At 52.1% G+C, this 110485-nt stretch overlaps 16 protein-coding genes and 2 pseudogenes across 16 annotated transcripts; 4 read left to right on the top strand and 14 right to left on the bottom strand.

The window, feature by feature from the left end:
- Positions 1-2312: 2312 nt before the first annotated feature.
- Positions 2313-3976, bottom strand: TMEM258 (transmembrane protein 258). The gene is given in 5 exon segments (XM_075712348.1): positions 2313-2454; positions 2834-2996; positions 3089-3198; positions 3871-3942; positions 3944-3976. Coding segments are annotated over 4 exon segments (342 nt in total). The 3' UTR covers positions 2313-2454; positions 2834-2869.
- Positions 3977-5410: 1434 nt separating this feature from the next.
- On the top strand, positions 5411-7498 carry FEN1 (flap structure-specific endonuclease 1). Its single transcript, XM_009491116.2, has one exon. It carries the CDS (start codon positions 5411-5413, stop codon positions 6557-6559), a length of 1149 nt encoding a protein of 382 aa, XP_009489391.2. The 3' UTR covers positions 6560-7498.
- Positions 7499-13866: 6368 nt separating this feature from the next.
- Positions 13867-14925, top strand: LOC104037246 (olfactory receptor 5J3). Its single transcript, XM_009491124.2, has one exon. The coding sequence runs from the start codon at positions 13957-13959 to the stop codon at positions 14923-14925; it is 969 nt and encodes a 322-aa protein (XP_009489399.2). The 5' UTR covers positions 13867-13956.
- Positions 14926-19058: 4133 nt separating this feature from the next.
- LOC104037245 (olfactory receptor 8I2-like) lies at positions 19059-19996 on the bottom strand. The gene is given in 2 exon segments (XM_075712242.1): positions 19059-19810; positions 19813-19996. Coding segments are annotated over 2 exon segments (933 nt in total). The 5' UTR covers positions 19994-19996.
- Positions 19997-21156: 1160 nt separating this feature from the next.
- LOC104037244 (olfactory receptor 5T7) lies at positions 21157-24770 on the bottom strand. The gene is made up of 3 exons (XM_009491122.2): positions 23786-24770; positions 21932-22083; positions 21157-21240 (listed from the first exon to the last, which is right to left on the bottom strand). The coding sequence occupies exons 1-3, from the start codon at positions 24768-24770 to the stop codon at positions 21157-21159; spliced, it is 1221 nt and encodes a 406-aa protein (XP_009489397.2).
- Positions 24771-30227: 5457 nt separating this feature from the next.
- Positions 30228-31239, bottom strand: LOC104037243 (olfactory receptor 5J3). Its single transcript, XM_009491121.2, has one exon. It carries the CDS (start codon positions 31176-31178, stop codon positions 30228-30230), a length of 951 nt encoding a protein of 316 aa, XP_009489396.1. The 5' UTR covers positions 31179-31239.
- A 7104-nt stretch (positions 31240-38343) lies between these two features.
- On the bottom strand, positions 38344-39291 carry LOC104037242 (olfactory receptor 5AP2). The gene has a single exon (XM_009491119.2). The coding sequence runs from the start codon at positions 39289-39291 to the stop codon at positions 38344-38346; it is 948 nt and encodes a 315-aa protein (XP_009489394.2).
- A 5096-nt stretch (positions 39292-44387) lies between these two features.
- On the bottom strand, positions 44388-45309 carry LOC104037241 (olfactory receptor 5T17-like; annotated as a pseudogene).
- A 3053-nt stretch (positions 45310-48362) lies between these two features.
- LOC104037236 (olfactory receptor 5AR1) lies at positions 48363-49292 on the bottom strand. The gene has a single exon (XM_009491115.2). The coding sequence runs from the start codon at positions 49290-49292 to the stop codon at positions 48363-48365; it is 930 nt and encodes a 309-aa protein (XP_009489390.2).
- Positions 49293-55066: 5774 nt separating this feature from the next.
- LOC104037238 (olfactory receptor 9G19-like) lies at positions 55067-55974 on the top strand. The gene is given in 3 exon segments (XM_009491117.2): positions 55067-55218; positions 55220-55501; positions 55503-55974. Coding segments are annotated over 3 exon segments (906 nt in total).
- A 3337-nt stretch (positions 55975-59311) lies between these two features.
- Positions 59312-60298, bottom strand: LOC104037240 (olfactory receptor 5AR1). The gene has a single exon (XM_009491118.2). The coding sequence runs from the start codon at positions 60296-60298 to the stop codon at positions 59312-59314; it is 987 nt and encodes a 328-aa protein (XP_009489393.2).
- Positions 60299-65408: 5110 nt separating this feature from the next.
- On the bottom strand, positions 65409-66344 carry LOC104030089 (olfactory receptor 5G9-like). The gene is given in 3 exon segments (XM_075712240.1): positions 65409-65776; positions 65779-66248; positions 66250-66344. Coding segments are annotated over 3 exon segments (933 nt in total).
- Positions 66345-72813: 6469 nt separating this feature from the next.
- TBX10 (T-box transcription factor 10) lies at positions 72814-78437 on the top strand. The gene is made up of 8 exons (XM_075712239.1): positions 72814-72862; positions 76536-76658; positions 76946-77129; positions 77203-77304; positions 77382-77553; positions 77662-77817; positions 77898-77965; positions 78059-78437. Exons 1-8 carry the CDS (start codon positions 72814-72816, stop codon positions 78435-78437), a joined length of 1233 nt encoding a protein of 410 aa, XP_075568354.1.
- A 279-nt stretch (positions 78438-78716) lies between these two features.
- Positions 78717-88241, bottom strand: TCIRG1 (T cell immune regulator 1, ATPase H+ transporting V0 subunit a3). The gene is made up of 19 exons (XM_075712266.1): positions 88125-88241; positions 85639-85717; positions 85297-85526; positions 85108-85202; positions 82852-82978; positions 82688-82770; positions 82457-82550; positions 82166-82378; positions 81398-81548; positions 81180-81319; positions 80635-80792; positions 80470-80560; positions 80271-80389; positions 79883-80096; positions 79583-79699; positions 79391-79501; positions 79160-79280; positions 78892-79063; positions 78717-78798 (listed from the first exon to the last, which is right to left on the bottom strand). The coding sequence occupies exons 1-19, from the start codon at positions 88239-88241 to the stop codon at positions 78717-78719; spliced, it is 2514 nt and encodes an 837-aa protein (XP_075568381.1).
- Positions 88242-89818: 1577 nt separating this feature from the next.
- Positions 89819-91066, bottom strand: NDUFS8 (NADH:ubiquinone oxidoreductase core subunit S8). The gene is made up of 6 exons (XM_075712304.1): positions 91027-91066; positions 90882-90944; positions 90693-90782; positions 90394-90566; positions 90157-90285; positions 89819-90055 (listed from the first exon to the last, which is right to left on the bottom strand). The coding sequence occupies exons 1-6, from the start codon at positions 91064-91066 to the stop codon at positions 89924-89926; spliced, it is 627 nt and encodes a 208-aa protein (XP_075568419.1). The 3' UTR covers positions 89819-89923.
- Positions 91067-92621: 1555 nt separating this feature from the next.
- On the bottom strand, positions 92622-96559 carry LOC104035968 (aldehyde dehydrogenase family 3 member B1-like). The gene is made up of 9 exons (XM_075712238.1): positions 96398-96559; positions 95544-95654; positions 95350-95470; positions 95092-95177; positions 94858-94939; positions 94331-94717; positions 94048-94214; positions 93241-93340; positions 92622-92815 (listed from the first exon to the last, which is right to left on the bottom strand). Exons 1-9 carry the CDS (start codon positions 96557-96559, stop codon positions 92622-92624), a joined length of 1410 nt encoding a protein of 469 aa, XP_075568353.1.
- Positions 96560-98146: 1587 nt separating this feature from the next.
- On the bottom strand, positions 98147-108000 carry LOC104037743 (aldehyde dehydrogenase family 3 member B1-like). Its single transcript, XM_075712270.1, has 10 exons — positions 107879-108000; positions 107540-107702; positions 104198-104308; positions 103958-104078; positions 103738-103823; positions 103426-103507; positions 102635-103021; positions 102230-102396; positions 101940-102039; positions 98147-98367 (listed from the first exon to the last, which is right to left on the bottom strand). Exons 1-10 carry the CDS (start codon positions 107998-108000, stop codon positions 98174-98176), a joined length of 1533 nt encoding a protein of 510 aa, XP_075568385.1. The 3' UTR covers positions 98147-98173.
- A 1072-nt stretch (positions 108001-109072) lies between these two features.
- Positions 109073-110485, bottom strand: part of LOC104030677 (aldehyde dehydrogenase family 3 member B1-like) — an 8806-nt pseudogene continuing 7393 nt past the window's right edge.

Genomic DNA, 110485 nt, shown 5'->3' with positions numbered 1-110485 from the left:
ACGGAGTCTCTCAGGTGTCCCTGCCACGCTTAGCCACGGGGTTTGTGAGGGCCCCTGGCAAACCAAGTGCCTAAGGGCTACAGGAACATCTCCAGTGCCTTTTTTTGCTAACAGCGGTTTCCCACCCATGCATAAAATGCCACGTGCCTCAAAAACAGTGGCCGGTTAGCTTAAAGAACCGAGGTGAGGCAACACGTAAAGCACAAAGGCTGGCCCTACCCATGTACGGCTGTCACACAGCGGAGCAGCGCTGGGCTGCCAGCAATCCCTGCTATCAGGAGAGGGATTCAGAACGCAGTTTTTAGCGTCTTCTATCGCAATAGTATCTTTTTTTGTCTTAAAGTATATCACGAAGCATCCACCAGTCCCACCAGGCGCCGCACAGCAAGGCAGAAACGAGCTCAGAAGGGGGTTGTAATTATGAAAGGGTCACGGGATTGCTTCTAAGCCTGTGGAAACAGCTGTTTGCATGGCCTCCCCCCCAAAAGGTGTCCCTGCCCTAACTGAAGGTGTGTTCCCCGTCCCCAATCAGTACCGAGAGAGTTCACAATCAGGCCGTTCCCTGCATGAGACGGAGGGAGCTCTGAGCCGATGTCTCCAGCCATACAGCTTGGGGGGAAAAAAAAACCCAACCCTCTCTTTCCGCTGGAAACTGAGACGCTTCATCTCTCTAGACATTCTTGGCAGGAAGGAAGACAAGTGTGGAAACGAGGCCACTTGCCAAAGTTTGGCTGTTTCGGAGTTTGTTTCAAAAGCAAATTCACAAACATTCTGTCCTACTGTTAGAGCTTAAAGCCTGTAAATAGAGACTATGCCACCACTGCAAGAATTAAGGAAAAAGAAAAAAAAAAGGTAAAGCACTAATTTGTTTGGTTTAAATGTTGCTGTCACAGCTTTAATCACTGTATATTGCCAGCAAGTTTGTAGAGTTGCATTCTTAGCAGGTACTATTGATTATCGGTTTTTATTTGTGGGGAACAAGCGTGGTTTCCCTCCTTTCTTTCTGATTTATATTTATATTTTGCTGAATTTGAGTGCTGAGTGTCCGGATTCCCCACTTTTTTTTGTTCGGCTTATTTAGACTTTGTTTTATGCTGGAGGTAAATATGCCCATATAAATAAATATATAAATACCGCTTTGTATCCAAGGACGGCTCCTGGCGCGTTCCTCCCTTGCTATGAAATAAGTCATTCAGTTCAGTAGCTATAAAACTGTTTCCCACAAGACAGAGGAACCCCCGTGTCATGAATCAGGGGGAATTTCCAGGCCTGCCCATGCAGGGGCAGAACAGCCCCAGGCTGTGGCTGCTCGCTGCTTTCAAACAGGTATAAAAAAAAAAAGAACTCTCGTTGCTCGTGCCTTAGAGGTCAGGGCCAGATCCAGAGGCATCCGAGAGCATCCGCAGAGGGAAAGCTTCCTTCCCAAGCAGGAAATTTGGGCTTTAAATCTGGAAGCTACCTGTTGAATTTGAAGTCTTCTGATTTTGAAGTCTAATTGCTTTGAAAGCTGGGCTACAAATTCAAAGCTACCTACGAAAATATAGTTACGCGTGCCATAAACAAACTCCTCTTTTATAGTCAAGGCAGCTAATTCACTACTTAACCAAAGGGCACATCCAGCTACAAGATTATTTTGTTCAAGCATTCCTCTCAAAACCTCATTTCCCACAAACACAGCTTGCGTCACCCGCTGCGGCGCTCACCAGACGAGCGTTTGCCTTGCTTCGCGTCCGAGGAGCCGCACCAGCGCGTCTACCTGGTAACCCTGGCTGGAGGCTGTTCAGCAAGCGCTGTTTCGCCCAGGCCAAACGGTACGTCCACCCAGCCGCTGCTGCATGCCTCAGGAGCACAGAGCCTGGCTGAAGAGCGGGACCGGGCGTCTCCATCAGCCCCGCTTCTAGCGCAGGAGGTCCCCAGCACACGCTGCCGACAGTAAGCGAAGCGCCTCGGAGCGGTCCCTGTCCCTCTTCGCTTTGCGAGGGGCCACCAGTGCCGCTGAGCCTCAAAAGCTGCTGGCTCGGGATGAGAATGGGCACAGCCTTCCAGGAAGAGGGAGAGGGGACACAATGGTAATGAAGATTGAGGGATATAAAAGCAGGCTTAGGAAGAAGCAGGACGCGCTTATTTTCTAGAGCCTAGCTGCACTAGGGCACGAGGTGGCCCTGAAACGCTTCTGGGCATACACAGCAGTGGAAATCTGTGATAAACACGGGGCCCGTCCCAAGGCACATGGGTCTTGTGGCAATATCAAAGTGGTTTGGAAAAGGTGGGGAAAAAAAAAGTATCTAAAAGACAAACCATGAGTCCAAAGGTGGGTGCATCATGGAGCCATTTATTCAGGTTTGGTTTGTTGGGCTGGCAGAAGTCACTCGAGAGGAGCACAGTCCATGCCTGATACGGGCTTTGTTGTTGACGTATAAAAGATACAAAAAGAGCTTCTGCAGGGCTTCCCACCTAGAACCAAATGAGAGACGAAGGAGATCAGGGAGCCAGCGTTCCCCAGGGCCGGCCTCTGCTGCTACTAAAGCCACAGAGCAAAGGACAACACCCAGCACACGCGATTCCTTGCTGCCTCAAACGGGGATGAACGCCAATCCTGCCCACAGTTAACAGCCGGGCATAGAAGCGCTCTCCAGCTAAGTTCCCCAATGGCCGCTTTGCAGCTCGGAGTAGCTGCGATGCTTAAGCCCAAAAGGCTGCTGCTGGGACGAGGGCGCAGCCTTTTGGTGCGTCCTCACTTTGCCCCTGAAGAAAGGTGGCTTTTGTAAAGATCAGCTGTCACAGGGATACATTTCCAGGACCCCCCATAGAGTTAAGACCTCAAGGAGCTTACAGCTGTAGGAGATTCGCAAGGTGGTACCGGTGCTCCTCAGACGTAGATACCGACCCACAGCAGCAGGAAGAGGACGCCGAAGCCCATGAAGAGCGAGGCCACCAGCGAGATCAACAGCTCCTTGTAGATGTCCCGAGTGTACTTGGTAGAAGTCACCTCGTAGCTGCGGCCCCGGGGTTAAGGCGATAACGGAGGCAGAGCAAGGTGAGGGCCCCCCGCCCGCTCCCCTACCTCCCCGCTCCCGCCCGGGGATACACGAAGAACCAGGCAGTGAAGAACATGCCAATGGCCAGCAGCACCACGGTGAGGTGCGGGAAGACGGCCGGGTTCACCGGGCTGGTGTACCTGCTCATCGCCTCCAGCTCCTGCGGGGACACGGCAAAAGTGAGCAGCACCGCCAGACCCTGACGGGACGGGGCCAGGACCGGACCCCAGCCCCTGACAGTGGCCTCCCAGCCCCTGACCACGGCTCCCTGGCCGCTGGTCCTGCCTCTGGGCCCGTGACAACGGCTTCCCGGCCCTAGCTCCCGGCTCCTGACCGCAGCTCCCCGGACCCCAGCCCCCGGTCCTGCCTCCCGGCCTCTAGCCCTACCTCTTGGCCCCTGCCAGCAGCTTCACGGCCCCCGGTCCTGCCTCCCGGACCCTGACGGCGACTTCCCGGCCGCCGGTCCTGCCTCCCGGCCCCTGATCGCGGCTCCCCGGCCGCCGGTCCTGCCTCCGGGCCCCTGATCGCGGCTCCCCGGCCGCCGGTCCTGCCTCCCGGCCCCTGATCGCGGCTCCCCGGCCGCCGGTCCTGCCTCCGGGCCCCTGATCGCGGCTCCCCGGCCGCCGGTCCTGCCTCCCGGCCCCTGACGGCGGCCCCCCCGGTTCCCCAGCCCCGTTCCTGCCTCCGGGCCCCTGACCGCGGCTCCCCAGCTGCCGGCTCCGGCCCCCAGCTCTACCTCTCGGCCCCTGCTAGCAACTTCCCAGCCCCCGTTCCTGCCTCCCGGCCCCTGACCGCGGCTCCCCGGCCCCCAGCCCTGCCTTCCGGCCCTCACCATGTCGCCCAGGCCCCGGTTCCCGCTCCGCTCCGACACGTCTCCTCTGCTCCCGCCGCTGCCCGCCCCCCCACCGGAAGCGGAAGGGAGCGCGGGAGCGGGGCATGCCGGGACGGGTGGGCGGGGCCAGCGGGAGCCGCTCACTATTGGCTCCGCTGGCTCCCGGCGGGCATTGCGGCGGAGCGCGGGAGCGGTGGCGGGCTCGAGCTGCGGGGTAATGGTGGCTGGGGAGGCTGAGGCGGGCCTGGGGGGGATAATGGTGGCTGGGGCAGGCTGAGGCGGGCCTCGGGGGCATAATAGCGGCTGGAGGGGCCGAGGCGGGCCCGGGGGGGCATAATGGCGGCTGGGGAGGCCGAGGCGGGCCTGGGGGGGCTGAGGCGGGCCTGGGGTGGGAGGGGATAATGGCGGCTGGGGCAGGCTGAGGCGGGCCGGGGGGGGGGGGGGGGTAATGGCAGCTGGAGGGGCTGAGGCGGGCGCGGGGAGGGGCATAATGGCGGCTGGGCAGGCTGAGGCGGGACCGGGAGGGGGATAATGGCGGTTGGGGCAGGCTGAGGCGGGCTGGGGGCGGGGGGGATAATGGTGGTTGGGGCAGGCTGAGGCGGGCCTGGGAGGTAGGTAATGGCGGATGGAGAGGCTGAGGCGGGCCCGGGGGGGATAATGGTGGTTAGAGCAGGCTGAGGCGGGCCTGGGGAGGGGGATAATGGCGGATGGAGAGGCTGAGGCAGGCCCGGGTGGGTAATGGCGCTGGGGCAGGCTGAGGGGGGCCTGGGGGAGGGATAATGGAGCTGGAGAGGCTGAGGCGGGTCCGGGGTGGGTATCTGCGGGCCGGGAGAGGCCACAGCGGAAAGGGGGGGTAATGGTGAGGCTGGGGGAGGCTGTGATTAGAAGAGGGTAACGGCAGTCCCTGAGGAGGGAGGGTTGGGAACGGTGGGCTGGGAGAAGCCGAGGTGGGAAGAGGGGGATAATGGAAGGGGGTAGGGAATGGTGTGCTGGGGAAGCAGGAAGAGGGGTTAATGGCTGGCCTGGGGAGACTGTGGTTAGGAGAAGTAATAGTAGGTAGGGGGGTGATGGTGGAGACTGGAAGCAGGGAGGTGGGAACTAGGGGGTAACGGGGCCTGGGCGGTTATAATGGTGGGGCTGGCGAAGGGAGAGGGGCTGGGCTGGGAGAGGCTGAGGTAGGAGGGGGGTAACGATGGGCCTGGGCAGGGAGGATAATGGTGGGCTGGGAGAGGCTGAGATAGGAGGGGGATAACGATGGGTCTAGGCAGGGGGGATAATGGTGTGCTGGGGAGGCTGAGGTGGGGGCTGACGGTGGGTAGGGGGTTAATGGTGGGCTGAGGGAGGCTGGAAGCGGGGTAATGGCAGCCAGTGGAGGCCACAGCCCATGGGGTAATGGCTCGTAGGGGAAGCAGTCACCTCCCCTTGGTCCCCCTGCTTGGGTGGTACACCACCCCCACAGCCCAGCCATAAACCCCCAGCTCCCCCCAGCACCATGTGTGTGCAGAGGCTGATCCCAACGTCCCCTTTTCTCTTCCCCAGGATGGGAATCCATGGCCTGGCCAAGCTTATTGCCGACGTGGCTCCTGGCGCCATCCGGGAGAATGACATCAAGTCTTACTTCGGCCGGAAGGTCGCTATAGATGCCTCCATGAGCATCTACCAGTTCCTGATCGCTGTGCGGCAGGGAGCTGAAGTCCTTCAGAATGAGGAGGGCGAGACCACGAGCCACCTGATGGGCATGTTCTACCGGACCATCCGCATGGTGGAGAACGGCATCAAGCCGGTTTACGTCTTTGACGGCAAGCCCCCGCAGCTGAAATCGGGGGAGCTGGCGAAGCGGACTGAGCGCCGGGCTGAGGCTGAGAAACACCTGCAGGAGGCTCAGGAGGCCGGAGAGGAAAACAACATTGAGAAGTACAGCAAGAGGCTGGTCAAGGTGACACAGCAGCACACTGACGAGTGCAAGAAGTTACTAACGCTGATGGGTATCCCCTACGTGGAGGCACCGGGAGAGGCCGAAGCCAGCTGCGCTATCTTGGTGAAGGCTGGGAAGGTCTACGCAGCTGCCACGGAAGATATGGATTGCCTGACCTTCGGGAGTCCCGTACTGATGCGGCATCTTACTGCCAGCGAGACGAAGAAGCTGCCCATCCAGGAGTTTCACCTGAACCGTATTCTGCAGGATCTAGACCTGACCTGGGAGCAGTTTGTGGATCTGTGTATCCTCCTGGGCTGTGACTACTGCGAGAGCATCCGTGGCATTGGGCCCAAGCGTGCTGTCGAGCTCATCAAGGAGCACAAAAGCATTGAGAAGATCATTCAGCAGATAGACACCAAGAAGTACCCTCTGCCTGAGAACTGGTTGCACAGAGAGGCCCAGAAGCTCTTTCTAGAGCCCGACGTGGTCAACCCCAACACCGTAGAGCTGAAGTGGACCGAGCCGAACGAAGAGGAGCTCGTCCAGTTCATGTGTGGGGAGAAGCAGTTCAATGAAGAGCGGATCCGCAACGGAGTCAAGAGGCTGAGCAAAAGCCGGCAGGGCAGCACGCAGGGCCGGCTGGACGACTTCTTCAAGGTGACGGGCTCCATCACGTCAGCCAAGCGCAAAGAGCCAGAGACCAAGGGGTCGGCAAAGAAGAAAGCCAAGACCAACAATGCTGCAGCCGCAAAGACCAAAAAGGGAAAATAGCCAGGCTGGCCGACTGCAAACCCCTGTGATTGGTTTTTATGCTCAACCAGGAATTTTAGGCTAATAACAAATGGTCGTTTTTCTGTTCTGCGTGTTAGTGCTAGGAAGGATGCTGCTAAAGTGCTTCCCAACAAGGCTAGGTTAGTGAATCGGATAAGCATCTTCCTGCGCAGCGGTAGTAACATGTGAGGCTAGGAGAGAAGAGAGCTGAAACAACCGTGGCATCGGGGCGGGTGAGGAACCAGGGAGTTGCATTCAGCAGTTCAGCGGCAGCATTCAAAAGTCTCAAACTGATGATGAGGAGGTCACAGGGACCGGAGGTGATGCCCAGGCTGTGGAGTTAAAGGGAGGTGCTGATCAGAAATACCCTCTCTGACTTAAGAAATAAAAAGTTGACCAGCTAGAGAGCAAACTGGGTACGAATGATAGATTTCTGCCTGACACAATCCATCCAAAAAGAGGTAGGTGCAAGCAGCGGAGGCTGAAGGAGAAACGGGGGAGATGCAAACGGAAGGCAAGCTGGAGCTGGGAAGGAGACTTGAAATAACGCAGCAAACTTCCCCCTTTAATGAGGATTGGGTGTAGGTTCTTCCTTCCCTTATTGTAGTCACTTTTCTTTGTTTAAAAAAAAAATTTGTAATCCCGACTCCAGCAAAGTTCTGGCCCGTTCTTAGTGCATAAACCAAGGACAAGCTGAGCTGAGACTGCTGCTGAATTTTGCTGCTAGGTTCTGTTTTATGCTTAAAAAGAAAAAAAAGTCAATAAACCTAGAATGGAAGCCTGCTCACTCCCGTTTTCATGAGGCATCCTTCCGTGTTGTACACACAGAGACAGGTCCCAGACTAAGAAGAAGAAAAGATAGTGCCTCTTTTTTTTTTTTTCTTACATTATTTTATTCTGTGTTTTGCGTAGTCTTTTCCTCTTGCTTGTCAAAGCAATGTGCTGGGTTTCGTTTTCAGAATAAAAGTTATACACAAACGCGGTGTTTCTCGTTCTCTGGAGAGGTGGCTTAAACCTTGTTGATGAAGGCTGCACGGGTGAAGAAAAATCCCAGTTTGAGGGAAAGCTATTGGTGACAACAGCCAAAAAATCAAGCACAAGCCTGAATACAGCAAATTCAAGTTTTAATCCTGGTGTTAAAAGGGGCTTTTGGATGCTCTGTAAGCATCAAAGATCTGTGGGTCAACTCTCCGCCAAGTTATAAAATAAGCTGGGCTTGTTTTGCCTGGGAATTCTATTAACAGTGCTAAAATAATCCTGAATTTGAAGCCACCTCTGAAATTTCCTTAAATGTAGCGTGAAGGTGCTGCGTGGGGAGGCAGGGAGCGTCTCAAGCTTGCTCTGTGTGTGTGTGTGGGAAGGGGCACGTGGAGCAGAGCACCCCAAAACCTACAAGGCTGCTTCTCTGATCTGGTAAGTTTGCACAGGGTCTCGGCTTAACCTTGATTCTAAGCCCTAAGCTGGAGATATTTTGGCAAGAGGAAGCCTGGATGCTTCAAAGGAGGGCAGCTGTAGCCGGTGTGCTTTGAGGTCGTCATCTGTGCTCTCCACAAGTGTCAACGTGGCTGTCACTTATCCCATTGCGTTACTTGGCAGAATCTGCACCCGAAAAAGCAGGAAAGCGCTGCAGGGAAAATCAGATTTTAAAATCGCCATGAGGGGTGCTGTTTTATTGCCTGTTCTGTGTATTTATGTATTTAACAAGGCTTCCATCTGTGAGTATTTGTGCTTTCAACCCTGAATCCTTGTGACCTGTCACTCTGAGCCGCAATCTTTTTTTTTTCCCTTTAGCTGGGAAAACCTGCTCAGACAGTTTAAGCAACTTCTAGATGTCCCGTCGCTGGTTTGTCTTTTCTAACGGAGAAGTGGAGCCCAGGCTAAGTCCTCGCTGCATTTTTCTCGGGAGGCTTTAAGGTACAGCCTTGCTGGGCGGGTTAGTTTGAAAGCCTGGCTCTTCTGGGATGTTCTCGTGCCCACCACATCCCACTCCCTCTCTCCTTCCTCTTCCTCTCCTGCCTTCCCCTCCCACGCACCCTCCACCCCTGTTACCTTCCATCCAGATTTACTTGGTCACCAGGGTAAGTTACCCCTACGCCGTTACAATACATAGTAGGCTATACTACTGATACAGTACAGTATATATGGTATATAGAAGGACATTGAGGGGTTGGAGCGTGTCCAGAGAAGGGCAACGAAGCTGGGGCAGGGTCTGGAGCACAGGGCTGGTGGGGAGCGGCTGAGGGAGCTGGGGGTGTTCAGCCTGGAGAAGAGGAGGCTGAGGGGAGACCTGATCGCTCTGCAGCTCCTGACAGGAGGGGGCAGGGAGGCGGATGTTGGGCTCTTCTCCCAAACAACCAGTGATAGGATGAGAGGAAATGGGCTCAAGCTGCGCCAGGGGAGGTTTAGATTGGATATGAGGAAAGATTTCTTCACAGAAAGGGTAGTCAAGCATTGGAAGAGGCTGCCCAGAGAGGTGGGGGAGTCCCCAGCCCTGGAGGGGTTCAAAAAACGGGCAGACGTGGCACTTTGGGCCATGGTCTAGTGGGCATGGGGGTGTTGGGCTGATGGTTGGGCTGATGATCTTAGAGGTCCTTTCCAACCTTAATGATTCCTAGTTTTTACTTTCATTAAAAAATAATGCAGCCACCAAGCCAGGAAACATGAGATTATGACTCTGCCCTTAACTGGTTTAGTGGTGGACTTGGCAGTGTTAGGTTAATGGTTGGACTGGATGATCTTAAAAGTCTTTTCCAACCTCAATGATTCTAGGATTCTACATAGTAGGCTATATTGTATGTTATGTAGTAGGCTATACACCATTATGATACACAGTAGGCTATCTACTACGTGCATTTCAAATGATGAAGATACTTATCTTTTGAATTGTGTTTATTATGTGTAGAAAGCTATCGGTGAAAGCTGATTGAAATACATTTTCCTATGATGCCGCTAAGATCTCCGTTATCCTTAACCAATATTCACCTGGTGTAGTCATAGCGGTTCAGACATTTCATCTACTCGGATTTCATTACTTACATTATTTCATTTCAAAATGCAGTAAAGACAAATTGTGTTTTCTCAGTGTGCATTCTCTTAAGAGTTTCAATCCAGAATTTGTCTTAACAGGAAGTTCTTAACTAAATATTCCTGTTTTAGCTGTGAATGCCTTCATTGTGACCACGTGGAAAGGTACAGTGAAATGGTTTTGTGGTGAGGGAATGAAAGATGATTAAAAAAAAAAAGATAATATTTGGAAGTAAGAGTCAGGAAAATGCTGGCAGCAAGGAGGTAAACCAAGTCAGCAGCAGGAAAAAGAAACTGCAAACTTACTGTCTTCAGCCTGGCCCTGCTCTCCGTGACTGGTTGCAGAGTCCTTCATCCTGCCCGCTTCTTGCTGACCTGAATGGCATTTAATTCATCGCATCACTATGTGCTGTGTTATTCCAATGCTAAGAATAGCTCAAGGAATGAGACAGTGTCCTTGTTTCGGCTGGGATAGAGTTAATTTTCTTCCTAGTAGCAGGCACAGTGCTGTGTTTTGGATTTAGGATGGGAATAATGTTGATAACACGCTGATGGTTTAGTTGTTGCTCAGTACTGCTTATGCCAGTCAAGGACTTTCCAGCTTCCCATGCTCTGCCAGGGGCACAAGAAGCTGGGAGGGGGCACAGCCAGGAGAGTTGATCCCAACTGCCCCAAGGGCCATTCCATACCATACGGCGTCATGGGCAGTATAGAAACTGGGGGGGTTGGCCGGGGAGCAGCGATCGCTGCTCGGGAGCTGGCTGGGCATCGGTCGGCGGGTGGTGAGCAATTGCATTGGGCATCACTTGCTTTGCATATTATTATTATATTGTTACTATTATCATTACTATTTTACCTTATTTCAATGATTAAACTGTTCTTATCTCAGCCCGGGAGTGTTTCTCACTCTCACTCCTCCGATTCTCTCCCCCATCCCACCGGGGCAGGGGCAGTGAGCGATGGCTGCGTGGTGCTGAGCTGCTGGCTGGGGCTGAACCCCGACAGACAGAAATGCCGAAACACAATTAAGAAAGTTTAACTGCCTTTTCACGTACCTTTAATGTACTTAAAGGAACAACGTTCAAGTTTGCTGCCTGCCATTTTCTCAAGGGATGCACACAAAGAAAGCCACCTTCAGATGAACATGATTTCTCCAGTGAACCTCAAGTAAAGTCGTAAGCACGGTTACAGAAATACGGTTTGGTGTTTGTGCACTTGGCTCGTGCTGTTACACTGAAGCGCACGTCACACTTTGTCCCTTTGGGTGGAAGCGCGTCGTCTTTGCCTCCGTGGCTTTCCTCGGTGTGTGTTGTGTAGGATGCAGCTGAGAAATTGCATTTTTCCAAATCCGAGCCGTAAAAACTATTACACATGCAGGGAGAGAAAGCGATTTATGTGCACATTTGACTTTGGTTACAGCAGTCACACTTTCAACTTCCTTAAACTGTACAGTTTAAGTGAAGCTCTAAACTTGCACAGTCCAAACAGGAGAATAAACTCCAAACCCTGGCATCCCGTTAAACATTATTTAGCGCACTCGTAAGGCTTCTTTCCCACCAGCACAGATGAAAATTACCCCCCTCCATATCAGCACTGAGCAAAGAAAAGTTAATGAGCCCTTTTTGCACAGTTAGCTGGGGCAGGGGACAGGACCCAAGTCCAAACATCTCCCAGAATCATCCGAGAGTTTCTAATCATCCCCTCCGTGGCTGGCGTGAAGCTCTTTGCTCAGCTGAGATGTACTTCAGGGATTTTATCGATGAGGGCCAAAGAACTAAATAAACCCAGAAGCTGTCCCCTTGCACAGCCCTTCGGGGCCGCGTCGTCATCTCTGCTCAAAAGGCTGGGGCCACGCACCGTTGCTGCTTGCTGACGGAGCCACCGCGTTACTCGGTCGCGCTTCCGAGCGTCGCGTCTCCAAGCGGCCGCTTCCCTCCTCTTGTAGGATCAGAGTAATCTGAAGAATGGAGGAGAACGGATCGCATTGCTTCTACCTGCCTTAGGATGAGGCACGCGTGTTGCGTGCGGATCGCGGGAAGGTGCGTCCGGGTGCTGGGTAGGAATGTGGCGTTACACAGGAAAGCGGGGCTGCAGGCGCAGGCTGCAAACGTGGAGCGAGATTAAACCCCACAGCATTCAAGCTTGCAAGTTGGCTGATGCAGGGCAAAAGCTCGTTAGCAGAATATACCTGAACTGTATATTTGCCATATGTCTGAATTTCTAGGCATTACCTTCAGGCTTTCCAAGTATGTGTCACCGTCTTATAGTGATAAAACCTCTGAGAAAACATTTGGAAAGCTGCTCTTCTGCCCGGAACAGGGAAGACAGCTGGAAGGCAAGAGCAGGACCGCGCTGTGCGGCAGCACAGAAAGACCCGTAGCCTGGGAGTGTCGCGCAGGGCTCAGCCTGTGAGGAAATCTTCAAGGTTTTTCTCTAGGAAAAGTAAAAAAAACACACTGCAGAGCCTAGAGCAACCTCCTGCTTCTGCCCAAGCTGCGTTATTATTCCCCATTCGCAGAAGGCGAGGGTTTGGTGCCAGCAGTAGGGTTGGGTGGATCTGTTACGGATTTTTGTATATAAGGATGTTCGAGTGTTCTCAGAAAATGTTCCTTTAGTGGAAGGGAAAAAGAGCTGCAACCAAAACCTAGAAATATCCTGCCAGCTATTTCTGTTACGTTGGAACGTCATAAATATTTGTAAAGTGAAAACTCTGCCACAGAGATATAAGTAAGAATCGGGTTTTGTACCAGAAAAGTGGAGCGCAGCGATGTATATCTTGAATGTGAGATAGCCACCGTGATGGGACCCGCTAAAACCAAGAATGATGATTAAGTAACATAGTTATGGAAGCCCGGTGCGTGAGCAAAACTGCCAGGCATCGCCCGCGGCATCCTTCCACGCTCCGGGACAGTGCGATGTAGGAGAAACAGCAGCTCTCTTTCCTGATCGTGCCTTTGCAAAAGGTATTGAAAATCTTTGGGGAGGGGAAATCAGGAGACAGCTGAGCATTTGCTCTCACTGTTGCAGAGAAAGGGGATTGCAGGGATGATCCATGTGGAAGAGATTTTTCTGAGGTGGTGGCACACAGGTTTGCTTCGTGTAGCTCAGATTAAAGTCCTCTTTCCCTGCTCTTCACCTCGGGCACCACACCAGCACCTGCCTGCCTTCCCATTCATGTTATTTTCACTACCAGTTTTTTTTTTCCTTACATGTTCTGTTCTAAACAAAGATTTCCACTGCTGTTTATCACACTGACATTATTGTTAATTAACACCAGTAGCACTGTTTATACCAGAAGCAAGTCTTTCGGGCGTATGAAGAATTCCTAACATCTGCTGTGCTCTGCTAGAAAGAGTGAGTAACTGGGTCTGGAGGGCTTGATTAGAGGGGAAAAAAAAAAAAAAATACTGTGTGCAAGGTGTTGCGTGGTTTGAAAGTGAAGGCATCAATTTTCTTTCTGCTCTATGGAGCCTTCTGATAAGTGATTATTCCTCCCCCCACCTCCCGAATTCCCATTCCTCCTGAGTACAGCTAACAGCTTTCTGTTACGTACATAACACATTACGTACAACTCATTTCTCAGTCTCACAATTGTGAGGAGCAGCCTGCAAACGCCTGCCTTCCCTACCTCCAGTGGAGAAAAACATGTAAATAACCATCAAGCTGGAGCAGATAAAGAAATTAAGCGTAATAAACCCCCGTTTCACTATGATTTGCAATGCTGGGGGCAATATTTCCCTCTGTGCTGGAGTCTGACGAAGATTATCGACAGAAGTGCAGCAGCCCAGCAAGAACAGGCTGCCTCGCATGGGAGTTTCTGTCCCAGGCTGCCGAGTGACCTTCCCGAGTCGCTGGCAGCTCACCCGGGGAGCTGGTGTGGGCAGCCGGGGATCCTGCAAAGCTGATCAGAGCGGGCACCGTGCATTTGGGGCTCCCAGGGTCGTCATGACTCGTGTTTTTAGTCTTCTCATGGGGAAAATGAAATACGTTCCCCTTTTCTGCCTCCTGTTCTAGTGATGCCAGGTTTGCAAATCCTTCACACCTTCTCCAGTTTTCAAATCATTCGATACTGGGGTCATTTCTTTTAAAAGGAAAAAACCCAATTGATTCAGCCTCGTGTTTAAAGAGAGTGAGGACAAAATGCAATTTCTGAAAGGTTTTGGATTAGTTGCTCTGCCTGTGAAGGATTTGTTGAGAACCTAAGCACGGTTAGATGTTATCTCAAGTATCAAAGTTCTGTCCTTTTAATAAATAGTCTAATAAAGCAGTTGCTGAGAGCAGCATCATACACAAGCCATGCCATTGCTCGCTCTTATTTCGCTCCGATTGTTTTTCCTCCTTCCAACAGGCACGCTGCGATGTAGTACGGGAACATGGCTGAAGGCAATCACACCATGGCGACCCAGTTCATCCTCCTAGGACTGACAAGTGAGCCTAAGCTGCAGACTCCTCTCTTCATAATCTTCTTAATGATTTACCTCATCACCCTGATGGGCAATCTTGGGCTGATTGCATTGATCAAGACAAACCGCCGGCTGCACACTCCCATGTACTTCTTCCTCTGCAATCTGTCTGTTGTTGATCTTTGCTACTCCTCCGTCTTTTCTCCAAAGCTGCTTATTGGCTTCTTGGTGGAAAAGAAAACCATTTCTTACTCGGCCTGCTTTGCCCAGCATTTCTTTTTCCTTGTGTTTGTGACCACAGAGGTGCTCTTGCTGGCTGTGATGGCATACGACCGCTACATAGCCATTTGCAACCCGCTGCTCTACGCTATTTCTATGCCCAAGAGGGTCTGCACTCAGCTGGTGGCCGGGTCATACCTAGGGGGGATTTTGAATTCGCTAATCCAAACGTGTTGCTTGCTGCCGTTGCCTTTTTGTGGACCCAATGTCATCAACCATTACTTCTGTGATACTAACCCTCTGCTGAAACTCACCTGCTCTGATGACCGCCTCAATGAGCTTTTGCTTGTAACCTTCAACGGGGCCATTTCCATGTCTGTGCTCTTCATCATCATCACCTCCTACGCATACATCTTCTTCTCCATCCTGAGGATTAGGTCTGCCGAAGGCAGGCACAAAGCCTTCTCCACCTGTGCCTCCCACCTCCTCGCCGTTACCTTGTTCTACGTGCCCGCGGGGCTGAGCCACATGCAACCGGGCTCCAAGTACTCACTGGAGGTGGAGAAAGTCACCGCCGTGTTTTACACCCTGGTCGTCCCTATGCTCAACCCTCTGATCTACAGCTTGAGGAACAAGGACGTCAAGGAGGCACTTAGAAAAGCGACAGCAAATCATATTTTTGCTGGTTGCCTGCTGACCAAACTGACCCCCATCGGTTGATAAAATTCCTGCTGCTTCCCTTTTTAAATACTCTTATGGCAGCTGTCTGGAGGAGTAAGGCACCACATATATTTACAGAAACAGGTACAGCAAATTTCAAGCATGCTTTAAAATCTGCAGAGGCTCAATGTTACCAAACATCCTGTCATTACAGGCTGCTGATAAACATTTCCTTGTCATCTCTTGGGTTTTTTTTCTGTGAAATGATGTAATGTCATGGGAGATGGTAAAAATGAGCTCATAAGGAATTTCCCTTTTAAGCTGAGCTTTTTAAGAAGTTACACTGATTTGAGCAGTGATTCCTCCAGAGGCAAGTTCAAGGAGGACTGGAGGCTTTTGGGGAGGTATATCCAAAAAAAAAAAAACCCCAAAACCCACACCTCACTTTGGGCTAACTACAAGGAAAAAAAAAAAATTCTCATTTGTTTCCAGGGGGATGTGCCATGGAAAATAAGGAAAGGGAGGAGAAGCAGAGACCGCTGAGCTGCCAGGGGATGAGAGCAGGAAGCGCTGTGATTAGCATCAGGAAGATGCTAAATCCTTGCATGACCAGAACGTCACAGCCTGGAGGCAGCATAGCTGTGTCTGCGCTGAAAAACCTCCTCTGCTTTGCCTCCAGACCTGGAAGAGACTTCCACCCGAGGAGCTGGGATGTTTTCCTGCTGAACTCCCAGGCATTTCCATCCCAGGGGGATGAAAGCTCTGGCTTGTCTCTGCCTGTACCCAAGAGCATAGCAGCACTCTCGGCCACCTGCATGGGTCTCATCCTACGCCTCACTTCCCACAGCCGCAAGACGTCTAACTCGGCCAAAAGAGTTTGCTCTATGGGAGAGAAACAGGCTTCATCTGACCTGCGGCTTGCAGGAGGAGGAGAAGCAGCAGCAGCTGGGAGTGGTAGTTCTCCCTATTGGCAAGGAGTTTAGGGTGATTGAATGTAACTAGCTATGGAGAAGTATTTTCCCCTCCCCTGTTTTCTTGTCATGGAGCAGTTGTAAATGATATGCCGGCTCTTCCCCGAGACAGCTTGTCATGGTTCAGCCCCAGCCCCAGCTCAGCACCACGCAGCCATCGCTCACTGCCTCTGCCCCGGTGGGATGGGGGAGAGAATCGGAGGAGTGAGAGTGAGAAACACTCCCGGGCTGAGATAAGAACAGTTTAATCATTGAAATAAAGTAAAATAGTAATGATAATAGTAACAATATAATAATAATATGCAAAGCAAGTGATGCCCAATGCAATTGCTCACCACCCGCCGACCGATGCCCAGCCAGTTCCCGAGCAGCGATCGCTGCTCCCCGGCCAACCCCCCCAGTTTCTATACTGCCCATGACGCCGTATGGTATGGAATGGCCCTTGGGGCAGTTGGGATCAACTCTCCTGGCTGTGCCCCCTCCCAGCTTCTTGTGCCCCTGGCAGAGCATGGGAAGCTGAAAGGTCCTTGACTGGCTGAGGGAGCTGGGGGTGTTCAGCCTGGAGAAGAGGAGGCTGAGGGGAGACCTCATCACTCTCTGCAGCTCCTGACAGGAGGGGACAGGGAGGGGGGTGTTGGGCTCTTCTCCCAAGGAACCAGCGATAGGATGAGAGGAAATGGGCTCAAGCTGCATCAGGGGAGGTTTAGATTGGATATTAAGAAAAATTTTTGACGGGAAGAGTGGTGAAGCATGGGAAGAGGCTGCCCAGGGAGGTGGGGGAGTCCCCAGCCCTGGAGGGGTTCCAAAAACGGGCAGAGGTGGCACTTTGGGCCATGGTTTAGTGGGCATGGGGGTGTTGGGTTGATGGTTGGACTGATGATCTTAGAGGTCATTTCTAATCTTAATGATTCCTAGTTTTACTTTCATTAAAAATAATGCAGCCACCAAGCCAGGGAACATGAAATTATTCCTCTCCCCTTAATTGGTTTGGTGGTGGCCTTGGCAGTGTTAGATCAATGGACTGAATGATCTTAAAGGTCTTTTCCAATCTAAACGATTCTATGAAATCCTCCTAGCATGATTTCTTTTAGATGGCCATAGAAATCATGACCTAAGCACACCCACCGTACTGTTATACCAATAATCCAAACTTTTTTTTGCTCAGATGCAAGAGTCAACATTGCGGATTCCTAATACAGAGTAAAATAAAATCCACCCGGAGCATGCAGCTGAGCAGGGGCTGTTTTTCTTAAGAGAAAGCCACAGAAAAAGATGGTGGGAGATCTTTATAACACTTACCTTTCAGAACAGCTTGCTTTATCCTCAGCTTGGACATTAGAGGGTCTTGTCTCGCATTAAGAGTTGTTCATGCTATTTGCATAACAACATGGCTCAGGGAGCAGCAAGGACCAGTTACTCCCTAAGGGAAAGGCAAACTGGGAGCTGAAGGTGGCCACAACACAGGGTGGGCAACAACCTCACCCACAGGACATGGTCCCACAGCGCCTGAGCAGAGCGGCAGCTCCTATCTATGGCCATGGGGAAACCAATGGCCAAATTCAAACCAGGAAAGCTGGGGACCGGGACCAGGACCGGGACCAGGACCAAGCACAGCTCTGAAAATGGTTAAAGACCCAGGGCTGAGCTTAAATAGTGCCCCAAACCTGGGGCAGAGGGTGTGGGTGGAGGCCCCAGGTGGTGCTGGCCATAGCAATTACCATGGTTGCACTCCCTAATGTCTCAGGGAGAGGAGAGCTGGTTTTTTCCCCCACCCAGTGCCCTAAACACAGCCACAGCAGCGTGTCCAGCCTTCTCTATGTGTCCCCATGCACAGAGGATGGAAGGACAGAGCAGAAAGGAGCAATAAGCTCCTTTGCTGCGTGTTAAGGATTCCCCTCCCTCCCTCCCAGTCACGCAGAGTAAGGCACTTCAGATGTCATGTTCTCTGTTTCTTAGGGGAAGTGTCCAAATGCCTCTACTTTCCATGAGAAGTCCATCAGAAACTTCGATTAAAAGCTTTATAGCATTTCACTTCATGCCAGCTTAAAGCTGGTTTTTACTGGTTGCCATTGCGTTCATTATTATTATTCATTACAGTTCTTTTAGGAAGACCACGGTTTACATAGATGCTTATTCTAAAACATAAAATTTATTCACTTTGTCATCATACAAGCTCCATGTTCTTCCAGAAATTGTATAGTTCATTAAACATAAAAGGTGTGTCTTGATTAAATGTTTAAAAAAAACCCTTTGTCTACTGTTTTCTTTAGAGCATCTTCCACCTTAGCCATGCGATGACATACGTAACTCAATCAAATGTGGTTCAGTGATTGCCACACAAAGAATGGGCTTCTTACTGCTCCTCTTACTGCTCATCCAACTATGAAAATAGTAAAAGATCTAAAGAAAACATGTCCCAAGAAGATTTTGGTTGGGCCAAACGTGCTAACATGTGTGTGCCCGTAACAACAAGTCGTTAGCACGGTTCCAGGCCCCTGGAGCCAACACCATGGCTTTGTGCTTTCTGATGGTTCGTCTATACATTGGTCAGAAATTGCATCTGAGGTCAGAGCTGAAATTACACCCCACTCTTGCCAGGTCACTCACATCAGATAAACGTACCCCTCTTGTCAGGATCACCTCTGGCAGTATCCTGCAAACCTTCTCAGCCCCTCCTTGTACAGCCAACCGCCATGTCCCACTTGCAGCCTTGATGAAGAGGACCTCACTGATGCCTGCCTCGGCAAAGCCTTCATAAGAGCAGCTCTAATAGTGCGCCTAGAAAAAAATCAGAGAGTCCGGGCCACATTGCAGCTCCCCATATATCACTGACTTAAACAGATCCTCGGTTCTTCAAGGTCATTTGGGAAAAATGAGTATCAAGCAGGCAATGGAAATATCAGTAATTGTTTGCCTCCAATGTGAGCGTCCTTTTTGTGGGCAATATTTGCATTTAACACAATTTAGACACAAAATACTGTGGTACTATTTCGGCTAGGGAAGCACTGACAATTATTTTGATTAATTATTGAAGGCTCACGCCATGATTAAAAGCAGCTGAAGTTGTTCGAGGAGAACCATTCGTTACGCTAGTTCTCCACACCCTGTACTTGCTGTGTGACCTCCTTGTCTGTAAGCAGACCAGTAATGACCGATAACACATATTCCCTCCCAAGCACCGAAGACCTGTCGTACATCACGTACATCACGTACATCGCCTTTTCAAATCCTGGATAGATGCGGCACGAGCTTTCGCACCCACAGCCTCCTCAGGGCCCCCTTCACCTCCTTGTTCCTCAGGCTGTAGATGAGGGGGTTGAGGGTGGGGGTCAGGAGGGTGTAGCATGCAGAAACCAGCTTTGCCTGACACCGTGAGCACGCCTCGCGAGTCTGGCCGTAGGTGAGCATCCCCGGCGCGTAGAAGATGGTGATGGCAGCCAGGTGGGAGGCGCAGGTAGGGAAAGCTTTCAGCCTCCTCCTGGCCGAAGGCATCTGCAGGATGGTGTGGAGGATGTAGGTGTAGGACACCAGGATCATCAGGAGAGAGCCCACAGCGTTAAGCCCAGCGTTGGAAACCTGCAAGATCTCGTTTGCGCGGACGTCAGAGCAGGAGAGCTGCAGGAGGGTGGGCAGCTCGCAGAAGAAGTGGTTGATGCTCCTGGCCTGGCAGAAGGACAACCTCCCCACCAGGACGGTGTGCACCAGGGAGGTGAGGAAGCCCGCGGCGTACACCAGCACCATCGTGCCGTAGCAACGCGCCCTGGACATGGCGGTGGCATAAAGCAGCGGCTTGCACACAGCCGTGTACCGGTCGTAAGCCATCACCCCCAGGAGGAAGCACTCACAGACAAACAGAGCAAGGAAAAAATAGACCTGGGCAAAACAACCCAAAAAAGAGATGTGACTTCTCCCCAGCAGGAAGGTCTCCAGCGCCTTTGGGACGATAGCGGAGGAAAGGCAAAAATCTATGAAAGATACATGGGGGTGTGGAGCTGGGGGTCGGCGTTGATTAGCAGGATCATCATCAGGTTCCCCAGCACCATTAAAACATACAAGGATAAGAAAATTGTGAATATGGTGGTTTGTAGCTCTGGGGCATCAGAGAAGCCCAAGAGGATGAAGCCGGACAAAACAGTGAGGTTTTCTCCATCCATCATTTCTACAAGTTAGATGAATTTAAATAGAAATCAATGAACCAGTGAAATAAATCCCTAAGAGAGAAATGCTGTGGAAACGTTGGATTTTAACCCATAAAGTAAATGCAATAGAAAACAGTGTATTTGTTTTAGCAAAATGCAAGGCAACTGTGTTTCTGCCGTTCACCCAAGCTTTGAAGTCAAACAGGAGCAGGACCTAATTACACAGTCAGATTTTAAAAGAGAATAGTTCTGCCATGATTTATATACACCGTAGTAATGGTACGCTAAGAAATATCAAAATGGTTATTCAAGTGTAAAAAAAATGAAATCAAATAAACACATTCCAAAATGTGGAAAACAGAGAAAATTCAGATTCTAGCCACTGGTTTCTGGAAATTTTAAGGATTTTTATTTTTCTTTTTTCAGACTGGATCAGTGTTTGTCTGTGGCCTCATTAGTTCTGGTGCAGCCTTTTCATCATGAAACAAAGCCGTGCACTTGAAGTTGGCTTGGTGGGTTTTTTAAATTTCTAAATTTATCAGCTTTTGAAGAAAAACCCCTGCGTGTGCTGGGTGGGGGGTGGAGCAGTGGTATTGTCTCTAGCACAGCTTTGCTGTGATTGCAGTGAGCTTTCTATGACCAACTCAAATATCCACTTCACAGTGTTAAAATATATTATACATAAACCAGAATTTTAAAGCTTCAGCTTGGGTATTCCCATCTCCCCCATTCAGCCCCTCTGCAGATGAATTATCTGATGGAAGAGCTGTCTACAGATGTCTACATCTGAGCTGGAACGTCCCTAGATCGGTTGTAGATGGGGTCAGGAGCGTGGGTTTTTTTGGAGCAAACCTCCTAACCCCTGCTAGGGCACTTGGGTTCACGCCGTGGATGCTCTTGGAGAGCACGGATGGGCTTCCTTTAGATGCAGCTGCACCAGTACATCACGGCCACGAAACAGCATCCACTTCCCCAGAATGGGCTGAATTAAAAAAATACGGAAGGCCGAAGTGAGTGCAGGAGGGTAATTAAGTCCCAGCGCCACTCGTTTTACTTTACCGACCTCAGATCTTCTTGCTCAACATTGCTTGGTAATGGAGACGTACTTGTAGCTCCGTCTGGATGACTGGTACCCTTGAAGCGTGCATTTCTCTTTATTGACAGTAATATAATCCCTGGGATTAAATTGATTGTGTCCTAGGAGTGCTCATTTCCATCCCGTAGAGGCAACCTGTGGTGACCAGCTCATAGGTGAACTTCCAGCCCTGGAGAGGACAATCATATCTTAAATGGCTTCAAAGATAAGAAAATGCTAAATATTTACAAATATTTAAATATTAAATAAATTCTAAATAGAAAATAAATTATTTTAGCTAATAAAAATATTAAAATCTTGCCAAGTACAGATGGAGCTCCTTGTGAGCCTGAGCCCGTGCTGCAGGACTTCACGGCGCAGAAGATTTCATTCTGAATTTTCTTCTTATCTCCAGAGGAATGTGGGAAGCTTCAGCCATATGAACAAAACAGAAGCATTAATTAGGCACCTTTTTTTTTTTCTTTTTTTTGTTTAAGTTTGCCAATTGATCATTTGGATGCAGAAATTAAAAAAAAAAAAAACCCTAAATACTACTGTAACGTGAAATTTAAAAAACCAATCTGCTCCTCATAACTTACTACACCAAGTCCAGCTCCCACAAAAAGGGACTGGTGTACATTTTTCAGGTGTTGATCAATACTAACATATTTGTTGCAACATGAAGTATACAAACAGCTAAAGAGACAAATCAGTCGAGCCACACTGGAAGCAAAATGTGAAATGTGTTACGGGTTAAGGGACGATAGAGCAGCGAAGCACTGGGCTGAGTCTTCTTCTACCACCCGCACTTAAAAATGGTCTCACGCACGAGAGGCAGCACGACAAGGGTCGCCAACTGGAAATGTCAAACCCCTTTTTACCTGCTCGCTGAAAAGGAAAGGTGTTGGTAGATGCGGTGCCTGCAGCTCCTGGGGAAGCCCATCCGAGGCGTCGAAGCCGTGGTAGGAGGGGAGATGGTCGGGAGCAGGATCGCCCAGGCTGGCAGGCAGAGGGGTTTTATCCTGGATGGAGCCTTACCTCAGATGTTTGTGCAAGCCGCTCTCCCTCAGGACCCTCCTCCAGCTGATAATTGTTTTGACCTGCTCAGCGAAAGCCCCTTTCGATTTTGCCCCCCCAAAAAACCTTTCTGGCTGCACCAACACCTCCAAGACCAGCTCACCCGTAGGGACCTGCCCAGGCTGCCCATGCCAGCACCTGATCTTGCAGAAAGACAAGTCCAGGGCAATTTGCTTTTTATTTATCCAACTATCGCAAACTTCTGTATTGAAAAAAAAAAAAAAAAAAGTCCTTTACTGCCAACAAGGAGATCTGATTGATGAGCTAATGTTCCATTGAAGGATGCTGAAAACAAACTTAATGGAGCATCTGCTGTATGAATGATGTGAGCACGGCCGTGGGGAGTCCTCTCCAGCAGATATATTTATTTCCATACACTCTACTGGTGCCTGCACAACACACTTGGCATTTGCTCAAAAGCATCATTTTACACAGCTGCTTTGAGGCTATAACAGAATTAACTCAGCTTTACCAGTTTTATTCGGATGAATCCCGAGTGCCAATGTTTTCTGAAAGCTTCTGCTAGATGAAGAGATGTTATAAAACCCTTAGTACAAATATGAAATGATAACTTTGTCCCAGACATTTAGAAAACGCAAAGATGGGGCAGATGGAAGAGAATCCTGAGCTATGAAAGTGTGGGGAAGCAAGATAGAGAAGTATATAGATGGCTTTAGATGTTTTTAATGTAGATTTGTTTTTCAGGTGGGTAGGAAGGGACTTCCCTGTGTTTTTCCATTTCTTTCTTCCCCATTCAGTATTGGGTTTAAACCAAGGCTTGTGAAGTGGGAAAAGCAAGATCATAGAGGGGAAAAAAATAACCCTCACTCAACTTTAGGACAAAAAAAAGAGATTTTAAAGATTATTTTAAAAAAATACGTGGAAGGCAAAATAATCCACTAAGGATACTTGCTTTGGTAGGGTGCACGTCCGCAGGGTGAAATCCCAGATCCAGACAGCTCAGTACTGTTGTAAGGCAACCCCAGACCACCAGCACCTTGGCTGTTCGGGGCAAAAGAAGACCTCAAATCCTCCATCCCACCAGCACTCTGGCCCTTTACATGCCTAGTTAAATTTGCGGCAGAGCAGAGGCTCAAATATGATTTGTCCCCATTTACCATGAGTGCTTTGATGACCAACACACCATCACAGCGCTATTTCACGTGACCTCACGTCATGGTCTAGACCTAAAACCTCTGGAAAATTCAGTTAACATCCTCCTAATACCAGGAACATCACCAGAGGTTCTATTTTTTATATTAACTAGAGTTAATATAAAACATGAGAGATCAGAGACTGGTTGGTTTGACATTGGCAGGGCAAAGCCACCACCTGCATTCTCCCTTCAGCTCTCTGAAGCCTGAAATGAAGTTGACTATGACTTTTTTATAATACTAAATAATAAATAATATTTATTTTAAGTAATAGTTAAATAACATTTATTCCGGATAATAACTTTCTGCCCAACACATGGCCACTGTCAGGTCTCAGGCTACAGCCAGGGAAAGTCCTGTCCCTCCTAGCACGGCACGTAGCCTTGGTTCAAGGGGAAATGTGTTTTTCCAGGCGTCCTGCTTCCAGGTGCATTTAGTCCCTGCTTCTTGAAGGTGCGATATCTAACTCTCCTTCTTGAAGGTGCCATACCTAACCCTCCTTACCATGGAAGTGTAGCCCTCTCCTTTCAGCTGACGAGGAACCGTGGATGGACAAGGAGGAGAGGACTCTACCTTTTGCTTTCCTCACGGCGTTCTTCATGTCCATGTTTCTTAGGCTGTAGATAAGCGGGTTCAGCATGGGGACTGCAATGGCGTACAGCATGGACACCACCTCGTCATGCTCCAAGGAGTGTCTGGAGCCAGGGCGCAGGTACATGAAGAGGGAGCTGCCGTAGTACAAAGCAATGGAGACCAAGTGAGAGGCACAAGTGGAGAAGGTTTTGTGCCAACCGGCCTTGAAGCGCATCCGCAAGACGGTGGAGAGGACCGACAAGTAGGAGACTAAAATGAAGACCATGGTGCTTAGCACATTGAACCCCACCACGGCAGAAACCATCACTTCATTGACATGGGTGTCTGAGCAGGAGAGGGCTAGCAGCGGTGGTCCATCACAGAAGAAATGATTGATCCTCTTGGACCGGCAGAATGGGAGACGAAATATGGAAACTGTGTGTATGGTGGAGCTGATCACACCAGCTAAGTAGGCAGCAGCCAACATCCCAACACAAAGCCTCTGGGACATGACCACAGAGTAGAGCAGGGGGTTACAAATGGCCACGTAGCGATCATAAGCCATGGCAGCCAGCACGTAGCACTCGGCAGTGGCACAAGTCGCAAAGGAGAAGAGCTGAGTGGCACACCCAATGAAGGAAATAACCTTCTTCTCGACTAAAAAATTCAGCAAGGTTTGAGGGAGGATGGTGGAGGAGTAGCAGATGTCCAGGAGAGACAAGTGGCTTAGGAAGAAGTACATGGGGGTGTGTAGGCACAAATCGATTCTGATTAATATAATTACTCCCAGATTTCCTACTAGAGTGACCACATAGATGGCAAGGAATAAGACAAAGAATGTCACCTGCAGGTCTTCTCGGTTTGTGAAGCCCAGGAGAATAAACTCGGATGCGAATGTATAATTATCTTCAACCATATTGCATATATAAGTGGTTCAGCTGCTTTACGCCTTTCAAATGGAAATACTTAATAGCATTTGTCACTAATGTTAAGAATGTCAATTTTCATCTATCAAGCAGTTACATCACTTTAAGGCAATATAAGGTAAATTCTTTTGGAGAGAGGAAAAACTCAAGTTCCTGAGGCCAGTCTCCCCATTCAGCCTTAGATAAGCGCGCACACAGCCACCAGCAACACACGTAGAAGCGGGTGGATATTTTAAGGCAAGGAAGGAGGGCAATAAGGAGGGCCCAGAGAGGTGGTGGAGTCACCCTGGAGGTGTTCAGAGGGCGGGTAGATGTGGCACTCCGGGACATGGTTTAGTCAGTCTACCCTTGACTGGCTTAGAGTAGACTTGGTAGTGTAGGTTAATGGTTGGACTGGATGATCTTAAAGGTCTTTTCCAACCTAAATGATTCTATGATTCTATGTTTCTAACATACCAGAATAAAGCATAAATAAATTGCAGAACTGTCTCATAGTTTCTCTCAAGCCATTAACACACGACCGTCCACAATAACCACTGGGAAAATGAAATGATTTTTCATCTTTGGGGTGCTCCCAGTCCAGTGTAGTGCACGAGAAATAAATATCTATTCCCTGTGTCCCAGAAAGACCTCTTCTAGGTGAAAGCACTGGAAAACACGACTTTCCTTAGCGCAATTTTTCATCCTGTAGGATGGTGCAGTAATAAGAGCCAGGATTTGTCTCACCTCGCCTTGCTTTAGACATGATGCCTAACTTGGAGCTCAAAGATAAATTCAGGCTCGCTCTCTCTGCTCACCCGAGAGAAATCAGCAGCTCCTAAAATCACACTTTACGACAGATAGAATAAATAAACATTGATTTTTCCTGGATAACATTAATCATCGCATGACAGAGTTACACCAGAGAGCAAAGCAAGAGTGCGTGCTGCCTGGCATCTGACAAACAGATCCGAACTTAAAAGTCATAATTATGTGATGACCCTTTGCTGGAGGGGTGAGAGTCACCTCCAGATCCAGACATCTCATTTCAGACGTCCTGTGAGCAACACGTCTGGTCTCCTGGTGTTATTAAGGGGGATTTAGAGCTGCTTTTCACTGCCCACGTAGAGATGCCGGAGGCGAAGCGGCATCTGAGACATCCGCACGGCGCTGGAAGATGTGTTCCAAATAATGAAAATCGAGCTGTTTGGGTCTGGAGCTGAATCATCCCCCAGAGGCAGCATCCACCTGCCTAGATGCAGACATCTACTGCCATTGGAGACTTGACCAGAATTTCACAATTAACTAAGGCTCACCCTCACTTTTTCTTACTTGACAAGCCAACTGCTTTGTGTGAAGCCATCCAAGATGTAGATATGAAACTTGGGAAGTTTATAAGGCTGCAGCTTGTGCCGTGCGCAATAGCTGCCCGCCAGGAATCACATCTCCCTGCAGCCTGAAGACGCTGACTGGAATGGAGATAAATTAAATTAAAAAGCCATACCTTGCTGCCTTGGATTAGCTATTATTCATGCTGACAGCCAGCTGGTTGGTCCATGCTCTGCTAAATAACTGTCAGCAAAGCCCCAAATATTTATCCTTGTCCTCCTGGGGAAAGGACCTCCTTTGTGATACCTGCTTTCCTATTCAAATTTGGCAAGATCTTGCATCTCTTGGGCAAGCCAGCACAAGACCTTTCAACAAGCTGCCCTAGGACTCACCAAGCAGCCTGTCATTAGTGTTTCCCAAGATTTAACTCATGACGTTACGGATAGGAGAAAGACCAGCCGCTGCCAATAGCCTGCTCTCACGGTGGACGTTATCCTCAAAATCTTGGTGTGGGAGCAAGGGGAAGCTGCCAGATCTATAGAGCAAAAACACACTGGTTGGCTAGCTGGTGTTTGGAGAGCCTTACAGCCCAAACTATCTACTGAATGCAGAAAAGCCTTGTTCATAGGATGGTTTAAAATGTGAAGCAACAGCACCCCATGCTGACACCTCCAGCTTCCCTCTGGTTTCTCAGGGCGACCATCGCCGCCGCCCTGAAGCAGAGCAGGAGGACAGTGCCTGCCACCATTTCTGGGGATCACCACAGGATGAAGCGGGGTTTTCACAGAGGGGCTTTCTTCTGCTTTGCTCTGGGGTCCAGTCGCAACGGTTTTGATACTCACAGCGGCTCCCCGCTCCAGCTGGAAAGGTGCGCCGTGTCTTCTCCCACGCAACATCTACCCGGGCTTCCAGAGCTTTGCCCTTCGCAGTATTCACAGAGCTGGGGGTAAAACAAGTTGGGGACTAACATCTTACCCCCCAGGGAGCTGTCAGGCCAAGCGAGACACAGCCCCTGCCAAGGGGACCCAGAGACCCGGACCCAGAGGGCCCCGAGACCCCCCACTGCCAGGTCAAGATACAGCCAACGGGTCTTTAAAATTAATGACACCAGAAGGCGTTATTTGAACAAGAGCAACTGAAAAATGTTGCCTTTAATATTTTCATACATCCTAAAAAAAAAAAAAAATCTGAAAAGATAGTTTATTGCAGCTTCCCTACTGCATGTGCGATATCTGTATTAAAAAAAAAACACCTTTTTTCCACAGAGTGGCTCTTCTTGGAAGCATTTGACCCTCAGCGCAGATTGCATGCAATGAAAAAATCCAACACTTCCTTTTCTCAGTTTATGCTGATGTTCAGACTGGGGAAAAAAAAAAAAAAAAAAAAGCCTTAATTTTCATTTTGATGTATCTGCCTTTATTTTTCAAACAGAAACTCTAGGTATACTTGGCTTCCAAAGATGAGAGGCGGCTGCACCAGCTGCAGTTCCTGCCAGGAAAGGAGAAAAGTCACCTCTTCGTCTCCTCCAAAAACACCTCGTAGGGAACGATCCCGGTTTTATCCACCTAGCACTCAGCGGTTCGTAGCGAAGGGTGGGTTTCTTCTCCGTGAAGGTCAGCGGGATGGATCTACCCCGCTGACCCAGGAACCGGGTCACTATATGGGCAGCCTCACCCATTCCATTCAGCGCCCGAGCGCAATGGGGCAGCTGCCCCCCTGGGATTATTTAGGTAGCGATGGATGCAACTCTCGGAAGTCAACAACGAAAAATTAAATCCTTCACCTACCCGGGATAAAAGTTCAGCTCTCTCTGTGTATTTTCATTTGCCTTTATTCTAAAATCTGTGAGCCATGTCATGAGTGAAGATGTGCTGTAGGGACCCATTCTGAGAGTGGGCTATAGATCTATAGGAAACAATCGATGTAGGCAGTAATAATTTAAAATACCAGGAATTATCATTTCAAGTTGTGTATGGTTAGCCCAGCCTATTTAAGAGAAAAATAATTCATAAGGCAGGGTGAATTTGATAATCTAGATTTCACACAACCTGAAGCCTCACACAAGAATTGCATTCGGGGTGGGGAAAAAAAAAAAAAAAGCAGTTTAACGCATCGTTTCTAAATTTGAGGGGAATTTGGTCAGAGGCTCGTTCAAACATCCGACATTGCCCGTGCAGTTTTACTGGCTCAGGATCTCAGTCGACGCTGAGAAATGAAACTGTCTAAATGAGATCGGGCAACTGCAGAGGAAGCGCGATGGTCTTGTTTTATTTACGCGCTATTTCTCGGTTTCCTGAGCAAGGACAAGCCACTTAGTTACACAAGGCTTACTGGCACATAAAAAAAAAAAAAAAAAAAACGACATTTTCCCTTCAAATAAAAAGGAGCAGATATTTCCGACAATGTCCGATAGATGGTGACGATGTATAAGAAACCCTGAGGAGTATTTTTCTAGCCACTTCTTTAGCATTCGCCCCCTCCAGCGTTCCCTTTCGATACCTGAAAGTCTCTTCGGGCCATTTTGCACCTCTCAGGGCTGACAACAGAGCACAGTGGTACACAGAAAGAAAAAAAAAAATAAGTTGTTCACGTATAAACAGGCACGGATTTTATTCAGAAGTAGGTGAAATGCAACTTTTGAGAAGGAGCAGGGCATCTAAAGAGCAGGTATATTTGTGCACTGTCATGCCTTGCCAGCAACAGTAAGAGGCAGCTTCAGGCTGGTACCTTTAGCATCAAAAAATAATAATAAAATAAGAATAATAATAATAAAAAAGAAGTTCTAGGTGCTGACCAGGGTCATATCACTGTTCGGGTTATTTTTCACTGTGTTAGAGAGTATTTTCCCCACTGTTGACACCACAGCTCACGTCAAGCGACTGCAGGTGGAAAATCCTCCGTCCCAGCCCATCATCTCCATGTCCCCTCCCAGAGGAGCTCGTTAAGACGATATTGGCAGGGACGTCTCTTACCTTTGAGCGATGAAATGCTAAAGAAAAAGAACAGTTTTTTGGGGTGGGGGGAAAAAAAATTGTGGTTACTCTTCCCCCTGCTGGCATTGCATTTCCACAGCAACCACAAGTTTCTGTTCAGAATATGGTGAAAGAGGGGAGCTGCAATTTGTGGCAGGAATTGCTTCTTGCATAAGAAATAAAGACTGGTTTTTTAATTATTTTTTTGTTTCAGGGTCTGGGGGCAGTTCTGGGTTTTTTTGTTGGGTGTGGTTTTTTGTTTGTTTGGTTGGTTTTTTTTAATTCCTTTTCCCCACACCAAAGTGCAAATCTCTGGCTGCAAACCCTACTGATAATATTATCGTCTTTGTTTTTAACAAACCGCTGTGGGTATAAATCAGAAAACTAATTAGAGCTTTGTTTCAAGGCTTTGAAAGGCAGAAATTAGGCGGGAGGGAATGAAAGGAGAAAGGTGTATGGTTGCCTAAAAAGAAGTGACAAAGATCAATTTAACCCTGCAATTTAACTCAGCAGCCTGGTTTCAAAGAGAGACCTATTTAAGAATTTATATTTCATTCACTTGGCTTATTCACCATAGCCCATTACCCCTCACCGCATTAAAACTTCAGATTTTATCCATTTAGATCTTGTGTTTCCATCCTTTGGAAGAGCTTTTCACAGGAGATGCTTCCCAGACCCAGCCCATAAATCATTGACACCCCGAGTGCCCAATGCCGCCCATGAAATTATTTGGCTTTTCTCTGGTATAGACATTTTTCTACTAAAACCAACAACAGCATGTCCCATATCCCTTCATTTACTGAGCAGGTATTACAGCTAAATTGAGGCTATGGAGTGACAAGAGAAATCAGTAGCATAGGTGTGTTGGCATACACATTTAACACAAGACTACACTGCATTATATATAAATATATGGTATAATATCCATTTAATATTGTATTTTTGCACATACACACACACATATATGTATATATGTGTATAACTTGCCATTCATTGGACCAGAGATCTCCTAGATGTCCGTTCTGATCAAAAATTATTCTACGTCCCGCTCAAAGCAGGGCTGTCTTCACAGCCACATCAGGTTGCTCATGGCCTCATCCAGGCAACTTTTGAATATCTCCATGGGCAGAGGCTCCACAGCCTCCGAGACAAATCCTCTATCAGGTTTTATTGAGGAGGGTTCAGACCCTGACTGATTCTTTCTGCTGCTCTCCTCAAAGCATCCTTCACTTCCTGGTTCCTCAGGCTGTAGATGAGGGGGTTCAGCATTGGGATCACCACCGTGTAGAAGACGGAGACCACTTTGTCAGTGTTCAGGGAGTAACTAGAGCTGGGACGTAAATACATGAAGATTGTTGTCCCATACAACATGGTCACTGCTGTCAGGTGGGATGCGCAGGTGGAGAAGGCTTTTTGCCTGCCTTCAGCTGAACGGATCCTCAGGATGGCAAAGGAGATGAAGATGTAGGAGACCAGGATGGTGGAGATGGTGCTGAGCTCAATGACACCGGCCAAGGAGAGGAGGATCATCTCGTTGACGTAGGTGCTGGCACAGGACAGAGCCAGGAGGGGAGGAACGTCACAGAAGAAGTGGTTGATGACATTGGAGCTGCAGAAGGGCAGCCTAACGATGAAGGTCATCTGTATGGTGGAGTTTAGGACACCCCCAATGTAGGACCCCACCACGAGCCACACGCACAACCTCCGAGTCATGACAGAGGAATAGAGCAGGGGGTTGCAGATGGCCACGTACCGGTCGTACGCCATGACGGCCAGCAGGAAACACTCAGTCGTCACTAAGACGATGTAGAAGGCAGCTTGGCCCATGCAGCCAACGAAGGAAATGGTCTTCCTCTCCGATAGGAAGCTCGCCAAGGTCCTGGGGGCAATCACAGAAGAGAAGCAGATGTCAACAACGGAGAGGCTGCCAAGAAAGAAGTACATGGATGTGTGGAGTCGTGGGTCACCTTGGATAACGAGGATTATCCCCGCGTTGCCCAAAAGGGTGAGGGTGTAGATGAGCAGGAGCAGCACAAAGAGAGCTGCCTTCATCTCCGCTTGGTCACTCAGGCCCTCGAGAACAAACTCTGCCACTGAGGTGTGATTCTGCTCCGCCATTCAGGGCTTCATGTCTACCAAGGAAGGAGAGCACCTGGAAATACAGGACAGTAGAAACCATGCCTTTATTTGTTTGAACTGAAATGGGATAACTTGATAATTTACTCCCTGTGCTGCCAGGGTGCTGGGACCATTCATTTCTAGGGAGCTAGAGTGGGATGGACTGCACTGCAGCCATCTGCTCTGAGCTCGTCCTCCTTTATAATCCAAGGAAAGAGGAGCTCCCTTCTGAAGGGAGAGCATCCCAGCTTTCCCAAACACCTTCCCCACCTGCAGCGAGTCACTGCGGAGGGTCTCGCGCTTTCTCACTGCGAGCAGACCTTCGGGCAGGTTCATTTGTATCACAGAATCCCATTTTGGTACCTACAGTTCGATGAGATTGATGGATATAGCAGCAGACAGGGATTCAGGTGACACAGACCAAATCATCAGCTCTGCCCTTGACCTCCTGTGATTAAGTTTTTCTCCACATTTGTTTCCCTTCCTCCCCATTTCAAACTGCTCATGATAAGGCACCCAGAACAAGACAGCTCTGATTTTGGCAGCAGCTTCTGGCTATAATTGTAATAGCTTGGAGTAAGAGCAAAAATACTGTAGCTTTCCTTTGTTGGTTTTGGAAAAAGACACCGAGGTGAAGAAAAAAAACCCAGTCTTTAATTTGTTGCGAAGTAGGGAGGGAGAGAGGAAGGGGGTGTTGCATGATCCTAAAACTCATTTGGGACTTGAAGAGTTTAATATTAGCGTCTCAGAAACCTTGGGGAAATGAAACCAGGGAGACCACGAGCAAAATTTGGGTCTGAAGCTGTTATTTTGAACGGGGCTAAGCATCAAACATTCCCTTGGTACGATTAGAGAATATACAATTTGATATGCTGTTGAGTTTAATCATGCCTTGTATTTCCAGAAGTGGACTGGGAGATGAAACCTGATTTACAGAAGTGATTCAAGTGTCAGGAGATAGCTGTGAGTGCTGATGAGCATGAATCAGCTGTAACATACTGACTAAGCCCAGACAAAAGTGGGATGCACAACGCTGTGCTGGAATATAAAGTCACACCTGGTGCTCTCCCCAGTGTGCGCAAACAGCCACATCCGACTGCGAATTGCACCTCGTTTCCAGGTGAAAGCAAGGTACAGCTGAGAGCACTGGCAGAAGGCATGAGGGAAGGGAATGGTCAAGGGTCAAAAAGAGCCAGACTGGGAATTCGCTGTTTTAAAGATGCCATCTGAGGAGGAAAACCTTCTCAGAGACAGCCTGGTGCTGGCACAGCATGGCGTCCTGGTGGTTAGGGCACCCTCGAGGACTTCTCTCACCCTGTTTGCAGCAGGCAAAACCCCAGAAGCTCCTGCCTCTCCCATCAGCTGGAAGAGGAGTCAATGCCACGGGTGAGACCACGGAGCCGTGCTGAGCCAAACTCACTCAACTCCGGTTGCCTAAGTTTAGGCACCTAGTTAAGGTGCTTGCCCTAATGAAAATGTGAAATACAAGTTTCTGTCCCCAATAACACAAAGATTCAGAACAATTAAGTCTTCACAGGATTGAAGATGAGAATCAAAGCCTTACCCCACCAGATGAGCACCAGGATCAGAAGACTCATTGAAGAACCATTCTCCATCAGCAGAATACTCCTTTATAGAAATATTCTTTACTTTTTAAAGTGCAGATCACTATTTCACACTCAGTGAGTGGGTTAATCTTCCCTTGAGAGTGTTCTCCTCTCTTCTTCTCCCAGGCTCCTTAAACATGCCATAAGCACCATGATTTCTGACCTTTTGAATTCAAAAATACCAGAGTGCATCCCAAGTGCAGCCCAGGAGAAATATTTCTTCTTTAACCAACACAGAGGAGCGAACCTTTACGTGGTGTAAATCAGAGCAGCCTCTCCGAAGGCAACATCGCTGCAGTGATTTATACCCAAGCAGGGTAGTCCCAGCAGAGCTCACCTGGACCTTTTGGGGAATGGTCGCACCTACCTGTGGATGGGGGTCACCTCCTCTTACCAGCTGCAAGGTCTCTTCCCCTTTGGGTGACACTGCAGGCTCAGGATGGCTGCAAAGTAAATCTGGGGGACTAACCCTCAAAGCCATCCTCCTAGCTCTCAGATAAACAAGAATGTCGCTCCTGAGCGTTTGAGAGCCTCCTGCATATTTTCATCAGCTGAAGTTCTTCACTTGCAGCAACGTGTTGCTTTTATATGCCTCTCTGCAGCTCTTCGTGGGCAGCGGGCATCCCTCCTCAGGGAGGAAGTGTTTGTCATGGCTTTGGCTACAGCTCAAGTCTCTAAAGAGAAGTGGATCTTGATTGTCTACTGCTGGCTCCTTAATGAGAAGCCATGCGGGTCGCAACAGTCTAAACTGCTAATACAAGGCTTCGCTACGCATGCAGGAGGATGCAAAATCCTGTGCTAATCATTGTCACAAATACCAATAAACCGTTACAACACTTGGCAGCCTCAAGGGACAGGAAAAGGTAGAGATCCAAACGAGCATGAGTTATTCTTCACAAGCCCCTCTGAAAATCAAGGGGGAGGTGAGAAGGTGCATCCAAAGGGCAATTTACTCCAAGTATCTTAAACACCTATTGCAAGCTGCTTAGGCTGTCATCATTAGCTCTGGATGGCTGCCTGGAGCAGATGGCTGGGATTACAGGAGATGAAGGATGACCCAAGCCTCCAGGCAAGGAATGAGCCTAAAAGGCTTCCAGGCTACTGATGGTTAAGAACAGGGACATCTATACAGGACCCACCTGCCAGATCACAACTGATAGACAGTCCATTAAACCTTTTTACTATGCTCCCAATATTGCCAGGAGTATCTCCACTGCCCATTTTTTATCTCCCTTTTGCAGGGAGCCAGGTCATTCTGCTGCTCCACCTCTATTGCAAGATCAATATCATCTCATCACAGCCCATTTTGAAAAGAGATGGTGCTAATCCAGTTCTTTCTGCAATTTTTTTTTTTTTTTTGGCTAGCAGAAAATTGATAGCATATTCACTGTAATTTTAGTGTAATTTGTCTCTGCTCACCACACTCAATAGATACCAGCTTCCTTCAGTGTCTGGAACACTTTCAGGAGTTTACAATTCACGCTATTTCTTTCGGTAGAGTTGATTTTTCCCTTTAAATAATAGAAGGCCATGCTTTTAGATTAAACTGACAGCATGGCTAGAGTCACCATATAAATAGCAGCTCGTATATAGATCATATTTGATCCATAGGTGCGATTCATTCATCTATCAGTTGTCCTAACATCAAGTGTAGACATATGAGCTGACTGCCTAGGCTCTCTTTGCAGTCAGTAGAAACAAAGGTAGTGGTTCAGCTGTTCAGATGTGGGTGTCCAGGACAATCTGAGACCCACCATACATCTCTCCTGCTGCCTTAAAGGACACAAGTCTCCCTACATCTTATGCCATATCTGCCAGACCTGTGTCCATATGTCCTGTGATATCTCAGGTAGAGTTGGATGGGTCAACAGAGTTGGATGGGTCAACAGAGTTGGATGGGTCAACAGAGTTGGATGGGTCAACAGAGTTGGATGGGTCAACAGAGTTGGATGGGTCAACAGAGTTGGATGGGTCAACAGAGTTGGATGGGTCAACAGAGTTGGATGGGTCAACAGAGTTGGATGGGTCAACAGAGTTGGATGGGTCAACAGAGTTGGATGGGTCAACAGAGTTGGATGGGTCAACAGAGTTGGATGGGTCAACAGAGTTGGATGGGTCAACAGAGTTGGATGGGTCAACAGAGTTGGATGGGTCAACAGAGTTGGATGGGTCAACAGAGTTGGATGGGTCAACAGAGTTGGATGGGTCAACAGAGTTGGATGGGTCAACAGAGTTGGATGGGTCAACAGAGTTGGATGGGTCAACAGAGTTGGATGGGTCAACAGAGTTGGATGGGTCAACAGAGTTGGATGGGTCAACAGAGTTGGATGGGTCAACAGAGTTGGATGGGTCAACAGAGTTGGATGGGTCAACAGAGTTGGATGGGTCAACAGAGTTGGATGGGTCAACAGAGTTGGATGGGTCAACAGAGTTGGATGGGTCAACAGAGTTGGATGGGTCAACAGAGTTGGATGGGTCAACAGAGTTGGATGGGTCAACAGAGTTGGATGGGTCAACAGAGTTGGATGGGTCAACAGAGTTGGATGGGTCAACAGAGTTGGATGGGTCAACAGAGTTGGATGGGTCAACAGAGTTGGATGGGTCAACAGAGTTGGATGGGTCAACAGAGTTGGATGGGTCAACAGAGTTGGATGGGTCAACAGAGTTGGATGGGTCAACAGAGTTGGATGGGTCAACAGAGTTGGATGGGTCAACAGAGTTGGATGGGTCAACAGAGTTGGATGGGTCAACAGAGTTGGATGGGTCAACAGAGTTGGATGGGTCAACAGAGTTGGATGGGTCAACAGAGTTGGATGGGTCAACAGAGTTGGATGGGTCAACAGAGTTGGATGGGTCAACAGAGTTGGATGGGTCAACAGAGTTGGATGGGTCAACAGAGTTGGATGGGTCAACAGAGTTGGATGGGTCAACAGAGTTGGATGGGTCAACAGAGTTGGATGGGTCAACAGAGTTGGATGGGTCAACAGAGTTGGATGGGTCAACAGAGTTGGATGGGTCAACAGAGTTGGATGGGTCAACAGAGTTGGATGGGTCAACAGAGTTGGATGGGTCAACAGAGTTGGATGGGTCAACAGAGTTGGATGGGTCAACAGAGTTGGATGGGTCAACAGAGTTGGATGGGTCAACAGAGTTGGATGGGTCAACAGAGTTGGATGGGTCAACAGAGTTGGATGGGTCAACAGAGTTGGATGGGTCAACAGAGTTGGATGGGTCAACAGAGTTGGATGGGTCAACAGAGTTGGATGGGTCAACAGAGTTGGATGGGTCAACAGAGTTGGATGGGTCAACAGAGTTGGATGGGTCAACAGAGTTGGATGGGTCAACAGAGTTGGATGGGTCAACAGAGTTGGATGGGTCAACAGAGTTGGTGTAGCCCAGAGGAGGATTTGCCATGTCCAAAGGAGACCCACGCATCATCACACGAACAGACAAGTTCTCCATCAGTGTTACTGAGAGCCCAGAGGACTGGCTAATAGGTGGACGCACGGGATGGGTTTGGGCTCACCTTGCTCCAGGTCAGCATGACATATGGACCTACACATGAGCTATAGATGTCCCAGCTTCTCTTCCAGTCTGAACTCCAACCGTGTGATTCAGTTGGCCAAAGGGATGGCTCTGGCAGAAATGCTACAGGACTTACAGGAACCCATGACCTTTGGAAGAGCAGCTGGAGCCCAGCAGGAAACCTTTAATGGCACCAAAGATCAGAGCCAGCACAACCAGCAACAGACCAGCACCTGCACCAGCAAACCCAAATATTGACAGGAGAGCAATGCAGACAGCTGTGCTGATCCCAGCTGGGTGTTTTGGTCAGGTGTAGCTCTACAAATGGCAATATTTGAACAGCAGGCTTTATATCTGGGGAGTCTGTACCACCACTTTCACCACTGATTCACATTTGTTCCCACTTTATTACCAATCTTCCAGGTACAAGTCAAAACACCCCCTTCTTTCTTGAAAAGATAAATAAAAACACACATTCCAGTTATTTCCAAAAGAAACAACTTTTGCTTCTTACAAGAGAGTGACCAAGAAGGAAAAACAATTTGTAGAAAGCAGTTACACAAATAGTTATCAGGTAATTAGGTATAAACCTTTGAAATGTTTATCCCCAAATTCTTCATCTCCCTTGTGTCAGCTATGCTGTGTTGTGTATTGCTGCATCTAAGGGTATCTTTTGCCTATTAATTTTCCTCTTAGAATGGAGGTAGAAATGGAAAGGAAGAGTTGCAAACAAAACACACATGAAAATAGTATATAAACTGCAATCTGACAGATGGAAGTGATATGACCCATAGGCTATGGTGGCTGAAACCCACCCAAATTCAGATGTCTTGAAATTAAATGTAAGAATCATGCCACATTTTTATGCAGCATTACGTCTTTATGTAACATAGTTCACCCAGGCCATTTCCCATGTTTATTTTAACAAGAATCCTGTTTTTTTGTTCCTGCTAGGGAAGGAGACTAAGATCAGATTTAATGTTTACCTATTAAACTTTGAATTTGGCCAGTTAAATCCCACAACTAATGGCCTATCAGATAGAGATAACTACACACTTTGAGAAAATTAGAGAAAAAATTAGAAATATTAGGTTTATTCCAACTAATGCACCATGGCTTTACAGTACATCCTTAAGTTTGTATGTATGTACTGAAAAATTCCACTAAACAGTACATTTAGGAACTGTCACTGTCCAATACTTAACATTGTGCATTAACCAAATCATTTGAAGTATTTCTTCACTATAAAACACATTCTGAAGGATTAAAGTGAGGCAGAAAAATTTTAAAATACCTTTGAACATACTTTGATGGGTCACTGTGGAAGAAGAGGATTCGGAGAAGTTCCTCTCAATCTTTCCTGTTTCCTGCAGCTTTAGGGAAACATTTCCTCCTCTCCCATCCAAGCCTCCTCAGTCTGCTCCATGTGTTCTCCTGCATGCTCCCATCTGTCATAGGGATTACCTGGAAGCCCTGAAGTTCACCTTAAATCTGTAGATCCCATCTCATGGCTGGAAGAGGTACAGCACTTGGTAGGGATGTAGTCCACTGCGCTGATGAATGATATCCAAACTGTAGGAGAGGGTGACCACGAGTAGGCTCAGGCCAAAGACAGCTGAGAAGAAAATGGTCCAAGTCCTTAGCAGAAATCTCACAAATGTGTTATTTTTACAGGGCTGAGCCTTGTCATCATATTTCCCTTCAAGAGAGAGGTGACTTGGGGTTGCCTAAGGAATGGCAGGTCCATGAGAAAACCCAGCACATGCTTGCCTCCAAATATTCAGAAACAATCCAGACATTTTAGCGCATTTCCTCACAAATCTACCTTTGGTGGTTCTTCAACGAGTACATATTTCTCCTGTTATGAAATGCACTATCTAGAGGCAAATGTACAACAAATTCATCCCACATTGATAGAGCTGGACTACAAAATGGACAATAATATACAGAAGAATTATCACCGCTTCTCTCCGATTTCAAGAAGACCCCAAAACACAGCCCCCATTCCCATCACTGCCTAAATGTCAAACCATTTACCACTTCAGCAGGGAAGTAATTATTCTCCCCACTGCTCTCTTCAGAGCACTCTTCACCTCCTGGTTCCTCAGGCTGTAGATGAAGGGGTTCAGCATGGGGGTCACCACCGCATAAAAGACAGAAACAATTTTGTCCCTCCCCAGGGAGTAGCTGGAGCTGGGCAGCAGGTACATGAAGAGAAGGGTCCCGTAGAAGATGGTGATGACGACCAGGTGGGATGCACAGGTACCAAAAGCTTTGCACTTGTCCAGCACAGAGCCCATCCTCAGGATGGTGAATAGGATGCAGCCGTAGGATATGAGGATGACTGATATGGTGGTGACCTCATTGAAGCCCCCAAAAGCAAGTACCAGCACTTGGTTGAGGCGGGTGTCAGAGCAGGCCAGTTTTGACAGCAGTGGGCCATCACAGAAGAAGTGGTCAATGACATTGGGGCCGCAGAAGGATACTCTCAGCGCAAACCCCGTGAGCACCACTGAATTCACAAACCCAGCTATGTAGGACCCAGCCAAGAGGGAAACGCAGACCTTCTGGGACATGACGATGGGGTAGTACAGCGGGTTGCAGATGGCAACATAGCGATTGCATGCCATCGCGGCCAGGAGGTAACACTCCACAGTTACAAAAGCAGCGTAGAAATACAGCTGTATGAAGCAGCCAGCGAAAGAAATAGTCTTCCTTTCTGATGAGAGGTTCAGCAGCATTTTGGGTGTCACAACTGAAGAGTAGCACAGATCCAAGAAGGACAAGTTGCTGAGAAAGAAGTACATGGGCATTTGAAGGTGGGAATCAAGCCAGACTACAGCAATGATGCCAAGGTTTCCCACCACAGTGATGACATAGATGAGCAGGAAAATGACAAAGAGGGTAACTTGGAAGTCAAGGCGATCCGTGAACCCCTTGAAAACAAATTCTGTCACCGTAGTCCAGTTTTCCCAAGCCATCAGCGTGCAAAAGACTCCCAGCTCTCAGGCAGGGAGGCGATTTCCACGAGATCAGTTACAATGACTTAGTCCCTTGCTTAATTCCTAGTGGTTTTTACTGCTGTGCTCTGTAGATAATGAAGACATTTTCTAATGAAACACTGCCAGACACCTTGGCAGGATGCTTCATTGGTCCACAACCACCTGGCCATGCAGGGACCCACATCTCCTGACTACATCTGCCACTCAAGCTCTTAAGCCAAGCTTTAAATGTATCTTCTACAGTCATGTACTGATCTCAAGAAGGAAAGTATGAAACCAGCAAAGCAAGTTTTGCCTTGGACATCACCGTGGTCTTCACTATGAGCATTGTTTCCATCTGTCTACAGTTTTTGCCACAGTCAGGGAAGAGCAGCTCACATTCATGAATGTTTGTTCTGATAACACACAAGCTAGAGGAATATTAGCGTTCAACTCTGCTTTTCAGGTTGACGATGTCCCAGAGACTCTTTTTATTATTCCAGAATGTTCAGGGTTTGAATTTGTTGCTCAGAGCTTCTTATTCTAAGTGCTCAGAAACAAAAATAATGTGGGGTTTTTTTTAAAAAAGCGATTGCTAACAAAGTTAGTGGCTACTTTGGGGATTGAACTGCATTTCAATAACTGCTCTCATCTCATGAGAATAAATACTTGGACAGAAGGGAATATGCATGTAGCTTTCCTTTTCCAATATCTTCCAGCTTAGCTAGTGACTTGCTAAAAAATGTGCTCTTCCCTTTATTTCTATCATTTAACCTACAGTACAAACAGTAACTTCCCAAGTATTTTCAAGCAACCAATTAACATGCCAAATTAAGGTTAGAAAGTAAAACTTCCTTTCAGAAAAGAAGTTGCAACATAACTATGTGTCTCAAACGCAGACATTTGAAGGCAGTTTAAATGTAGCTCCCCTTTCTCTATAAAAAAAGCCTCAGTCTGCCCTCATACCAGGCTGGAGTATACTTGAACTTCTTTTTTATTCCCTAGTCCAGTCCTCTGCTTGACTCTAAGACTCCCACTGCCCTATGTTCTTGCTACCAACTCCACCACTATCCCCCAAACAGTACCTGAGATGCCACCTCTTCTGGTTTCCTGCAGAAGATCCAGCCTTTTTCACTCTGAACTACTTTTACGCCTGCCCCTGTTATTAGTTTCGCCAAGGAGATTATTCAAAAGACAGAGAGAATCTGCACCTTTTTATCTCTGAGGAAAACTAGAAAAGTAACAATACAGAAAATTAGACAATATGCTATTAAATTAACTTGAAAGTGTGGGTGCTCATCTCAAATAGGATAAAAACATTAATATGTCCCCCAAAAGGATTGTGCCTGGAGAGAGGGTAAACACGTAAGACATACTCAAGATTTCTTCTGTACATGTATATATTTGTCCCAGCATAAGTCTTACCAGTAGGCAAGGATGTTTTCAAAGAGAAACGGCAATTTTTGCTCTTGTGACAATCTCTGCTACATTTCTTTGGCATTGCCTTTGATCAGAGCTTTCTTACCTGTCTGCATGACTGCATTGCACAGAATCATCACTGACTTAAGAAAAAACTTATTTTTCCACCTTCTAGCTTGCTTTATAAATCATAACTTCAGGGAAGCAAATTTATTCCGAGTCTCCTTTTCTTGTCCTATTTTTTAATTCTACCTGGCTTTGGATGTCCATGTATGGCTGTGTCTCCCAGAGGCTCTTGTCTTTGCTATTTATTGTTTTCCAGCTTCGATGGTTGGGATAAGCTGCCAACAGCCTCATTGGGCACGTCACCCCATGCCAATCACTCTTGCTTTTTTTCCCCCCTTCAGATATAATTGGAAAGTCCCCTTAGTGATTTCAAGAGTTAGAGGTCTGGAGCTATTAATTCCTTAACCCTTGAGATGGGTTGTCTTCTGAGAGCAAAAATACACCAAGAGCAGAAACTGCTGTGAGGTTATTGAGAAATAGCATCTCCTAGAGACAGCATCTTGTAGCTATGGAAACACTCAAGCTGGAAAGGTTTACCAATCTTTACTAAGCCTTGAAAATCATGAAGAATACTCTACCCATTTCCAAAACAGAGTGTTGCCAACCTACTGAAGACCATAATTCTAATATAGAATCATAGAATCATTTAGGTTGGAAAAGACCTTTAAGATCATCCAGTCCAACCATTAAACCATATCAAATTAAGAAATGGAAGAGGTGCTAAGGACCAGAGAATAATACTTGAATATAACATTAAATTTATTACTCTACTTCCCTCACTGAGAATACTACCTCCCATGGTACCCATGTAGGTACATAGTCTGGATGGAGAGAGACAGCCAGAGGAGTGAGCACTGGCTGGGCTGTTGGATGCAGAGGGTGGTGGTGGTGGGTTGTACTCTGCCTGGAGGCTGGGGACTGCCACAGGGGTTTGTCCTCTTTAAATAGACCCAAGGGGGACACCATGGTGTGCAGGGAACCCTCCCATAGTACCTGAGCGAGTAGGGTAGACCCAGAGACCTGGGCCAAATTCAGCCAACTCCAGACCATCAGGCACATTGGTGATAATGAGGCAGGTCCAACATCAAGCCAAGTCAATCCCCTGGTCAGAGTCAGGTCCAGCAATTGCTAGGCAGGTCCATGATCAAGCAAAGGTGTGGATCAAAGGAGTCCATCGGTGTGCACACCTATTGCTAAACTGGAAACCAGCACTCCTCTAGCATAACCCAAGAGGAGAACAAGCTCCCTGGGCTGAGCTTAAATAGAGCTCACGGGCAAATGAGCAGAGGGTGGGGATGGAGGCCCCAGGTGAGGCTGGTCAGGGCCATCAAGGCCTATTAGTTCACTCTGGGGAAGATTAATCACTGTCTGAAAATGCCCATTTCTCACCACTGAATACAGTGGAAGCCCAGAGTCACCAGCTCAGGTGTGGACATCTGGGCCATAGGTACCTAAATGTGTATAATCCCACCCTTGCTGGAAAACCAGGCTGTCTGGTGTCCACAGAGGAACATCAGCAGCTCCAGAGATGGAGTCAGCTGTGCTTTATGAACCATTTGGGGATCCTCTGAGAGATCTGAAATGTCTCTAACCCCATTTTCATTCTGTCGGCAAGGTCAGACTGAAACCTTTGCGTGGTCCACAAGTATCTCAGAAGCATCATACGAGCTGGTCATCCCTGCTGCTGTGTATCTGTGCTCAGTGATGGCTCAGCCGTGTGATGTCCTTCAGACACCTGAAGCAGCACAATGGCTTCAGAATTGCATTTCACCCCTTTTTTTTTTTTTTTTTTTTTTTTTTTCCTCTGGTAAAGCCTGCCATGGGGCCCTGGGCACTTTCTCCCAGGGGAGCACGAGGGGCTGTATTTACAGTCCTGTCACCCACAAGCTCAGCTATTGGACTCAGGGAAGGAGCACATCTCTCTTCACGTCAGGTGCTTAATAGAGGTTTTGCAGACGCGTAAATGTTTTCTGCTGCATTTGGGCTAAACCCTCAGTTCCCATCACTCGATAGCAGCCTCTTTTGTGTGCTCTGGCAAGCAGCAGTGGGAGAGGAGACACTGTCTGAGGGCTGGGGGAAAAGTGGCTTCCACCTGCAGCTGAATGAAGAAGCTGGAATCGATAAAAGCTAAAGAGCTTGGCAAGACAGAGACTTTTGACATCAGATTGTTTCTTTCTTTTAAAACTTTCACCACACCTTGTTATTCTTCCTTCTAATTTGTTGGATATTTTTGCTTAGGGTATACATATAGAATCATAGAACCACCGAAGGCCCAGGTCAGACCTCAAAAGATCATCTGGTCTGACCTTTCTTGAGAAAAGGAGCCTAGATGAGAAATGTAATATGTAGGACTCATTGCTGCTTGATGAATTACCCAACTCTAGGTGTCCTTATTCCTCTTGTTTTTAATTAAGTTCCCAAAGCAGAGACAACTAAAATGCTCAAATGTTTACCTGGACTTGATATTACATTCCTAAAACGGGTCTGGATTACCGTAGTCTTGTGTGTGGTGGATCCAACTCAATGAACTTCCAAGAGAAACTTCAGTCTAAAGTGCAGGGGAAGCAGAATTGTAAACTCCTGCTTGGGAGTTTACTAAACCAAACAGGCTTGGTTTTTTGGAAATACGTTTTCTACTAAGAGCTTCATTGCACTATTTTGCTTTGATCTTTGCAGAGAAGGAATCTACAAAATATAGAAACCCGTGGCTGCAGACACTAACTTCCAGCATGAAATATGTAATAGAGGTCCTCTCCATAAGTGGTTCTGACAGCTCAAAAAGCAAGCAGCTCCTTGGCAGGAAGAGCTGGAAATGTGCCTCTTTGCCGGGTGCTTCAGGTGCAGTTAGATCAGCCTGAACATTTTGGAAGAAGAAAATCAGATACTCTGTAGATCATTCAAAACCTGACCCGTATGGACCTGAGCATTTAAGACTGTATTCATATAACCTAGCCTTATATAAAAATTAGTCACCAAACCTTAAGCTTTAGATACCTTATCTAGCTTTATCCTTTAGATAATAGAGAGGACAGATATCTCAAAGCAGTGCCTAACATAGGTGAGATAAGTGCCATTTTTTCCTGTAGAAAAAGTATTTCATTTATTAATTTCATTAGATTTCCTGTACTTGTACAGGAAAGATTCATTGCCCTTTAATGATGAGTGAGCGAGGCCCTGAAAATAAGAAGAGGTCAGAAGGCAGGTTTTAGGCTATAAACTGGGAGATGCTGATGGCTGTGGAAGAGCTTTTTGACAGGGCTATCAAACAGCCCAGAGCTTATGTCCAGTGTACATCTGAAAAGACCAAGAGGGAGGGAAAAAAAGCTATGTGAAATAAACCACGGACCATCTATGGTATCTGGTGACTGGCACAAGCCAGTAGAAGAAAGCAAGCAAGACTTGGGAATCCAGTGGTGCTAGGTTAATGGTTGGACTTGATGATCTTAAAGGTCTTTTCCAACCTAAACAATTCTGTGATTCTGTGATTCTGTCATCTTTCCAAACCAAATCTGGAAGCCTAAGTAATAGGGCGGGGAAACAAAAATCCTTGGTGTCAAGTGAAGTTATGGCATCCTCTATCACAAAACCAGGAGATAAATATCGTGCCAAAGCTACTTCCCCATGACAAACTCCCTCAGGGCATTCTTCACCTCCCTGTTCCTGAGGCTGTAGATCGGGTTCAGCATGGGCACCACCAGCGAGTGAAAACACAGCAAAGATCTTGTCCGTGCTCAGGATGTCGCTGGACCTCGGTCGGAAGTTCAGGGCGAGGATAGACCCATGGAAGATGGGGACCCCAGCCAGGTGAGATGTGCAAGTGGAGAAGGCTTTGCGCCGGCCCTTTGCAGAGCTGATCTTTGAGACGGCAGAGAGGATGAAGGCCTAGGAGACCAGGACGGCCAAGATGGTCACCATCTCCTCCAGTCCCGCAAGGCCGAATACCAGACGCCTGTTGACATGGGTGTCAGAGCACGAGAGTGCTAGAACAGGCATGAGGTCGCAGTAGAAATGGTCGACCTTGGCTGGCCAGCAGAAAGGCAGGCTGAAGGTGAAGTCACCAAAGAGTGCAGCAGGCCAAGCATGTACGAACAAGCCACCAGCAGGATGCAGAGCCTGTGAGACGTGACAACCGGGTAAAGCAAAGGGCTGCAGATGGCCGTGTAGCAGTCGTACGCCATTGCAGCCAGAAGGAAGCACTCGGTGGTCCCAAAAGCTATGAAAAAAAAAAAGCTGGGTGGCACAGCCGGCTAGAGAGATTGTTTTCTCCTCCATCAGAAGGTTCATTAATGTCCTCGGTGCCACCACAGATGAGCAGCAAGCATCTAGGAGAGATAAATTGCTAAGGAAAAAGTACATGGGTGATTGAAGTTGACTGCGGCTCCTGATCAGCGCAACCATGCCCAGGTTTCCTGCCAGCGCCATGAATTAAATGAGGAGGAACAGGACAAACAAAGGCGCTTGTAGTCGTGGGTTGTCTGTCAGTCCCACAAGAGTCAGCTCTGTAACTTGCTCGGTTAGATTTTCCTCGGCCATCTTTTCCAAAAGCACTGTAAGTTATGTTCATAGAGTTATAATAAAAATAATAAATTAATGGAGAGACCCAGCACCTAAAAAGACCAACAATCCCCAGTGCCTCTACTGGCTAACCCTCTCATTATCAGAGATTTGTTTAATTTTAAATCAACGTTCATAAAAAAAAAAAATTTGGCAAGACAGTGGAAATTTTATTTTAGTATCAGTTACTCTGCCAAGTGTTCAATTTTTCATTCGTTCCGATATATATCTATTTTTATCTTGTGTATGCTGTATGCATGCATACGTTCAGTATGCATCACATTTCAGCGTAACCTTCCCAAGTTCTAACAAAAAAGAGTAAAAAAAAAGGTTCAGTGATTGCTCTACAAATTAGTTATATCAATAATGAAAACAGACTTTTCACAGAATTTGAACTAGAATATAACCTTTCAAATTTTAGGAAGCCTTCCCAGTGCAGGTTTTTTTAAAAATTATTTTGCTTGCATTGCTGCAGAGAGAAAAAATTAAAATCCCCCTTAATAAAACTCTTCCATAACTTTTCATTTCTTTAACTAATTTGGGGTTATGCTTTTATGGATTGTATGGAAAGGTGCAGTGCCATCATTTGGGAGAAAAGAAACCATTAAAGAAAAAGACGGCACAACAAATCTTTGCCTTTATAACATCTTTCTCTGTGCCTCCTCATTCTAAAATTCATACTTAGGAGTTTTAAATATATGGAAATACACCAATGCATCCTGACTTTTTATCACAGGAATCAGCAAGAAATACAGAGCAGCCCGCCATAGTGGTCCAGAAGCAGCCACTGTAACATAAATACATATTTAAAACAAACCAAGAAAAGAGCCAAGAAAATTGTTGGGTAAACCAGCCCACTTTTCATCTAAGATCGCAGAAAATACTGTGCTGCTCGCAGGGTTTCAGCTGCTGTGACTAAATCTCTTTAGTGGCATGAGTACAGCTTTCCCATCAGGAAAACCAGCAGGTAAATCATTGTAAAACTGGCATTAGTGAGCCTGGCTTATATTCACAATAGGAAAATCAAATAAACTATTTACCAAGGTGGAAGAAGTGCATGGGATTTAGCTGCGTGTCAGAAAACTCAAGCATTTATTAACACAGCTATAGGGGCTAAAAACACTGGAGAAAAACCTGTAGAATAACAAAATTACTCAAGACGAAATCCCCCAACATTGCAGAGATAAAGACGTATTATAACTGGTATTTTAACTGGTAACTGGTATTATAACCTTCAAAAAATTATAAAAAATTATATCTGGTATTATAACCTTTAAAAAATTCATGTGCCGTGTGATTTTTCCTTCTCCTCACGTTCTATTGCTCTTACATGAAGAGAATAGCTCGTCTTGGCTTCTCTAATAAAAATACAACTGAGCACAATCAAATTCATCTTTACAGACCTCATCTCTGAAGGAGGAAGCTGTTCTCCCTCCCTCTTGCTTCCTGCAAGGAATTATATATGATATTCTGCAAGGATATTCTATATCCCCTTAAAGTTTCAACTATAAACCAAACCTGGATGTCCTTTTTTCCTTACCAGCTGAGGTCTTGCTTCTTTCTTCTTTCTTACTTCACGTTAATTCAGGAGAAAGTGCGAGGACACTTACATGTTCGGTCTGGCCAGCCTGCCTGGTTTAATTGCTTTTTAACACTCTTGTCTCTAATTCACTGAGACTTCTGAGGCGCTTTTGTTGAGAAGTGTTTTGGAAAATTTCCTTTGGGAGAAATGCAATTATTTTTATATATGTATGTATTTTTGCATGTATTTTTAGATGTATGTATGAAAAAGGAATACAAAAATAAATAAAATAAAATATAATAAAATAAAATAAAGTGTCTTACAAGTAGAGGGGTTCACAGAGGCTCGGACAGACTGCATGGATTCATCTCATAATCCTAGCTATCCCTAAAATACATACATGCTCCCAGATCTCCACTGCTGGGAGCATTTCTGGGGTGTGATCCACGTGATTTGCTTTAGCGACTGGTCTTGCAACAAAGTGAATTACATATAGAGGTGCCTGTTTCTTGGGGGGTGTGAGGAAATACCGACTGGGTGGAAAATTTACTTGAGCAAGAACGTTGTTTACCCCAACTTTAAAGTTGTTGACTTGTATTTTTTACCTGAAGTTATTTGTTTCTTAATGCTATGACAGGGAGACCTTCAGGGTATCAGTATCCATCCCCTTTCCATAACTTCTTGGTGTCTTATACGGAAAGTCTATTTCTTAGTAGGCTTTAAAGGGCTGGGAAATACAGCATCAATGGCTCAATAAATGGGGAAACAGTTGTTATTGACCCAACGTGTGATTAAGTTCTTTACATTTGCACACCATCCGAGAAGCAGCTTTAGGAACAGCAAAGGCGAGGCTCAAATTGCCCAGAGGTTTCCAGGAAAATTAGCACCCACGCTCACTGTGACATCAAACACCTTGAACTCAACCTGCAACTTCACTTGCAGGCACCAAGTTTTTGGTGAAAAAGCCTTATTAGGGTGCCAAGCCACAGGTAATAGCTTGAGAAACTACACTGAAGAACTGTGTGATTGAGTTATTAACTGATTATACGATGTCCTGTAGTCCTTCAGGTCTATCCCATTCCCGCCCAGCCCTGTAGGCACTGGGTTTCAGAGAGAATCTCCATAGAAAAAGGGTTTCTGACTACTCTTCTGGGTTCTCCTCTGAACCTTAGCAATCTGGAAACCCATGTCCAATGCAATCCAGGCTTTCTTTGTAGTCATTGAACAGAGAAATGAGATTAACAGGATGAACCAAGCTGTGTGGAGGGGCTTCTCCCTGCTCATTGACCATCGATGGTGCATGAGGTTGAGCTTCATCTCACCCAACTTCAGCTATGCAGAACTTACATGTCTAATCTGTGTCAGTCATCTGACTTCTCCCTGTAATTAAGGGAGATAAATTATAAAGAAATTACCCTCCACACACCTTCGTACAGACCTCAGTGCAATTTTGAGTCCCACTCAATAACAGCAATAAGGAAATATTCTCCTGGTCACCAGCTTCTTCCACTCACTGCCTTCTCCCAATCGCTCTTCTCAAGGCAGCCTTCACCTCACTGTTCCTCAGGCTGTAGACCAAGGGGTTCAGCGTGGGGGTCATGATGGTGTAAAATAGCGTGGCCACCTTGTTCTCATCCAATGCATAGGCGGAGCTGGGGCGCAGGTACACGAACAAGATCGCCCCGTAAAACATGGTGACAACCGTCAGGTGGGAGCCGCAGGTGGAGAAGGCTTTTCTCCTGCCCTCCGGAGAGCGGATCCTCAGGACAGCCGGGAGGGTATAAGTGTAGGAGACAAAGATGATGGTCATGGTGCTGAGACAGTTTATGCTGACAAGAGCAAGGACAACCACCTCGTAGGTGTGGGTGTCAGAGCAGGAGAGAGCTAAGAGTGGGGCAACGTCGCAGAAGTAGTGGTTGATAACATTGGAGCGGCAGAAGGAGAAAGTAAAGATGAAAGTGGTGTGTGTCACCGCGTGCAAGACGCCGGCAGCGTAGGAACCAGTGACAAGCCACCAGCACGTCCATCCGCCCATGATGGCAGGGTACAGGAGGGGCTTGCAGATGGCCACATACCTGTCGTAGGCCATCACAGCGAGCAAGAGGCACTCGGTGACCCCAAAAACAACGAAGCAGCAGAGCTGGGCTGCGCAGCCCAAGAAGCCGATGGTTTTCTCCTCCAGCAAGATCTGCACCAGCATTTTGGGGAGGATGACAGAGGAATAGAAGACATCGACAAAAGCCAAGTGGCTGAGGAAATAGTACATGGGGGTGTGAAGGTGAAGATCGGTCCTGATTAATATAATTATCCCAAGGTTCCCCAAGAGGGTCACCATATACATGGCCAGGAAAGCCAAGAAAAGGGGGAGCTGGAGATCCGGGTGGGTGGCCAGCCCCAAGAGAATGAACTCATGCACATCAGTGTGATTGACAGGTGTCATTGTCTGTAACGCATTCAACCTGTGGGAGATAGGTAAAGTGATAGACAATGATTTGGGCAGCTCAGCAGGACCCTCAGCTTCCTCTGTGTCTCCAAAGGGAGGAAGAGCACTTCCTACCAGAGGGTCATGAAATGTCAGCTGGACTCTGGATCACTCTCGCAAGAGGCTTTGAAATTGCAAATCCAGAGGCTTTGAAAGGATCCTAAAACCAAAACCTCCTTGTCAAGCTGAACAGTGAGAATGCCCACTTGGGTTTAGCTCAGCATTTCATCTCCTACGCACCTTCGTATCTGTGCCTTCCCAGGGAAATTTAACACAGAGGAAAGGTCAATCCACTGGGCATTTCTTAGTAACAACCTTTTTTTTTTTTTTTTTAAATTAAGATATTTAATGCATTTTGGTTTTCCCTAGTAAATTATAGAATCATAGAATTGTTTAGGTTGGAAAAGACCTTTAAGATCATCCAGTCCAACCATTAACCTACACTACCAAGTCTACTCTAAGCCAATCAAGGGTAGACTAGACTAAACCATGTCTCGAAGTGCCACATCTACCCGTTTTTTGAACACAAATGACAGTTACACTTCTTCAGTTACAATGCTTTTCAGAATTGGGTTTTTAAAAATAAAACAACATGGAACAATTCAACTTGCAGAAACTGCAGAATTATTTTTCGTGTTGATTTTGCAAAACAAAACAGAGCAAAAGTATGCCTTTTTCTTTCAAAACTGATATGAACACACGGTTTGTGGTATACACAGTCTTGACAACCCCATAGGAAAAGAAATCCGTGGTAGCACAGTAGTGACGGGGAAACTAGCTTGGATGTAGAGCCGAGGCCGTACAAGCAAACACAGGAGGAGCTGAGCAGGGCAGGGAGCAGAGATAACACAGCCTGCGCCGTAGGTATTGAGCACCTTCTTGCCTTGGCCACCAGGGCCATCCCTTCCCATTACTGTGGCACCTATGGAAAGACTGAACACCTACATGTCTCCTTGGTTTATGTCATCTAAACTTTAAAGCAGAAGAATCCTCCTCCCATGTAGGATTCCTTCTGCTGTTCTCATTCTTGTTGCTATAAACAAGATATCTTATGCCTCAAGCCCTTTCTTTCCTCTATATCACCAACCTTCAAGTCCATCAGACACAAGGAAAGGGGTGCTTACTTTAGCCCCATGATGTCCCTTCATGTCCCACCACTTCAGAGCAGGTTCAGGGCTGAGGACTGGCCAGAAATGAAGATGCCCTCACCTTGGACATGACTTTTCCAGCAAAACTCAGATCTTCAGTGCAGGTCCATGCAGCTCCTTCAGCAACTGGGATGAGTTTGGCTGCTCCTGCAGACAATATGACTGAGGCCATAGTTCATCTTCAAACAAATGCTGAGAGTGCTTTTTAGAACTCTTTCCTTAAAAGCTGTGCTGAGGATGACTTGTTGCTGCGCCTTCCAGAGGACAGACAAGCCCCCTCTGTACTTTTTAGTGTTCAAGTGGTATTTATACTCATTTCTGTGACCTTGGAGGCATTTCAGTCCATGGAGAACAGACGCTTGACAACAAGCAAAATCCACAGAGAATATAAGTTTCTTCATCTCCAGGCTCACTAATGAAGCCCAGGAACAACTTGCTTTGAATATCTGGATTTAAGAAAATGTCTTCCCCACTCTCCCATGACAAGGAGAGGGAGTGGATGAAAGGTGAACGGCTACATGATTCACCAAAAGCAAATCCCAACTTTTTTCTGCAGTCAGCCCTGGTTATTACCTAACTTTCTCAAGTGTCTTTCCTAGTGCCACTTAAGCTGGATTTTGGCAATGCAAAAATATTTCTTGCAACCATTTCTGCTGTCATGATCTCCCCTTGTTAGCACCCTCTTTCTCCAAAACCCGCCCCAAATGCTGAGCTTTGCCTTTGCCGGCTTCGATAAGACAGTAATTGTCCCCTCCCCCAAAGTTTTTTGGGGTTTTTGGTTTTTTTTTTTTTTTTTACTTTTGCTATGAGCATTGATGAGAAGAGCAAAGCAATAGCAATCACCTAAACCCAAATCAATACCAGAACTGCAGTCTTAACTAAACAAAATGCTTTTCACTGAGATCTGTCTGCTGGGTTCAAGTGCCATGACATGTATTATCTACAGTTCTGTGGTCTTGATGTATGGATTCATGAAACACTTATCTGCTTTCTCCTAGAGATTTAGTTTACAGAGCTGGTGGTCTCTCTGTGTTAGTTTGTTTGAGTAGGTTTCTACTTCCAGAACCTCCAGCAGTTGGATTTCAGAGACCACTTACTCCTGCCGTTGTTAGTGAGAATGACATTGTCTGTTCGCATATGTTTTTGCTTTGTCAGTGAGAATGCAGAGGTGTTATAAACCCCCTCAGAAGAACTCTGCACATACTCAGACTGCCTGGTGATAATGTCTCACCGCCACCATCACTTCACAACTGCTGCCGATGGCCCCATGGCTAAGAAGGATGCCTTCATCTAGTAAAATATATGAATATATAAAGGAAAGCAACAATTATTTTCAAAATGTTATGGTAACTTTTCTCCCAAGTAGGTCCTCTGTTAACTTCCATGATGGACTTTTCCCTTCAATATTATTTTTTCCTAATGAGATTTGGGGCCAAAAAGCTTGGCAGGCTGTGTACAGCCACTCCAGCCATTGCATCCCTCTGGATGCATCCCTGGATACTCAGGACCAGCTGAACACGACCAGCTGGTAATTTCCCCTTCTGAAGCCACTCTGCCTTTATCTGGCAGTGAACTCACCAAAAAACGGCCTGATCCCATATTCACAGCTTACCTCAATGCCAGCGGGTGCCCAGCTTTTCAGCAGAATTTGTGTCTAGGGGAACAAGAGCAGCATTTTCTGCCAGGTGCCTAAGGTAGTTTCAAAAGTAGGAAAAGTATCATCAGCTCGAAATATTATGAAGTCTGCCAGATTGTGTCTGTGTTATTGTTTTTACTCACTATCCTTATTCTGTTCATTAAATCTTAGTCACTCAGGAAATATATAAAAACACAATCTGTGCTCAAGTGTGCAACAATGCCAAAAATCTTGCGATGAATTTTAATTTTAAGGAATGCAGAAAGAAAAAACTACCAAAATAAAAAAGATATTGAGAGTCTGTGTGGCTTCTTTCCCTAAGACACCTGGCAGTTTTTGGTCTAGCTCTAGCTCTAGCTCCCCCAAATTTGTCCTGAGAATGAGAGAAGACACCCAAACCCATAAGTGGTCTCTATGCTTGGCTGGGGCAGATCTTTCACCTCTGGAAACCAGCTGGTCTGCATGGGTTAACAGCAGTGCGCAGCTCCCTCCAAATATGCTCATAAGCTGTGCTTGAAGTTTAATTTCATTCCACCAAAATCTATACAATTTCAACACTGACTTGATGAGCGCTGAATTGCTCAAAGGGAAAAAAAAAAAAAATGGTGAGGCGTGAAATGAATCGTTCAGTGGCGTTAGCACGTGGTGCACAGTCTGGCGCTCGTCACCACGGCCGGTTCCCTGGATTGGTGTGGGATTTCTCATTGTGCATCCCAGCCTGCAGGACTCCAGAAAGAAATACCAAAATAAAATTGGAAACAACATTTTTTGAGAAATTGAAAGCTAATTATGGGGTTGTAGTGTTTTGGTTTTTTTTTTTCTTTTCCAGATCATTTATAGTTATTCAGTGCTTTTATTTAGCATACCAGCTGTTGAGTCTGAGCATGATTTAGCTGAATGTTGTCATCTACAGGTGTAGACTTCTTCATCTGACCATTCTCCGCCCTGTTGCCAGCTACTTTAGGAAGCAATTCATCTTGCTGCAAAATAAACATCCTAAATAGCTTATCTGAATATTACCTAAAAGTTCCCACTTCTCCCAATTGGCTGCAGAGTTCAAGTTATTCCCTGGACCAGGAAAAAGTGGTGTTTATTGTCTATACCCTGGTGATCCCCATGCTGAGCCCCCTCATCCACAGCCTGAGGAACAGGGAAGTGAAGGATGCTCTGGAAAGACCTGAGTTCTTGTTTCCTCCTGGATTCAGACTGGTAAAAAGATATAATCAACTAAACGCAAATAACTTGGATGTTCTTGAGATTGCATCTTTGTTCTGCAGCTATAGTGGTGAAAACAATGAGCATGTAAAGTGAAGAGCCATGAAAGCTCTGAAAATTCTCTTTCTGAGGTGCAGGGAGTAACTCAGGGGATGTCTGGAGGGATACACAGCTGCGCAGCAACATTTTGTTCGGTGCAAAAGCCATACCGAATTGCTGAAGTACACATTTCAGGGACCAGGTCCGTAAGGAAATGCAGAACGAGGCAACGGAAGAATATCCCCAGCCACACGCCACGGGCAGTGCCGGGACAGGCGAGGACATACCTGCTTGCTCTGCCCTCTGAGATGAGCTGGTGCGGGGATGTCACACGGAGACCGACATTGCAGTTTTGTTCTCATGATCTCTAAACTTGTGATCCCGTCAGTGCTTGCTGGACAAGACCTTAAGCAAGTATTCTGGGCAAAAAGGGCCAACAAGGGATACAGTGTCACAGAGAGCCAAGAAGATAAATCTTCAAAGGTATTCGTTTTTCTTTTCTTTGTCTCCTCAACTCTCTGCCCATCCCTTGTGTTACCTGATAGCAAACATTAGAATCAACAAATGAGGCCAGATGAGAAAATCATGAAGCCCACTACAGCACCTCTGAGAAGCAGCCAGCGCCAGGGACACCTGGAGAAGGTCTTCACAAACCTGGTTGGAGCACGGGGAAAGTTGCAAGGAAGCAGCAGGACACAGCTCATGTTCTGGTCTCCCTATGGAACAGTCTATCATTGTCATTGGCTATGAAAGAGCTTAAATAATTAGTTTTTAGACTGACAATATCAGGTGAGATGAATTCCGACCTCTGTAGATGCAAGTGTGCCTGCACTCAGGTATGCAAACACATGCACACACTGAATTACTGCTGCTTTCAGTTATGTGCCTAAAAATAGAGGTCTTCTCAGACACACACATTTGTAATTATGACTTTTAGGGCGTACATCCAACCATTCAATGTTTGCTCATGCAAAACAGAAAACTTAATGAGACAGTGCTTTTACTGGAGTGACTCATGAAAACGAATCTAGTGAAACTGTGTTGGTTTGTACCAGATGGTGAATCTACATGCATTTGTCCTCAACGTGTATCTCCAGTTTCTCCATATGTACTTCAAATTAAGGAGTCTCAATGTACGAGTAATTTAATGCAACACTGAGGCTGAGATTCCACATTCACAAAAGCCATGGAATGCACAGTCAGCAAATACCTACAGAGATATATGTATACATACGTACATGCATATACTCACCCATAATTTCATATCCTGTTTCCTGTATATATTTTATTAAGAATTTAACGCATTATATGAAATATATAGAAAGTGCTTGTGTGCATACCCGTATGCATAGCACCACACACAGTGTCTGTATATACCCATGTTCATGGCACATGCAGCTTTCAAAGTGATGCAAAGTGATGCAAACGCCAAACCTTTATTTGACGTAAAATAGCACAACCAAGATCATAACAGTGCAGCCCTTCTCAATACAAAATTGAGTCTGCTTTTTTCTTTTGCATGTGTGTGTGTGTGCGCGCACGTGTGCATGTATGTGTGGACCTGTGTTTTGGTATAGAAGGCAATGCCAGCAACATGGAAGCCCTTCTCTTAGCCGGTGTCCCCAGACCCTGCACTGCAAATACGAAATAGCCATCGTGACCTTTGTCTCCAGGTCAGTCCCTTTCTCCTGTCCATGGAAGAGAGGAACCACAGTTTGGTCACCAGCTTCATCCTCCTGGGGTTCACCACTGACCCAAAGCTTCTCTTGTTCCTGGTGTTCACTTTAGCCTACGTCACCACCCTTGTGAGCAACATCACCCTCATGATGGTGATATGCCGTAGCTCCCCATACCCCAATGTACTTCTTCATTGGGAACTTGTCCTTCCTGGATCTCTGGTATTCCTCTGTCTACACACCCAAGATCCTGCTGAACTGCATCTCCAAGGACAAGAACATCTCCTTCACTGGGTGTGCTACTCAGTTGTTCATCTCCAGTGGCTTGGCCTACACCAAGTGCTACCTGCTGGCAGCGATGGCCTACAACCAGTACATGGCTGTCTCCAACCCACCGCTCTATGCTGCTGCCATGTCCAAGAAGATGTGCATGGGGCTGGTGGCTGCCTCCTACCTCCACCCTCATTACCAGCCGTATGTTCACCCTCAGCTTTTGCAACTCCAATGTCATCGATGACTTCTTCTGTGACCCGCCCCCACTAGAGAAGCTGTCCTGCAATGTGACAGACAGCTACCAGGAACTCCTGTATTTCTTCCTGACCTCCAATGTCATCCTCCCCTCTGCACTCATCCTCATGTCCCACGCCTCCATCCTGGCTGACGTCCTGAAGATGCGCTCAGTCGAGGGGCAGCGCAAAGCCTTCTCCACCTGTGCCACCCACCTCACCGCTGTCACTCTCTAGTACGGCTCCATCCTCTTCATCTACACCCAGCCCAGCTCCACCTACGTCTTGGGGAGGGACAAGATGGTCTCTGTGTTTTACACAGTGATGATCCCCATGCTGAATCCCTTCATCTGCAGCCTGAGGAACCAGGAGGTGAGGAAGGCACTGAAGAGACTGGTAAAGAGACAGACAGCTCCTTAACAGAAGGAGACCAGGGATTGCATCCCCAAAGAAGCATACAGCAAGAAGTGTACCTATTGTTTCTGTGTGTTTGCGTTTTCATTTGTTGCTTTTCACAATAGGTGCAGAAGGATGGAACGCAGGAGCATAAGCTCTTCTGATCCTGAAGTGCTTCCTGATGGATGGGAGATGTCACTGTGCAGACAGACCTTCTCTCCTTCCCACCTCTCCCCATATATAATTTATATCTGCTATAAAATAGGACCTTAGCAGGGGCTGGCATCTTTGTTGTTCATCATCATCTTCACCCTGTGCTTCGGTTGGATTAAATATTCCTTACTTATGTCCAAGCTCAGGTGGAGCTCAATGTCTCATGAAGTAACCTGCCTCTGCTCCTGAGCTGTCCCAGTTATTTCTTCACGATGCTGTATTGCACCACATAAACATACTTTTCATAGTCCTAGACTATTTTCGTGGTGAAACATTCACACCAGTGTGGATAGGGTGAATCAGATTGGAAGAACCACTGTCAAGAAGCACAGAGGCATCTGGGATTGAGTTCAGTTGCCTGAACATAGACTATTAACACCCTGGAGATGCCCCCAGCTCTCCCTCTGAGCTTTCAGATGTCACTCCAGAATGACCCAACTCTTCTGAAGGTTGCATAGCATATGTGCCAAGTGCATGCCAATGTCCTTGGCACCTCAGGACAGAGCAAATGGCACCAGGTTTCCACATGAGGGCAACCAAACCTGGACCTGGCCTGGGGAATTTCACTGCATCTTCCTCCTTTCCTGCAACTTAAGCAAAAGTTGCCAGCACCACTTGTAGGAAAACATGCAAAAAAGGTGAAGCGGTTTCTTAGTTATTAAAGTACCTTTTTTCCTTTATAAAGTTTTAGTCCAACTGTTGGGAGGAGGGATTAGGTGGGCCAAAGTAGATTCATCTCTTAAAAATTTAGGTAAATAAAAGTTGAGTGATTAAGTCAGAGTTGTCTCCATTTGTGATCAATAAAGTTACGTTTCTATTTTTCCAGTTTTTATTCAGGCAAAGAGTGCAGTTTAAAGAGTTTGAGTTTGAAGATCTCCCAGCTCCCCTCGCTGTGTTTTCATTCACATCGCAGGCTGGGGTCAGGATGCATGAGCTGGGTTCCTTTTGGATGAAAGCAAATTGAAAATGGGCTTGATGGGGACACCTAATGCACTTCCACCTCCAGTATGTGTTCAAATCCCTGGACCAGAATAAATTTAGCCAGAAGAAACTATTCTGAAATGCATATACCACAGACAGCAGGTCAGTCCTTTTGATGTTCAGATCTGCTCCTGTTGCACCACATCTATCTTAACCATCTGTCCTTGGATGTAATAAAACTTTCTCTTATTCCTACATATTTTAGAGGGGACCTGGCTGATTATCTCATAATTAGACAATGAATTTTTAGATGTTGAGAGGCAGGTGAGACCATTCCTGTGCTTATTCTCCAGTCCCAAATTTGTAATGATAGGAAAATCCCATTTATGAAAATCAGTCCGACATGGAGGATGTGTGTAGTGTACTTCAACTTGCCTCGCAGTTTAAGAATTAAAAAAGACAAAAGCAAATGTACCCCAAGGCAATTAATGACAAGAAATTCAAGGGGTGAGGGTGTCTTTGAGGAGGCCCAAAGGTGAGGAGAAATGCAGCGAGCTTCCCCAGCTCCCTCTGTTAGGGGGTCAAAAGCAGGCAGGGACAAATCATCCCATTAGCAAGAACCAAGGGAACCACGTTGTCAGCACACATCATGAAGACAAGGATGTCTCTTTCTTTAATGAGAGTGTATGACCAAGCTTGTATGGGCACAGAAAGCCCTCCAGCAGGCCTGTGCTCCAGGCGCTCGCCGTACAGGTGGTTACAGCTATTTCCATCGCAAGTGATGCTGCTCCCCTTCCCAGAGCAAGGAGTGGTCCTTGGGGACCAACCACCTTTCCAGGAGTCATCAGCTTAACAAGACCTTCTGGGTTTTACCAAGAAAATTTCCTAATGATCATGAAAGCTTCTCAGGGGTCTTGTAGTCAACTTGCCACATTCTTCTTAACAAGCCATGAGAGACTAATTAGCTGGGGCTAACAAAAAAGAAACTTTCTTCCTTGTTGACGACAAAGTGCACTTCTACAGCTGCCTTGCTTGTCAGAGCTAGTCCAGGCCCTGAAGCCAATGAGTTGGAGGGTCAATATGTTGGCATGTGACTGTATTAAGGACAATTGTGGGGGCCTGGGTGGATGGAGAGCAATGCACCCTCAAGGTTTCTCCGATCAAAGTACCTGCCCCTCATCCTAAGGTTAAATTCCCACCTGCAGACTGAGGCCCTTCTTCCTTGGTGGGATGATGCAGTGACCCAGCAGCACCCTGAGCTCCTTGCTGAGGAGGTATGGTGGTGTGCTTAGTGGGAGCTCTGGTTGTGGTGGGAGCTTCTTCCATGCCAGTCTCGGGTCTGCTCAGGATCACTTCTAAATGTTTCTACACTGTATTTGTTCCTGGTCAGCACTCTTTTCTCTCCTATTGGTCTATGGGATCAGCTACGCTATAGTTGCTAATGTTTATTAACTGTTCCCCTATATCTCATTATTTGTTTTAGAGGGGAAATTGCACGATTGCTCAAAACTAAGCAAAAGCACTTAATAATAACATAACCAAATAAAGATAAAAATGCCAGGATAGGGAGCAGGTACCTGGCTAGTGGGTAATTTTATCATTACTCATAGGAGATGCCAGATGACAGCTCTCCAGTCTTTGTACAAGTTGCAGGTACTGCAGAAGTTTCTCAAATAAATTTGAAAATACAGCTACAGCTGAGCTAAAATAAGCTGCAGAAAAGCCCTGACAAGCCTTGTTGCAGTGAACTGTTGTTACGAAGCCAGTCTATTGCTAGTACTGGGACCACTAAATTACCTGAGTTTTGAGTTCACCAGAAACGTGCCCGTTATTTGATATGAAGAGAGCTCTGGTCATCACTGTCACACTGAAAGCAATAGGTGTTATTTGTTGTTGCTCAAGACAACAGCGGCAATGCATTCTCAAACTACAAAGGGTCAGAAGGGCTTAAATTCTTGAAATTAAAATAATATCAGGCTGCAAACACAAAAAAAAAAAGTAGCTAACGCATCCCTGAGACAGGTCAGTGAATGGCCTAATCCAAAAGGAGTTAATGACCTGGTATTTAGGAACAAGGCAGAGGTTTCCAGGTTTCCCAATATGTTTGTCCCCAGTAGCTCGCAGGAGAGCACTGCTTCTTTTATACCACAGCAGTACAGAAACAGAAAGTATAAATGTTTCTGAGAAGACCTCTCAATTCCTCTGACAGACCAGGCAAAACTCCTTTTTAGACGAACCTCTCCAGCACTCTCCCCAGAGCATTCTTCACCTCCTTGTTCCTCAGGCTGTAGATGAGGGGGTTCAGCATGGGGGTCACCACAGTGTAAAACACAGAGGCCACTTTGTCGAGATCCTGGGAGTGCCGGGAGCTGGGTCGTGAGTACATGGACGCAGCAGATCCGTAGAAGAGGGTCACGGTGGTCAGGTGCGATGCACACGTGGAGAAGGCTTTGTGTTTGCCTGTGGCCGAGCGCATCCTCAGGATGGTGGCCAGGATGTAAGCGTAGGAGATGAGGATGGTCAGGTTGGTGACAAATAGGTTGAAGCCAACCACAAGGAACATCACAATCTCATTGATGGTGGGGTCCGTGCAGGAGATGGCGTAAAGCGGGGGCCCCTCACAGTAAAAGTGGTTGATGATGTTGGGACCACAGAAGGACAGCCGAAGTGCAAACCCTGTGTGGATAGTGGCATTCACGATCCCAGCGAGGTACGAGCCACCTACCAGCAGCGCACAAACTCTGCTGGACATGGAGGTGGCATAGAGCAGTGGGCTGCAGATGGCCACGTAGCGGTCATACGCCATCGCAGCCAGGAGGTAGCACTCGGTGGTGGCAAAGACCGCATAGAAATAAAATTGTGTGAGGCACGCAGAGTAAGAAATGACCTTTCTTTCTGCTAGGAGATCCGAGAGCAGTCTGGGGGTGATTGAGGAGGAGTAGCAGATGTCTAGGAAGGACAGACTGCTCAGGAAGAAGTACATGGGGGTGTGAAGCTGGGCATCCAGCCTGATTAACACAAGCATCCCCAGATTCCCCAGCAGAGTGATCAGGTAGATCACCAAGAAGACCATGAAGAGGACAGCCTGGGCAGCCCCCTGCTCTGAGAACCCTGAGAGAACAAATTCAGCACTGGGGCTGCAATTTCCTTTGGCCATCATCGTAACACAGTTGCTGTAGGAAAGCAGAGATGCAGAGAAACACAGAGTCAGCATATTCCTGTTCTCCTCACAAACAAATGTTAAAGATGCATTTATTTTTATCAGGAAATACAAATTTCAGAGGCAGGAACTGTTGAACAACATACTCGGTGTTTGTCTCAAAATATATTTTAAAGTAAACAAAGTGCATGATTGAATTTATTTCTACTAATTTGGTTTGATAAAGTCACTTTGCAAATCAGAAGGCTTATTCTACCTCCTGAAGAAGTTAAGAAGTTTGTCACTCGTCAGGTCCAAAGAGGTAACCACGGCAATTTATTCTGATCTTAGAAATCAGTTTGCATTTTAAAAAAACAAACAAACAAACAACAAAAACCCTAACCCTTGTTTCAGAAGGTCAAAAAAGAGAAAGCACTGGTGAGAGATCAAGGGGTTTTTTAAAATAATTTCCTTTAGGAGAGTCAGAACAAGTTATAATAAAACTCTAATTTCTTCCCTTCCTTCCTATGGAACTCTGAAATTAAGTTTGAAACAGGAAATATAGTGTAAGTATTAACGCCTCTTTAAATATGGTGATATCCATATCACTCCAGCAATGCCACTGAATTGAGAAAGACAGTGGAAAGAATTTTAAGAGGTTGGTACTGGTGGAAACCCCAACAATGCAACAGTGCTGTTATGAAAGGGGGGAGTAAAATACTGATAATGTAGAGTTTTGTTTGGTTTTGTTTTGTTTTTAAAAAGAGATAAAATTAAGCTTATGTCTTCTTAAAACAGAAGTAAGAAGTACTTCTTACTTCACAGAAATTGCTCACTGAGGGTTTTTGAACTGTTAAACAAGACACCAAATTATACCATTGGAAAGGACCCTTCTGCATGGGGAAAGTTCAACACACGTGTCCTACCTTGACTTATACATGAGGGTCCCTTAAATCTGCATTTAGTCAAACAAATTTTGATATTTCGTTCCAGCATTAAGTCAGTAGCAGAAACTTTCGCACCCCTCTCAAACAATTTGAAGTTCAACAAATAACCCAGGTAGAGCTTCCTATGCCGTGATCTTCATAGCACAGCAAATAGTCGGCCGTGCACTGCCGGTCCTCCTATCTGCGTCGCGTAAAAGGTCTGAGACAAAGCAGAACTGGAGGACGGCAAGGGTTTTTTGCCAGCATGATAACATGCCTCAGACCACCGGTGTTTTGCAGAGCCACTTCATCAGCTCATCCAAGCTGCCGCCCTCTCCAGCCACTGGACAATAATTATGAATCCCAGTAATCTTGACTAAAATAATCAGCTGAGATGAGGGTTGCTGACCTCTGGCAGTGCCTATGTATCTCGGTTGGCTTTACTCATAGCCTGAGCTAGTGGCTGCCTTAAATTTGGAAAAGCAACTTATCAACACCTGGGTTTCACGTGAGTTATCCGGACCTTGGGTGACCATTTTGTGTGAAAACAGGCTCCTGCCTAAAGTTTTCCCCTTGCAACAGATCAACCCTTTGTAGCATTATTTAAGCTAAAACTCACCTGTCTGCTCACATCTCAGGGCCCTTTCTGGTTTATCAGCGGCTTGTTATCTCCTAGACCAAAATTTTATAGAATGGGAGAAATAAGCCCCAATTTCTCCCAGTGTTGCTGTTAAAAGCAAGAATGATTTGCCAATCACAAAGGGCATCAATACTTGACCAAGAAAAGCCGCTGTTTATAGGACTCTCTCATTAAAAGACCAAAGGTTTTGCCGCTGCCCTCCTGGGTGTGTCACGCAGGAAATTTCTCTTGGGAATTGATGACTTTGGAAACAGTTCCTTAAGGAGGAGACATGCACTGATAAATAAACACAATTAGTTTCAGCAAGTTAAATGTAAGCTTGAGGGTGTTTTCCCACTTATATTATGTATATAAAGAATGTATATATATATAAAAACAATTATCTCTTGGAATATATAATTTATCTCTTGGAATCACAGAGAACTAAAAAGAACTGGTGTAAGAAATAGAGATTCAAGGATTAGGCGATAGCTCAGGATTTGGAGAAGTGTTGCAAATGCTATTGCTGATGAAGGGAAAACTATTCAGGATCTCTTCTGCTGTAATTTGTTTTAACATTATCTGGGATATCCTGTTGTTTAAAAGCCCAGAGAGTTGTATCCAACCATCTGTGACAGTCACAGCCAGGTTTATGGAGGAAAGGTTTCTCTTTTATTGCTCTTGAAAGAGCAAAACAGTACTGCTATCTGTAATCAGATCTAGGGAATTATTTCCTATCCATCCATGGGAAATATAAACCTTTCTTCAGGAAGTTAATATCTGGTATCAGTGACCTTTATGTCAAAGCAAAAGCATAGCTCTGACACTATCTTGTGTCACTATCTTGTGACACTATCTTGAGGATCAGGCCCAGCCAGCATGGGTTCATGAAAGGCGGGTCCTGCTTGACCAACCTGATCTCCTTTTATGACCTGGTGACCCGCCTGGTAGATGATGCAAAGGCTGTGGATGTCATTTCCCTGGACTTTAGCAAAGCCTTTGACACTGTCTCCCACAATATTCTCCTTGGGAAGCTGGCAGCTCATGGCTTGGACGGGAGTAGTCTTTGCTGGGTAAAAAACTGGTTGGGTGGCCGAGCCCAGAGAGTAGTGGTGAATGGAGTTAAGTCCAGTTGGCAGCCAGTCACGAGCGGTGTTCCCCAGGGCTCTGTTTTGGGGCCAGCCTTGTTTAATATCTTTATCGATGATCTGGATGAGGGGATTGAGTGCAGCCTCAGTGAGTTTGCAGACGACACCAGGAAGGGTGGGAGTGTCGATCTGCTGGAGGGTAGGATGGCCCTGCAGAGGGACCTGGACAGGCTGGAGCGACGGGCCAAGGCCAACTGTATGAGGTTTAACAAGGCCAAGTGTCGGGTCCTGCACTTGGCTCACAACAAGCCCATGCAACGCTACAGGCTTGGGGAAGAGTGGCTGGAAAGCTGCCTGGCCAAAAAGGACCTGGGGGTGTTGGTCGACAGCCGGCTGAACATGAGCCAGCAGTGTGCCCAGGTGGCCAAGAAGGCCAACAGCATCCTGGCTTGTATCAGGAACAGTGTGGCCAGCAGGAGCAGGGAGGTGATTGTCCCCCTGTACTCGGCACTGGTGAGGCCGCACCTGGAATCCTGTGTCCAGTTTTGGGCCCCACAGTTCAAGAAGGACATTGAGGTGCTGTAGCATCTCCAGAGAAGGGCAACAGAGGTGGTGAAGGGTGTGGAGCCCAGGGCTGGTGGGGAGCGGCTGAGGGAGCTGGGGGTGTTCAGCCTGGAGAAGAGGAGGCTGAGGGGAGACCTGATCGCTCTCCGCAGCTGCCTGACAGGAGTGGGAAGGGAGGGGGGTGTTGGGCTCTTCTCCCAAGGAACCAGTGATAGGACGAGAGGAAATGGGCTCAAGCTGCGTCAGAGGAGGTTTAGATTGGATATGAGGAAAAATTTCTTGATGGAAAGGGCATTCAAGCATTGGAAGAGGCTGCCCAGAGAGGTGGTGGAGTCACCATCCCTGGAAGTGTTCAAAAAACGGGTAGATGTGGCACTTTGGGACATGGTTCAGTCTAGTCTACCCTTGATTGGTTTAGTGTGGACTTGGTAGTGTAGGTTAGTGGTTGGACTGGATGATCTTAAAGGTCTTTTCCAACCTAAATGATTCTATGATTCTATGATCTTCATCCATTTTGCTTTTCTGTTCTTTCCAGAAAGCATTTTGTGGATGCTGAGCATCCATGCTCAATACTGAATTATAAATTATTGATTAAAAGCTAGTTTCCCCTTCTCACTTTTGAGTGGGGTTTTTGAAGGACTCCAAAACATGAGCACAGTGAGCTGAAGCTTTCCCCTTACAGAATATGCTTAATTTGATTAATTTATTGATTAGTTAATTTATGTAAATTTAGTTAATTTATGCTTAAATTAAGTCTTCAGACAATGCCCTGAGTGTGACTGCTCTGCACAAAATCCACATTTGCCATGTTGCCATGTCAGCCCGTCACCCTTCACTGCCAAGCAGCAAGCGGGGAAAACCATGCATTTTTTCCAGAAAAAATCATCTCACCCTGATGTGGGTGTTTAAAATAGATCAGATGAATCAAAGCCCCCAAATGCATAAGGGGAACCGGCGGTGACTAATTCAGATGTGAAAGCCTACAATTAGATAGGATGACTCCTGGACCGAGATGACTCAACCCCTGAAACCTGGAAGCAGAAATTATTAATAAGCTGCAGCTGGGATGGAAAATAAACTTTGCCTGGATGGAGACACATAAGTAGGAGGCGGGGGTTGGCCAATGTTGAGAGTCTTGGAGCCATCAAACGAGTCGGGCACGTCTGAATACAACATGTGGCCAGAAGCATGGAGGCTTTCTGTGTTGTCAGCATCAGATGACACCCTGGGAAAAGCCAAGACTGCTTAGACAATGTCTTGAAAGACTATTCCTAGCCAAGTTGAGTGATTCTTTGTCACAGGGGATAAAACTCCACCCTGCTCCCAGGCAAAGGAGCATGTCAGCATGGTGGCTCCAGGCTGGTAGCTTCCCATGCGGGAGATCCATCCAGCAAAGCAAGATGCCCAGCACAGGTGGTCTGCGTGCTATATATGTGAAGCATGGGGATGTGCTATTCCCCGTAAAGACTATCCTTGGACAAACCAGAGAAAATAATAAATCAGATCTATTGTACTAAAGCAAAACCTTAGGCAACTACTTAGAAAATTTGAAAAGAAAGTTATGAAAGACATTGTCCCCCTCCAATGTGTAGTCTTTATTTACCTTGTCCTCTTCTGCTCTGAGCCACCTCTTTCAGGCCACAAAATTTAATGTTGTTGTAACATTGAGTAAATCCTCTTTGGTAAAAAGTATCAACTGTGCATGTTCTAGTGTTGCTTATAAATTCATTTACTCCAAAAGTTTCACTGACAATGTACGTGGTTTTAGGATTGTCTCTCTTTCCTGCATTCTTTCCTTCTTTCAGACATTGTAATTACAGGTAATTTATTTTTTAAGAGACCCCAACATGGAATTAATTCATAATTCAAACTCTGCAGTGTTCAACTCACTGGATGTGCAGAAATGTACGGTGCCCTTCTTCTGTCAGGTGTCAGCCTTATTTCGTCTGCTGACTCCACTCTGGCAGGTGATATCTGCTTTGGTTTGGTCAGAGCAGGACCTGTGGGAAGAGGAGGAGGAGAGGAGAGGAGAGGAGCTTGTTCGTAGCTCTTCTGAGGGGGCTCCACGCCTCCTTGTTCCTCAGGCTGTAGGTGAAAGGGTTGAGCATGGGGGTCACTGCAGTGTAGAAGATGGAGGTTGTTTTCCCTCGATCTTCTGCATGTCTGGAAAAGAGGTGGAGATACAAGAAAGCCACAGAGCTGTAGAAGAGGGCAACAGCCATAAGGTAGAAGGTGCAGGTGGAGAAGGCTTTGTGCCTGCCCTCCATAGAGCAGATGCTCCAGATGGTGAGCAGGATGCAGGCGTAGGAGACAACAATGGCCAAGACTGAGGTTGTTATGATGAAGCTAGTGCACACATCATCTTGTTGAGCCAGGTGCTGGAACACAAGAGGAGCGAGAGCGGTGGGATTTCACAGTAGAAATGATTACCAAGGTTTGGACCACAGAAAGAGAGTTGGAGGAGAGCGGTGGTGTGCACGAGGGCATTCAGGCTCCCAGCAGCGTAGGAGCCCACCACCAGCTGGACATGGACCCCATGGGACATGGCAGCTGAGTAGTGCAGAGGCTCACGGATGGTCACATAACGATCATATACCATGATAGTCAAAAGGATGGCTTCCATGGTGCCGAATACTGCAAAGAAGAAAAACTGTGTGATGCAGCCATTGAAAGAAAGGACGTTTCTCTCCACAAGGAGACCCAACAGGAGCTTTGGCATGATGGATGAAGAATGGCAGATGTCCAGGAAAGAGAGGTGGCTGAGGAAGAAGTACATGGGCACATGAAGCTGAGAGCTGGTCCTGATCACAACGATCATCCCCAGGTTCGTAGATGAGTAAAAAAATCATGAAGAGCAGCTCCTGCAGGTTAGCGAAGCCAAAGAGGACAAACTCGGGTGCGCTCAAGTGGTTTCCCCCAGCCATTCTCCTGGTGCAAGCACAGAGGAGACAAAGAAACACAGGGAAGAGGTGAAATAATTTCTCCCAGCTTGCAGGAATATGTAGTGCCTGAGGCTAACACAGGATTTGGTGTTTCCTGGATGGATACACCCACTTGTCTAAAGAAAAACTATGATAGGTATCCTCAGTGGGCAGGTTGAAGATCCAAAATACTATATTGAAAAATAATATATTGACAAAATAATAGCCAATAGATCATAATATGAAAGAAAAAAAAATCAAAGCTTAAATCTTAAAGCTCTGGCTGGCAGATTATGGAAAGAATTGGTCTTGCAAAAGATCTTGCAAATGATGTCTTCTCATGAACATCCAAATCCTTTCCAATACGTGGGCATGTTTGAGAGGATTTCTTTCCTTTTGTTGGGGGGGCGGGTGTTCTTATTTAGGGGGGAGTAAATATGATAATATTGTACCTTAATTTGCCACATTAATTAGCATTGCATTAAATAGATAACAGACCACTCTGGAGTGATTTTCTGACTCCGTAGTGATATGCTTGGGTCGGTTAAAATGCGACTAGCACACCTGACTGCAATTTCATGTATGTGTAGCTTCAAGAGAAAAACACCCCCTTCTAATCTGAATTATACTTGCACGCCTTCTTCCTTGTGCCTCTTGGGTCTGCTAATATCAAGAATTTTTATCCAAAATTAGAGCTAGGAATTAAGATTGAGATCACAGAATGGAAATCATAGAATCATTTTGGTTGGAAAAGAGCCTTAAGATCATCCAGTCCAACCATTAACCTAACACTACCAAGTCCACCACTAAACCAATTAAGGGGAGAGGAATAATTTCATGTTTCCTGGCTTGGTGGCTGGATTATTTTTTAATGAAAGTAAAATACTTTTTAATGAAAGTAAAATACATACTCCAGATGTACTGGAGTATGCATTTTTTCCTTCAGAAGGGATCTTAATAACTTCAATATTGCTTCACAGCAGGATTCCTGCTTCTGCAGGGGGTGGACACACTGGTTAAGGAAGCCCTTCCCCACCCAGCAAAAAATTGTCTTAAAACCTCTCAAAATTTCACCCTCCCTCTGGTTAATGGTATCTCGAGTCATTCTCAGAAAGAGATTCACTGGTCCTTGAGCTGAAGTTAAAACACAAGCTCCATCGGTCTTTCCAAACCCAGGAAGGTTTCCCAATGGCAGCCTCCAATGTGGCTGGAAGATTTAAGTTTTACCCCACGCCCACAGGACAAATTGCCAAATGGTCTCTGGGCACCTGGGAACAGCGTGAGCCTTCCCCAGAGAGCCCGGGATAACCACAGGTTTTAGGGATGGGATCCCCAAGGCACGTCAGAAATGATGCGTGCAGAGCATGAGCAATTCGACTTGTGTACGCATCTTTGTAATGAGGAGTGGAACACAAGGCAATGCATTTTTGTTGAAGACTCGAATTTGAACGACTTTTTTCTTCTCCAGGAACATGGGAGAAAAAAAAAGATAACTCTATGTAACGTATTAATTTAAGGAAACGATTGCTTTATATTTGCAATGATCAGTTAGATTAATTTTCTTTTGTATGACATATTTCCATAGAGCAGATGTGGATAGATTAAAGAAAAAGTGGATTGAAATGCAGATATCAATTTGCCATCGTGTTGTCATTTTCTTTTTTCGAGATAACTTGTCGCTCTCCATTTACACTTGAATATGTTTTTGCACATTGCTTCCCAGGAGGTAGAGTCTCAGAGCAGGTCCCATAAGCAGCATTTGCAGGGATGCAGCTCTCTGAAAGCCAGTCTCCAAGGGCAGGATGCATCACGCATGCATGTGTCGGGACAGTGATCTCAGATGTAGGAAGCTCTCTTCTAGACGTTTGCAATTAGGTGCATGAATTTCAATCAGTACTTTTTTCTCTTCTTTTTTTTTTTTTTTCCCCCCCCTGCTCCCCGTCTGCTGGTCACACATCTTGGTGTTCAGTATCACTATAATTTTACCTGGTATATTTTTCTTCCTCTGTTCTTATTCATGGTTTAAAAAAGTAAGAGAGATGACTGTTTCTCCTGTTATCCACTAGAGATGACCTTAAAATATGTGTATTGCCTGTTTGAGAAACGAGTATTATTATTTCTTCCCTTCTTACTTCCCTCTTCCCATCAGCCTTGCTGTCCGTTTTCTAGCAGCAGCGAGATGACTGTTTCTTCAGGACAATTCCCCTTCTCCCATCACCCTTCTTGAAGCATCTTTTACTTCCCCATTCCTCAGGCTGTAGGTCAGCAGTTCGTTGCAGGAAGTCCCTTGACCTGCTGCCAACGCTCTTCTCGGGGTGCTGGTGGGCACCTTTGCTGCAAGGACATACTGATGGTTCATCTTCAACTTGGTGGCCACCACAACCTCCATCCACATCCTTCTCTGCCAAGCTGCTCTCCAGCCTGTCCTGGTGTCTGGGGCAATTCTTCCCCATGGGCAGGACTCAGCATTTTCCCTTTCTGAAGTTTGTGGGATTCCCATCTGCCCATTTCGGACAAAAAAGCTGCCTTTGAAAAGCCATTTTGCATCGTGTGCTTCAAAATTAAAATATCCCCAGGATGGATGTTTGGTGCTTGCGAAAGCAGGAAAGGAAAGCAACAGTGTGACTTGTTCCTTGTAGAAAAGAGCAGTTGATTGCAGACAGGGTTATGCTAAATTGCTTTAACACCTTTAAATGGGTTCAGGAGATCCAACCGCAGTCGTCTACACCTTCCTTGGGCAGGGGGAAGGAGGTGACTGCTCTTTCCCATTGCTAACATCTCGCACATTGGATGACCATCTCCTCATCCTCATTAATTTCCTTCTTCTCCTTGGGTGCTATTTATGTAACTGGGTGTAGACATCTCAAACGCACACATTGCATCTAACAACATCCAAACCTGCCATTCTCAGTACCGCTGCTAGTCTGTAGAGTGTTAAACATCATCCATCCCGTCTCAAATATCCACATTTTATCGCACACAGAAGCATCCCTTTCTCTGGGGTGTCTGCCTCGGATGCACATGCAGACACTGCAGGTGTCTAAAGCCAGCTGAGGTTAGTCCTGCCCCGTGTGTCCCTCTGTCCTTGCTCAACCCAATCTTCCCCTTTTCAGTTTCCCTCTTTCTCAAGAAATGTGGAAAATGCAAATTTCTCTTTCTTGGGCTCAAAATGTCTTTCGAAGCCATGAATGGTGGCAAAGGCAGACCCAGGGAGGAACTCACTGGTGTTTGGACAGGGTCTCCTAGCTTCTTCTGCTAGGACCTCAGGAGGGTTTTTTGCTCCAGGCCAGTACCTGTGTCTAAAATGAGCCATTATAATGTCTCGCGATTCTCTTTTGAAAACGAGAGATAACTTGGCCATCGATTTTAAAGGGAGTAAGGCCAAACCAAGACTCTCCCTTTCGTTCCTGTACTAAGGGAAACAGAAGGTAGCTTGGTTTTCAGCCAACCTGGCGAGAAAAGGGTTGTGCTGCAGGTTCCTGGTTCTTCCCGTGTATCTGGATGGCACGCGATGGAGAGGAGTCACCACCCCAGTGCAGGATTTACACATGTGCAAGCCAAAGTCTTCAACTCCTTTATAATTGCAGGGAAAAAAAAAAAAAAAGAAGGAAAAACCACCATATTTCTCTGTTTCTGTGCCCTTTTTACCCACCAGCTAGAGGAGACCTCCAGAATGGGATTCATTTCACCCTCTTTTAGCTCATATTAAGACACAAATCTGAGTGTTTGTCGTTACCTATTTGTGAGCTAAGGTCTTGTTATAGCTAACGCGACTCTAGCCAATACAATCAGCAGAGTTTATCGATCTCTTCAGCTGGCAAAAGATAGGTGTCTGCCTTGCAGTGAGCCACATGGACCCCACTGATGGACTTGACCACATCTTCCTTGGTCATAAAGGGAGCCCAGGTACCCAGCCAACACGCAGAGGTGACCTGGTGTTTATTTAAAGTCAAGGAGATAGGTCCTTCCCCTAAAGACATTTGAGGTGATTCGCAACTCTAATCACTAAGTATCTAAACAAGGGGAGGCGGCTCCTACCCCTGAGATAGCAGTATTTGCTCAGGGCTCTGTTTAAAACAGATTTAACTAGAATTAAGGCAGCTCTGCCTAAAAGCGCAAGCCTCGCTGGCTCCAGCTAAACTCGGAGATGCAGCGCATGCTTTCGGCAGGGGAGCCAGAGGACGATTTCAAACACAAGGCCCCAAACACGTAACAACTGCGGTGTTAAAGCACTGTTTTGATTGCCTTATTTCTGCTTTCTTAAGTAAAATAAATTCCAGTTGGAAACTCATTTGCATCTAGAGTCCTGCAGCACTTAACGTGACACGGAGACAAGCTAAAACACCTTTCTGAGGATGTAGCTGTAGCAGCTCCCGCCCCTTCAGAGGAGAGGAGCTCCAAAATAATTGGCAGCTAATGCAAAATGAGATGCAAGATGCCAGCCACATCATTGCCCATTCATCATGACCCACCAGGAAAGGGGGCTGCAATGCTGGATGCTCCTTCTCCTTTTTGTAACTTTCCTCCTGGAGCCGTGCCGGCGGTTTCCCACCACTCTCACAGTCAGATGCTAACCCCACAGATGTCAGCGAGGGCTGTTAGACACAGCTAACCGCCCGTTTCCCCGAACACAGCAAGCACGTCTTGCACAATGAGCAAAATGCTTTCGGTTTTGAGAGCTGCAGCTCCGGCAGGAAGTTGCAACGAGCAGAGCAATAGTGCTGTAGCCACAGACTTGCGTTTTTAAGACACAAAGAGCTCGTGTTCCCATTTAAACACCAGGTGATGGTGAAGGCAAGACCGGCTGGACACAAAGTCACTGAATATTGTTGTATTTTATATATTGCCAAATAATGGCTGTAGGTCGCTGCAGCAAGAAGAGATGCTCTGGGACCGTAAATAAAACATTAAAAATAATCTTGATTGAGTCTTTTATTTAAAGAAAAAGGTGGCAATCTTCTCTGCACCTAAATTAAACAGCGTTCTGAGGGTGACAGTGGCAGAGGAGCAGAATCATAGAATAGAATCATAGAATCGTTTAGGTTGGAAAAGACCTTTAAGATCATCCAGTCCAACCATTAACCTACACTACCAAGTCTACTCTAAACCAATCAAGGGCAGACTAGACTAAACCATGGCCCAGAGTGCCACGTCTGCCCGTTTTTGGAACACTTGCAGGGATGGTGACTCCACCACCTCTCTGGGCAGCCTCTTCCAATTCTTGACCACCCTTTCCGTAAAGAAATTTTTCCTAATTTCCAACCTTAACCTCCCCTGGCACAGCTTAAGCCCATTTCCTCTCATCCTATCGCTAACTACTTGGGAGAAGAGCCCAACACCCCCCTCCCTGCACCCTCCTGTCAGGAGCTGCAGAGCGATCAGGTCTCCCCTCAGCCTCCTCTTCTCCAGGCTGAACACCCCCAGCTCCCTCAGCCGCTCCCCACCAGCCCTGTGCTCCAGACCCTTCCCCAGCTCCGTTGCCCTTCTCTAAGAAGTGTGGGAGAACAGCAGGAATTGCACAGAGAGGTCCCGATCCAGGAGTAGGTCCTGATGAACACATCTGAAGAGATGCGAGAGGAAGAAGAGAGGTGAACCTTGCTCACTCTGCCCGTGCGCCAGCAAGTGCTCCATGTGCTTCGTATTGCAAATAAGGATAAATCTGAGGCTTTCCATCATGAATTTGCAACATGGAAAATTCCCATTAGAAACAAAGGGAGGAAAAAAAACCTCCGTAAGGGTGGTCAAACGCTGAAATGGGGGCCAGGGAGGGTGTGAAACCTCTGCCCCGGGTGGTCCCCAAGGCTCAGCGGGACAAGGGGGTCTGAGTTGGCCCTGGTTGGTGTGGGTGGCTGTGCCAGGCACCTCCCAGGGTCCCAGCCGGGGGGGGGCCCAGCACAGCCCCTCAAGGGCAGCACAGCTGATAAAAGAACAGGAGCACAAACAGCCTGGGAGGGTGTTTGCCCTAGGCAGAGAGTGCCAGCCAAGCAGCCAACCGTCGTCTGGATTAAATAATAACCGGGGAATTATCAGGAAGCTTTGGGAACAAAGAAGGATTCGGCTGATTGACCCTGAGTGCCTGTTAGTTGTGTGTCATTAACAAATTAGCAAACCGCTTTGATCCTGACTTGATTTAATCCAACCGAGCAGCTTCCCCCTCCCAGCCAAGTTATTACCTGTCTCTAGGCTAGCGCTAGGGCCAAGTCATCACTCCAGATTTCGCCATGGTCCTGACAGAGGTTGCAGCCTGTACGGGCTGAGGTAATACACAAATTGCAGTATTTTTGCTTTTTTCATGTATGCAATGTCTGTGCACCACCCCCCGGCAGCTCTCCCTGCAGGAAGGCGGCAGCAGAGACGTCGGGGCAGGCAATGGCATCAGTCCAGGCTGGCACGGGCTGCAAGACGTCGGCTCTGAAGGAGAAGGCTGCTGAGCAACACCATAGCTCCTGTGATTTCTTCTGGTCAGGGTGCCATGGAGATCGTGGCTTTTATTGCTGTCAACAGGGAGACGGAAAGCAAAGGTGTGGAGCAGTGGATAGGGGCTGCTTGGCAGTATCTGCCCTTGGGGAGATTCATCGCTACTGCATCCCAAAATCCTTTCAAATTGCCTTCATTCACAATAGAGACCACCTGAATACCGTATTTAACTTAAAATTTTAGCTGTCTAATATTAAATGAGATGTACGGTGCTGTTAATCATTTAATGACGCTTGAGTATGAAAAAGACAAAATATTTCCTGCGCGGCATGCCAGTGACTTGCTGTCATCTATATTTTTCTTGCTAAAGACGTTGGCAACCTGAAGCTAGTTATTATGGCCCTTAATGACTTTACAATGCTGTCTTGAAATGGAATTTCATGTAGTGGAATAGTAGAATTCATCCCCTGTTTATTCTGATTTGCTAAGCAAAAGGGAGAGCAACACATGAGACAGCTCATAATCTGAGTCCAACAAATTGCAGATGTTTTTGCCGTCTTCTTCTGGTTTAGTTTGGCCCGATACATAGGACAGAATAAACGGCAGAGGGCAAAATTTTAAATGAGGAGTAGTGCATGCTTGTAGTTCTCTGCTTGTGTCTTCATTAGGTTAAATTAGCTACTAAATACAGTTATCAATGTTTGGAGAACTGAGTGAAGTTATTAGTATCCTGAACCAGCTGAGGATATTGAATCAGCCAGTGCAGCTTCTAAGCCAAAGTGCAGAAGACCCCAAAAATGTTATCCATCTGAGATATTTAATCAAAAACTGAGAATATCACCCACATCGCCATTCTATCTGGATGTAAATTTACAACGTTCAAGATCATTTTCTTCTTGTGAGTCTCCTCAAAGCCTCCTTCACCTCCTTATTCCTCAGGCTGTAGATCAAGGTGAAGATGCGTGTGCCTGAAGCTCTGCAGGGGAGCTTGAAAATAAACCACCGTCAGCAAAGACCCTTACTATTTCACATAATTTGGGGATCTGGGGACTCAAGATCTCTTTGAGCCCCAGGAGAGTGACAAAGCCCAAAGTAGGCCATTATCTTTTCTCTGCGCTTCTTAGTTTGGAGAAATGTACCATGGGAGACGACCTCAGCTTGAGTGAACAACAGGGCTATGGGGTCTCTTCAGAGCAAACCACAGAACAAAGCCCCATTTTCACGACGACTTTTTGAACATTTCAGAGACAGTAGCAGCTCCACAAGTGCCGTGTTTGACATTATCATGCCAGGGAGCTGAAGGGGACCTTGCCAATGGGGCACAGTCCCGCAGGGGCTGTGCCAGGGCTGGTAACAGGGTCCATCGGCAGTCCCAGGCACTATGGACAACAAACGACCTTTCTACCCATCTTAAATTCCTTGTTTGCCAACAAGGAGCCAATAAAAGATTGTGGCAACCTTGCTAAAGTTGAGGTAGATGCCATCCACTGCTCTCCCTTTCATCCACACAACCATCATCTCGTCACCCAAGGCACTCAGGTTGGTCAAGCATGACATGCCCTTGGCACATCCAAGCTGGGTACTCACAGTCACCCTCCTGTCCTTCCTCTGCCTGGAGAGGTCTTCTGGGGAGATGTGCTTCTTAATCCTGCTGGGGACTGAGGCAGCCCACAGTCCTTGTGCCCTCCATCTTGGTGATGACATTTGTCTCATTCCACCCATCAAGCTGGAAACGCACCAGCCAAAAGGGCAAACAAGAGCCCAAGGGAGAGGTGCCCAAAACTGGAAGGGAGGTGATGGGAAGGATCAGATAAGGAGTGTGGAGAAGGACTGAAAGGGGCAGCAAGTGGGAAAAAGGGCCCTTCTGAAGGGACGAAGGAAAGTGCTAGGGCTGGCCCTGTCTCTGGTGGCTCTGATGGATGTTCCCAAGCCCAACAGGAGGTGCGGTGAACCTCTTTCTACAGCTTTTTCATGCCCAGCAAAGGTGAGTGCCAAGAGCCGCAGAAACCACTGTGGGATAAGGTCAGACGATGTATTTTGCAGAGTGGGAATTAGCTGAGATGCAGAAAGCCCTGACCCACACCCGTTGATGAGCCGCGAGTGGGGCAGCAGGCTGAAACCTCCCAGAGCCAAACACAAAAGGCAAGTAAATGGCACACGGATTCGCACCAGAGCTTGGCCAGATCCTCGCTTTGCCACCGCTCTCGGCGAGGGGAAACCGTACAAAGCAGGGTCGGGTTAGACATCACCGCGGACGCCAAGAATTGGTGTTTTACAGACTTGGAGCCAGGAGCTGCCCTTCCCTGATGGTGCACCTCTAGGAGCAAACCCCCACGCTCTGGGCAGCATTTGCGGTTTAAAACCCTTCCGCATCCTTGTTTTTCCTTTTCTCTCCAGCAGAAAAATCAGCTGCAGAGCGTGGTGCAATGCTGCGGATGAGCCCTGACAGGTCTGGTCCTGCCTGGGGCTGAGCCGCCTCCATCCTCCTCCCCGCTGTCAGCGTCGCCTCTCGCACCTCCTCATCTCCCCGCTCGATACCGGCCCCGCGGCCACGGCCCGCCTGACAGCGGGAGACGGATGGGGCCGAGCCGGCGCTGCGGGGCACGGAACACGTGCGGGGATGTGATGGACGCGGGGGGCTTGGGGAGGTGGTCCCTCCCCAGTTTGCATCAGTCCCGGTTCCAAAACTCGGTGCTGCCCATGCAGCCCCGCTTGGCCACCCTGCAGCATACGGGGGCCAGAGGGTTTCCTCTCTGTTACGATGGCCGCGGGAAGGATTTAAGCACCGACCCCAAAGCAGAAGTGAAGGCTGAGTCCCAGTTTGGAGAAAACAGCCAGCTCTGTGCAAAGCAGGGAGGGATTTCAGCCCCTGCCCAGTGCCACCATCACCGGAATACCGCTGGGGACAGAAAGCCATCAGCATCCCCTTGAGGATGTCCCTTGTTCCCGCCAGAGCCATCTCCAGAGCCCCAGCATCCCTCATCCCGCCCGAATACGCTCCCGTGGCGTGCAACGAGATGGTGTCCATGGCCCCATTGCAGTTTGGAGGGGAGTGGGGGGGCTCCGGAGTAGCCCCTCTGCTTCCCCCCCCCAAAACCCTGCATCCATCACCTCCCCGCACGCATCCCTTGCCCCCGCGGCACCGGCTCGTCCCCATCCATCTCCCGCTGTCAGGCCGGTATCCAGCATCGTGGTGGGAGGTGCGGGGTGGAGGGGGCTCGGCCCTGGGGCAGGACTGGGGGTCCCGGCTACCAGCGCAGAGCCAGGCCCAGCATTTGGGACAGGTGCAGGGGAGGGGGGAGCACTTTCCCCCCTGCTCCTGGAGCCGCGGGTGCTTTGCACAAGCGGCCGGCGCGTTGCGGATGCCTCAACACCTCGCCGCGCTTTTTAATATTTTTAAAACTGGGTGTTGACGGCGAGCTGTCGGCCGAGCCACCGGCGCGCAGGCGGCTGCCGCGTGCCGAGAGGGGCTTTGCCCAGCAGAGAGGGTCGGAGCAGCCCCCATCTCCCCCCCCCAGCTCAAACGGGTGACATGAAGGGGACAAGGAGACCCCAACAGAGCTGTCCCTCCCAGCCCAGGGTACCCCGAGATCCAGTTGGGCACCGGTGGTGGTCCCAGTGGTCCCAGGGCCACCGCTCGCCTCCCGTCCATCATCATCATCGCGTCAAGGCGCGAAGGCAGGTCGGAGAAGGGGGCCGTGCTCCGGCCCCTGAGGACCACTGTGGCTCCAGCCCCCGCGTCTCCACCCCCAAGCTGGGGCATAAAACCCCTGGCAGGCTGCGGGGGACGGTGCAGAGCTGGCGCTGCGCTGGGAGGGGGCTTGGCTGGGGTCCCCACCGCCGCCGTGCCGGGGGACGGAACCACAGACGCCTCCCGCCCGCCCGCTGTACCCATGGCAGGTAAGACTCACCTGCAGCAACGCTCCCCCTTACCCAAGTGGGGTCCCGTGGTGGTTTTGGGGTGCAGTGGGTCGCCCGGCCCCACAAGAGAGTAGGGCTGCGACGGAGGGGGACAAAACCCCGCTTTGGTGGGGGGGCCAGGACCTCCCCGGTCCTCCCGACGCCTCCGCAGAGGGAGGATGCGATGGGGTGGCCGGCAGCGCGCGGGGTCCACTCCCACATCTGGGGTGCAGGATCAGACTGAGCCCCCCCCCCCCCCTCCCAAACAACCCCTCACCCCTCTGCAGCCTTCCTGGGGGGGCCGGGCGAGGGGCCCCCCTGCAGCACCGGCCCCGGGTGGGCAGGCGAGGGGCCGGGGGCCGGCGGCAAGAACCGGCGCGTGTGCCACGCCGCGGCGCGGCTGGAGATGGGCAGCCTCTGGGAGGAGTTCAACCGCCTGGGCACCGAGATGATCGTCACCAAGGCGGGCAGGTAGGTACCGCAGAGGGGCAGGGGGGCTGCCGGGGCGGGGGGGCACCCCCTTCCCACCCCCCAATCCCCGCAGGAGGATGTTCCCCACCTTCCAGGTGAAGCTATCCGGGCTGGACCCGCTGGCCGACTACGTCCTGCTCATGGACTTCGTCCCGCTGGATGACAAGCGATACAGGTGGGGACGGGGCGATGGGGATGCTGGGGTTTGGGGGGGCCCGGATCCCGGCGGTGCTGAGCCCCCGTGCCCCGCAGGTACGCCTTCCACAGCTCCTCCTGGCTGGCGGCAGGACGGGCCGACCCGGCGGCCCCTGGCCGCGTCCACTTCCACCCCGACTCGCCGGCCAAGGGGGCCCAATGGATGCGGCAGATCGTCTCCTTCGACAAGCTCAAGCTGACCAACAACCTCCTGGATGACAACGGCCACGTGAGGACCCGGCCCCGGGGTGGGCGATGGCGGGGCGGGGGGCTGGGGACGCGATGCAGCCCTGCCCGGGGGGGTCCTGCCCACCTCCCCTCTCCCCCCACCCCGCAGATCATCCTCAACTCCATGCACCGCTACCAGCCCCGCTTCCACGTGGTCTTCGTGGACCCGCGACGGGACAGCGAGCGCTTCGCCCACCAGAACTTCAAGTCCTTCAGCTTCCCCGAGACCCAGTTCATGGCGGTGACAGCTTACCAGAACCACCGGGTGAGCCCCAGGGTGGGGGGACAGCGGGGTGCCCACCCCACCCCCCCCCAGGGACCCTCTGACCCCGCTCCCCTCCGCAGATCACCCAGCTGAAGATCGCCAGCAACCCCTTCGCCAAGGGCTTTCGGGATGGAGACCCCGAGGCGTGGTAAGGCCCCCCCACCCCAGCCCGGACACCGCCCCGACGTCACGATGAGGGGCTCCACGTCACCCCTCCCTGAGCCCCAAAACTCTCTTGCAGGTGCGGGGTGCCGGCAGGGTCGCTGCTGGGTGCAATGCCCCGCGCCCGGGCCACCGCGCTGCCCTCCCGCCCTGAAAAGCAGGAGAAAGGTAGGGGGGCCGGCGGGGGGAGTGACCCCCTCTTGCTGGCTCTGCCCCCCCCAGGGGCTCCCCGCAGCCATGGGGCACTGGCCACCACCGGACCCCCACAACTGGCCCCGCCGACGGCTCCCCCCGGCTTCCCCGAGCTGCCCGCGCCCCGCTTCCAGCCCCTCGCCTGCCCCCCCGGTGTCTACGTGGGGGCCAAGCCCCGCACCCTGCCCTACCCCCTGCCCACCTTCCCCCCGCTCAGCACCTACGGCACCGCCGCGGCCCCCGCCTTCGGCTACGGGCAGCAGTGACGGCGGGGGGCACCCCCTGCCCCCCGGGACCCATCACCCAGCCCACGGCAGAGGGGACGGAGACGCAGAGCCGGGGACGAGCCACGGGGACGGGTTTATTCGCTGCCGAGGAGCGGACGGGGAGGATGCCGTAGCCGCATCCCCGCTGCCCCCCCCGGCGCCGGGGGTTTTGGGGGGGAACCCTGCCCCCCGGCACCCCCCAGCCGAGCGCCCCGCGGCGGGGTGGGGGATTGGGTCCAGCCGATGCTCCGAGCTCCCCCCGGCATCCACGCAGCGCAGCTACTCCCAGGTGTCGGGCGCGAAGGCGAAGGGGCATAGCTTGTACCCGGCGCCCACGTAAAACTTATTTTGAAACTCCACCCTGCCGAGGAGAGGGGACGGTGAGGAGTGGCACTGGGAGGGGGCGGAATTCGGTGACCCCATCCCAGTGGCACCGCCGTGGGCCGGGGCTCACCAGTGCAGGCGCAGGGCGTGGAGGAAGGCAGAGAGCCCCTCCATCACCAGCAAGATGGCCACGGTCAGCACGGCGAAGGCAGCGAAGACGGGCACCAGCACCACGCCGCCCACGTAGCTCAGCCGCACGAAGCCTTGGCGCATCACCATGCTCCACAAGACCTCCGACAGCTCTGGGGAGGGGGCACGGGGACAGGCAAGGCGGGGGGTGAGGCTCTGCCCAACCCTTTTTTGGCGGGGGGGACACACGGGGGGCCGGGGGAACTCACGGGCGTGGGCCAGGCTGAGCGCCCAGAGCCGCAGGTAGGACGCGGTGTTGGAGACGCAGCCCAGGCAGTACTCGATGGTGTGGATCGCCTGGTGCATGAAGATCTCGGCGAAGTCCAAGTGCTGCAGGGACCGAGGGGACACGGGACGTCGGCGGGGGGCGGGGGGGGGGGGCACGGCCACCCCTACCTACCCCACCGCCCGAGCCTGCCAGGCTGGTTGGTGCCCCTCACCTCGGCGTCGGGGCCGTGCCCCCCGCTCTCCACGTCCTCCTTGGTGGCGTTGACGGAGTTGCCAGCCTCCTGCCCCTCCAGCAGCGGCTCCTGCTCGCCCGCGGCCACCGACTACACGGGGACGGCACCGGCGGTGAGACCCCACTGCGTCCTCCCCCAGCTGAGCCCCCCACACCGTGACCCCAACCTTACCGCAGGGCGGCCGGTCCTCGGCGCGTGCCGCCGGCAGTACAGGTAGAGCGGCGTCCCCAGGAGCAGGACGGGCACCGACGCCAGCGCCAGCACCACCAGCGCCGTCTGCACCGGCACCTGCGGCACACGAGCATCGTTTCAGGGTCCCCTCCGGCACCCGAGCTGAGAACGGCCCCGCTCGTGACGCTGGGGGGGACACCCCATCCCCACTGCGCCGGCCCCCGTGGGGCTCCCCGCTGCTCTCAAGCCTGGGCAAAAAGGGTTGCCAGGTGGGTGGCCCCCATTTCGGCGGGGTGCTACCTGCCCCTGGTAGAGCGGGAGGTTCTCAGCGTTGGAAGTGAAGAGGAACATGTCGATGAAGTGGATGAGGATGCTGGGGGCCACCAGGGAGTTGGCGGCGCTGAACTTGACCCACTTGTAGAAGATGAGGAAGACGAGGTAGCCGAAGAGCGCCAGGAGGAAAACCATCTCGGGCAGGAACTCCAGCACCAGCCGGTGCCGCTGCTGGAAGTGCCTGGGCAGGGGGACATCAGCCACGCTCAGCCTGGCACGGCGCACCCTCACGTGTCCACCCAGGGGTAGGGGTACGGGACCCCACTCGCCCACCCCACCCAGGTGACTCCAGCCCCGGTCCCCTTAGCACAACCGTGGGTGGCCAGAGCCCATGGGCACGGCCGCGGGGACTCACACGTGGTTAAAGATCCCCAGCAGGACACCAAAGCCCATGTGCACGATGCCCAGCACCACGGACATCTTCATCTTGAAGGAGTTGAGGAAGTTGAGGTGGTTGGTGGCCAAGCTCCAGATCTGTCGTGGACAAGGTGGGTAAGGCTCCGGGCCACCCCACCGAGGGTCCCACCCCGTCCTCTCCCCCACGGGACACTCACTGGGTCGATCCCAAAAGGATAAGGTCCTTGGAAGACGCCGGTGACGTTGGGGTCCAGGGTGAGGGACGGGTGGGTGGCGAGGTAGACATCGCTGTGGGCAGAGCGAGGGGGTGTCAGTGCAGGCAGGGACCTGGGCGGGGGTCCCAGGGGGGTTGGGAGTCCCACCTCCAAGAGGAGTGGTTGGCCATGGCGGCCACGCTCCAGGCGGAGGGGAAGATGACAGTGGCTTTGCTGAAGCACTCGTTGTAGATGAAGCCGGTGTAGATGGAGAAGGCCCCCATGAGCAGGATGAGGTAGCGTCCCTCGAAGAACGTCAGCCAGATCTGGTGGGGGCAAACATAGAATCATAGAATCGTTTAGGTTGGAAAAGACCTTTAAGATCATCCAGTCCAACCATTAACCTACACTACCAAGTCTACTCTATGCCAATCAAGGGTAGACTAGACTAAACCATGTCCCGAAGTGCCACATCTACCCGTTTTTTGAACACATGGCTCCCATGTCCCACACCGCCTCCCCTGCCCCACACCATCCCCCTCCCACACCACTAACCCTGCCCCACACTGTCCCTGTCCCACACCGCCAGCCTCATCCCGTAGCACCAACCCCATCCCATGTCCCCAACCCCATCCCACGTTCCTAACCACGTCCCACACCTCCAAGCCTGGCCCCACACCTCCAAGCCTGGCCCCACACCACGTCCTCCTCACCTCATTGCTGGCCTGCTGCAGGCTGGGGCTGTTCTCGTACAGCACCATCCAGAGAGCGAAGAGGAACATGAGCAGCCCGTGCCCCACGTCCCCAAACATGATGGCGAAGATGAAGGGGAAGGTGATGATAGCATAGGGTGCTGCGGGGGCACAGGGACCATGTCACATAGGGCCACCCACCCAGCCCTGGGCCGCGGCAGGGGGTCAGGGGGCCTTACCGGGGTTGACCTCCTGGTAGCTGGCCACCCCGTAGGCATCCACGATGTTCTGGAAGCCGGCGGTGAACTTGTTGGTGCGGATGAGGGTGGGGGGGCTCTCCGAGGTGGGGATGCGCTGCACAAAGCACTCCACGCTCGAGCCGCTCTTGTACTGCGGGGAAAGCACCCGGCACCTGACCCACGGCACCCCGCTGCCCGGCACCGGCCCCACCATGGCAGGAGGACACGGGGACACCGAGCGACCTCCAACATGAGGACATCGGGGCACCGAGCAACCCCTGGCATGAGGACACGGGGACACCAAGCAACCCCAGCACAAGGACATGGGGTCACCAAGAAAACCCTGACACAAGACATGGGGGCACCGAGCAACCCCAGCACAAGGACATGGGGACACTGAGCAACCCCAGTACAACGACATGAGGACACCGAGCAACCCCAGCACAAGGACATGGGGACACCAAGCAACCCCTGACATGAGGACATGGGGGCACCGAGCAATCCCTGACATGAGGACATGGGGGCACCGAGCAACCCCTGGCACAAGGACATGGGGACACCGAGCAACCCCTGGCATGAGGACATGGGGACACCAAGCAACCCCTGACATGAGGACATCGGGACACCAAGCAACCCCAGCACAAGGACATGGGGACACCAAGCAAAACCTGTCACGAGGACATGGGGGCACCAAGCAACCCCAGCACAAGGACATGGGGACACCAGGCAACCCCTGGCACAAGGACATGGGGACACCAAGCAACGCACCGATCCCTGGCGCAGAGCGTCCTGCACTTGGGTGAGGTCCCGCACGGGGCACCAGACCTCAGCGATGAGGCACTTTTCGGTGACATCGAAGCTGCACAGGTTGAGGACGAGGTAGATGGCCTTCATCTTCTGCACCTGCACCCGCCAGGTTGGCAGCACCAGCACCACCTTGTCCAGCACCTGCGCCAGGTACTGCTCCGTCTCCTCCAGTACCTGTGGGCACCCGGCATGGGTCAGGGATGGCGGGGTCCCGGCGTGGCCCCCCAGTCCCCTCTATGGTGCCCAGCTCACCACGCTGAGGTCCTGGATCTGGCCGCGCAACCCGCTCATGGTGTCCGCCCGGCTGGCCTCGCTCTCCGGGTAGGGGTACACTTGGCAGTGGAAGCTGGGACAGATGGACACCGCTGTGTCAGGGGGTGCCAGGGCTCCCCACGGGGGCCCAGCCCGTCCCCGTGGGGGGCTCCAGAAGTGGGTCTTGCTAAATAAACCTCCGCGTGGCCGGATGCGGGGCCACTGGCTCACCAGTCCGAGATCTTGCGGATCTTCTGCCCGATCTGCTCGCCCCAGTAGGAGATGAGGAAGATGACCCAGGTGATGCTCTCGCCCTGGGGACAACATGGCCCACGTCAGCCCCGGCTGTCCCGGCCCCCCTTCCTTGCCAGCCCCCACCCCGGTGCCCCGCTCACTGTGGCTGGGTCCTCCATGGGCTCGGGCATCTCCACAAAGCTGGCCACCAGGTAGCCACGGCAGGCGCGCCACAGCAGCCGCTCGAAGGCGCTCACCCGCCACGGGTGAATGACGCCGGCCACGAAGCTGCGGGGACATGGCGGGGGCATTGGGATGGGCACGGCTCTGCTGCTACCCCTGCCCCACGGCCAGGGGCCTGCCCCATGGCTCCTCTCATCCTACAGCTATGCCCCATGGCCAAGCCACTGCCCCATGGCCCGTCTCCAACCCTTACCCGCTATTCCTGCCCCATGGCCATGGCATTGCCCCATAGCCCATCCCCAACCCTCACCCTATACCCTTGCCCACTATTCCTGCCCCATGGCCATGGCATTGCCCCACGGCCCGTCTCCAACCCTTACCCTACAGCCATGCCCATTGCCCCATGGCCCAGCCACTGCCCCATGGCCCATGTCCAACCCTTACCCCACTATTCCTGCCCCATGGCCATGGCATTGCCCCATGGCCCATCTCCAACCCTTATCCTACAGCCTTGCCCACTGCCCCATGGCCAAGCCACTGCCCCACGGCCCGTCTCCAACCCTTACCCTACAGCCATGCCCATTGCCCCATGGCCAAGCCACTGCCCCATGGCCCGTCTCCAACCCTTACCCGCTATTCCTGCCCCATGGCCATGGCATTGCCCCATGGCCCATCTCCAACCCTTATCCTACAGCCTTGCCCACTGCCCCATGGCCAAGCCACTGCCCCACAGCCCATCTCCAACCCTTACCCTACAGCCTTGCCCATTGCCCCATGGCCAAGCCACTGCCCCATGGCCCGTCTCCAACCCTTACCCGCTATTCCTGCCCCATGGCCATGGCATTGCCCCATAGCCCATCTCCAACCCTTATCCTACAGCCTTGCCCACTGCCCCATGGCCAAGCCACTGCCCCACAGCCCATCTCCAACCCTTACCCTACAGCCTTGCCCATTGCCCCATGGCCAAGCCACTGCCCCATGGCCCGTCTCCAACCCTTACCCGCTATTCCTGCCCCATGGCCATGGCATTGCCCCATAGCCCATCTCCAACCCTTATCCTACAGCCTTGCCCACTGCCCCATGGCCAAGCCACTGCCCCACAGCCCATCTCCAACCCTTACCCTACAGCCTTGCCCATTGCCCCATGGCCAAGCCACTGCCCCATGGCCCATGTCCAACCCTTACCCGCTATTCCTGCCCCATGGCCATGGCATTGCCCCATAGCCCATCTCCAACCCTTACCCTACAGCCTTGCCCACTGCCCCATGGCCAAGCCACTGCCCCACAGCCCATCTCCAACCCTTACCCTACAGCCTTGCCCATTGCCCCATGGCCAAGCCACTGCCCCATGGCCCATGTCCAACCCTTACCCGCTATTCCTGCCCCATGGCCATGGCATTGCCCCATAGCCCATCTCCAACCCTTACCCTACAGCCTTGCCCACTGCCCCATGGCCAAGCCACTGCCCCACGGCCCGTCTCCAACCCTTACCCTACAGCCATGCCCATTGCCCCATGGCCAAGCCACTGCCCCATGGCCCGTCTCCAACCCTTACCCGCTATTCCTGCCCCATGGCCATGGCATTGCCCCATGGCCCATGTCCAACCCTTATCCTACAGCCTTGCCCACTGCCCCATGGTCAAGCCACTGCCCCACAGCCCATCTCCAACCCTTACCCTACAGCCTTGCCCATTGCCCCATGGCCAAGCCACTGCCCCATGGCCCATGTCCAACCCTTACCCGCTATTCCTGCCCCATGGCCATGGCATTGCCCCATAGCCCATCTCCAACCCTTACCCTACAGCCTTGCCCACTGCCCCATGGCCAAGCCACTGCCCCACAGCCCATCTCCAACCCTTACCCTACAGCCTTGCCCATTGCCCCATGGCCAAGCCACTGCCCCATGGCCCATGTCCAACCCTTACCCGCTATTCCTGCCCCATGGCCATGGCATTGCCCCATAGCCCATCTCCAACCCTTACCCTACAGCCTTGCCCATTGCCCCATGGCCAAGCCACTGCCCCATGGTCCATGTCCAACCCTTACCCTACTGCCTTGCCCACTGCCCCACGGCCCATGTCCAACCCTTACCCGCTATTCCTGCCCCATGGCCAAGCCACTGCCCCATGGCCCATCTCCAACCTTTACCCTACTGCCTTGCCCACTGCCCCATGGCCAAGCCACTGCCCACAGCCCCTTCTCCAACCCCCACCCCACATGCCAGCCCCTCTTACTTGATCTTGCGGTCGAGGTGCTGGTGCAAGGAGGGGTCGAGGATGGGCTCACGCTCAGAGAGCGCCCGGGGCCGCGGCGGGGAGCCCAGGGGGGCCTGCGGTGACGGGGAGCAAAGAGACGATGCCGCGGGGGGAAGCGGGGCGCAGGGCGGCACTCCCGGGACGGCGGGACCCCCGCCATGGACCCACCGGCAGGCTGGTGAAGCGCTGGCCCTCGCGCAGGACGTGGAGGTACTGGCGCAGCTCCCGCAGGCGCCCGCGCAGGGAGGCGCGGTTGCGGCTGACCTCCCGCAGCTCCTGCGCCAGCTGCTCCGACTGCTCCTGCACCCGCAGCGCCTCCCGCGCCAGCGGTGCCCGCGGGTTGTCGGCGCACGGCTCCAGCACCCGCCCGGCGCCCCGCAGCTCCTGCTGCAGGAAGGCTGCGAGAGCCACGGTCAGATGTTGAGGGGGGTCGGGGAGAGGAGGGGGGGATCCCCCTGAGCAGCCCCCCCCCCCCAGGCCAGCCCCGCGTCATCCCCCTCCGGCACTCACCGAAGGTCTTCTCCATCTCCTCGCAGCGCCGCACCTCGCCCACAAAGCGTCGCTGGAAGGCGCTCACCTTGGGGTTCAGCTGCCAGGGGGGGTGCGCGGTCATGGCACAGCCCCAGCGGCAGCCAGGGGGGGCTGAGGACCCCCGGGGTGCCGGGCAGCCCCAGCACCCCCAGCCCAGCACTGTGCCGCAGCCCCCCGTGCACCTCCTGCACCCATGGCAACCCAAACCAGCCAAACCCAGTCCCTTGCACCCATGGCAGCCCAAATCACCCCCACACACTCTCCTCTACCCACGGCACCCCAAACCCACCCACCCCAACACTCCTGCACCTATGGCACCCAAACCCACCCACCCTAATGCTCCTGCACCTATGGCACCCCAAACCCACCCACCCCAACACCCCTGCACCTATGGCACCCAAACCCACCCACCCCAACACCCCTGCACCTATGGCACCCAAACCCACCCACCCCAACACTCCTGCACCCGTGGCACCCAAACCCACCCACCCTAACACTCCTGCACCCGTGGCACCCAAACCCACCCACCCCAGCACCCCTGCACCCGTGGCACCCCAAACCCACCCACCCCAACACTCCTGCACCCACAGCACCCCAAACCCACCCACCCCAGCACCCCTGCACCCGTGGCACCCCAAACCCACCCACCCCAACACTCCTGCACCCACGGCACCCCAAACCCACCCACCCGAACTCTCCTGCACCTGTGGCACCCAAACCCACCCACCCAGGCACCCCTGCACCCCAAACCCACCCATCCCAACACTCCTGCACCCACAGCACCCCAAACCACCCAGACCAACACCCCTGCACCCGGTTCCCCACACCCATGGCAACCCAAACCACCCGCACCCACCCCCTGCACCCCAAGCCACCCACCCTGAACCGCTGTCCCCACAGCACCCCAAACCCCCCACCCCAACCACTCTGCACCCAACCCCTGCACCCACTGTGCCCCAAACCCATCCGCATCTACCCCTTGCACCCACAGCGCCCAAACCCACCCACCACAACACCCCTGCACCCAGGACACCCCAAATCACCCAGGCTAAGCCCCCTGCACCCATGGCACCCCAAACCCCCCAACCCCAACCCCCCTGCACCCATGGCACCTAAACCCACCCAGACCAACCCCCCTGCACCCAGGGCACCCTGAACCCATCCACCCCAATCCCCCTACTCACAGGGCACCCCAAACCACCCACCCCAATCCCACTGCACCCACAGCACCCAAACCCACCCAGGGCACCTCCCTGCACCCAAACCCACCCAGACCAACCCCGCTGCACCGAGGGCACCCCAAACCACCCACCCCAACCCCACTGCACCCAAACCCACCCAGACCAACCCCCATGCGCCAAGGGCAGCCCAAACCACCCACCCCAATCCCCCTGCACCCACAGCACCCAAACCCACCCACCGCAACACTCCTGCACCCAGGACACCCCAAATCACCCAGGCTAAGCCCCCTGCACCCACGGCACCCCAAACACACCCACCCCAACCCCCCTGCACCCAGGGCACCCAAACCCACCCACCCCAACCCCCCTGCACCCAGGGCACCTAAACCCACCCAGACCAACCCCCCTGCACCCAGGGCACCCCGAACCCATCCACCCCAATCCCCCTACTCCCAGGGCACCCCAAACCACCCACCGCAACCCCACTGCACCCAGGACACCCCAAACCCACCCAGACCAAACCCCCTGCACCCAGGGCACCCCAAACCCACCCACCCAGACCACCTTCCTGCACCCAAACCTATTCAGACCAACCCCCCCTGCACCCAGGGCACCCCAAACCACCCACCCCAATCCCCCTGCACCCAAACCCACCCAGACCAACCCCCCCTGCACCCAGGGCACCCCAAACCCACCCACCCCAATCCCCCTGCACCCACAGCACCCAAACCCACCCAGAGCACCTCCCTGCACCCAAACCCACCCAGACCAACCCCGCTGCACCCAGGACACCCCAAACCCACCCACCCCAATCGCCCTGCACCCAAACACACCCAGACCAACCCCGCTGCACCCAGGGCACCCCAAACCCACCCACCCCAATCCCCCTGCACCCACAGCACCCAAACCCACCCAGAGCACCTCCCTGCACCCAAACCCACCCAGACCAACCCCGCTGCACCCAGGGCACCCCAAACCCACCCACCCCAATCCCCCTGCACCCACAGCACCCAAACCCACCCAGGGCACCTCCCTGCACCCAAACCTATTCACACCAATACCCCTGCACCCCGGGCACCCCAAACCATCCACCCCAACCCCACTGCACCCAAACCCACCCAGACCAAACCCCATGCGCCCAGAGCACCCCAAACCACCCAGACCACCTCCCTGCACCCAAACCTATTCAGACCAACCCCCCTGCACCCAGGGCACCCCAAACCCACCCCGACCAACCCCCCTGCCCCCAGGGTACCCCATCGCACCCCCCTGGCCCCTACGTACGTCCCTGAACTCGAGCAGCCCCCGCTCGCCCAGCTCGCTGACGCAGCTGTAGGCTGAGGCGGACTGGAGGAAGAGCTGGGCCAGGCAGACCTCCTCGCTGCGGAACAGGGACCCCATGGTGCCCCCCGGCACCCCGCTCCGTCCCTGGGGTGCAGAGGCGCGAAGGCACCCGCCTGGGGGGGGGGTGGGGCAGAGGGATGGGTTGAGGCTGGGGGTGGCAGGGATGGGGGCACCCAGGGGGAGCTGGGTGGGGGTGGCAGGGATGGGGGGCACCCTCGGGGGGGGGCTGGATGGGATGGGGGGCACCCTCGGGGGGGGGCTGGATGGGATGGGGGGCACCCCGGGGGGGGCTGGATGGGATGGGGGCACCCCGGGGGGGGGCTGGCTGGGATGGGGGGTACCCGGGGGGTCTGGCAGGGATGGGGACACCCCGAGGGGGGGCTGGCCGGGATGGGGGGCACCCCGGGGGGGTCTGGCCGGGATGGGGGCACCCCGAAGGGGGGCTGGCCGGGATGGGGAGCACCCCGGGGGGGGCTGGCTGGGATGGGGAGCACCCCGGGGGGGTCTGGCCGGGATGGGGGCACCCCGAAGGGGGCCTGGCCGGGATGGGGAGCACCCCGGGGGGGGCTGGCTGGGATGGGGGGCACCCCGGGGGGGTCTGGCCCGGATGGGGGCACCCCGAGGGGGTCTGGCCGGGGGTGGCAGCAGGGATGGGGGCACCCCGAGGGGGGGGCTGGCCGGGGGTCCCGGGGGGCTGCGGTGTTGGAGCCGGGGTGTCCCCCCGCAGCCGTGGCCAGGGGGAAGTGACCCGCCCCAGTCACACGCGGCTTTTCCCAGCTCCGGGCTTGCAAAATACTTTCCAACCCCCCCTCCCACCCCCCACCTCCGCCGCCATCCCCGCCCCTCTCAGCTGCATCTGAGTCAGGGCCACCGCGTCCCCCTGCACCGCACCGGGCACCCCCCCCCCCCCCGCCGCCCCCGGGAGCGGAGCGGGCGGCCCCGACCCCAAAACTCCGGCCCCCACCCGGGACTCCCCCCCCGCTCCGTGGGGGCCGGCCGGGGAGCGGAGCCGCCCGCCCCTACCCGGGAGCACGGAGCCAGCCGGGCTCGGCACTTCCTCTTCCCCAGGAAGGGCCCGGCCGCGGGGAGGGACCGCCCCGGGGGAACCGGCCCCGCCGCTCCCCGGGAACCCCCTTCCCCCTGGAGCCCCCCCCCCCCCCCCGGCGGGAAGCAGGGGGCCGGGGGAGCCCTCAGAGCCAGCACCGCCCCGTCCCCCCGAGGAGCGTGGAATTGGGGACACACCCCCCCCCCGCACCCCCCCGCCGTGCTCCAGCCCGTACCACCGGGACCCCGCTCCGTGGCTGCCCCGGGAAGCGGGGGGCTGGGAATGCCCCCCCCCCCCCCCCCCCCCCGCAGGGGCGTCCTCTCCCTGGGAGAGGGGCAGGTGCCCCCCCAAAACCCTCAAACTCCCCCTGAATCCCTCACACCCCCCCCCCCAAGTCCCACACCGTTCCCTGCAACCGATGCTCCCCACGTTCCTGTGCCCCCAACCCTGACATGGGTGACAGCACCCACGGGACCCCCATCCCCCTCCCCAGGATGTAACCACACACCCCCAGGCTGTACCCGCCCAGGGGGTTCAACCCTTCCCCTGCCCCAGCGCCGGAAAAGAAGAGACACTGAGAAAGCCGGAATTCCGGGTTAGGAAGGGGTCAGTGCCCCCAGTGCAGACGGGGGTGGCAGAACCCCCCAGACCCTTTATTAGGGGAACGGGGAGGAGACGTAGCAGCGCCCGGCCGTCACCGGTACAGGTAATCGGCTTGGATGTTGGCGGCGATCTCGGCCTCCCACTTGTCACCGTTGTTCAGCAGCTTCTCCTTGTTGTAGAGCAGCTCCTCGTGCGTCTCCGTCGAGAACTCAAAGTTGGGGCCCTGCCAGGATGGGAAACGTTCACCCTCGGGGCTCGCCGGACCCCCGCCGCGCCAGGCAGGGGGTTTCGTTGCCCCACGGCTCTGCCCCCGCCGCAGCTCACCTCCACAATGGCGTCCACGGGGCAGGCCTCCTGACAAAACCCGCAGTAGATGCACTTGGTCATGTCGATGTCGTAGCGCGTGGTACGGCGGCTGCCGTCGGCTCGGGGCTCGGCCTCGATGGTGATCGCCTGCCGCGGGGCCGGGGGGGACACAAACCGTCAGCTCCCGCTCCGGGGGGGGAAACATTCCATCCCCCAAAGCCGGCGGGAAGAGGATGAGGATGGATGAAGGCTGACCTGCGCGGGGCAGACGGCCTCGCAGAGCTTGCAGGCGATGCACCTCTCCTCCCCAGAGGGGTAGCGGCGCAGGGCGTGCTCCCCACGGAAGCGCGGGCTCAGCGGGCCCTTCTCGAAGGGGTAGTTGATGGTGGCCGGCTCACGGAAAAGGTAGCTCAGCGTCATGGCCAGGCCTGGAAGACAGAGACAAAGGGGGATTACGGCACATTTAGGGGGGCTGGCGCCCGGGGGCCGCACGTGGGGAGGCTGAGAGGGGTTCGTTCCACCCGCGCAGGCATCCGGCCGGCTCCGGGATTCACCTCGGAAGAGCTCCGTCCACAGCAGGGTCTGAGCAGCCCGGTCGGTGATGGATCGCATGTCCATGGCCGGCTCCTGGACGTTGACGTACTCTGCGGGGAGAGGGAAGCTGTGCCCACCCCGCGGGGACCGGGGGAGGCTGTGCCCACCCCGTGGGGATGGGGTGCGGGGAGCAGCAAGCCCCTACTCACTGTAGGAGTCTCTGGGGACGGTGGTGCTGAGCGGGCGCAGGTGGCCCAAGGGGGCCGGCGGGCCTGGAGGAAGGGGAGAGAAAGGAGTCAGGGGGGGTTTTGGTGAGGGGAGAAGGGGTGAGGGGGTGGCCGGTGCGGCCCTCACCTGCGCGGGCAGCCCGGTACAGCAAACGCAGCGCCGCCATCTCCGGTCCTGCTGCCAGCACAGGGGCCCAGCCTGACGCTTGCTGCCGGGCTGGCAGCTGAGGGGGGCCTGGGCCCCCTCCACCCCAGGGGACCCAGGCATCCTGACCCCCACCCTGCCACCAGAAGGGACCCGGACCCCCGGGCACCCCTCCTCTCCCAAAGGACCCAGATGTTACCCCCCCCACCTCCCCCAAGGGACCCAGGCTTCTTGTCTGCCCCCCCCCACCTCCTACAAGGGACCTGTCTGGCCTACCCCCCCAAAATGGGACCCACGTGTCCTGTTCCCCTGCCACGCTACCCACAAAGGACCTGGATGCTCCCCCCACAAAGGGACCTGGGTGCCCTGGCCCCCCCCCGCGCCCCCTCCGAGGGACCCAGGGGTCCTGTGTCCTCCCCCACCTCCCACAGGGGGCCCAGATGTCCTACCCCCTCCCCTAAAAGGGACCCAGGTGTCCTGCACCCCCCCCATCTCCCCCAAGGGACCCGGGTCTCCTACCTGTCCCCCCAAAAGCACCCAGGTCTCCTAGCCCCCCAAAGGGACTCAGGTGTCCTGTTCCCCGCCCCCCCCCAATTCCCACAAGGGACCCGTTTGTCCCTCCCCAAGGAACCTGGGTGCCCTGGCCCCCTCGTGCCCCCCCGAGAGACCCAGGGGTTCTGTGTCCCCCCCCCACCTCCCACAAGGCACCCAGGTGTCCTACCCCTCCCCCCCAAAGGGACCCACGTGTCCTGCTCCCCCCAAAGGCACCCAGGTCTCCCACCCCTCCCCCCAAAAGGCACCAAGGTCTCCTACCCCCCCCCAAAGGCACCCAGGCGCCCTGTTCCACCCCCCCGCCGCTTCCCACAAGGGACCCGGCTGTCCCCCCCCAGGGGACCCAGGCGCCCTGGCCCCCCCGCACCCCTCCAGGGGACCTAGGCATGCTCCCCAAGGGCCCCATGGGACCCAAAATCCCTGCCCCAAGCCCCCCCTCCCCACTCTCCAGCACCCAAGTGACAGCCCCCCCCCGGAGGGACCGAGCCGCCCTGACCCCTCCGGGCCCAGAAAGGCCCCAGGCGCCCCGTGTGCGTCCCCGGGGGGAGGGGGGCGGGCAGGCGTCCAGGCCCTCCCCTCTCCCCCAAACGGGATCTGCGGGCCACGACAAGCCACTATGGGCCACTATGGACCACCACAGGCCAGCACGGCCTCCTCCCGACGCCCCCCCCGACGCCCCGGGGCCGCCGGCCCCCCCCGCTCACCTCCCCCAAGGACCCGGGCGTCCTGACCCCTGGCCCGCCCCCGAGCCTCACTGCGCAGGCGCGAAGAGCAGCGGCGCAGGCGCAGAGAGGCGCCGGGTCATGGGGCGGGGCCTCGAGGGAGGGAGGGCGGGGCAGGCGGCGCCAGGCTGGCTTCTCATTGGCCGGCGGCAGCTGGGGAGGGGAGGGTGGGAGGGGGAAGGGAGGGGAGCTCCATGGATTGGGTGGAGCGGCAGCGGGGCGGGGCGGCGATTGGGCGGGCGTGATGCGGCGGGGCGGGTCCAGAGCGTAGGCGGAAGCGGAAGTGGGTGTTTATTGCGCGGCTCAGAGGAGGGTGCAGGCGGCCTGGCGCTTGGTCTCGGTGGTGGCGCGGAGCAGCGGGAGGCAGCGGCGGGCGTAGGGCGGGTAGCGCAGGGTGTTGAAGGCCTCCCGGCCGGCCCCGCGGAGCAGCGCGGACCGCGGGTGCGAGAAGGTGTCGAAGCTGGAGCGGCCGTGGTAGCGGCCTAGGCCGCTTTGTCCTGCGGAACACCGTGCTTCAGGGCATGGACTCGGGGAACCGGCTCTGGGCACAGGCCCTAGGGACGTTCGGGACAGGAAGCGGGACTCTAAGGCCAGGAACAGCGGGGACCAGGGCAGGGGCTCAACCTCGGGGGGCTCAATTTTGGCACCAAGCTCTGACCCCCGGCACAGCCGTGGAGGCGGGAGGGTCGACACCGGGCACCGGTACCGGGCACGGCCCTGGGGCAGGGGTTCAGGACCAGCGGTGGGAACTCAGCCCCGGGGCAGCAGGGACCTGCTGCGGGCAGGGTGGTGGATGATGGCAGAGCTAGAAGGGGTCCAGGCAGGATTCCCCCAGGAGCAGGCGGGACCCTGGCCTTGCCAGCGCTGGGTGCCATGGGCAGGGAGGGGTCCCACAGCACCCTGTTCCCGGGGATGGACGTACCGATGCCGCCGAAGGGTAGCGAGGTGAGCGTGATGTGCATGATGGTGTCATTGGCACAGAAGCCACCGCTGCTCGTCTGTTCCAGCACCCGGTTCACCACCTGGGGGGTGAGGACAGGGGTGTGCTGAGCACCCACTGGCCACCCCTTGTCTGCCTCATCCCTGCTGCCTGGGGCACACCAGGACACACATGGCTGGGGACATGGGGGCTCTCTCCTCATAGAATCGTTTAGGTTGGAAAAGACCTTTAAGATCATCCAGTCCAACCATTAACCTACACTACCAAGTCCACACTAAACCAATCAAGGGTAGACTAGACTAAACCATGTCCCAAAGTGCCACATCTGCCCGTTTTTTGAACACCTCCAGGGATGGGGACTCCACCACCTCTCTGGGCAGCCTCTTCCAATGCTTGACTACCCTTTCCTTTGAATACCTTTGAATAAATTTTTCCTAATTTCCAACCTAAACCTCCCCTGGTGCAGCTTGAGCCCATTTCCTCTCATCCTATCACTAACTCCATGGGAGAAGAGACCAACACCCACCTCACTACACCCTCCTTTCAGGTAGTTGTAGAGAGCAATAAGGCCTCCCCTCAGCCTCCTCTTCTCTAGGCTTCCCAGTTCCCTCAGCCGCTCCTCATAAGGCCTGTGCTCCAGACCCTTCAGGTCCTCCCTTGACCTCCTTTGACCAGGGACAAGGCCAAAGCAGCAGCCCCAGCTGGGGAGGATGCCTGTGGCTATCTGGACCCACGCAGCAGGATGCAACCCAGGCTGAGGGGGATGCTGCTCCCGGCCCAGCTCCGCACCTTCTTGCAGGAGGAAAAGACGTAAATAGCCAGCGGCCGCTCCCGGGCATTGATGAAGGCGATGGCGTCGTCCACGCTGGTCACCGTGAGGATGGGCAGGATGGGCCCAAAGATCTCCTCCTCCATGATGGGGTCGTCCTGCTGCACGCCCACCAGCACCGTGGGTGCTGCAGGGGAAGAGTCGAGCCTGGGCTGGCTGGCTGGGTGTCACGGACTGCATCCAGCGGGACCCCCCCACCCTGCACTTTTGCTCTCCCGTGGGCATTACGCCCTGTGCCCTCACCAATGTAGCGCGCCTCTGCGTCTGTCTGTCCTCCGATAGCCGCGTGCCCACTGCGCAGCAGCGCCTGCACCCGCTGGAAGTGCTTGTCCCCCACAATGCGGCCGAAGTCGGGGGACTCCTGAGGGTTGGGGCCGTAAAACTCAGTGATGGCCTCGCGCAGGGCGGGCAGCAGCTTCTCCTGCATATCCGCGCTGCACAGCACGTAGTCAGGTGCCACACAAGTCTGCCCCGCGTTGAAGAAGCGACCCCAGGCCACCCGCCGGGCCACATTCTGCACGTTGCAAGAGTCAGACACGTAGCAGGGGTTCTTGCCCCCCAGCTCCAGCGTCACGGGAGTCAGGTGCTTGGCAGCGGCTGTCATTATGATCCTCCCCACCGAGGGGCTGCCTGTGGGCAGGGGGAGCACCGTGAGCCCAGCATGGTCAAGACCTTCCAATGGATCCACACCAGGCTTGCTGGGGCAGCCCCAGGCATGTCACCCTGCCCTGTAGAGAGGAATGGGCCTGGAGTGTCCCTGTGGGATGTACCAGTGAAGAAGATGTAGTCGAACTTGTTCTCCAGCAGTCTGGTGGTCTCCTCCACACCGGCGGTCACCACAGCAAAGCAGTCCTGCGACAGGAAAGGGAGGTGGGAAGCGTGGCACCAGAGCCGGGCAGGAGCAGAGGGAGCATGTCGGGGGACGTGGCTTGGCTGAGCAGGTCTGGGACACAGGGGCAGGTGTCCCTGGAGAAGTAGGCGGCTGCAGCGGAAAGCTCTCCTACCTTGTCCAGGTACCTGGGCAGCATCTCGGCCACTAACCTCTCCACGTTCCTGCTGATTTCGGAGGGCTTCATGACAACGCAGTTACCTGCATGACAGGAGCTCCCTCCTGGTAAGGACCTTGCTCTTTGGGAGCAGAAGACCTGTTCCCAATGCAGCCCCACCACCATCACCCCGTTCCCACCCCAGGGAGGACACAGGAAACGCGCCAGTGAGGTTCTGGTACCCCCCAGCATGGCAGGGACACAGCCCAGCCTCACCAGCAGCGATGGCCCCGATGAGGGGCACCAGGAGGAGGTTAATGGGGTAGTTCCAGGGCCCGATGATGAGCACCACCCCGTACGGGTCCTTGCGGATGAAGGCCGAGTCCAGCTGTGTCACCTGCAGAGGGAAGGATGGCGTGAGGGATGCCTGCCTCCCATCCCACCCGTCCTGGCCAGCCACTGCCCCATACCCAGTTCTTGTCCACGTGCTCGTCCTTCATCCAGGTGCCCAGGTTGTTGAGCGTGTGGTTGAGCTCGCTCCTGCAAATGGAGATCTCGGAGAGCTCCACTTCAAAGGGTGGCTGGAGACACACAGGAGGTCATCATGGCCACCACTGTGGGCACAGCCCCATGGCCACCCCACAATGGTGGTCCTCGCAGAGGTCAGCACGGAGTCTCCTGGCAGCCATAGCAGGATGTGACCGTCTCTGCTGGGGCAGGCACCCCCAGGGACACCCCATGACCTTGTGGTGGCAAGGAGGGGTGGTACAGCGACTCCTCCAGCCCGCCACCCGCATCACAGCATGCTGCCTGGCCCCATGCAGCAGGTTCCCGGGACACAGTAGAAAGTCACGGTTGAAGACATGGATTCGGTATCTCAAGAGCTTCGGCTACACCAGACACGGTACGATGCAGACAGGGCTCCGGAGTTGGAGAAGGGAACAAGGGCCCCCAGTTGCTCTCAGGGAAGGTTTCCCCAGAGCTAATTCATCCCATTTCTGTGTAACTGGAGCGAGTTGCTGTGTGGTTTCCTGCCCGCAAGGAGCACCCCCAAAGGCTAAGCTGAAGGTAACAGCAAAATGCAAAGGCCACCACTCCCCTGGTGCAGTGGGCTGACCCTGGCTGGCAACCAAGCACACACCCAGCCATTTCCTGCTTCCCTGCAGCGGGATGGGGACAGACTTGGAAGAGCAAAAGCAAGGAAACTCAGGTGGAGATACAGACGGTTTCATAAATGAAGGAAAGAGGAAGGAGGCAGGGGGCAAAGTCAAGTGATGGAAAAGGAAGCACTCCCCACCAGCCGCCCTGGCCACGGTGGTCTCACCTTGCGCATGTCCAAGGCAGTGGCCTCCAGGATGTCCAGCTTGTTCTCGTCCAGGAAGCGACCCAGAGCTTCCAGCTGGGCCACGCGGTACTCCATGGGCCGCGTCTTCCCCGAGAGCCAGGCTGCCCGCAGGCGGCTCACCAACACTGTGTGGGGACTCATCCCGAGAGGAGGCTCTGAGCGCTGCACTGCTGATGAGGAAATACCGCTTGCCTTGCCTCAGACGAGGGCATTCAGACCTGACCACGGGGTAAAATCCCAGAGCGTGGGCTGAGTGACGCAGCCGACCAGCCAGTGGACAAAGCCACCCCGTTCCCTTCTGTCCCTGCAGCGAGTGGAGTTGGCCCAGCAAGGAGGGGGACCCTCTTCCCCGGCACAGCCAGCCCCCCCAAGCTGGGGTATGGAGCAGCCCGGCACCATCCCTTTGCTCCCCAGGGACCATGCACCATGCTAGGTGGGACATGTCCAGCGGGATTTTCTTCTTGAGAAGCAGTGACCTGGGTTTAACTTGGTTTCTCAGTTTTCAAAGCACAGGGTGGGGGCAGCGGGGCCGGAAGAGCGGCTAGGATGGAGGAACAGAGCCCAGAAACCCACCAGGATGGAGCCAAAGCAACCAGGACGGGGAAGAGAGGGGCTCTGGAGGACAGCACACCCCAAGATGCCGTAGGAGAAAGCCCCCTGTCCCTGCTGGCACCTTACCTGTCCTTCTCCTCTGGGCTCAGCTGCTTGCGCTCGCTCCAAGGTCTCCCTACATTTCCTGAGGAGGTTGCCAAGCCGTGTGAGATAAAGGACTGCAAATTGCAGGGCACGGGGTGGGGGAAACTGGGATTATCCCAGCTCAAGGACTTGGGAGGAAGGTGTTGCTGTGGACCTTCTCGGGGGAGAGTCCCCAAGCGGGGGGGCAGGAGGTGACCTCTGGCATCACCCGGGGCACTGCACCAGCCCCTCCGCTGTGGTGGGGCCAGTGGCGATGGAGGAGGAGGCCGCTGGCACCGGCTGTGGCTGGAACCCATGGGGCTGGCAAGAGAGCTGTGGGGAGAGCAGGGTGGTGCTGTGGGACCTGTGTGCGGGGAGACGTGGGGCACGGGAGATGTGTGGGGCCCAGGGGCTCCATGTGGGGCACGGGAGATGTGTGGGGCCCAGGGGCTCCATGTGGGGCACGGGAGATGTGTGGGGCCCAGGGGCTCCATGTGGGGCACGGGAGATGTGTGGGGCCCAGGGGTTCCATGTGGAGCACGGGAGATGTGTGGGGCCCTGCCCCTACCTTCTGCCCCATCTGCTGGCAGGCTCCGCCCTCCATCTGACCCCACCCCTCCCCAGTTCTCTCCCTCTCATTGGCCAGCAGTTCCATCCAACACCCTGATTGGTGGGTTGCCATGGAGGCAGCAGGCCCGGAGGCAGAAGGGAAGCACGCGGGAAGTCACTGGTTGAAGGGAAACGCCTTTCATTGAACGTGGCCACCAAGACCACCGCGACCGGTGGGCAGGAGACGTGATGGCAGTGGCAGGGGACCCTCAGAGCAGGGTGCAGGAGACATCATGGCGCAGGAGACGTCATGGCGCAGGAGACGTCATGGCGCAGGAGACGTCATGGTGCAGGAGACATCATGGCACAGGAGACATCATGGCAGTGGCAGGGGACCCTCAGAGCAGGGTGCAGGAGACGTCATGGCGCAGGAGACGTCACGGCGCAGGAGACGTCATGGCGCAGGAGACATCATGGCGCAGGAGACATCATGGCAGTGGCAGGGGACATCATGGCAGTGGCAGGGGACCCTCAGAGCAGGGTGCAGGCACCCTTGCGCTTCACCTCGGAGGCGGCCCAGATGATGCCCAGCTTCTGCTGGTTGTAGGGTGGGTAGCGGAAGGCATTGAGGGCCTCCCGGCCCATGCCGCGGAGCAGGCAGCCGCGGTGGTGGGTGAAGGTGTCGAAGGTGAACCTGCCATGGCACATCCCCAGGCCGCTGTTCCCTGCAACAGACAGCACAGGTGCCTGGTTGGTGGCTGGATCTGGGCATTGCTCACCCACCCTTTGGGCCAACGAGCCCAAAATTAAGCTCCCATCTCCCCTTTCAAGGGCAGCACGGGGGAGGCGCTGGCAATGGAGACCGCTTGTGTCTGTGGACAGCACCATGTCTTCATCCAGCTGCTTTCTAACATCAGGGTCAGCAGGGAGGGCTGGCCATGGCTGAGCTTCCCCGGAAAGTGATCTGAAGAGGACTGTGGAGGTGGCTTAGTTGGAGGCCCAAATGGTGCTTGAGGGACATTTGGAGGAGGAAGACTGGGCTGGGAGGAGGAAAGGTTTCCAACAAGCCTCTCATCAGTCTGGATTTCACCATTTCAGGTATCACGTTTAGCCCTGGTGCAAAGCTCACCACGTTAAGCCAGGCTCAGAAAAATGTTGATAGAAGAAGAGTTTCACAAAATGTCGTCTTCCCAACAGGAGAGATTGCTTGGAGGATTTCTGAGCCAAGGAAATCGGGCAAAGGCTGGAGCCTTTCACGTCATCCTGCTGTTTGGGGGAAAGGATCCAAAGGCCCCCACCTTGCTGGCAGATGGAAGAAGTGGAGTGGGAGGACCAGGAAAGGTGACATATTCATCGTGGCATGGCAGAGAACAGGCAGCGAGAGTGCTGGTTGCTGCCCTCCCATCCTCACCCTCCGGGGAGGAAGCGGTGGTTTGTACCAACCTGAAACCAGTACATCTTGTTTAACAGATGCCCTGGAGGCTGCTGGGAGATGTCCTCATCTCCATGGATGCTTAAGCACCTAAAACACTCAGTAAAGAAAACTGGTCTTGTTTCTATATCTTCAACTCTTCTTTTGCAGGTGCTTCCTACATGCCCTCTCAAGTTTCTGTTCTCTTTTTACTCTAATTCTGAAAACTTTACTGATTTAAAAAAAAAACAACAAAAAATCCCAAACAACCTTTTTGATCACAAAACCTCACCTTGTGCCAGAGTGACTGAGAAGGGCATCACTGACAAGGTGGAGTGGGCAGCAGCAGCAAGTTGCTCCTGCCAGATGAGCTTCCCTGCTGCAGGGACCCTCCAAAACACATCCCCTTTGCGCTGGCTCCAGCCCCGCTGCCAGCGGGACGCCAGGAGTGGAGAGGGGTGATTGTCAAGGTGGCTTTGGTGAGGATGTGACCCACATGCAAGGACGAGCAAAATGGCTGTTGGGAGGTGAAAGCTGGCTGGCAAGGAGAAAGCATGGGAAAGCCAGGCAGGCTGGCAGAAAATAAGGAAATCCACCTGTGTGCTGATAACTGACGTGATAAAATTCTGAGTCAGCTTAAGCTGGTCAGTGTTCCTGATAAAATGCAAATCCTGGGCAAGCTGATGAGTTACTTTTGGTATCTCGCATGTCAGCAGCCCTAGCACGAAGGAAGGTCACCGGCTGGTTCCCAGCTGGCTGAGTCTCGGATGGAGAGTAGGAGCTGTGCTTCCATGGTAGTGAAGATCAGTACAAGAAAGACATTGGGGTGCTGGAGCGTGTCCAGAGAAGGGCAACGGAGCTGGGGAAGGGTCTGGAGCACAGGGCTGGTGGGGAGCGGCTGAGGGAGCTGGGGGTGTTCATCCTGGAGAAGAGGAGGCTGAGGGGAGACCTGATCGCTCTGCAGCTCCTGACAGGAGGGTGCAGTGAGGTGGGTGTTGGTCTCTTCTCCCACCTAGTTAGCGATAGGACGAGAGGAAATGGGCTCAAGCTGCGTCAGAGGAGGTTTAGATTGGATATTAGGAAAAATTTCTTGATGGAAAGGGTAGTCAAGCATTGGAAGAGGCTGCCCAGGGAAGTGGTTGAGCCACCATCCCTCGAGGTATTTAAAAGACATGCAGATGCGGCACTTAAGGATATGGTTTAGTGGTGGACTTGGTAGTGTTAGGTTAACGGTTGGACTTGGTGATCTTAAAGATCTTTTCCAACCTAAATGATTCTATGATTCTAGCATCTGATCAAAAGTGGGTGTCTCCACCACCCAGACTCCTTCCTATTGGAGGGAAGAGAGAAGCACTTCTGGGCACGTTTTTTTTTTCAACCTAAGTAGACATCCAGAACAGACCAGAAGAAACACAGCCCCAAAGCGCTGTTTCTGTCCACGAGCTGTGAAATGCCATGTCACAGGGGTATCGTAGCGATTAAAAGTTTCCCTGAATTCAAGGAGCACCTGGGTAAGTACATGGAGTACAGCACCCTTTACCAAACACATGGGAGCCTTCTGGCTTAGCAATTCATTTGAGCTGGAAACAGAGGCTGGAAGACTTTCAGGAAGAAATACTGTGCATGCTTGTCCTGTTCTTACTCATGCATCTGGATAGGGTTGTGGTGGAAGAATGCAGAACTAGACACAGCTTTGTTCTGAAGCCTTTAAAAGAATGAAAGGATTGTTTCCCAGCTGATGCTCTGGATAGAAAACATCCCATGGAAGCTCAAAATCACGTACATCAACTGAAAGATGAGAGCTATGCAGCTTACAGCTGATACTCGTTTCCTTGCTTCGCATTGCAGGGAATCCTTGCATGATTGCTTGAATTCGTCAAGTGTAAACCTAAAACCACTGCCTCGTGGCCGGTATAGATATGGAGAGGACTGCGATACTGTGGGAAGCGGAGCAACAGCCTCCTCGACTGCCTTTCTCCAGGAGGAAGCATCAGCAAAAGGTTCAGAATCAAATTTAGACCTTTTTCAGAGTCTGCCAATTTCCAAAAGCTTTGTGTGAAGCAACAGGGAGGACCATTAGAAATTGCACATACAAATAAATTTGCCTTAAAAATATCACCCTTGGGTGATTTGTCCGTTCTGAGATGGGATGATGGCAAATGCTTGTAAAGCTTTTAACCCTCATAGTATCTATGCTAGGCTGTGATCTGGATCCCTTGCTGTTTACTCCTCAATGGTTTTACGCAATATAGGTCTTCAGGAGTTTATATAAAGGGATGTGTGTACATTTGGGAATTCATTGGAAATTGTGCTGTCTTCAGACCTGGAGTCCAAAATGAAGATCCAGGAAAAACTGAAATTCTGAGTTCCTGAAAACTGTGGATAAGTGACATTTCCCAGTTTTCTCCTGCAGAGAAAAGGGGTAGCACAGCAGCAGGATGGGTGTGACAAGCTGGCTGCCGGCACACTACAGAGGCACTGCGTGTAGAAAGGAAGGTCTAGAGATGTTTCTCTGTTGGCTGCATTCAAAATTCCCTGCCTTTTAAACAAGACATTTCCACATACACAGGCAACACTGCTTCGGATGGCAAACACTGAGAGAAGAAACCACACGGTGCTCCACGCATGTTCAGCAGAGACAGGGCTGCCAAGCCCGAGAGCTCAGCCCTGGTGCAGTGAAGCAAAGGGCTTCTCGTGGGGTCCTGCCTGGTGCAGAAGGATTTCCCTACGGACCGTTGAGCCCTCTGGACCTGGGGCCCAGGCCTGGGTGCTCCGTCTCCCCTGAGACCCTTCCTCACCATGGCCAGCATGGCTCAGACACCAGGGGTGGGACCATTCCTGGCTCACGTTGGCCAGGGGCGGGCAGGTTGGGGGATTTGGACCTACCGATCCCACCGAAGGGCAGCGAGGTCAACGTCACGTGCATCAGGGTGTCATTGCCGCAGAAGCCACCGCTGCTTGTCTTCTCCAGGACCTGGTTCACCACCTGGGAAGGAAGCGGAGAAGTTGGACATGGGTCTCACACCCTGTTCCCGCACCTCCAGCTGCAATCCTTCCCCCACAACCAGGGCTGTCTGCTCTAAAGAAAATTTTTGGAGTATGAACACGGCTGAATACACCTGCCAAGGAGCATGGGGCAAGCGTAGCCCTGGCTTCACACAGCCTGTACGCTATACCTTGTCATTGGAGGAGAAGGCATACACAACCAGCGGCTGCTCACGGCTCCTGATAAAGTCAATGGCTTCATCCATATTGGCCACAATGACAATGGGCAAGATGGGGCCGAAGATCTCCTCCTGCATGATAGGATCAGAGGGCTGCAAGTCCACCAGCACCGTGGGAGCTGCAGAGAAAGAAACCCGAAGGCATCAGCCATGCACAGAGTTTGGAGATGACACCTTGGTCCTCTCCCCAAGATCCTCCTCTAAGATAGGACACCTTGCCAAGCTCCCCAATTCCCATGCATACCTTCCCGAATTTTCACATCCATCTAGAACCTCCCCTCCAGTTGTAACACCCTCTCCAAAATCCAAATCCACTCCATACAGGGATGAAGACTTATGTGAAGTTCAAGCCCTCACCAATGTAGCGCTCCTTCTCATCTGTCTGTCCTCCGATGACCACACGCCCACTGCGCAGCAGCGCCTGCACCCGCTGGAAGTGCTTATCCCCCACAATGCGGCCGAAATCGGGGGAATCCCGAGGGTTGGGGCCGTAAAACTCAGTGATGGCCTCGCGCAGGGCGGGCAGCAGCTTCTCCTGCATAGCTGCACTGCACAGCACGTAGTCAGGTGCCACACAAGTCTGCCCCGTGTTGAAGAAGCGACCCCAGGCCACCCGCCGGGCCACGTTCTGCACATCACAGGAGTCAGACACGTAGCAGGGGTTCTTGCCCCCCAGCTCCATCGTCACCGGCGTCAGGTGCTTGGCAGCGGCTGTCATTATGATCCTCCCCACCGAGGGGCTGCCTGTGGGCCAGGAAAAGATGCATCATGGTGAGGATCCCACCATGCTACAGCCCAACCCATGGCCTTAGCCATATGAGGAGCCAGGGCCAGGGAAGACATGTCAAGTCCCACTCCTGTCCTGCACCCACCTTGGTGTGCAGCACATGGCTGAGCCCTCACCTCCAGCACCCTCTCCAGTTCAACCATGGCATCCCCCAGCTCAGCCATTACAAAACGAAGTTATGGCTATTAGATCCTCAGACGTGTTGGTGGCAGATCCTGCGGATCCTGACACCAGATCCCCAACACAAGCCCAGCCTTCTTAGAGGGCGGGGAAGGGGGCCTTGCGCTCGCAGGCGGGCTGCCCACCATCTTGCGTCGATGGGCAGGGTAAGCAGGGCTCTGCTCTGGCCCACGGGACGTACCAGTGTAGAAGATGTAGTCAAACTTGTTCTCCAGCAGCCTGGTGGTCTCCTGCACGCCGGCGGTCACCACGGCAAAGCAGTCCTGCAACGTAAGAGGAAGGGTCCCTGTGTGTCAGCATCTGCCCGGGCCACTCTGTCCCCACCAAGAGCATCCCAGGCTGCTGGGCGTGCGGACACTGGCTGAGCGTGGAGGAAGGAGGTACGGCAGTGCCTGAAACCAGGGGTGGTGTGGCACTGGTGTGTGCAAGGCAGGGCTGGGAACACCATGGCCCTGGGGCGGGGATAGGGACAAGGACAGGGAAAGCTTCTTACATTATCCAGGTAGCAGGTCAGCATTTCAGCAATAAGCCTCTCCGTGTTCTTGGTTGTCTCCGAGGGTTTGACAACAACACAGTTACCTGGGAGGAGATCAACAGGACATCAGAGCAGTGACATGGTGACAGCCAGCCCTTCTGGCACCCCAGCCGGGGGGACGAGACCCCTGGCCAGGCACTGCCTGGATCCTCCAGGCCAGACAACAGGTTTGGCTCACCGGCAGCGATGGCCCCGATGAGGGGCACCAGGAGGAGGTTAATGGGGTAGTTCCAGGGCGCGATGATGAGCACCACGCCGTACGGGTCCTTGCGGATGAAGGCCGAGTCCAGCCGGGTCACCTGCAGGACACCCACCACCTCAGTGCTTTCTTCACCACCGTCTCCATGCCCACATCCCGCCCATCTCCGCCCGGCAGCTGGGTCCTTCCCCCCATCCTCTCCCTCATCTTCCCCCGTACCAGATTCTTGTCCACGTGCTCATCCTTCATCCAGTAGGACAGGTTGTTCAGCGTCTCGTGGAGGTCGTTCTTGCAGAGGATGATCTCGGAATATTCGGCTTCAAAGGGCGGCTGGGGACACAGAGCACCCTACGTGTCAGCTCCACATGCGCTGCAGCACCACAGTGCCTCTTATCCCTACCCTGCATTTTTTTTTTTTTTTACCTAGGATTTGGGGACCCAAGCCCTTCATGTCCCATGGTGGATATGCACTTTGCTCTTACCCCCAGGCTGCATGGCACAGCCCGCCATGGGGTGGGCGTGAACCCCAGCACGTCTGCAGCCTTGGGGTTTGGCAAGCTCCGAAATCGCGTTGCGATATCACCGCGCCACTCCTGTCAGCAGTAACCTGCCTGCGGCTGAGCTTTCCCTGCTGGGAGCTCAGTTGAGGTTAGGGAAAATTAAGTATTTGGGGAGGAGAGGGGTTTGTGAAGGCAGCGGTGGTGTTTTGGGGAAGAAAGGGCTGGTCTGGCTGTTGAGTCCCGTTTGGTCTGGAGACGAAAGCATCCTGAGCCACAACCCCTTTTTCTATCACATTTTCGCAGCGGCACAAATGAAATGAGTGAGTTGATGGACTCCAGCAGGATGGGCTATTTTTTCAGGACCTGCCAGAGAGTAACTCAGGAAAGAGTCTGCAAGGATTTAGCCCAATAAATAAAAGCTCAGAAGAGATCTGGGTGCAAATCCCGCTGCCATCCCCCTTCACCTGGCTTTGACTTTCCCACTGTGGATGTGTCACCGGCATGGGAATAGCACTGGTGCTGACGTCTGGCTCTGCCAGCAGCTCCTCACCTTCCATCGACGGGGGACCCCCTCAATGTTTGTCCTACAGTTGGGTTTCTTCTCACCCAGGAGTACAGTGGAGGGTGAGGTGGATGGGGACTGGTGGGGAAGCAGCAGGTTCAAAGGATAAAACCAGCCAGTTCTGGGGGTCATCCACCACCCAGGTGTCAGGATTTGGGAGGAAATACAGGAGAAAAGGGACTACCCAGATTTTGGAGCCTGTTTGTGCAGGGTTTTTTGGCAGAGTGAGCTGAGAAAGTGGGGAGGAGATCCACCACCGAGCCTAGGAAGGAGGGAGAGCAGGAAGCGAAGGCTTCCAGATGTTGCCCTCAGCAGGGCAGGAGGAGGGACGGTCGTGCGGAGAGGGAGCCCGAAGGGCGGAGGAGTTTGGGAGCAGTGCGGGTGTGCAGCTTGGCATGACATCAGGAGGAGAAGCAAGATCAAGGAAGAAGCTGGGCTGCCCCTCCAGGGAGAGAGAAAGCAGACAACATGAGCAGACCGATGTGCTGGATGCCTCTTCCGAGGAAAAGGGAACCTCAGGCGAATGAGGAAGCACAACCGACATTAAAAATAGCTGTCAGCCCGCTGCGGTGGGCATTTCGGTGAGCGGGGTGTCTCAGGTGGGCTGGGGCGGCTGGGCTGGTGCCAGGGGATGGCGGCCAAGCAGGAGCAGAGCCCCGCACGGGGCTTTCTGAGATGAGGCCAGCAAAGACCGAGCCTGGTACCTCACTGTAGAGTAGAAGGAAGAAGCAGAGACCCAGCGACCAGGGAAGGTATTCCAGGAGGTGTCCAGCGTGTCCCCGAGAAGAGACTGGACGAACCGCGGGCAGAAGGATGCTCTGACTCCCTCGTGTGCCAGCACAAACCGCTCTCTTGGTAAGGGAGCAGCAGTAGATGTTCGGGTATCTCATTTTTTTTTCCTTTCACGGGAGTTGTGGCCCCAGGGGCAGCTCACATCGCCGGGTGGCCGGTGCTGCCCGCAGTGCCACGGCAGCAAGCACGGAGCACGCACACGGCTCTCACTGTGGACAGGAGACAGCGCTGCTGGCTTCCAAAGATATTTGGAAGTATCATGTGTATTTGCCCTATTTCTGAGCATCCTTTAGTGAGCCTGGGCTGGATGGACCTTGGATCTCACTCCATGCACCATCCTTGTGTCCATGGATGAGCTGTGGGGGTTTACTAAGCTGCAGCTATCGCTGGTGGCTGGGGGATAACACTCAGCAAGGTGCTGCTGACCCGGCAGATGCAGAGGAAACCATGTGATTAAATAAAAAAAATTCATTAATAATTGTCCTAACCAAGATGTTAAATCCCAAATTTTAACCCCCAATGGGATTGCGCTGTCTTGGGCTCATCGGCAGAGTTTTTCCATCTCAGATTTATCCCTTGGGTGAGAGCGGTTGTCGGCCGCCACCGTTTCTCTTCTCTCACGCCGAAGGTTGGATGGGCAAAGCCTTCACACGAGCACCGACCACCAGCCGCAGCCCTGGCCACCGGCTGCTGGGCACCACACAAGCTGCAAGCCCCGCACTGGCCAGACCTGACCGCAGACGCTCGCCACCGGGCAGGGGAGGGAAGGTGTTCCCATTCCCCTCCGCCAATGGAGCACTGCCCGGGACCAAGTCAGTGCCGGCGGCACCGCGTGTGGCCAGCACTTCCCTAACCCCACACTGGAGGCTTCCCGACGCAGGTGGGTGTCAGGCCCCTGCCCAAATCGGGAAAGGAGAAGCGCAAAGGGTGCAGAAGCAAATGGGAGGCGGGGTGAAATGCAGCACGCCTTTCCCAAACGGGATCAAGCGTTACTCCGCGTGTCCTCTCAGCACAAGAGCTGGCTGCTTAAAAATAGAAAAAATGATGCGGATCCCATCGATCTGGGCTGCGGTAAGGATGGGGAGGGTGTCCAAAGGGAAGTTGTGAACTGGGATGGGGAACAGCAGACGATGAGCCCCGTGTGGTGCGTGAGGCTCTGGCTGCGGGCGAAGGAGCTGCACCAAAGGGGGAACTGTGGGGCTGGGGGGGGCTGGAGCTCTTTGAGGACTTACGGAGGCGCAGGGGATGGGTCTGCTCTGCCTCTGCCCTCGGTGGCCCTGATATAGGCGGGAGGGAGGGAGCAGAGAGGCAGGGGACGATGCAAAACCGGGGGGTCCGGGCTCCGAGAGCCGCAGCCTGGGTGAGCACCGAGAGAGGGAAGGGGACGGCATTTGATGGAAAGCCCAAGGCGGGGGTGACAGAAGTCGGGGATGAAGCTGCTCAGAAAAGGGGTAAACTGAGGCCGATGGGTTTGGGAATGGCGAATTATGTCCGGACGCTCCCCACAGCCCCGCTCTGTCCACACTGGGGGCACGGATGTGCTCCAGCTCCGTCTCCCCTTTGCTGCCTCCACCCACAGCCACTGCCCAGCGCAGCCCAGCACGGGGAGGCAGCACCGAGTGGGTGGGGAAGCTCCCTCGGGACATCGCAGCGACCCTCTGCGTGACGGCAGCCCCTCGGCTCCCCCAATTCCCGGCCCCCTCTCACCTTGCGCATGTCCAAGGCGGTGGCCTCCAGGATGTCCTGCTTCTTCTCATCCAAGAAGCGACCCAGGGCCTCCAGCTGGGCCACGCGGTACTCCATGGGCTGCGTCTTCCCCGAGAGCCAGGCTGCCCGCAGGCGGCTCACCAGCCCCGCGTAAGGGTTCCCGCTGCGGGGACGGGGATGTCAGAGGGATCCCGACCCCGTCCCAGCCCCTCGTGCTCCCGGTGACAAAGGAGAGGAGCTCCACGTCGCCCCAGCCCAGCATCAAACCAAAACCCTGGGGAGAGGGCAGAGCATCCGGACCCCTCCTGTCTCCCCTCTGTCCCGGCCACACGATCTCACCTCGTGGCATCGCTGTCCACGCTCCCCTTCCCGCCACCGCCATCATCCTCGGCAGCTTTCCCGGCCTCGCTGCCCAGGGGCTGCTGCGTGCCGGGCTGCGGGAAGATGCTGCCAGTCTCCATGGGTCCCAAGGGAGCGGCGCGGAGCAGGTTACGCCAAGGCTGCCCACGGGCTGGGCAGGCTGCCGGCCACCTCGCTTTGGTTGGGCTGCAAACCCCAGGTTCCGCGCCGCGGCTAACACGGCGCCGTACCCGGAGGAGGTGGCCTCAGGGAACCCAGCCGGCACCCCGACACCGCAGCCAGGACCCTGCCAAGCTCTGGAGCTGCCCGCAGGGCTGGCAGGGTGCAGGCAGGGTTGCAGGCAGGGTTGCAGGCAGGCAGCCACTCCAGTGCCTGCTACAGCTCACTCCCTCAGATGAGGGAGGCTGACAGCTTCCTGCCCTGCCCCTTGGCTGCCTGCCCCGCTGTGTGTCACCACTGGCTCCGCTCCAGCCCAAACTATTTGGGATGCAAAATGTGCCCCGGATCCAGCCTGGGGCACCGCGCTGCCACGCAGCCATCGGGCACGGGGTGACGGAGGTGGACACGACCCCGGCGGGGTGCGATGGCGTGGCTGAGGGTGTCAGCGTGATGGATGGAGACATTGAGGGTCTGGGCACCCACCCCCCAGGGCTCAGCTGCCAGATTCCTGCCCAGCACCCCCCAAAACCAGGTGACAGAGGCACGAGGCAAGGCCAGGCAGGAGAGCTCAATGCGAAGTCTTTACTACAGGCAGGGTTACACGGAGGAAAAAGCAACAGCCGGCACTAAGAGGAGGGAGAGCAAGGTTCATCCAGAAGGAAAGGTCTGTCTGACGGGAGATGGGGCTAACTGCTGGTCCTCAGCCTCACGGGGACTGTTTCTCTGCTGGGAAGAGACGTACGGGGCGAGAAAAAGAAGTTTTTGCCATTTCAGATGTGTCCTGGCAAGTGGTCCGGAGCAGAGGCAGCTGGGGAGGAGTGAGTGTGCAGGAGGGGATGTCCAGCTCCGCTGCTGTCCGACGTGCGTTGGGCAAAGGACGTGGCAAGGGAAGAGGGGACCGGTGCCGAGGAGAGAGGAGGATACCAGCCTCCCGGGGAGGGTGGTTTTGCTCCTGGGGGAGACCCAGCCAGAAGTCCGTCCGTCGCCCAGTCCATGAGCAGTGCGGGGCGGCCGTCAGAGCAGGGTGCACATGCCCTTGCGCTTGATCTCGAAGGTGGCCGCCAACAGCCCCAGCTTCTGCTGGCTGTAGGGTGGGTAGCGCAGGGCGTTGAGGGCCTCCAGGCCCATGTTGCGGTGCAGGCAGCTGCGGTGGTGGGTGAAGGTGTCGAAGGTGAACTTGCCGTGGTATTTCCCCAAGCCGCTGTTGCCTGCAATACACAGCACAGGTCCAAACTTTCTACGGGACTCTCCGCTCCTGCCCACTCCGAGCATCGTCAACGCCAAGGAAAACCTTACAGGCTTTTCTCGTGCAAATGCTCCCGCTGCGGAGCAACATAGACGTGGTGGAGGAGATCTCACCCTTCCCTGCACCTTTTCCAGCTCTACAGCTACTCCGTCCAGCAAATCCTTCTGCAGCCCACCACTGTTTGGAGGTCTAAGTGCATCGTTTTTCCTGGCCTGCTTTTATCTACATAAGCTTTGCTGGGTCTACAAGGCTCCATTTCCCTCTACAACCTCTACGGTGCTCTACCATATCTACCCATGGTTAGGAGCTATCAGCGTGGCCCCTACGAAGGTCAGCTTCTTCCTGGAGCTCTTAAAAATTGGAGCTACATTGGCAGCACCAGCTGGTTTAAGCTCAACGCTGCGCATTGCGGTTAATAGCCCAATGACTTCACATCCGAGCTACTGTGGAAGCTTTGGCAAATGCCATCTCACCCCGATGACTTCAGACCCTTCACCTGACCAAGCTGCTATAAAATGGCTTCACCTGATAATTTGAGGCAGTTTGTCTGAATCATTTCCATAAAGATAAGTTGCGGTATGGGAACCACCAAAAATTGTTCCCTGAGCCACAGTCAGGCAAGGAATTAATTGTGCTTCGCTGTCGTGGTGTCCTATTATGTCTGAATCAGCTGCCAGCTCTGACAGAGATGCTGAGCATGGGCAGCTTAAAACTGCCGTGGGATATTTTCCCCAGACAATATCCTGGGGAAGAGACCAAGAGATTGGGAAAGTATTCCGGGTAATATCATCAGAGGCTTCCTGTATTCCTGTGCTCTTCCCTGGGCAATGCTACAACCAGGGCCCAGGGCTGAGCAGACCTCACTTTTCACCTGAAAAAACAATTGTTGTTACCCCTGGAGAGCTGAGGAGGATCTCCTTTTTGCTGAGGAGGATCTCCAAGTTACCATAAGCAGATTTCCCAGACATTTATAAGCGTTTTGCTCCTGCTATTGAGTCCTAAAAGGCAGAATGAATGTACAAGCCTTTTGCTTGTGGCCAACATGGATGAAGCCATTGACTTTATCAATGCACGGCCGCAGCCGTTGGCCATCTACGCCTTCTCCTGTGACAGCAAGGTGCGCATGGTCCATGGACCAGAAAGGGGGGTGAGGGAAATGGGGCAGAAAGGCTGAGGAGGAT

The sequence above is a fragment of the Pelecanus crispus genome, chromosome 6 (genome assembly GCF_030463565.1).
Source record: "Pelecanus crispus isolate bPelCri1 chromosome 6, bPelCri1.pri, whole genome shotgun sequence".
NCBI lineage: Eukaryota > Metazoa > Chordata > Aves > Pelecaniformes > Pelecanidae > Pelecanus > Pelecanus crispus.
This window is presented reverse-complemented; position numbering and strand designations above follow the sequence as displayed.

Excerpts from the sequence above, each read along its gene's own strand:
- LOC104037242 (XM_009491119.2), bottom strand. The coding sequence starts at position 39,291 with ATGGCTTGGGAAAACTGGACTACGGTGACAGAATTTGTTTTCAAGGGG.
- TCIRG1 (XM_075712266.1), bottom strand. The coding sequence starts at position 88,241 with ATGGGGTCCCTGTTCCGCAGCGAGGAGGTCTGCCTGGCCCAGCTCTTC. Across the intron at positions 85,527-85,638 it reads GGAGATGGAGAAGACCTTCG|CCTTCCTGCAGCAGGAGCTG; the intron begins GTGAGTGCCGGA and ends TGGCTCTCGCAG. Across the intron at positions 82,551-82,687 it reads ATCCGCAAGATCTCGGACTG|CTTCCACTGCCAAGTGTACC; the intron begins GTGAGCCAGTGG and ends CATCTGTCCCAG.
- LOC104037244 (XM_009491122.2), bottom strand. The coding sequence starts at position 24,770 with ATGGTTGAAGATAATTATACATTCGCATCCGAGTTTATTCTCCTGGGC. Across the intron at positions 22,084-23,785 it reads GAGAGGGCTACACTTCCATG|GCTCCATCCAGGATAAAACC; the intron begins GTAAGGAGGGTT and ends ATCTGAGGTAAG. Across the intron at positions 21,241-21,931 it reads CTTTCCTTTTCAGCGAGCAG|GGCTGGAAGTTCACCTATGA; the intron begins GTAAAAAGGGGT and ends TGTCCTCTCCAG.
- FEN1 (XM_009491116.2), top strand. The coding sequence starts at position 5,411 with ATGGGAATCCATGGCCTGGCCAAGCTTATTGCCGACGTGGCTCCTGGC.
- LOC104037743 (XM_075712270.1), bottom strand. The coding sequence starts at position 108,000 with ATGGAGACTGGCAGCATCTTCCCGCAGCCCGGCACGCAGCAGCCCCTG. Across the intron at positions 103,022-103,425 it reads TGACTACATCTTCTACACTG|GCAGCCCCTCGGTGGGGAGG; the intron begins GTACGTCCCGTG and ends CCTGGCCCACAG. Across the intron at positions 102,397-102,634 it reads TGAGAAGGAGCGCTACATTG|CTCCCACGGTGCTGGTGGAC; the intron begins GTGAGGGCTTGA and ends CTTTCTCTGCAG.
- LOC104037236 (XM_009491115.2), bottom strand. The coding sequence starts at position 49,292 with ATGACACCTGTCAATCACACTGATGTGCATGAGTTCATTCTCTTGGGG.
- LOC104037243 (XM_009491121.2), bottom strand. The coding sequence starts at position 31,178 with ATGGCGGAGCAGAATCACACCTCAGTGGCAGAGTTTGTTCTCGAGGGC.
- TBX10 (XM_075712239.1), top strand. The coding sequence starts at position 72,814 with ATGGAGATCGTGGCTTTTATTGCTGTCAACAGGGAGACGGAAAGCAAA. Across the intron at positions 77,130-77,202 it reads ATCGTCACCAAGGCGGGCAG|GAGGATGTTCCCCACCTTCC; the intron begins GTAGGTACCGCA and ends CAATCCCCGCAG. Across the intron at positions 77,305-77,381 it reads CTGGATGACAAGCGATACAG|GTACGCCTTCCACAGCTCCT; the intron begins GTGGGGACGGGG and ends CGTGCCCCGCAG.
- LOC104037240 (XM_009491118.2), bottom strand. The coding sequence starts at position 60,298 with ATGCTGACTCTGTGTTTCTCTGCATCTCTGCTTTCCTACAGCAACTGT.
- LOC104035968 (XM_075712238.1), bottom strand. The coding sequence starts at position 96,559 with ATGAGTCCCCACACAGTGTTGGTGAGCCGCCTGCGGGCAGCCTGGCTC. Across the intron at positions 95,471-95,543 it reads AGCACGTGGACAAGAACTGG|GTGACACAGCTGGACTCGGC; the intron begins GTATGGGGCAGT and ends TTCCCTCTGCAG. Across the intron at positions 94,940-95,091 it reads TGCCCAGGTACCTGGACAAG|GACTGCTTTGCTGTGGTGAC; the intron begins GTAGGAGAGCTT and ends TTCCTGTCGCAG.
- LOC104037246 (XM_009491124.2), top strand. The coding sequence starts at position 13,957 with ATGGCTGAAGGCAATCACACCATGGCGACCCAGTTCATCCTCCTAGGA.
- NDUFS8 (XM_075712304.1), bottom strand. The coding sequence starts at position 91,066 with ATGGCGGCGCTGCGTTTGCTGTACCGGGCTGCCCGCGCAG. Across the intron at positions 90,783-90,881 it reads CGTCCCCAGAGACTCCTACA|AGTACGTCAACGTCCAGGAG; the intron begins GTGAGTAGGGGC and ends CTCTCCCCGCAG. Across the intron at positions 90,056-90,156 it reads CCGTGGACGCCATTGTGGAG|GGCCCCAACTTTGAGTTCTC; the intron begins GTGAGCTGCGGC and ends CCATCCTGGCAG.